The sequence below is a fragment of the Vipera ursinii genome, assembly GCF_947247035.1.
Source record: "Vipera ursinii genome assembly, chromosome: 1".
NCBI classification, from domain to species: Eukaryota; Metazoa; Chordata; class Lepidosauria; order Squamata; family Viperidae; genus Vipera; species Vipera ursinii.
This window is the reverse complement of record NC_139512.1, coordinates 64,949,800-65,093,978: the sequence shown is the minus strand read 5'-3', so window position 1 is coordinate 65,093,978 and position 144,179 is coordinate 64,949,800. Positions and strand designations below refer to the sequence as shown.

Below are 144,179 nucleotides of genomic sequence, written 5' to 3'. Positions count from 1 at the left end.
AAGGATTGCAGCATCCTGAGGAGAAATCCATTTTCCTACCCTCTCTTCCTTTCTGGTATTCAGCCAAACAGCTCTTGCATGCACATAAACATCAAAGCAGTCAATCTTCCCTCCTTACAAAAAAATCTTAGAAGCTGCTGGTAACTTTACAGCTTGGAAATTTTTTTTTACTTATTCTTGGGATTACAATTTCCAAGTTCATACTTTCTTGAAATACATTTGCACAGTTGTGGCATAATGTTCTAAATAAATATGTACTGTAATTCTCTGATTCCAGCTGTGCAAATGTAGGAACAGAGAACAAGAGAAAACTAGCCATTATTTTTAACAGGCATGTCCAACCCACGGCCCACTTGCTATATTCGGCTCTGGACAGCTAGTAATGCAATCCCACAAGATGGTAAACTTTTAACATTATGTGATTTACATACACTGACTATATAATATATTTTGTATGCAGCCCAAGACAATTTCTCTTCACTCAATGCAGCCCAGGCAACGTAAAAGGTTGGACGCCCATGATTTATAACTAAAGTTCTTCCAGCAATTAGGGTGTTTTTCCACTTTGATTCTGAGCTAGAGTAGAAACAAATCCTTAACATTCTGGAATCCTAGTCACAAAATTATGCTTTTGACCTGCCTTACATGAACTTTTAGTCACTCTCCTGTGATCTATAATGCAAATCAAGATCTGTTAGTGAAAGCTCAGAAGCCAGGAAGCAGTTTATAGGGTGGGGGGAGGGAGTCAAAAACTTGAGGGGAACTAGAGCAAAGAACAACACAGGCTCAACACTGGTTCACAGAGAATTACATACATGGAGTAACTGGCAATACAACCACTTGGAGTTTCTGAGTCATAAAGGTGGTTTGGACTAAAGGGCTCTACTCCCTGTGTAGAGGAGATAGGGTATAGGGCAGGGGTCTTCAAACTTGGCCCTTTTATGACTTGTGGATTTCAACTCCCAGAATTCCTCAGCCAGTTTGAAGACCCCTGGTATAGGGTGATCTACTTGCAGAACAGGTGTCAACTAGATCTTGCATCCTCTTTAAGGGTACAAGGGTCATGGGATGACGCTTCTCAAGAGAATCTTTTTAAGGTCTATGCTTCCCTCAAACATTATACATGTTCCTTCCTCTTAAGAACAAGATTCATCTGTGATAGGGAAGAAAGGGAAGTCAGTAAAATGGAATATATGATTATTCAAGGAATATATATTTCAGGCTAGTGGTTTCTCTTTCTTTGGTATTGTTGCATGCATGGGGATCATTTAGTTAATCATTTAACCAATGCCAAGATGATGTTCACATAACTAACAATTTTATTAATGATTCATACAAGTAAATAGGAAATGTGGTGGGCTTCATCTTGATCAGAATCCTAGTTACATAGGGTTTCTTATGTAACCACCCCTTTACCTATCAATGCTATTTAGATGAGAATAAGAAATTTTATTCCAATAAATATACTGTAATGAAAAAAACTCCATATTTCTGACAAGGACTATTGCAGGTGACAAAGTTTAACCTTCCCTGTCCTAAGGAGTCCTCGGGGATGCTGCCTCAAGAGGGAAGAGCGTCGGGAGGGAGCCGGCAGGGCAGTCCTGCACACGCACGCACTCCCCGGCTGCTAAGGAGTGCTCCTTAACAGCTGGGGAGCGCGCGCATGCGCAGGACTGCCCTGCCGGCTCCCGCCAGACGCCAGCCTGCCCTGCTTCCTCCACAGTGAGAGGGGAGGGCGTGCCTTCCCGGGCTTGCTGATTTTCCGGCGTATAAGACGAAAAATCTTGAAAATCATCTCAAAAGTTGGGGGGTCGTCTTATACGCCCAGTCGTCTTATACGCCGGAAAATACGGTAATTATTTTTTAATTTATTTCCCTGTTTTTAGATACAGGAAAAGAAAGATTGTCACAGTAGCTGGCTTATTATATAAGTTTTGTATAACCAGGGATGGTATAAAGTCTCCAAGACCTCTGAGCTCCCTTCCAGTCTTATGATACTTTGTTCTACGTATGTTTCAGAGTGTAGATGAACAATAATACTTTTCACCAGCTTGTAACTTATGTCATTTGTAACCAATCCAGCAAGATTTGATCTCTTCTCATTTAGAATAATCTCCAGACTTGGCTGCTGCAATTTCTGTTACATAGGATTTGCCTTTAAAGGTAGTTCAGAGTCTTCAGTGAGCATAGAATGTCATTGTTTACATCTTGATAGAAGCCAGACAGTCGGTTCTGGTATCCCTGACAGTATGCAAGCTGTTGTTTTTAACCTTTAAAAACCTTTCACTTAAAAAGTTTGGGACTATGAAGAACTTGGTGCTTCCTTTCCAGCCTGCCTAACTTTCAAATAGCAACACAGACTCATCTCATTTTGTCTGTTGCCAAAGCGATGGCATTGACAAATATAAGTGAAGAGGTCTTTTGGCCTCTGAGGGAGAGAAAAAAAGCCATTTGGGGTCTTCGCCTTTGCTTTGAAGGTCCCATTTGTTTTCCTTCTCATTCTCCTGAATTATGGTTTAGCTATCCCTGCGACATTTTGTGCTAGAAATGGTTAGCGATATTTCTGGCCTGTACTAATTTGGTCTGTTTCCTTATTATATTGCATTTGACTACCTAAGATGCCAATTCATAAGAGAGAATAAATGCCCATCATCAGGCCATGGTTATGAGTCTGGGGTGAGATTATAACAAAATAAGTTTCTCTATTGTGGCACCCTCCCTCTGGAATAACATTCCCCCAGAAATCTGTATGGCTCCCATTCTGACAATATTCCAAAAATCCTGGCTATTCTCCCTACCCTTGAGGTAGGATGAGTGATAAACCCCACCAGTTGCTTCTTTGGGATGCTATGCATGTTTTTTCCCCTCTGGAAGTCTATGATTCTTTTCACTATTTTTTAAGTGTAAACCACCCAGAACTGTTAGGAGTTGGATAGTCTCTAAATTTAATTATTTAAATAATTAAGTAAGTTAATAGAAAAGGTATCACAGAGATTGGTCCTTGAAATCAGGCCTGCTTGAAGCCTGGGGCCTAGCAAGGAGATGGATCCATCCAAAATACTGAAGGGGCACTGACTATATTTGATCACTGAGCCTTCTACTAGACCAGGGTAGGCAACCTTGGCTCTTTTATGACTCGTGGATTTCAACTCCTGGCTGGCTCAGGAATTCTGGGAGTTGAAGTCCACGAGTCATAAAAGAGCCACGGTTGCCTACCCCTGTACTAGACAGCTGATAGGCAGCTGACTCTGATGCTTCCTGGTTAATATAGCTTTGAAATGGTTCTCTTCTTATAATAGTGCTTTTAAAAGTCATTAAATGATAGGCCTGGACAATTAAACTTTGCTTGAAAACACAAAAAAACATAAACTAGTCAGGTGCCCTTCAGTTTTGAATAATTTTTATTTGCTTCAAGAGATGCAAAGAGTAAAATGAAGGGGGGGGAAGATAAGAAGGAAGAAAGAAATTCATGCCTGATAGATATGAAAGTGAAAAAAGTTCAGTCTATAATGTAGCATTAAACTTTGCCATGTGAAATAATATTGCCCACTTTTTTCTTGATGTTGATAGAGAATCAGTTCGTAAGACACATCATCCTGTCACATTTATGAGCCCAGTGTGACCTTATCTACTGTAGCAAAATGAGTTTCCTTGTAATGTCTCAGACTTGGTAAATTCAAAATTGTCAGGATACAATTCATCATCACGTTGATGTCTTATCCCTTACGCCTTTTCCCAGTACCATGTTAATTTTTTTTTACAGCTCTTGCATGTCGGATTTTCAAGACTGTTACCTCCACCAGTTGCTTGTGGTTATGCGAACTGGGAGTTACAGAGTTGCAGAATTCTCTTAGGGAAGATTGGCACAGAGTAAATGGGTAAGACAGGTAAAGGTAAATATTAGAAAAGAAAATCCTTCCTGTTTAAAAAGAGAACATTAGACTGCATGGATCATGTTAGTTGGAAGGGAATTTGACCAAGGTCACCTAGTAAATGGAGAGACATTGTACTCTCAGATAAAAAAATCTACATTCTAGTGATTAGCCCACCCAGACTCCCAAAGTCAGAATCAGAGCAATAAAATCTGGTACTGGATGACTGTTTCAGTCTGTTGGCAATTGGCAAGTAACTGGTTTTGTTTTGGGTGGATGAGTGGTGAGAAGAATAGAAAAAGTTTCAGGCCCTCTTCTAGTAGGGGCCATTTATCATAACATTGGAATTTTTAAGTAAACTTTCCCCAGCTAACGTTGGTCCTCTACTCATATTGTAATCCATTGCACTAGCTGGGCATGATGGGAGTTGAGGTCCAAGCCATCTGAAGGCCACCAAGATAGAGAAAAGCAGTGATAAGCTTCTATAGTAGTTCTGGATTCTGGATAGGGGAAAAAAACCCAACTGCTCTTTTCATTTATCATTCAGCAATCCTTTATAGACAGATCATTCAGATGGTCTCTCTCTCTCTTTTTTTGTTAAAAAAGTCTTTTTACAAAAGGCCAAGAGCACAATCTCCCTCTTTGCCACTGTAGGCAATGTCCATCAGTCAAGTTGGACATACATATCCTGAAATTGCTTATTCGATTTTAGCAGCACTCCCTAGCACACATCTCTGGGGGCAGGATGTGTGTGTGGGGGGGGGGTGCAACAGGGGCCTCCAAAAAAGAGAGGAAACACTGACAGATGTAATGGTATGTCAGAATGACCTTGGAAGGTGAAGGGAGTAGGGAGAGATGCTGCCAAGGGAATGATCAGATAAGAGGGGGCATAGTCCATAGCTGCATAACAGACAGAGTAAGAAACTCAGAAAGGAACATCCTTAACTTACCAAATTGCAATGGCAGTTACAAAATTACCAACAAAGATGGCAAGAGATTTGTGTTATCAGATTTGCAAGATTCCATTAATGTAGCCTTATAATAAAACAGAATTAGCTCATTGTCAGGTCTGCCTGGGAAGGCTGACACACTTTTATGTTATCCCAAACTTGAATTTTGCAGGCATATTATCTGTTGTATGCACCTTATTTTAATTCATAATTAGTTTTAATTAAAAAGTGGGGACAATGGATAAACTGTCATTTCTGACATGAGCCAATGTTCCTACTGAGTGTGTTTCTGCTTGAGTTTTATAAACAGTTGACAAGTTCAGGACAGCTAGGAAGAAATAACAATCAGCTTAATGATAAAATGGCTGAGGTAAGTCTGGGAGGCAGGAGAGTTATATTGGGGCTTTGAAGAACTGTGACAGTACAGTGGGAGTGGACAGCAGTGGGCAGAGCAAATTTAGGAGTATAGTTCATTAAGGTTTCCCCATAAAACTTAATTCTCTTTAACCTTCCAGATCTTGTGCTTTGTGATTTATAATTAAACTTCCTAATTTAATGAGGGAAGCAATACTGTTAAACATGAATAGATATTCCTCACCTGGGATCACCTCAGAGCAAATTGATGGTTGGCAACATGTACAGGGAACAGGTAGTTTACTACAGTTCTTGGTCATATCATGATATCATTGGTTGATAAATCAGATATGCAGAATTTGTGTTTTATATTTACTTTGTGGGTGGCTTTGATATTGAGGCAAAGACATGGGCATTCCAAAAAAAGCACGGTCAGCATTTCTGGCAGACTAAAGTTTGCCAAGTTTGAAAAACACAATATAGACTTTTTCAAGAATTGCAAACAAATGCATTGTGAAGGTCACATAGGTTTTTGGCACAATCTTGGGCAGTTTAAAAAAGACATTCAAATGACCAAGTCCCCTAAAGCAGTGTTTTTCAACCTTGGCCACTTTAAGATGGGTGGACTTCAACTCCCAGAATTCCCCAGCCAGCGTTGCTGGCTGGGGAATTCTGGGAGTTGGAGTCCACCCATCTTAAAGTGGCCAAGGTTGAAAAGCATTGCCCTAAAGCAGGGGTCTTCAAACTTGGCCCTTTTATGACTTGTGGACTTCAACTCCCAGAATTCCTCAGCCAGCATGCCTGGCTGAGGAATTCTGGGAGTTGAAGTCTACAAGTCATAAAAGGGTCGAGTTTGAAAACCCCTGCCTTAAAGGAAGATCCTGGCTTGAGTGAGGCGTGTGACATGACTTTACCCCCTTTGCACCATTGTCTGTATTGCCCTATTTCCCCCCCCCCAAAAAAAGTCAGAAATATCTGCAAGGAGGGGAGGAGGGGAGAATATGGTTTAAGGGAGGTGCTTACCCTTTGAGCTGTATATTGTATAATTTATTAGAAATGATAAGTTATTTATTAAAGTTCGGTTAAAAACTGATAAAGCAAATCTAGTTACAGAAGACCATATCCCTCCCTGCATTTCACTGCACCTTCTTGATTCCAGTCAGCACACCTTCTGCATGGAAGTCCACCAGTGAATGTCCTGAAATTGTCTATTCAACTTGAGCAACATTCCCCAGAGCATATTTCTGTGCCAGGAAGAGGTACAAGCAGTGACCATTTATTGCAATCCTAAGCATAATTCCTATCCTTTGCTCTTCCAACAATACACTAAGTTATATTAATGGTGTCGTATAGAAGGCTTGAACCTGCCAAGTTGCTTCATTGGATTAGGCTGTTGGAGAATGTCCCAGGAGCCATGGAATATATCAAGTCATCTTCTTTCAAGTTTGATTTTACTCTTAAGTGGAGAGAATTTTGAAATGTTTCCCATGGCTTCTCTAAAAGCCCATAAAATTATTCCAATATCACAGTTTCAGAAAGGGAGAAAAAGAAATTTGGTGTAAAAAATAAATAATTTCTTGGGCATGAATCTCTCCTCCTAACTCCGGTCTTGCTCTCAAAGAAGTGTGGGTTTAAGTCTAGCGATGTTATCCATTAATTCCATATTATTGGTTAAAAATGCCTTCTTCTTTGCTTCTGCCCTGCCAGGATCCTGGTAGCATTCTTCATTTGTAGACATGATGGTAGACATGCCCTTCAACTTTCTAACAGTCTCTGTTAAGTTCCAGGTGAAACTTATTTTTGGAAAAGAAAATTGTATTCAGCCTTTTATCCCCAGAGATCCAATGGTAGAATATAAAAATAAGATCAGCAGCAGGTAAGATTTAAAGATACAGGATGCAATATAAGATATTGCCTATAAGACTCCTGACCCTTGCTATGTTTTGTTTTTCCTTGATTTCTGCATCACTACACTACAACATTTTTGTAATAACCTTTCTTGAATACTGTATTTGGGACACAGGTACCAATGATTATATGGCCAAGATCTTGACCTCTATTCCCTGTTCTACTGTTCAAAAACTATAGCTTCCTGAGAAGCAAGTACTATAAAATCAATGTTAAGCTATAAAGTTAAATTGTACTGAAGAGCCTGCATTAACCTGATGTGATGCTTTTATCTTTATGATACTGTTTAGTTTCTGTTTTCCAGTGTTTAAATGAGATTGTTGACTGACATAGCTGAGCAGTGAGTGAACTTTTCCAGAAATATGGAAAATGTTTTTATTGAATAAATGTTGTTTGACAAATGAAGTGGCATGGCTTTTTTTAAACAAAAAAGTGCAGAAATTTGAGATTAGCGAAGTTTACCATATTAGATTAACAATTAAATATAAAGTTCCATAAACTTAACAGCAAGCTTAACTTGTTGACATTTACAGAGTGATGTCCTTTGTCTTCTTCAAGATCCCAGATACAGAAATAGTGGTCCTGCAGTTCATCATCCAGAAATCCCTTCTTTGTCCTTGAAAACAAATATGCAGCTCCATTTGGGGTTTTTCTCTGAAGTATTGGAGGGAATTCAGGTGACCATGTGGTTGTGCTGGCCTCAGAAGTTCAAAATACACTATTCTATTAAAGCAGATGATAGAAGGGGTTGGGTCAAGAAAAAGACTCCCATATTTTCTTAATATCTTTTGATGAATCTAGAAACGAAACAAGAAGTGACAGCTGCAACTGCTTTTATTAAGTTCGTTGTAATCACTGATCTATATGCATATCCATTTTTCATGTGTTCTTTACAAACCCTTAGATAAATAACATTTGTCCTAATGACTGCAATTCAGTAACAGTTCTCCAGCTTCTGCCTATCATATGTATATAAGTGACAATATTGGCTACTGTATGCAACTCACCATTGTAATTAACACCGTCGTAATTTTTATTGGAAATCCAATGAATAAATCCACAACTGTAGGCATCAAAATGCTTTGATGTTTGAAATGATTCAACCCTTCAGCAAATAAATTGGGAACACTTGGTCCAAATTAGTGTAGAAAAAAGATCTCCTAAGAAAAGAGCCTAGATATTTGAAGATATTTTGGCTAGCTAAGTAATATCTAAACATCATCCTTCAGAGGCAGACAACCTGGTACCTATAAACAGTGTGCTTCCCAAAATAAATTCTTTGGTATCTGCTAGAGCTAGACCAACAAATGGGAGGTGCATTTTAATGAAACAGTTTCAATTTAAAGCAAATTCAATGGGAAGTTGGCATGTAATTCTAATTTCTAATATAATTGTGATTTCCAATAATTTTTTTAACCTCAACTAATAAAAATGCTGACCAGGTCTAGTGCTTTGTTGGAAAAGATACTCGATAAAAAGAGTAACAAATAAGAGTGGTAAAGTGTATTTGGGGTGATTAGGGCATGGCTAGTAATATCTCCCTTTGTGTCTACCAAATTTTACAAACATGTTTCTCCAATATGCCCACCAGCCCAAAAAACTTCTCAGTCTGTGGAGTCACTAAGTGGCCATATTTCAATATAAAAATAAAGATTAGTATTATTGAGTAACAACTGATGTTCACCAAGAAACTGGCCCATTTAAGTACAGGTAGTCCTCGACTTACAACAATTCATTTAGTGACCATTTGAAGTTGCAACAGCCCTGAAAAAAGTGACTTACAGCTGTTTTTCCCATGTATGACCATTGCGGCAATCCCCATAGTCATGTGATCAAAATGTAGATGCTTGGCATCTGACTCATATTTATGACGGTTGCAGTGTCCTTCTGTGACTTTCTGACAAGCAAAGTCAATGGGGAAGCCAAATTCATTTAACGACCAGGTTACAGCTACAGTTAAGTGCAGTTGCCCTTAACAGCTGTGGTGGGAAAGGTCATCAAATGGGGCAAGACTGTCTTGCTTAGTAACAGAAAATTTGGGCTCAGTTGCAGTCGTATGTCAAGGACTGCCTGTAGAAGTAGAAGAAACTTCCCATTAGTGGAAGAGTGAAATTTCCCAGTAGTAGGGATTCTTTCCCAATGACAAGGCTGTGCATTTGCTAACTTCAAGATTACTGTCTTTCTGCACTACGATTCCTTTTTTTTCTTTAAAGGTAGCTTGAGCTAAATAGTTTGCCTTCCTCCAATCTTCTATGTTGCCTCCTTGTAATTATTCTAGGCAGCTTAACTCTCCCAAGTCTTGAACTGGGCGCGCCAGACCTTTGGAACCGCTTACCGGTCGAGCTCCGGATGGCCCCCGACCTTCGCTCCTTCCGGCGCGATCTCAAAACCTTCTTTTTCGAACAAGCTGGCCTGGTCTGACGGGATGGGGTTGGGTTTTTATAAATAGTTTTAATTTTAATATGTATTAATTATTACGGGCATAATGGTTTAATCGCTTTTTAATTTTTGTATTCTGTTTTTCATTATGTATTGCCCTGTTCACCGCCCTGAGTCCTTCGGGAGAAGGGCGGTATACAAATTAAATTATTAAATTATTATTATTAAACAATCCTAAACTGCCACCAGCATGATTCGGTTTTGTGCTACTACTATCCCTGCCCTCCTTGGCTGCCTCTAATTCAGTGGCACCGCCTGTTTCAAAGTCTGCTTTGGGAAAGCACAGACCCTTCCAGAAGGCTTCCGAAAGGGAAGAGCGATCCAAACTGGGGGTAAGGGGAGAAGAGAGGGGCTGGTTCTTCAGAGCAAAGAAAAGGTCTGTTTGTGGATATCTATGGATATATGCAATCATCCAGGCCGTGGTTGTTTCCAAAGGTGCTTTTTTCCTCCCAAAAGGCATCTAGACTTTTTCTTTTTCTTCCTTTTTCTTCAAAGGAAAAAAACAACAACGAGAAAGTTCAGTTGCCTTTTGGAAAAAAAGCACCTTTGGGGCGGCCTGACTGTGGACTCCTGCTCATTTAACATCTCAGGGGGAAGAAATCTATAGCTTGTTTTCTTGGCCTGCTTCTTGTGGCTGAGTAGATTCTTCTTAGAATAGAGGGTTCTTGTAAGAATTGCATGTAATTGCGGGCCACCCATCGGTCAAGGATTGGCTGGTAATCAAGTCAAACTCAAGTCGCTGTGGCATCACTTTTGTAGCCAACCAACGTACACACAGCCTGAAAGTGAGATACCCAGCCACGAGTGAATTACTCATTCAGTATCTCCCAGCCCAGTCTACCTCAAAGGTTTATTATTGAACAAAATGAGAGGACAAGGACACCAGCCTGTAAGCCATCTTTTGGTCCTGGAAGAAAGGTGGATTGTAAATCTAAACAATGGGAATGAAATGCAATGTCAGAAAAAAGCAGCATTGACAGATGTCATGCAATGCAGTCAGATGCTACACATCTGCTACGCAATTACAAACTGATAATATTCTAGGCTTTTTTTAAAAAAACAGGCACTTTGGAGGTGATGGAGATAGCAGGCACTTTCCAGCCACCCACCATTTTCCCTTCTCTTTTTTCTCAGTGCATCCTCTCTCAAGATCATTATTTCTCCATTGGTCTTAGTAGCTCACTGGAGTCAATGGCCCTGCAAACTGGAGTATCTGGGGAAGGCCATAAATAAATAATCTGAGTTAATTAGTTTCAATGCCTCAAATAAGAAATAGTGCTCCATCTGGTTTTACATTCAGGACCACATCTTGGATAACAGGTCCTCCCTTTACAGGTGATCCCATCCCCCCCCTCCCATAAGACTGTACACTGATAATCCTGCTCAGAAAGCTGCACATTTGCCACGGAGATAGCAACATGTGAGCTATTACCCCCCGTAGATAGGGCTCGCAACTTGGGGGTCCTTCTAGATTCACAGCTCTCTTTGGAAGAGCATATTGGAGCTGTGACTAGGGGGGCCTTTGCCCAGGTTCGCCTGGTGCACCAGTTGCGGCCCTATCTAGACCGGGATGCCTTGCGTACAGTCACTCATGCGCTCGTGACTTCTCGTCTAGACTACTGTAATGCTCTCTACATGGGGCTGCCCTTGAGGTCCACCCGGAGACTTCAACTGGTGCAGAATGCAGCCGCACGAGTTGTCTTGGGGGTCTCCCGATACTCCCATGTTACACCTTTGCTCTGCGAGCTGCATTGGCTACCGGTTGCTCTCCGGGTGAGGTTCAAGGTGTTAGTGATGACTTACAAAGCCCTTCATGGCATGGGTCCGGATTACCTACGGCAACACCTGCGGCCGGCGTCAACTTCCCTCCGTCCAGTGCGCTCCCACAGAGAGGGCCTCCTCAGGGTGCCGCCAATCAAAGAATGCCGATTGGTGGCCCCCAGGGGGAGAGCGTTCTCTGTGGGCGCGCCAGACCTTTGGAACCGCTTACCGGTTGAGCTCCGGATGGCCCCCGACCTTCGCTCCTTCCGGCGCGATCTCAAAACCTTCTTTTTCGAACAAGCTGGCCTGGTCTGACGGGATGGGGTTGGGTTTTTATAAATAGTTTTAATTTTAATATGTATTAATTATTATCGGCATATTGGTTTAATTGCTTTTTAATTTTTGTATTTTGTTTTTTATTATGTATTGCCCTGTTCACCGCCCTGAGTCCTTCGGGAGAAGGGCGGTATATAAATTAAATTATTAAATTAAATTAAATTTTCCTGTTTCTGACTAGACTTCATAGAGGCAAGCAAACTGAGTAACAGAAACTGATGGTGCAGAGATACCCATGCAAAGCCATTCTTTCAGACCGATAGCTGCTATTTCTCTGGCTTGCAGCCCAGATGTTCTTACCCCTCTCTCTCTCTCCCTCCCTTCCCTCCCCCCCCCGCTCTTTCTGCAAAATGAGGAGGGCAGCAGGGATTACGGCACTGAAACAAACAGAAGACCACTTCAGCATTGGTGAGATTATCTTCTGCTCCGCATTAAATCAGAGCAAGTTGGTTCCGATCTTGGGTGGTAGGGAATGCTAGAAAACACCCAGAAAATTCCAGAATGAATGTATTTCTAGGAAACAATGTAGGGATACTAAGATTTATTTATTTATTTTATTTATTTTAATTCCATTTATATCCCGCCCTTCTCCGAAGACTCAGGGCGGCTTACAAGCTTAGCAGTAGCCTTCATTCTATGTATATGCCTGCTTGTTAGGACACCCCAAGCGGCATTATTACAAAGTCAGCTTAATTGCCCCCAACAATCTGGGTCCTTATTTTACCTACCTCGGAAGGATTGAAGGCTGAGTCAACCTTGAGCCTGGTGGGACTCGAACCTGCACTAATTGCAGGCAGCTGGTGTTACTTAAGGAGGCATTAGCCCACTGCTCCACCAAGGCTCCATGACAGAAAGACAGAAAGACCACCTATCACTGCATGGGTTTTGTTTTGTTTTTGTTTTTGTTTATGATTCTGCTAGTTGGACTAGAACACAGGTCTGTAACCCGCGGCTCCGGAGCCGCATGCGGCTCTTTCAACCGTCTCCTGCGGCTCCCGGTCCTCTGTCATGTGCAGTCCAAAAAAAAAAAAGTGGGACTAAAAAAGTTCAACCAATCAATTCAAGTATGCAGGGTAGGTGCATATCTTGCCTTGGCTCCACTCTTCAGTCAAACCCTGTTCTGCGCATGTGCGCATGTACGCGCATGTGCACACATTTTTTGCGGCTCCCAGTTTTTCCTTTTGTGAGGGAACCGGTTCCGAGTGGCTCTTTCACTGTTTCAGGTTGCTGACCCCTGCACTAGACACAAGCAAACATGCAAATTCCTAGGAATTTCTCTGCCCATATATCCGCGAAGATCACCCAATTTGCAATAATTATCCAAAACTTTAATTACACTTTCTCATACTAGTTTCACTAAAGGGAAACATTGTACATTTATTTTGCAAACATTTAATGCATCGTTTTTGTAGGAATCTGGTTGTGGCTTTTGAAAATTGGCCAAAATCCAAAGACAGAAATAAACAGAATTAAAATAATTGTGATCTTGAATAAAAACAATTTGTTACAAGTTACCAATCTGCTATCCTTACTCCCCTTTTCCAATTTCTGGAACTGCTTCTGATATTACTGAACACTGACAATATTGTTTCTCTCCATTTTGTCCCAAAGGTGCTTTCTCAAGAGACAACTGGACTTTCTTGTATTTCTTTAAAGGCATTTATCTTCTCATCCAATAAGTTTCATCAGATGTGATGGCGGAGGGCAGGGAAATGGAAGGATAGATACTGACAGTTGAGAGTGTATGGGGGAGTATTTTCCATCCCTCCCACCATCACAACTGATGAAGCTTCTCGGATGAGAAGCGAAAAGTCTTCAAAGAAAAACAAGAAAGCCCAGTTGCCTCTTGAAAAAGCACCTTTGGGACAACCATGACCTGGATGACTGAGAATCTCCAAAGACACCTCTCTCCGTTATTTATTTAAGCTATTATTTAAATAGCTATTATTTAAACTCCACAGCAGATGTAATAAAGTTTATAAAGAGCAAACACCTTCCCCTAAATCTCAGTCCCCCTGTGATGTAACCTGAACTGTTTTGCTCATCATCCTGACTGATGCTGTCCTCAGCCCCCTTTAACCATGGGGCCTTGGTCACTGGATGTATTCACCCTCTAGATCAGACATGTCAAACACAAGGCCTGGGGGCCAGATCCGGCCCGCGAAGTGGTTTCATGTGGCCTGCAAAGCCATCCTGGAAACAGTGAGGGAACGGCCCCCTACTGCCTTGGCCCTGGCCCAGAGACCCTCCTCCTGCCAGAGACCCTCAGATCTGTCCCACTCCTGCCAAGGCCTCCATAGGCACCCTTGATGCGAACGATGTAGAGCTGGCCATGCCAACCCAGTAGGCCATACGCACTCTAGCCATGCCTACCCAGTAGGCCACGCCCACTCTAGCATACCCACCCGGCCCCCTGAGGGCAACTGCAATGCTGATGCGGCCCTCAATGAAATTGAGTTTGACACCCCTGCTCTAGATTTATAAGTCCTGTAATAGGGTCATGAACGGTGTTTTTCCAATTAATATTTATGGATATTTGGAGGTCCCACTGAGACATTCCTCAGAAGAAAAAGGAAACCTACAACAGAGATTAAGTTAATTGCTGATTTATTCTTTACCAGTAGTCATCGACTTATGACCACAATTGAGCCCAAAATTTCTGTCGCTAAGCAAGACAGTTGTTAAGTGAATGTTGCCCCATTTTACAATCTTTCTTGCCACAATTGTTAGGTGAATCGCTGCAGTTGTTAATTAGTAACACGGTTGTTTAGTGAATCTGGCTTCCCCGTTGATTTTGCTTGTCAGAAGAGCAATAAAGACGATCACATGACCGTGGGACACCGCAACTGTCATAACTATGAGTCAGTTGCCAAGTGTCTGAATTTTGATCATGGGGATGTTGCAATGGTTGTAAGTGTGAAAAACAGCCACAGGTTTTTTCCAGTGCACTTGTAAGTTATAAATCATGAGCTATAATGCTACTTGCTCTTTAGAAGTGAACAATTGGCCAGTGTGCCTTGAGGAAAGGAGTTAAAGTTGCCAAAAGAACAAATGAGTGCAAATGCACAAGTCACATCACACACCTCTTGCCATTGCCCCGACCAGCCATTCCTTGTGATCGCTACCAGGTTTCCTTAAGAAAATCTTGATTCACTTCAAGTCTGATAGAAATCATCAAATCTAGAATAGTTACTGTAGTTTCAAAATAACTGTTAATCACCTACATTCCCGAACCCTGATTGTGACCTTTTCATCTTTTTCATTTTGGGGGAAAAAAAATTCTAAAATATTCTTCAAGTTAACCACATCTCCTGCTTGCTGCACATTCATTTAGTTTTTCTGATGATGGTAAGAAAGAGGTTTTTTGTTGCCTTTTGGCAGGGTGATGCTGAAGCTGACGCTGGCGATGATTTTACTTTCTAATTCAGTTAACTAAGCTGGCCTGCCATCCGAACATTAACCAACCCATTCCTGCTTATTTTCCAGGCTAAGACAAGATAAAGGAAGTGTTACCACATGCGTTAGTTATTCAGCAGAGTCTTTCTCCCTCTTCTCTTTCAAACATTCCAGCAGTTCAAAATCTAATACAAGAATAAAAATCTGAGCCAAATTCCAAATGCAGCCTTCGGCTAGAGAGCAAGGACTGAAAGAGTGCAGTTATAAGGGGCAGGTTACTCTCTCTATGACATCTGTAAAGAAAGAGAGGTTTTGTTGCCTTACATGAGAACCGTCGATCTATCTAATGTGCAATAGAAAAAGCTTTATCCCCAGTAGTAAACAATTGCACATCTGTCATTAGAAATGCAGTTTAAATTCTGGTCAAAGGAAAACTACCCCCATCCCTGCCTGCAGACTCCCACCCTCTAATCGTGAACTGTGACTAGGTCTAGTGGTGTCTGATATCTGAGATGGCTCTTTTAGAACAACTCCAGAAATTAACAGATTAGAGGGAAATCCGATTTGGATGCACCAGCTAAAAAGAAGATAGGACGCTAGGCTTACATTCATTATTTTATCAGGAGACAGGTTTTTTTTAAAAAAAGCAAGCAGATCAATACTGTATCAGTTACAGAAACACAGTTGGACCACATTGACAAAAGCTCATTTTGAAACTCTTGGCTGCTGTGCCCTTACTTTCCATTCATCTAAATGCAAACTAGACTCAGATATTTCATCACATCAGAGAAAAGTGGCTGTTTTAGGGCACTTTTACAGGATGACGTCTTAGTAGCGTTATGTTGTAAAATTGCAATTTTGTCGCATCAATTTCACTGCAACTGTGATATTAAATCATGGGTTTTTTTCCACATCAAGTCCTCCTTGGACTAACTAATTGGTTGGCTAGCCTGAAGAAACCCATAAAGCCTTTAATTAAGGAACACTTCAGTATTTAAATGCCAAAATGCCAACCCTAAATGAAAGACAGAGAGTGGCTATTCAAAGCCGACAAAGCAGCACAATGCTCAGGTAAGGCATAGCTACTCTATTTGTCATGCTGCCTTCAGGAAAGTAGCCAGCAACTCAGAGAGGAAGTGGTCTTATCCAAACCTGAAAGGCATATACTGTAGTCCTCAGAGCTGATTCCCACTTTATTTTTTTGAAATTTAATATGAATTATAGAATATAAAAATGAACATATGCAGTAGATATTGTATAACTCTTTCTGCATTCTCACCCACCCCAAAAATAGATGCAGCAGATAGGAAAGGATGAAATCTGGACTTCTCACCACAGTTGACAGAGAGCACCTGTATTCTGCATTTGGGCTCCTGCCTGACTAAACCCAGGACATCAGCCTCACCATAATCGTAAAGAAATGTTAGTGCTGCTTTATGGTTACCCCATAAAGCCAAGCCCTGGGTCTAAATCTAAATAAAAATAAGAATTAAAAAACATTTCTAAATGATGAAAAGATTGGGGGCAACTGTGGTCTAACAGTTGCTATAACTAAGAATTCATTATGATGGTTCCATGCTGGCTGAGGAATTCTGAGAGTTGAAGTCCACACATCTTAAAGTTGAGAAGGTTGAGAAACACTGATTTAGAACATCTAAATTCAGAAATACCGTATTTTCCGGCGTATAAGATGACTTTTGAACCCCTGAAAATCTTCTCAAAAGTTGGGGGGTCGTCTTATACGCCCAGTCGCCTTATACGCCAGAAAATCAGTGGGTGGCATCTGGCGGGAGCCGGCAGGGCAGTCCTGCGCACGCGCGCACTCCCCGGCTGCTCCTTAGCAGCTGGGGAGTGCGTGCGTGTGCAGGACTGCCCTGCCGACTCCCGTCCGACGCTCTTCGCTCTTGAGGCAGCTGCTGCCTCAAGAGGGAAGAGCCGGCTCGCTCTACCCTCTTGAGGCAGCAGCTGCCTCAAGAGGGAAGAGCGTGGAGCCGGCAGGGAAGTCCTGCGTGTGCGTGCGTTTGCAGGACTTCCCTGCCGGCTCGCTCTTCCCTCGCGTTGGACGGGAGCCGGCAGGGAAGTCCTGCACACGTGCGCGCACGCAAGACTTCCCTGCCGGCTCGCTCTTCCCTCTTGAGGCAGCAGCTGCCTCAAGAGGGAAGAGCGTGGAGCCAGCAGGGAAGTCCTGCGTGCGCGTGCGTTTGCAGGACTTCCCTGCTGGCTCCCGTCCAACGGGAAGTCCTGCTCCCGTCCGATGCTGCGCTTCCGCCGGGCGGTGCTGGCCGAGACGAGCCAGCAGGCAGCCACCGTGAGCGCGGCACTGAGGGGCAGCAGCCCCACGCGCAGCAGCAGCCGCCGGCTCAGCAACAGGTCCGAGCGCAGGAGCTGCACCGCCAGGCTGCCCAGGAAAAGCAGCCACACCGAGAGGCTGCACGCCCAGTCCAGCTCCATGAGGGGCAGGGCGGGAAGCCGGTCGGGAAGAGGGACTGGGAGCCCGGGTCGAGCGCGCCTCGGCCGACGGTGAGAGGGAAGCGGCACATGAAAAAGAGGCTGCGGGCGGAGCTGCCCCACCCTGCGCCCAATGGGAGAAGTTCAAGGCCTGGGGGGGGGAAGCAGAAGGGGCGCCGGCCATGGCGGGGTGGCGGCTGCCCTCTGGCGCTGCCTGCCGCCTGGGAAACGCTGCGCCTCGGGGGCCGGCAGAAGCGCGGGAGCAGCGGGAGGGCCGGCAGGGCCAGTCGGGCCTTCGCCTCCTCTGCAACGGGCAGGGCATGTAAGTATTTTCCGGCGTATAAGACAAAACCTTCAAAATCTTCTTAAAAGTAGGGGGTCGTCTTATACGCCGGGTCGTCTTATATGCCGAAAAATACGGTAATCTTTGCAACATCGGATAATGCCTGAGCTTGGTACCCTTCCTTTTAAAAAGCCAGTTCAGAAGATAGTCCCCTAGCCTTTTTACCTTACATGACAGAGCATTGTGTGACAATTCAGTCAGCAGTTATTGGTACTATACATAGAGTGAAGAGCGAAGTTATCCTTTGAAGTGGGATCCTTTTGTAGACAAAACATCATTTGAAACCGGGACAAAATATTTGCAGGGATGCCTGCTGTAGGGGTAGGAGCAAATGCAAAATTACAAAACTAAAGAAAAGCACTCATTTTGGAAAAAAATATTTTGAAAAAGGGCTGACAAAATGTTTAACAAAGTAATTAGCACTTCGTGGCCTTTGTTTTTACTTTAAACAACCATTACACCATTGCTACTACATGTCACCTGGTTACAGTATTGTTTTTTTCTAAATCAACATGCTTGGAATTAAAATATCACAATTTCTCAGGCAAAATCAAAATCACAACTGATGACTCCTGTCAGTGCCAGTCTTTGTAACTCAGATGATGCCTCCCTTTAAAATCAGTTTTCCAATTAACAGTTTTGGTCAGATTTATATTCCCAATTTAGCAACTGACACTGACTAGATAAGTTTATAGGCTGAATTATAAATGGCAGCTTCTAGCTGGAGACTGCTTTCATATGTCACTGTCACCATGTAGGAACCGCCTGACTGATTTTTCTTCACGCCATCACAATTTTTGCTGCTTGAATGTTTTCAGCAGTAGAACTTCTAGCATTCTGAACCACTGATTTTCCCTCCTAGGGATGCTGGGAAGGTCCATCTGGAATGCTACAAGTTATTTCTGTAGATCTGAAACCTCTGGAATGCTAGAGGTTATGCTTGTAGTTATTTGTTGGCTAGACAACAATATCCAATAGTTGGCTCAATAGCTTGGTGTGTACACTGCGCCTGCTCCCCACTCCCTAATTTTCCCGACAACCCTGTGAAGTAGGTTGGGTTGAGAGTAACTGAAAACCATCTATTGAGCTTCTGTGGCTGAAGATGGACCAGACCCTGGTTTTCCCCAGTGCATATGGCACTGTGACACTAAATGCCACACAATGGCACATGAAGCACTATGCCACCAGTGAATCAGTTTTGAAAAAATTCAGAGATTAATGTATCCCTGAAGACAAAAAGGTACTATTTCTGCTTTGAGCTATTTTATCTTTGATCCAAAGCTGAGCTATTTCAAAAACATGCCAACAAAATCCTGATCCTTTTTGTTCTTTGTTCTCCCTAGTCAGTTGTTTCTCTTGATTGATTCAGCAAAGGTCAGAACATGTGTCTCATATGGTATCAGAATACATCACCTATAAGCCTTTGTATTACAGAATCTTCATATCAGCCCTGCAGGTTCTTGATGGATCCCAAAACTAAGACTTCTAGGCAGTGTGTCCATCACTATTGTAAGTGTATTTCAGTTTCTACAATCAGTTTCTGAAGTTCTGGGGTGTAATTTCACATATTTGCATTCTGTCTAAATCAAGCTAAATAGTAACTAAAAACAACACATAGTTGTCTATATAACTGGGAATCTTGCATCACACAATTTTCTGCATCACACAATTTTATTCCTCACTTGTGCACAACGTCATCTAATTAGCTCTGTTGGAAGCTGCTCTTCTATTGCTGGGAATCTCACCATTTCCCACACGGTACCTGAGAAAATACAACTTTTCTCCTGGAATTGCCTTATGAATAGGGTAGACAGGGCAATTGCAACTGCCAGGTAGAAATTCTTTACACATAAGGCACACCAGCATATACTGGATATTACCTTTGATATTATTAGCAACAAGCACCGTGACTCTCTTGAATATACTTCTGCACAATTCTGCAAAAAGCTTTGTTTTTTTAATATAAAAAGCACTATTATAATTTTATTAGAAACATAGATTTCACTATTTATCCAGTGTGTATAGGTACATTAGTGCAAGATAAATACCATGTTGTGTTTCACTGATGTGCCATACTTACAGTATTTGAAGTTAGGAAAAGGGGTGGGTGGGAAGGTGGAAAAAAACATTGGTTACAAATTCAACATTTTCCAAACTACAGCTAGTCCTTATTTGTTTAATGACAGTCTGGAATTATGACGCATCGTCACCACCACAATCTGGATATTTGGCAACCTGTTTGCATTTACGACCGGGATTACAGGAAGCATCATACATTTTCCATTCATTCTCTGATCTCAACAGGCCATTCACAGGTTCATGAGCTACCAAAATTGTCCATTCAGCTTTTACAGTTTACAGCTATCTCATCTCCTATGAACTAAAACATTTGGATGTGTTAAAGAATTAATAAGCAGACAGGCTATTTCAGTCACATGAATTGTTATAACATGCCCCTGGCTGCTTGAAACAGCTGGGACCATAACAATGAACACTCAATTTGCTGGGGGGGAAAAGTGAGGCATAATCCAGATGTCTGCACAACAGCACTGTTTGGGGAGGGACTGAGGGTCAGAAAAGATGGTTCTGTCATTAGACTTTAATAGGTTTCATAATTTCAAGAAGTCATGAAAGGCACTGTGACAGTCTTGGATATCTAGCACAACATACATCAATCACTGCTTTAACCTTTCTAGCATAAAAGTAACCAAGCTCATAAAACATCATTCACATAGTTGCATAGTTAGTAACAACCTGGAAAATTTACTATTCAGTGGGATGCTTATCATTCAGACACCTTTGACATTCCATCCCCAATTGGTATCATGTTGTTATTTTATTTTATTTTATTATTTTATTTTATTATTTTATTTTATTTTATTTTATTTTATTTTATTTTTTATTTATTTTATTTTATTTTATTTTATTTTATTATTTTATTTTATTTTATTATTTTATTTTATTTTATTTTATTTTATTTTATTTTATTTTATTTTATTATTTTATTTTATTTTATTTTATTTTATTTTATTTTATTTTATTTTATTTTATTTTATTTTATTTTATTTTATTTTATTTTATTTTAGATAGATAGATAGATAGATAGATAGATAGATAGATAGATAGGGACTTATATGCTGCCCTATCTCCCAAAGGACGCAGGGCGGCTAACAACAATAAAATACAAGAGAATACAAATATTAAAATTAAACTATATCTGTAGCCCCAATTAATAAAACCTTAAAACCAGATTAAAAACCCCATTATCATCAGTCCAGGTTGGCCTGTTGGAAAAGAAATGTCTTAAGGTCACGATGAAATGACCAGAGGTCTGGGGTCATCCGGAGCTCCAGGGGAAGCTGCTTTCACAGGGCAGGTGCCCCCACAGAGAAGGCCCTCCCCCTGGGGGTCGCCAGCCGACATTTTCTGGCCGACGGCACCCTCAGGAGGCCCTCTCTGTGTGAGCGCACAGGGCGATGGGAAGTTGTTCCTGGGAACAGACGGTCCTGCAAGTATCCCGGGCCTAAGCCATGTAGGGCTTTAAAGGTAAGAACCAGCACCTTAAATCTCACCTGGAGAGCAACCGGTAACCAATGCAGCTCACGCAGGGGGGTGTAATATGGGAGTATCGGGATGCTCCCATCACAACCTGCGCAGCCTCATTCTGCACCAGCTGAAGTCTCTGGGTGGTCTTCAAGGGCAACCCCATGAAGAGAGCATTGCAGTAATCAACACGGGAGGTAATGAGCGCATGAGTGACTGTATGTAAAGCATCTCGGTCCAGATAGGGGCGCAACTGGCGCACCAGGCGAACCTGGGCATTTCACCGGATAAAAAATGTTTACAGCTGATTTCTTAGAGATATTTCAAAATGGATCCTACTAGTTTCCTATGTCCCTGGTTGTGAGTAAAATACTTTATCAGGATTTTTGTACTTGAGATACAAACAGTAAATATTGCTGAATTAATTCAGTGATCTAAATGGGATAAAATAAAGGGACATTCAACTGCTAAGAATAAAATGAAGGGAGGAAGGGAAGAAAGATACATGAATGAAGAATGATAACTTCTATGTTCCATCAGAACAACTCAGCAAAATGAAAAACTTTTAGAAAAGACATCGTGGTAAGAATGAATTCTAGTTTCGAAGGCAACTATCCCCCATCTTCTCAACATGTAATTTTAACCATTTTGCTATGATACAATAATCCATGCGAATTTGAACTGCATTCTAAAAATAATTTGCGTAACTCTACTTCCATCATCAGTCTTGCCATCAATTGTAAACCCATCATGAAGCAATGCAAAATTATGGGAACAGACTTTTGTTTTTATATTAAGAAAATAGCATGGAGATATATTGGGAATGTATTAAGCTTAGGAATGTCTGGAACACTCTTCATTTCTGGTTTAAAACATGCAATTGTTGTTTACAGTTAGTCAGTGGGGTTTGACCCAGTTTATAGTGGGTCAAATTGCTTTTCTCTGGCAAGCAGACTTTCTGGAAGTATATTCCATGATGTTACCTAGTTGGGTAATAAAACATCTGCAAGAAAACAACCAAGATCAGGGAGCACCAAGGACCCCAAAGTTCAACTCTGAGTTACAAACATTCACTTCTAACTGAATCCATCTATCTTGCTTAAAAGTCATTTTTAAAATGGAAAGTGTATATGGGTAGTCCCCAACTTGCGACCACAATTGAGCCTAAAATTTCCATTGCTAAGTGAGACATTTGTTATTTTTTTTTTTATTTTAATCCCACTTATATCCCGCCCTTCTCCGAAGACTCAGGGCGGCTTACAATCTAAGAAGCACAAATCAAATGTGCTTAGCAATAGCCTTCATTCTATGTATATGCCTGCTTATTAGGGCTTTCGCGCCCCCCCAAGCGGCATTATTACAAAGTCAGCTTATTGCCCCCAACAATCTGGGTCCTCATTTTACCTACCTCAGAAGGATGGAAGGCTGAGTCAACCTTGAACCTGGTGGGACTCGAACCTGCACTAATTGCAGGCAGCTGGTGTTACTTAAAGGAGGCATTAGCCCACTGCTCCACCAAGGCTCTTATGTGAGTTTTGCCCCATTTTACCTTTCCTGTCACAGCTGTTAAGTTAACCACTGCAGTTAAGCTAGTAAAATGGTTAAGTGAATCCAACTTCCCCATGAACTTGCGGATTACAAAAGATGATCACATGACTCCAGGCCACTGCAACCATCTTGAGTCAGTTGCCAAGCATCTAAATGTAAATCACGTGACCACCGGGATCCTGCAACTGTTGTAAGTGTGAAAAGCAGTCAGTCATACATCACTTTTTCAGCACCGTTGTAACTTTGAATGGTCACTAAACAAACTGTGGTTAAGTCTAGGACTTGATTGCATTTAATTCTCTTTTTCTGTCATTAACTGCTTTGTTGACAACTCTTCAGAAAGCAAGCAGTTACCTATTAAGAGGAAATATGCTTATCAGCTCTTGCTGCCCAGAGTATCTACTGCCTCTGTGGACCCCAGGTCACAATGGAATCCCAGCTTTAGCACTCTTCATAAAACAAATTGGAAGAGCATAAAGCAAGCTGTAATTTGGGAGGGCTGACTTCTCTCATGGGATCTTGGGAACATACATTTCCTGTAAACTGATGCTCCAATGGGGTTGACCCTGATGAGTCTTATTTCCTTTCTTTCCCACTCAAATCTCTTTTGAGAGCAAGGGGACATGAATTCCAAATCATTCAGGCAAAATTTCCCAAGAACGGACTCTTGTCTGAAATGTACAAAGGTCTAATCCCTCTTAGAACATAAGTATGCGTAATAAGGCTCCATTTGTGTACGATTTTTTTGCAGAGGGGTTATTTTTACAGTTATCTTCGTGCTCATCCTTTCCTCAAAAGTGCCTGGGATACCAAACTGTTTTCTTCCTCTTTTCCGTTTTATCTTCATTACAATCCTAAGAGGGAAGCTGGACTGAGAGACAGAAAGTGGCACAAGATCACCGGGAAATCTTCCCATGTGTTCTCTACAGAGATATGTTGGGAAACTGCAATGTGCTCCTGCATAAATATATATTCTGTATTGTGTGAAACCATCAGCATTTTTCAGATGGGAAATGGAATTAAGTGGCAACATCTTTATTATTATTCTGATTATGTCTTAAGCCTTGCAAAGTAAGGCATACTAAACATTGTGGCCACAACTTACAGGTCAAGTGTAGGTTTATTCCAGCTACAAAAATGTAATTTCCTCTTTTCAAGTGCAACTTTTTTTATTCTGGAAGTAGATGCCCAGAAAGTTGGCATTGCTTCCTCTTTGGATAAAAGAGAACCTCCCTCCTTGCCATGTGTGTCCTCTCCACAATAACAGAAACACCATTTTGTTTAGAGTTATATACAGTATTAAAATATGTACACTATGCATCTGTTTTTCAGATCCAAAACTGAAAGAGCAAGCAATTTGCTCCCTGTGAAGAAATGTGCTCCCATTTACTATAGCTGTAAACATAAATGACATGGCTAACATTCTCTGAATCAATGAGATTAAAAAAATAAATAAAACTAAAATCATATCAATTTTTTTTAGGCAGAAATCTCTCAATGTATTTTTTTAACCTTAAAAATATTTTTTTAAAAAATATACAGAACTTCTGAATGCAGACATAGCTTACATGGCTGAATTAGATATAGACAACATTAGAGCATGTCTACAACCTTAAACTTAAATCTTATGTTCATCGACAACAATACAAAGTAAAGTGGCTGGATGGCTTAGACATTATAGCAATTTTCTCAACATTTTGCTTTGTTCTTTCCAAGAATGTAATCATTCCAAAAGTCACATCAAGTGTCCTTGCTTGTTTAAAATACATGATTAACAGTTTTAAATATACAACATATAAAAAATATATAGTGGAAATTCCTCTAAGGGCACATATTTTTTATTTACTAGAGTAAAGATAGCATTTTTGTCTTTTATTTTCCCTTAAAGGCTTCTGGCCTTCCCTTGTAACTCCTACTAACATATTCTTCATTGCAAAATATTGGATTTTGGGGATCACCCAGTTTAGTTACTGGCTGTGGAATAATATGCTGAATTCAAGAAACCGACCTCACAGGCATATCTCCAGACAGGACCCCTGGTTTCATTGGGCAAGAAACTGCAACGAAAGCAGCCAACTAAGGTTATAATCTTGTGCGGGTAAAGTGCCAGGCTTGCTTCTAAATAAACATGTATAGAATTGCACAATGTGTTTTCACTGTATTATTTACTGGTGCCCAGTAAACTAAGGGCTACTTCATAGGTTATATTTTCGTAGGAATATTTTTTTCTGTTGTAATTCCATAGATTAGTAGCTGACATTCAGAGTTGCTATCTGACCTGAACACTCACACCAGATAAAACATATCTGTGACACATTCAAAGTGTATACACTCCAGAGGGGCAGCCATATTAGTTAGCATCATCCATAGTGGCAAAGAGCCTTTAATGGGTCACAAGATTCATTGTGCGTATGTGTTTGTGTGCGCGCGTGTGTTTGATGCTAAGACTGATCTACCTATAGAACACTGCACAAAGTAGCCTTTAGGAGGACTTCTCACTTTCCCATGACAAGAAAATTAATCTAGCAAAATGTACACTATGAGCTCTGTAAGAAAAGATTTATTTGTAAATAAGCCTGAATATCAGCTATGCCTGAATGGTGTGCTTTAGCCTTTCAGCATCATTAAATCCTTCAACTATATCATGAAAGGTATCAGCTCATACGGTAAGTTAAATTTCTAATATATAAGATAAAAATATACATATAAAAAACAAGGCTTCTAAAGCTAGTCCAAGGGAAGTCAGTAGGCTAGCCTTTTTCAGCCTATTACCTCTAGTTGTCCAGGACTACAAATCTCATCATTCCAGCCAACCCAGTCAAATGACTGGGGATGACAAGAATTTTTATCCAACACATCTGAAGGCGCCTGGTTGAGAAAGGCTGAACTACTTATGAAGGAGGTTGCATAGCTGCTTTACTACTGATGTAATGCTGGAACTACTAATGGGGCTGGCTTTCACCATTTCTGGCCTGCAGCCCCTACAGTTATACCAGCATAGTATTAAATATCCAAATTACTTGTTCCAAGAAGCTCCAGCAGTTGTCTCAAACATCAAGGAGAATGAAAAAGGAAGACGTGGGGACTCAGAATAGATATCTTTTAGTTCATTTTTTTAACTCACTGCTGGAAGAAAAAGTAAAGTTAATCCAAATAGAGAATGTTGATTTTGGAAGTTTTAAACCTTAGAGTTACCCCATTTAAAATCTCAAGGTTTGAGACTGAAAAGAGGGACAAACTATCACACAACAAAAATAGCACAGAACTAATTAAATGAGCATCAAATCCAATGTAGCTTTGCTAAGAAAGGTCAGGAACAGATTTACTCTCCTATGACTTCAGACATAAGATTGGAGCGTGAGAACTTTAACAGTTCTGAAATAAATTCTTTTCTGACCATGTTTACAGCAGAAGATGACATCCAGTGCTCATTCTTGTTTAAAATCAAGAAACCTATGTCTAAGAAAATACAGGTGAAGCAATCAGGAGTAAAACTTAGGGTCATATCAGAATTACTGGCCTGGGACTTAGGGAAGCCACCCCAACTTCTGCCCCAGGTTGGAGGTGAATTTCATAGTAAGTTTCCCCCACAATAGCCCTTTGAATACCATTCTACATCTGCTCTGCCAATACACATGTGTACAGAATATAGACTATATAGCTCTTTTCTATGCATTAATTAAGTGCATCTGTATACAAAGAATTTATACACAAGAATACAAAGGAAATGCATCGGGTACATTTCAGAGAGGCTGACATACCTGAGCTCCATTTCACGTGGCTCCCCCAGTATTTATTGATTAATAAACCATATTTTTTTTAAAAAAAAAAAAGCTAACACCGTTACAGTCTTCCCTGCCCGAGTCTTGCCAAGAGGGCGAGGTAAACGAAAAGCGTCTCTGAGCCCCAAGCCCTCGGAGTCCACAACAGCGGCTTGACGGGTCCTGTGGCGGGGCCGCGCGGTTGCAAGAGAGCGCGGGGCTACTCCAGTCGAGTCCAGGGTCCCGTTTCCCGCGGCCTCCTGCCCTCCGCGATCAGGGGCTCCGGTGCCGCCGCCGCCGCTGCCGTCCGTCCGTCCGTCCGAATAAGTCGGGGAAGTTGTGCCTCCGGCCTCCTGGGCCCGGAGCGAGTCCTTACGGCTTTGAGCCGTCGCCGGGATTGACCGGTGCAGAAGAGTCGCCCCCTCCGTCTTCAATCGGCGGCGCCGGGCGCTCTCCGTTGCCGGCTCCGGGGTCCACGGGGCTGGGGGTCGCTTCGGGCTGCTGGGGCTGGGTGTGCGGCTGGCTGCCGCCTCTCACCGGTTGCCAGATGAGGCTGTAGTAGACGGCCAGCACGATGGCGGCCAAGGAGACAGACAGCACGTAGGCCAGCACGGTGGCCAAGCGCACCCACTTCTTGTTGGTCTTGGCCGCCATGCGCGCCTTCTTGTCCCCGGTGTAAGTGGCCGGCTTGCCCCGCTCCCCGGCCGCCCCCGCCTCCTTCTCCTTCATGGGGGCGCGGCCCTTGGCCCGCTGCTCCACCACCCTCTCCGTCGTGCTGAGCCTCCCGCTGGGGATGGGCCCCCAAGGGACGCGCCGCCGATCACATCCCGACCTGCCCGAGGCTGCAGAAGCAGCAGCAGCAGGAGAAGGAGAAGGAAGCGGCGGCCGGAGCAGATAGATGCGCAGCGGGCGGGCCTCGAGGGAAGAGAAGCGCGGTGGCGGTTTCCCGAGGCGGCCGGAAGAGCGGGGCCGAGAGAAGGGAGGCAAGCTGCGGCTGAGATCGCCAACCAGCCCCGGCAGGATCCCTCGCTCTTTCCCGCGGACGTCGCTCTCTGCGCGCGCCTTCCCGTCTGGCGGCGGCGGCGGCGGCGGCAGGAGAACCGCGGCGTCGCCAGGAGCGAGCAGAGCAGCCACCAGCAAGCGAGCGGCTATTAAAGGGGCGATGCAGCGAGGGCTGATATAGGAGGGGGGACGCGGAAGGGAGGGGGAAGAGAGAGAGAGAGAGAGAGGAAGGAAGGAAGGAAGGAAGGAAGGAAGGAAGGAAGGAAGGAAGGCGGGAGGGAGAAGAGCCCCTTATTTTTTATTTATTTTTTTATTTTAATTCCATTTATATCCCGCCCTTCTCCGAAGACTCAGGGCGGCTTACAAGCTTAGCAGTAGCCTTCATTCGATGTATATGCCTGCTTGTTAGGGCCTTTGTCTTATGGCTCCGGCTTTCCCGAGCGCGCTTTTGGAACGCCTCTCCGCTCTTCCCCTTCGCTCCCTAACCTCGCTACGTGCAGCCTTTAGTTCCCAGAGCAAGACTTGCAACTCTGCGGCGAAAGATGGGGAGGGAAGGGAAGCACCTGCGGATGGTGAGATCCGCCACCCGCCAGTTACCGTACTCGTAGTTGGGTGTATCGGAATACCGTATACTGCTTAGAAACCCACCCACCCCCGATGTGTCAAGGTATCCAGGATCAGAGCAGCCCGGTTTAGATTCCCTGTAGTTGAAATGGCTAGCGCCCGGCTGGAGAAAGGAGGGAGAGGGGTGGCTTGAACCAAACCGAAACCCCTGTCTGGAAGTGCGAATAGGCCAGGGGTCTTCAAACTTGGCCCTTTTATGACTTGTGGACTTCAACTCCCAGAATTCCTCAGCCAGCATGCCTGGCTGAGGAATTCTGGAAGTTGAAGTCCACAAGTCATAAAAGGGCCAAGTTTGAAGACCCCTGGAATAGGTAGTTATTGTTTCGTTTTTCAAGTTCTCCTGTCGTAAATCCAGCTCCGGTTGGGAAGGATGAAAATTTTGGGAGATGTTTGTCCTCAGTGCGGCTGGCGCCGGTGGGTCCCTACAAGTCTTCTGGGGGGGGGGTTATTCCTGAGGTTACTAGCTTTGAATTGGTTTGTCTGGACGTAAATTGCATTTGTCTACTCTTATTTGAATGCTACAGCTATTTCCTGACAAGCAGCTCCTATTGAGTCTAATGGGTATGAGGTCCAGGTAAGGATTTATGAAACTGCAGTTGGAATGAGGAGTAGCATATATTTAGCTCACCCTTCCTGTTTGATGAGTAAGGGTATAAATGATGGGAAAGTTAGGAGTAAAACTTTATTAGTCCGGTTAGTCTCATTTATCTCCTGTACTATTGTATTATTTCAGCGTACAACTCATCTCTCTATCTGTAGGACCCTTCACATAGCTAATGGTAAGAACTTGAGTAGCGCCTTAGTGTCAGTGTTGATTCCTGATGACTGTTTTGACAAGTCCTTGGTCATCTTTCTTGAAAATAGCTTGCCACTGCCTGCTTCCTAGGACTGAGAGAAAGTGACTGATCCAGCTGGCTTTAGTGTCTAAACTGGAATGAGAACTCATGGTTTTCCAGTTTCTAGCCTGATGCCTTAAACCAAAGTGATTCATATCAAAGTGGCTGTATCGAGAGCTTGTAGCCTACAGGCGTGGTTGACAATCCAAAATTTTGTATTTTATATTTTATTTATTTATTTATTTTATTACATTTGTATACCGCCCTTTCCCGAAGGACTCAGGGCGGTTTACAGGGTGATTAAAAACAAAAATACAAAAGTTAAAAACAGATTTAAAAAATTATATTCGTCCCTGCATAAGTAAAACCCCAGTTAAAATTAAAATTAAAACTAAAATTAAAATTCTCAGCCTGGGCCAGAGAGCTCGAAGAGCCAGGTCTTCAGGTCCCAGCGGAATGAACGGAGGTCGGGGGGCGGTCCTAAGCTCCACTGGCATCTGGTTCCAAAGGGCAGGTGCACCCACTGAGAAGGCCCTATCCCTGGGTGTCGTCCGCCGGCAATCTCTTACCGGCGGCACCCTGAGAAGACCCTCCCTGTGGGAGCGCACTGGACGAAGGGAGCTTGATGCCGGCAGCAGGTGTTCCCTCAGATATCCTGGACCCAAGCCATTTAGGGCTTTATAGGTCATCATTTGTGCTGTATGATAGCAAAGGATTCAGCTGGAGAATACTAGAACAACCTCACCAATTCCTATTCAAATTACGCTTCCTAATTTGAGAAAAGTTGTTGTCTTATACCGTACTTGGGAGCTGATCCTTAATAAAACAAGATGTACAAAAATAAGAAGAATAAACGCTCCATTGCAAATGTTACAGGTAAGTGCTGATATGATGATCGTTTATCCTACAGATAAAATGGGGATGAAAAGCCCTTGACCAGTCTATCTCAGGCTTTCTCGCTGTTGCGCTCTACTAGAGGAACATTTGGTGACAGGATAACAGTGGTTTTTGTCTTTTAGTTGCAGTCGCTCCAACTCTACCCCGAATTAAGGGATTAGAGAATCTTAAAAAGAGAGTTGCTACTTCTAGAATCTCTATGGAGATTCTCAGTCATCCAGGTCATGGTTGTCCCAAAGGTGCTTTTTCAAGAGGCAACTGGACTTCTCTTGTTTTTCTTTGAAGACGTTTCGCTTCTCATCCAAGAAGCTTCTTCAGGCCTGACCAGATGGTGGGGAATGAAAGGATTTATAGTCCTTGCAGACAGCTGGTCATTTGCATCCTTTTAGAGAATTGTTGAGGCCATTTATTTATTTATTTATTTATTTGATTTATATACTGCCCTTCTCCCGAAGGAAGGTTTACCTGTGTCCTGAAGGTCACCTGAGTAGTGCAAATGGGTGTGGAGCCTTCTTGGAACTGCTGAAAGGAATGTGCTGTAAACTGGAGATAGATGATGTTGTATCCCTTCCCCTCTGTTGAGAGAGGGCTGTTCAAATTGGAAGTCTAGTTGCCTCTTGAAAAAGCACCTTTGGGACATACTTCTAAATCTGGAAGGAAAGTGCCTAACATTAACTTGAACTATCACTTAGTGGAGCCACCCCTCTTGTCCAGTTACTCTCTTCCACCCTTTTTTTTTTTGAACCAATGGACATAATTTCACCAGAAAACAGTGCTGTCTTGAATTCTTGCTCTTGCTTTCATTCGTTCTCTACCTCAGATAGAAGCTAGCTTCTACCAGCATGAAACAAAATTACGATCAACTGTCCAAGAACAATGGTGGTTCCAACTGTCAACATGAATGGTAAATTAATGGAACTTGGATAGAAAAAAACCATTTGCTTTAAATTCCATTTGCTCTCCACATCGAAGCATCAAGTGACAGACTGGCATCTCACACACTGAGGTCTTAAAAAGTGATAATCCAGTATGTTAGCTGTAACAGAAATGATTGCATCCCAGTGGAAATTAATTTGTTTAGGTTTAAGGCAATTTCAGTTTTGCAGTATGGTATGCTGTTCTGCCATTCTAATTCTCTAGAAATAGTAGGCTATCTTCCTTGATTTTATTCTGTTTTGCCTGTTAATTTTGTTTCATGTTCCCTTTTTTTAATCTATTTAATCAGTTTCACAAACAGGCATTTAATTGGCTATTTAATTTATTTTAATTGACTCTTGCCAATTGGATATATGTATAAATGTATAAAAAGAGCTTTTTTATGTGTTGGTTCTGGTTTTATGTTTTACGTACATTTTCTTGGTAGATAATTGCCCCAAGCACCATTTATTGGGGAAAAAATATAAGTTCAATTAAATAAATAAGCATATAGCATATACAGATTCTTGGTCATATGCTGAATTATTAGAAATGAACATAAGTTTGAATTCTGAACAGTTGGTTGCTGTTTAAATGTGGCATTAAACAGTTATCTTTTCATATATGGATTTTATGCATGTAAAATGTGCCACAAGGTCTACCAAGATCTACTTCCAGATCATATCAGTTTCAGGAGTGGCACTTAACCAATTTGAAATATCTATTCTTCAATGAAATTAGACAAATAGCTAACGAAAACAGATGTCATTGCATCACTGCTGATTTTAAAATCTAAATAAATAAATAAATGTGGAAAAAGAAGGTAAGCAAAACACGGAGGTGAACTCACAAGGCACAAGGAAAAGCAATGTAGTCACAAATAATAAAGAATGGATGTTGGGAATTTGTATTGTTTCCGGTAATTTGCTTAAGAAAACAATGGGTGTTTAAAGTATCGAATCTTGCAGAAATGTCTAAGATTTCTGCTTATTTGAAGGATCATTCACAAGAAAGATATATTTCAGTTTGGAGGAGATGGATAGATTATATTCAGAATAAATATGGGACTAAAAAGTTCCATTTAGCTTATGAGTAGATTTTAGAGGGATATTGTTACTAATTTTAGTGTTAGTACTTTGTATGTATCTATGTTAAAGGGGAGTTAAAGCACATTATGAATTTGGTTAATTTTATATTATGGATAATTTTTAGTTAGAATATGATTATTATATCTATAACCCTGTATTTAGCTCTGGGAAGTGGAGGGGGGAAGGGGGGTGGTTTGGGGTGGGTGGGTTTTGGGGATATGTATTGTAAAATCTTTTTTTGTAAAACTCTTTAATAATAATAAAAAAAGAAAACAATCGGCACAAAGCCTCCTGTTATGCTTCCTGGGAAAAGAAACTCTTAAATGAACTGTAATGTAATTTGTCTTCCGGTTCTCAGGAGCACCATCAAATCTCTCTTAAGTGGGCAATGCTGTTGAAACGAAGAGCAACAGAGGAACAGGCAGATGCTTTACTGTAGGATTTTATGTCCAAATAGCGCCACCCTTACAAGGCTTCACTGTTGCTAAGCAGCAGCCAGGAAACCTGACAAAATGAGATAGGCTCGTGCTTGTTGTATAGGGTAGAATAAAAAGAATAACAGAGTTGGAAGAGTCCTTGGGGGTCTTCTAGTCCACCCTCCTGCTAAAAAAGGAAACCCTATACCATTTCAGACAAATGGCTGTCCAATCTCTTCTTTAAAATATCCAGTGTTGGAGTACCCACAACTTCTGGAGGCAAGGTGTTCCACTGATTAATTGTTGTAATTGTCAGGAAATTTCTCCTTAGTTCTAGGTTGCTCCTCTCCTTGATTAGATGAGAATTGTTGAGCAAAGAGTCCATTAGATTTGGGTAGCCTTGTGCTTTCTAGATAATATTATTATTATTATTATTATTATTATTATTATTATTATTATTATTATTATTATTATTATTATTATCTAGAAACCCTATGGAACCAACTCCCCCTTGAGCTTTGGATGGCCCCGGATCTCCGGTCCTTTCGCTGCGACCTCAAAACACTCCTTTTCCATCAGGCTGACCTGGACTGACAGGGATTTTAATTATGTTTTTAATTTTTAACTTATTTTAATTTTAATTTATTCTACTGGGGCCATTAATTTAATTTTCTTTTAACTTCTGTATTATTGTATTTTATTGTTGTTAGCCGCCCTGAGTCCTTCGGGAGATAGGGCGGCATATAAGTCCCAATAATAAATAAATAAATAAATAAACAAACAAACAAACAAACAAACAAATAAATAAATAAATAAATAAATAAATAAATAAATAAATAAATTATTATTATTATTCTGTAATTTGGCCTGTGGTGGCTGGAGCTTTTGAAAGATGTAATGTAAAACGAGTGCAGAACAACAAGTTACACTGGCTGCTGCTTAGCAACAAGTTACTCTTTCTATCCCCCATTACTGCCTTTTTCCGCTGCCCTGAACCATGCAGCTCTAGGGCTGCTTGTCCATGCTCTGTGTGTGTGTGTGTTGGGGGAGGGGCATTTTGGTGCACTGCAGCTTTGAGATTACAAGAAACCCCTGAGCTTGAATACAATGCAAAGATGACCTTCACTGTCTTTTTGTTCCTGCTGCTGTTCAGGTGTACCGGGCCTGGCTCATTGTGAGGCAGCTGCTGGCCATGTGAGGCCATCTTCTCCAGGTCTCATGAGGAAACTACCATGCATGACCTGGGGAGAAAAGCTTCATATGGCGAGAAGTTGCCTCACAAAAAACCAGGTTCGGCATGCTTAATCAACAGCAGGAGTAAGAAGATGGCGAAGGTTACCTAGAGCAGCAGGGGCCGCAGAGGGGGCATCAATGGAATGGGAGATAAGCAGTTGAAGTACCCTTAAAGACTTAAGTGTGGACAAGCTTCCAAGTGTCTGAATTTTGATCAAGTGACTGGGCACCGCAATGGCCATAACTCCATGAGTGGAGTGCAGACACCAACAGTATAAACGCGATCTCCCCACCCCAGTGTTTCCATCCTGACGACGTTGGCAGTTAGCCAACAAAAGCTTGATCTTTTAGCAATAAAAACTGCTTTAGTTTTTCTTATTCTATCCCAGTGTTCGCTTTTTAATCTTATCAAGGAATATATATATATATATATATATATATATATATATATATATATATATATATGTTTCAAATGTTAACTATTTAGATTACCTTGCTATAGTTAACATTTGAAACATATCTTCCCTTGCAGAAAAAAAAGCTAACAGAGCGAGAGAGACCTTGTGGCTTAGAGGCAAATAACACTGCCTCATATGCAATCAGCCCTGGTTCGAATCTCAGATGGGTATAGCTGGCTGATGACGACTAAGGAGTCAGAAATGCATCTCAGTTTCCCTTTAATTCTTTGTTAGTAATTTACACACACACACACACACACACACACACACACACACACATATATATATATATATATATATAAGCAGCACAACTCACCAGCTCAGGTCTGGAGCTGGCAGCTGGGACCAGCCCATCCACTCAGAACACACCCCCACCCAATCAGAACACACCCACCATTCAAAACACACTCCCACCCAATCAGAACACACTTGGTCCCCTACCCAATCAGAGCACACCTCCACAGAACACACCCCTTCTGGCAGTTTAAAAAAGAGGAACAAACAGCCACATGCTTCTCCCAGAAGAAGGAAACAGAAGCCTGATGATGATGGATGGGATTCCATCGAAACGTTGCGCCTACACCTTTAATTCTACGCGGGGAAAAACCCGAAAAACCAAGGATCCATATATACAGTATATATATATATATACATATACAAATTGTGTGTATATATATATATACACAAATTGTGTATATATATATATATATACACAAATTGTGTGTGTGTATATATATATATATACACACACAAATTGTATATATATATATATATATATATATATATATATATATATATATATATATATATATATATATATATATATATATATACACAAATATGAGCTGTCACTATTGTGACTACTTCCTGTGGGTGGCTGTTGTGACTCAGGGTCAGCCTGTGGGTCCGGCAGCCGGCTCGGATGTCTCGGATGACTCAGACGAGGGGGAGGAGGAGGGTGTTGAAGACGAACTTGCTGATGATGGCTTGGAGGCTTCGCAGAGCCCCCAGCCAGGCCCCTCTTGCTTGGTGGAGACTCAGCTGCGTGAGGCCGACAGTGCAGATGATGATGACCCACAGCTGGCCCTGTTCAAGGACGCCCGACGCAGGAGGCAGTCAAGCAGGAGCAAGCAGAGAAAGGCTGTGGGACTTCTCGGAAGGAGGCACAGGGAGGCCACGCCCTGAACTCTAATAAAGGGAGTGTTTGGGGATGGGCTGGTTGCTGAAAGCAACCGCTCCGTTTGAGGATCAAAGTTCCGGTATCTTGTTTCTTGTTCTGTTGTTTGTTTGTGAATTAAACTTGGCAGACGTTTTCCAGCCTCAGACGCTTTCCAGCCTCTGCCGTTTGTACAGGGGTTGCCTTTCTGCAAGGCCGGTAGCAGGCTGGTACAGAACAGTGGCCTTCGGTTAGGTCGAAACAGGAAATAAAGATTTGTCCCATGTTTGGGGCCTAGCAAGGTAATCTAAATAGTTAACAAGCATTTAACATATATATATATGATTGCACATTAGGCAGTTGTTTTATATATATATTTTCTGAGGTTTTCACGGGTGTTTGTATGTAAATCTTTGGTCATTCGGGTTTTTCCCCACGTAGAATTGGAGGTATCAGGGCAACGTTTTGACGAATGAGATTTCGTCGAAACGTTGCCCTGATACCTCCAATTCTACGTGGGAAAAAACCCGAATGACCAAAGATCTACACACACACACACACACACAAACACACATACATATACATATACATATACATATACATATACATATACATATACATATACACAGTGCTTTTTTTGTAAAAGAAAAAGGTGCCGGAACTCACATGTCATATAACCCGCCTTGCCTACCCTACAAGGTTCCATCCAAAAAAGGTGCCGGAACTCCGTTCTGAGCGTTCTATGAGAAAAAAAGCCCTGCATATACATATACATATACATATACATATACATATACATATACATATACATATACATATACATATACATATACATATACATATACATATATATATATGTAATCCTCAACCTACAATCATTTGTTCACTTTCTTATTTAAAAACTATGAAGGAACAACACCAAGTGTTGTAAAAGATTACAAAAGCTCACTTAACTTAACTTTGCCTTGACAATGGAGCTTTGATTCCAGGTGCCACTAACCAAGGCACAGTGGTTACCATGACATAAGGTTTTACAAGTCTCTAGTCAAATAAGATTTAATATCTGCCAGAAAGAAATTTCCTGTCTCTGCCTAGACAGCGTAGATATGGTAAATTAGCAAATCCAACCAAAGACAAAACATTTAAATTGGAGACTGATGGTACAGCACCATATAAAGAAAAAAGATGACAATATTTTTTGTGTGCATTTCTGTGTCCCCTAAAATGTAGAGGGAATTAACATTTTGTTTTGAATTATTACTCTTTATCATTTTGTCATTTGTTTTGAAGAAATAAAGTGCTAATTAGGCATGGAAAACTGAAGCTACTAATCTTTAACACACAAAGAGAAACAATTTGGGCCCAACGTAAATTATTCTAGCTAAAGGACTGAATTGCTAAGTACTTATACATAAAAAAGAAATGGACTAAAAATGAAGACAGAAGGGGTCATTAATCTGCATATTTGTAACTGCAAAAAATATACACATTTATAAACATAGAAATACAATGGATTTCTAGAAAGAAAGACCTGTGTGCCTGCTCGGATCAATGCCCCTTGATCATGTTTATTATTAATTGTGTTTATCATTAATTGTGATTTAGAATGGCTACTTGCCAGTCCTTCAAAGAATGAACATTTGTTCTAATCTCGCACACACACATATTACCACAGACTTTAACTAATTTCTATTTATTTATTTATTTATTTATTATTGAATTTATATAGCACCCTTTCCCGTAGGACTCAGGGCGGTTGACAGGGTATATAAAACATCAATACAAAAATTAAGAACAATTAAAAAGATTAAATTAAATCCCTGAAAAAATATAAAACCCCAATTAAAACCCCAATTAAAACTCAGCCTGGGCCGGAAAGCTTGAAGAGCCAGGTCTTCAGGACTCGGCGAAATGATCGAAGGTTGGGGGCAGTCCTAAGCTCCACGGGCAGCTGGTTCCAAAGGGCAGGCGCCCCCACAGAGAAGGCCCTCCCCCTGGGTGTTATCCGCCGGCATTCCTTAACCGGTGCACCCTGAGAAGGCCCTCCCTGTGGGAGCGCACAGGACGAAGGGAACTTGATGCTGGCAGCAGGTGTTCCCTCAGATATCCTGGACCCAAGCCATTTAGGGCTTTATAGGTCATCACCAGCACCTTGAATCTCACCCAGAGGGCAACTGGGAGCCAATGCAGCTCGCAGAGCAGAGGTGTTACATGGGAGTAACGGGTACCCCCCATCACAACTCGCACAGCTGCATTTTGCACCAGCTGAAGCCTCCCAGTGGTCCTCAAGGGCAGCCCCATGTAGAGAGCGTTGCAGTAGTCTAAACAGGAGGTCACGAGCGCATGAGTGACTGTGCATAGGGCATCTCGGTCCAGATAGGGTTGCAACTGGCGCACCAGGCGAACCTGGGAAAAAGCCCCCCTGGTCACGGCTCCTATATGATCTTCAAAACTGAGCTGTGAATCCAGGAGGACGCCCAAGTTGCGAGCCCTATCAACTATGTTAGCATTATAGTGCCAAAATGGACAGAATAGAATAGAATATCTTCAATGATGTAGCATACCTAAGAGAAACCATACAGGAATCAGACAAAAAGCCTATCTAGTCTAGGATCCTGTTTCCCTTGGAATTAACCAAATGCCTGCAGAAAATGCATAACCGTAGCAGGTTGCAATCGTCTTCTTCCCACTGAGGTTCATTCTGATTCATGAATGTAGCGCAGCTTATAGTCTTCATGGCTAGCAGCCATTGGTTCTTCTTTGGGTATCTGTACAATTATTTGACCTAAATATCAAGGGCACCTGGATACCTATATAATTATAAGACCATTATGTGTCCTCAGTATTATGGGACTTGGGTATCTATATGATGAGAAGACTGTTTTATGACATGGATATTTAGGATCCTACCTTCTATCAGTACTTCCTGGCCACTGATTAAATCAGGAAGACCCTTCTCCTTCCTGTTTCCCACTCTTAAAGAATGTTCTTGGTTGCAGGCCTTCTTGATCCTTATTGCCCTTCTTTGGAGCCTGGTCTCCATCAGAGATTTCACTTGCCTAACATTACTGGGATATAGGAGGGAAATAAAAACATGGTTGTTTAAGCAAACCTTTGAGGGGGGAAATGGTTTAAGACAGGGCTTTTCAACCAATGGTACGGGTACCACCTGTGGTACATTGGCACCTGGCAGGTGGTACGTGACCATCCTAGAAAAGTGGTAGCGGGGGAGGGGAATGAGCTGAACTGGTGGCAGCACCACACAAGCCAGAGTGAGAGATGGCTGGAGCTGCAGGGCTGTCAGGGCTCAGCGGAAGCATCAGGATCAGCATTTCGGGGCTGTCAGGCCTCAGGGGGGCACTTTTTTCAGTGCCATTGTAACTTCAAACAGTCATTAAGCAAACTGTTGTAAGTCAAGAACTACCTGTACTTCATCACTTTTTTCCTTTTTTTTTTTTTTTGGCCATCAAGTTTTTAACACCTTGCTAGGCAACTGGTGGTACTCGGATGTTGCAATATCCTAAAAGTGGTACAAAGGTTGAAAAGCCCTGGTTTAAGATTCCTCTTGTTTTGGGTTAGGACTATTCCACTAAATAAATGTTTAATGGTTGCCTATTTCCCTTTGTGGAAAATAAGAAGAGAAGCATTCAGGGCCCTCTGAATCAGGACTTGTGGCATTTTCAGCTTTTGTCCCCTTATAATACTTCATACTAAGTAAGGCATTGATCAACTGTTTGTATACGATAAACAGGCTGTAGACTAAAACATATGAAGAACGGCTACGGGATTTGGGTCTGGCTAGTCTAAGGAAAAGAAGAAATAGGGGAGACATGATATCAGTGTACCAGTATCTAAGGGGCTGCCACAAGGCAAGGGGCTGCCACAAGTTGTTCACCAAAGCACCGGATGGAAGGACGAGAAACAGCGGTTGGAAACTGACCATATAGAGAAGCAATCTGGAATTAAGAAGAAATTTCCTAACAGTGAGGACATTCAACCAGTGGAACAGCTTACCCCCAGAAATTGTGGGCGCTCCATCACTGGAGATTTTTAAGAAGAGACTAGACATCCACCTGTCTGAGATGATATAGGTTCTTCTGCTTGAGCAGGGGGCTGGACTAGAAGACCTCCAAGGTCCCTTCCAGCTCTATTCTGTTCTATTCTATTCTATTCTATTCTATTCTATTCTATTCTATTCTATTCTATTCTATTCTATTCTATTCTATTCTATTCTATTCTATTCTATTCTATTCTATACTATACTATACTATACTATACTATACTATACTATACTATACTATACTATACTATACTATACTATACCATACTATACTATACTATACTACTGTTTGTTTTTGCATACCACATGTCATTTTGTATACTGGAAGGCAAAATCACAAAACCGTGTCTCACTTTCTTTGGCCATATCACACAGAAGAATTCACTGGAGAAAACAATTATGTTTGGAAGAGTTAGCAGTAAGAGGAAACTAAGCCATCAAAAAACATGGTGGCTGGACACCATCAAAGCTGACACCAGCCAGATCAATAGAAAAATTCAAAGAAGCAGTGCAAGATCGGAAGATGTGAAGAGATCTGGCCCATAGAAACACCAAGAGTTGGACATGGATATGGATATCCATGGATAATATTGTCTAATGGCTAACATTACTAATACTAATACTAATATGCTAATACTAATACTAATACTGTTGGAGGAGACCTTGGAGGTCTAAGTGATAACCAAGGGTGCTATTTTATTATGTCATGCAGTTAGAAAATCCTGGTCAATTAACCTTAAGAGAGTTAGATTTAACACAACCAATGCTAAACTAAGTCCTTCTGATCTGTCATGACATCCAGGAGACTTATAGATGGTTAACTAACAATTCCTCTCCTCTCCATGATACAGACAAACTTCTAAAGAGGCCCAGAAAAATGTTTTTGTGGCCCATTTTGATTTTTACCACACTGCATTAGCAGCCACATATGTGTGTGATAATGAGGCATAAATAGATAGGAATTAGTAATTTCCCCCTCACCCTTGTTTGTGGTGGCACCAACTTCATTTGTTCTACACATTTTTTTTATTCCAGGAAGAAAAATAAGAGAAATAATGGACTCTCAACCGCTATTACAGCAGCAAGGGTGATTATAAACATGACTATTAGGCACTTGATCAGCAACTCAGAAATTATGTGGTGATTATGGCCCATGTAACATTTGGGCCATTATTACTACTTAGGGGTTTTGTGGGGATACAATCAGGAACTTAGTACACTTCATTGAGTCTGTTGTTGAACCTATCCTTCAAAAAGAACAATTTCTATGATCAACATGACTAGGCTTAATTTTATACTTCTGCTTCTGCTTCTGCTTTTGTTCAGTTATATTATATATAGCAGTGATGGTGAACCTTCAACCCAAAACCCACTTATTTATCACCGGATGCCAGGTGGGACGTGGCCCACTGGGTGAGCATGATTGGGGTGGTCATGGCAGACCTGGTGGGTGTGGCCAAAGCAGGCATGGTCACCTCGATGTTGCTCATGGGGAGGGATGCCTGTGGGGGCCAGGCAGGGTTGGGGGAGATCCAGGGGGTCTCTGGCAGGTGGGGCGGTTGGCCAGAAGCTCGTCCTGTGGGGTGAGGAGAGGCAAGGCAGGGTGGGTATGCCAATTGCCGCAGGGCAAGGCAAGGTGAGATAGGGGCCAGGGCAGCTACTGCATGACACCATCAGCCCCCCTACACAGAGGCCAGCGAGCGCATGGGGGCCAACAATGTCCATTAGCAGTCACAGCCTGCCGGCTCCTCAACTGGCGCACTCTGGACACCTAGCCAACAGCTGAGGGGGGGCAATGCAGTGGGTTGTGCCCGGGAAAAAGGAGAGCATGCGAGGCCAGAAGGGATGGGACGGGGGGGAGGGAAACCAGCTGTGCCGGGATGCATCCGGCCATGTGGGACCTCGGGCAGCTGGTTGAAGAGGGATGGTTGCCATCTCCGGGACATGACACTCGTGCCCACAAAGAGGGCTCTGAGTGCCACCTTTGGCACGTGTGTCATAAGTTCGCCACCACTGATATATAGTATAGTTCCACCTGTGGTATTTAGGAATTTGAAACCACAAGGCAGTTCTCTGGGAGTGAACTCCAGTTTTTATATTTATGGGTAAATCTGAGCAGATAGAAGATTATAGCCCATTTCACCGAACCAGGGAACCAACTCCCAACTCTGAACTGTTACCCAGATATATTCGTGTTAAAATGGACTCCCAAATTAATGCATTGTTGGACACTGGCAGCCCTTGGGCCAAAGCAGCTGGTCAGTTTGCTTGAAACTTCACAACTAAAATTGAGTTATCTTCATAAAGTTGAAACTGACTTATTTTTATAAGCTGCAAAGGATACAGACTGGGATAAAAATCATTCAACTTTATAGGAGCTCAGAATTCATGGTACTGCCTTCTGGTAGCAATGTACCTTTCAAAAATAATTATAGTGTTGAACAGCTAATGTTTTTTCCCCTAGTTATCAAAGTGCTATCTTTACATTTTACAGAATTGCTTCTCTCTTTAAATCACACTGCATGTTTCCTAATTCTGTGTTCTTTATGTTCCTCAAAGTTCAGTCCTTTTCTAAACTGCCAAACTGGAGGCAAGATTTGAATGCCTAGTTTCAAGGGGTTTGCATTGTTGACACTGAATTCTTGGTCAATAAAAACATTCATCTCCTGTGGTTTTGTATATTTTTTGCTTCCTAAAGCATTTACATGTTTCTATTTGATTTGCCATCATTATGGTTTTAAGGTGGTCCAGGCAGTTCTAATTGTTTCTGGAAGGAAATTGTTTTTCACCAACTGTCTCGCTTAGCAATGGAAATTTTGGGCTCAACTGTGGTTGTAAACAGAGGACTATCTGTAATCAGGAGGACTTCTCTCTTGAATTTCAATGGCCTGGTTATCTGAACTTCTCTTCCTGGTAGCTGCTACTCCCAGATGCTCTAGCCAGTCACTTCCACCCATTTTCATGTAATGTTCTTGGGATAATTTACCCAGATCCTCACAACTGCTTTTTAAAATCCCACCTCTCCAATAGAGCTTATTCAACAACTGCGGACAGCTGTAGTGATGCAGTGGTTAGAATGTAATATTGCAGGCTAACTCACTGCCCACTGCTAGGAGTTCGATCCTAAGAGGCTCAAGACTGACTCAGCCTTCCATCCTTCTGAGGTCAGTAAAACGAGGACACAGATTGTTGGGGGCAATATACTGACTCTGTAAACCGCTTAGACTCAGCTTGTAAAAGCTCTATGAAGCGGTATATAGATCTAAATGCTTTTGTTAGATGGCAGCCAAAAGATGCAAAAACCCCTCTAACTGTTTGCTGCCCCTAAGTGTTCGATAGGTTTACTGGTCGTAAGGAATAAAAGTTCGTTCAGGAAAGAAGAGCAAAAAATATGGTGCATGAGGTAACCAGGGCACTGAGCATGCCAACCGAAGCAGGCTTTCCATGTAGTGGTTGAGAACTAGAACTAGACAGCAGTGCTGTAAAGTCCTCTTTCACATATATGGTGTAGGCATTCTGCAGCAAGATTTACTATAGGGGAGCAGGATTCACACTGGCTCTGGGAAGGGAGGGACACAGAAAAACAGTTGCATCGATTTCCCCCTCCCCCCCAAAGAGGTGAGAAAAGAAAAGTCACAATTCAGTGTGATAGTGAAAATGCTTTTTGTGATCCCTTTGGCATTCAATACTTTTAACAGTTGGATACTCCACACATCAGAGTATAACAAGTTGCTCAGTGCACTCATTTTGCAAAGTGCTTATATTGGAAAAGCACAGCATATAATGCAACATCTTTTTTTACACTTTGGTCCTGGACAATTTCTAAATTGTATACCCCAGTGTTCTGAATACCCCAGTGTCTGCAAGCTGCTGGGGTTTGGATGGAGAGAACAGGCTCAAACTCAGCCCTAACGAGACTAAGTAGCTGTGAGGCCTGGGACCACTCCATTCTAGGGATCCTCTGTCTCTGGTCCTGAGTGGGACTGCACTGCTTTTTTCAAGACTGGTACACAATTTAGGGATCTCACTTTCTGCTGGAGGAGCAAGTGGCAGCTATTGCCAGAGAGGCTTTTGCAAGAGGCCCTCCTTACAATTGCCCACGTCCTGCTCATCTTGCAGGTCAGGGCAACTATTGCAACATGCTCTGCATGGAGCTGCCCTTGAAGACCACTTGGAAGCTGCAGCTGGTCCAGAATGTAGTAGCATAACTAATGATGGGTAAGTCTGAGATGCCTATGTTACACCTCTGCTCTGTGAGCTGCACTGGCTACCAATAAACTTCTGGGTGCAATTCAATGCTTATTATCACCTTTAAAGTCCTAATATGACAGGACCTGGCTTCCCCATTGACTTTGCTTGTGAGAAGCTAGCAGGGATCATTGGAAATCATCTAATCATGTGGCTGCCATGGTGCTGCAGGGGCCACATGGTTATAAATATAATTGGTTTGAAGTTCCTTGAAATGTTAAGTCCACAAGAGCAGTCAGTGGCTTCCAGATTTTGTATGCATTTTTTAAGTTAGCACATTTGAGGTACCTTGGTTCAAAAATGGTTGCCCTGTGATGCATTGTTTTGGCTAAATGAAGGTTACAAATAGACAGGAGAGTTTTGATAGTATAAAGATTGATTTCATCTGGTTTTTTTCATTGTAAAAATGATGGATTAGGATGAATAAATCATTTTTTTCTCCCAATTTATCCACATATTTGAAAACAGAGCTTCAGTGTTAAGGATATAGCTAAAAGAATTAATGTACAACAGCAGAAAGAGAACTGTATACCTGATTTACAGCATTAGATTGTTGATATTCTATGTACTTTTTGTCAACACTGCGATTTGTCCTTTTTTGAAACTGGAAAGTGGATTTTTTAGCAATATGATAAAATTTCCCTGAGTTGTTTTATCTATAACAGGCATCTTCACACTTGGCCCTTTTATGACTTGTGGACTTCAACTCGTCAGCCAGCATGCCTAGCTGAGGAATTCTGGGAGTTGAAGTCCACAAGTCATAAAAGGGCCAAGTTTGAAGACCCCCTGATCTATAATATAAATGTATGGTCATTTTTCCCCAAATATTGATTTAATGTTAGATATGACATTTAAACTGTTTAATTTTAGTTCAAACCATATGATTAACTGCTGTTAATTATTAACCGTTAATAGTATGCTTGTTTTATATATGCATAAAGGATTCTGCCAAAATAGAGATTGAAATGCAAAAGAAATGTGCAGGCATTTCTCAGCTAGAAAACCATTAAAACCTTTGTGTATTTTGAGAAAACAGAGGCAAATCAATGTGTATATGAAACCATTTGTACAAAGAAAATAATTATATCTAGCTATGTTTAATAAAGCATATTTTTGAAAAACAAACTGCATAGAAAAAATGCATATTAATTATTTTTGCATAAAAACACTAGAGTAATTATAAGTAGTTACATAGGTTATGTACAAAAACATGCAAAATTTCGCTTACTGTGGAAACATATTTAAAATCCATGCAGCTGCAGATCTGGGAACACTCTGAAACATGCTGTAAAAGCTGATTATCACCCAAATACATTTCATCCTGATGTGCCCATATTAATTTTCTTCCCTATGCTCCTACTCCAGACTGACACCTGGCAACTCTGCTTTGAAAGAAGTTTAGTCACATGTTTACTATACCATGAATTAGTGAACATACAATTCCAAATTCCCTGGAATTTCTCAAACTGTTCTGGAGAAAATCTAACTCTCTAGGAATTGAAAATGACTTGATGTCACATAATCAATCAATTACTGTTCCTTTAGAGACAGAATGGGACAGAGGGTGATAGTTATGAGCAGTGTACAGAAGAGGCAGGAAGGGAGAGGGGGAAAAAACCCTTTGATGATAAGAAAAAAATTGTTCTGGAAGTTGAAGTCCACACTTTTAAAGTTGCCAAGTTTGGAAAAACACTGCGTTATATGAACAGAATCAATCTTTTCCCATCCTTCTTCAAGGAACACCAACTGTTTTCAAACTAAACTCCGCCCCCACACACACACTGCCCAGTTTTCCATGTGACAAACTACTCAGCCATTCCTTCTCCCAGTCAGGAGACTCATCCTCATGAACCAACAACACAGGATGGTGTTGTGATTCAGGGTCAGCCTGTGGGTTCGGCAGTTGGGTCGGACGACTCAGAGGATGAGGAGGAGGGGGGTGTTGAAGAGCTTGCTGAGGGGGTTGGACAGCTTGATGAGAGCCCTCAGCCAGGCCCCTCTCACCTGGTCACGACGCAGACCCAGCTGTGTGAGCCTGACAGCGTGGATGAAGATGACCCACAGCTGGCCCTGTTCAAGGATGCCCGACGCAGGAGGCAGTCAATCAGGAGTAAACAGAGGAAGGCAATGGGGCTCCTCGGAAGGAGGCAGAGAGAAGCCACGCCCTGAACTGTATTTAAGGGGGAATGCGTGGGAGGGCTGGTTTGCTGAAGGCAACCGCTTGAAAAGCTCCTGTTTCTTGGTTTGTATTTTGTTCTATTTGTTTTTGTAGCAATAAATCTGGCAGGTGTAATTCCAGCCTCTTGTCTTCTTGTAAAAGGGGTTGTCCCTGCCTTTTCTGCAGGGCCGGTAGCAGGCTGGTACAGAACAGATGGCTAGGTACACACAATAGCAGCCATTGTTAGTCTTAATAAAGAAACAATTTGGCTATCTTTCTTTTGCTGAGAGAGTTGTTAAGTGAATTTTGCCCCGCTTTCTTTGTCACAGTTGTTAAGTGATTCACTGCAGTTATTAAGTTAGTAACACAGTTAAGTTAATCCCATTGACTTTGCTTGTCAGAAAGTTGCAAAAGGCAATCACATGATCCTGGGACCGTCATAAATACATACTGCCGAGCATCTGAATTTTGATCATGTGACCATGGGGATGCTGCAAGAATCGTACGTTGAAATACGGTCATAAGTCAGTTTTCTTCTGTGCTATTTTAACCTTCGTCACTAAACAAACTGTTGTAAGTCAAGGACTACTTGTATAACAGAAATGGACCTCTGTTTGCTTTTTCCCTTCTTCCATTGCAGTTTTCCTTAGCCTCTTCCTAAGTCTGGTCTGGAGTTCATAGAGTGATGATTGTTACTAAAACAGACAAGAGGGGAAGACAATTAAAATCAACTCACCAAGGTTAGGTCCCCACTTTCATTTAATTATGGCATAGTCATTCCTTGCGAACAGTGATTTCCCCATATGCACATGACCTTGCCTTCACCTGTTCTTTAATTCTTGAGTGAGACCAGGTTTAATTATTATTAACTGTACTAGGTGTTATGTATGTGGGCAGAAATGTTTTGCAAGGGCCACCAGGGGGCGCAGGGCCGAACAGCTGCAGCCAGGTAGCAGCTGTTTGGCGGGAAAGCCAAGTTAAAGCTATTGGGTGCCAACTTAGGCAGGAAACCAAGGTTTGAATCTATTGGTCGAGCGCACACCTGGACAGGTACAAATAGTGCCCAGGTAACCCCTATTTCCCCGGTCCAGTCTACTCTCAATAAACGTTGTTGCTGTAACTCTCAACTGGCGTCTTCCTGATCCACGCCCATCGAAACCTAACACCAACACTTTCCCAACTATTCTGATGTCATCCATTGGGAGTCTCAATATGTTTAAAATGTGCCACATTCCACCACTGCTGACCCTGGAAGCAAAGTTGGGGGACGAATAGTGTGAAGGCTCTAATAGGTGCCTTCTAAGGGTTTCAGGCTGATGAGGTGACAGCTGCAGTACTTCCCTCTTTTCTCCAGTCAGCCTCTCCTCTTGCCATTCTTCTTGTTCCCTACAGAGCTCAATAAATTGCTTTAATTACTGTCTTGCTTTGATTGGTTGCAAAGAAAACTCTGCAGAGGTGTGTTTGCTCTCACCGGTGTTTCAACTCAACCTATAGGTTACTTCTTGTTACTTTTGAAACATGTGTGGGAAAGGTGTTGGACCGGTGGCTGGTTGTGGGTAAGAGTGCTAGACTACACCATCATTACTGTGAGTATTTTTATTTATTGCCTCTTTCACTTTTGTGCAAGGTTGTAACAGTGTAATTGCGAAATTATTGAACCCTCTCAGGAAATGCTGCAAGTGACTCAACTCCCTTTATGATTCCTGTTTGTGTTGTTGTTCTTTATAAATGCATGATTAAGCTTGTGCTATGACAGTATGGGAAGTGGAATCACACAAAGCTGCCTAAAAATACACGAGTATTGGTGTCAGACCCTCTTTACAGCTCCCTGACTGGTAGATGACATGAAGAAGAGGCTAGGAAGCAAAGCCAGATGATTCAGCCAGTCATTTTGCCCAACGCATTCTCCACACGTCATTCAGACGATCCCATTCTGCAGTGTTGAGAGACAGTTGCAGTGGAGATGGGCAAATGATTAATAAAGGCAGCAGCTTTCATACCGGGGTATTTTTCCTGCCAACTGAAGAACAGGGGACAGTATCTTAAATGTAGTAGGAGGAAGGAATTTAATCTTTTCTTTTCTGAGATAGAAGACTAATGGTGGCGATGGTGATGCAGTTTAGAGCAGTTTGACAACTTTAAGATGTGCCGACTGAGATGTATTGCTAGCTGTGGAATTCTGGGAGTTGAAATCTACACGTTAGAAGTTACTGCCATATGCTAAATAAATAAAAATCACCAAGTCTCAAAAACACCTATTTAGAGCAATGCTACATAGCATAGCAAGGGCTCCGTTTTTTTTATTATATCTGTGCATATCTTAACATTTAATGCTTGCAATATTTAGGTTTGGGGAAAATGTGTTTATGTGGAAAATGTGTGAGAAAAATCACTTTGCTTCAGTGTCTACATTTTTTTCATCCTAAAGCTATTTGGCATAGGAAAACACTGCAAAACTTTCAACAGAATTTCTGGAATCATCAAAGGGAAGTGAAATTTCTAATGTGGGGTTGATATAAGTTTTCCAAATCAACAAATATATTGGCAGAGTCCAGAAAGGACTTAGGTCGTTTGTGTTGCTGGAGTGGAACAAATAAATGTGTTATCCATTTGCTGCTGCTTGTGCAATTTCACAGGATAACCACCAGAGGTCAATATTTTGTACAAATTTAAATTGCTTAAATCAAAATGTAGAGGGGGTGTTTGGGTGAATTTATGGCCAAGTTCCACCAGCTACCCTCAAATTGAAAGAAAAAACACTTGAAAGGGTTCAGTTTTAGCAAGATGATGTGATTCAGCACCTTGTTTTCACCCTCGCTGATTGCTACTGGATGCTGATATGGCTGAAAAAACCAATAGGAAATAAAGCTATGATATGAGATAGGAAGTGAGACTGGAACAGGACTCTTTCTTTTTTCTTCTTCCACGCCCTCCGGTGTTCCATGCTCCCAGACTTACAATAGCATGTGGGTGTCATGGTTTTGGTAGATGAGACCAATCAAAAGAACTTTAAGGCAAGGAATTCTTCCTCAAAGAACATTTTTATTTGGCTACAAAATAGCTTGGCACATACAAAGGTGAACCCAAGACTAAATTCCCCTCCCCTTGGTTACAAAGTTGCAAGTTGCAATTCCCACCCCAATTAGATGTCATAAATCACGTTCACCAATTGTTAGAAAAGGCGGGCACTCGTCCCAGCTCTCCAGCTCACCAAAATGTTATCAGCAATGACCTTGGTTCCCATAGGTTTGAATTGTTTTGGCTAACTGAGAACTACACCCCCCTCCCTTCTTCTAATCTAATTATGTGGCAACGAAGACGAAGTGAAAATGGCTTCAGTTCAGTTTGTCACAGGGTTGACAGCGGGATTCTATTGAGCTGTACTGTAGGCTGAAGACAGACAGAAGGAACAACTATGGCTGTCTTTATCTCTTGCCATTATGAAGCCCAATGGCTTCCAAATACCTAGGGCTGAGTTAGGGGAATGGAGGCACAAGGGTATGCCGAGTGGCTAATGCTTCACTCTGCTCTGATCTATTAAAAAAAAGGAACACATTGACTTCAACATGTCCACACTGTTCACTTTTTCTTTCTTTCTTGGCAGAAATACAGAAAGGGAACAAGAAACAGAGTTGGTTTATGTAAGAAGGAACTATATCTGACTTCCCATCACCTTCAGACACCGGGAGACTTAAGCAAAGTACAGACCCGCCAATATGACTCAAAGCACAAGCATTAGCTTGAGAGAGGTAATTGCAGGCTCAGTCCTTCCTTTTTCAACAGCTGAGAAAAACACATAATTGGGTTTATTTGGTCACTGTGTGCCCAACAGGCAGATGGATAATATTCCCCAGTACATTTGTGCGAGTGTGTATTGCAGCCGAAGCAAATATTTTTTATAGTGATTCCTGAATATACTTTTTCCCCTGGATTGTACTTTTAGAAAATCAAGCTTCATAAAAATGAATGGATTTTTGGTAGAATCAGGGCTTTTTTTGTCACAGAACGCTCAGAACGGAGTTCCGGCACCTTTTTTGGATGGAACCTTGTAGGATAGGCAAGGCTGGGTTGTATGACATCTGTGAGTTCCGGCACCTTTTTCTTTTACAAAAAAAGCACTGGGTAGAATATAGAATCAGAGGGCTGGAAGGGACCTCATGGGTCTTCTTGTCCAGTTGCCTGCTCAGAACAGGAGATACTGTACCATCCTGATCAAATGGCTGTCCAATCTCTTGAAAAACCACCCACAACCCTGGGAGGCAAGCTATTCCATTGGTTGTTTTCACTGTCTGAAAATTTCTCCGTTCTTCTAGATTGGATCTCTCTTTAATGATACTACACCTGATACATTTTGTCCTGCCCTCTGGTGCTTTGGAGAATACTTCAATTCCCTCTTCTCTGTGACAGCCCCTCAGGTATTGGAGGACAGTTATCATGTCCTTCCCTAATCTTTCTCTTCAGTAGGCAAGACATACCTAGCTCCCTCAAGCATTCATCATATAATTTGGTCTCCAAATCCTTTATCGTCTTTGTTGTTCTTCTCTGCCCACTTTCCAGGGTCTCAACATTTTTTCTGCATTGTGGTGACCAGAATTGGACGCAGTGCTCCAAGTGTGGTCTCACAATTGTGGTATAAAGTGTGGTATTATTCCTATAATGGGAAATTGTCTAGAACAATATTACTTTTATAGTGTTATACATAGTATAACAGATACTGGGCAAAAATGTTCCATTATTAATTTTAGAATCATAGTCAATATATAAATCAGTGTTTCCCAACTTTGGCAACTTTAAGATGTGTGAACGTCAGCTCCCAGAATTCCTCACGAATGGCTATGGAATTCTAGGAGTTGAAGTCCACACATCTTAAAGTTGCTAAGGTTGAGTAACACTGCTTTAAAAAAAAATCAGCAATAAGACTGCTGTAAAAGAGGAAAGGGAAGAATTCCCAAAAAATCAAGATGATATCCAGGACTTCATTATACATAAATTCTGCCCATCAAGGGCAGAAGGTTGCAAAAGGTGATCACATGACTCTGGGACACTGCAACGGTCAGTTGCCAAGCGCCTGGATTTTGATCAAATGACCATAGGGATGCCGCAATGGCCGTAAGAGTGAAAAACAGTCATGTCACTTTTTCAGTGACATCACTTTGAATGGTGACTAAATGAACTGTTGTACATCAAGGACTACCTGTAGTTAGAGGGGAGATTCCCTCTGCCTCCCAAAAGTGGTAGTTATGAGACTTCAGAAGCACTTGCACTACTGTCTCAGTGTCAAAATAAGAGCAATGCTCTTGGTAAAGAATAGCATTATATCTACTCAATAGTATGACTGAGGGGAAGGCATCCAAGGTGCCAGTGTGAAGCCTCCCCCCCCCCCGCTGTGAGATGGGATTAGCAAATGATGCAGGTATTGGAGAATGGTAAAAGCAAAGAATATGAGCTCATTGTAGCAGAGATGAGAAGTATTGTTCCCTCTCTTGTAAATAAAGACCTGAAATTATCTGCTCAAGCTCTCTCTAGGCTTCATCTGGGAACAAACACAGAGTCACAATCACTATCTTCATTCCCCGCCCCGCCCCACCCCCCGCATTCCCTCCTGCGGATGCCTTGGCTTCTTCTCAGACTCATTAAACTCTCTTTATTCCAAATTCATGCAAGGTATCTTGAATTCATCTCTTCTGGCCAACACATCTTGCCTCAGTTTTCACTGTACGCTTTGAAATCCTGAGGTCTGGAAGTTGCAACTGAGATAAGGGATGCTGCCCTTTGACAAATGATCGTGTCCTGATTTTTGCATGTGCTGAGCAAGATAGGCAAAGGATTGGCTTTCTGTGGGTTCGGTTGCGTTCCCTCTTCCGCATATTACTATTTGGAGGGGGAAATATTTATCAGTCATGGTGCCCCTAGGTGGGGTCTGCCTTCAGATCTCTGTTTCTCTTTCCTACATTGCTTTCACTGCCCTTCCTCCTACACCCCATTCTGCCAAACACTTGTTTAAAAAAAAAGGAAGGAAGATGAGTCACCAACAGCAGTTCTTCAGAAGGAACACGTTTATTGAGGAGTTCTTGCTTTTGCCTATATTTCACTGTGGTGTGATTTTAATCTTGCATAAAACTGAGAAAACCACAAACATCCCAGAGTGGTGTAGAGTTACTGCATTAATCAGCTCAACTGATCCTCAAGGATGATTTCTGCTCTGAATTTTTGTTTACCTTCTTCACGTCAAGTTTGAATCCTGGTGATTACAGGGAGATATCCATATAGTTTTCCTGGAAACAGTAATCAATATCAGTTATTTTCATAATCCTGAAATTTCATGTACTAAGTGTGGCTAGAGAAGAATGAAGTGTCATTTTCTGTTACTCTTGCCGAAAACTATGGCCTACCAATACAGGGCAGCCCTGACTCCAATGTGTTCTCCAGATTGATAAAGTAAATTGAGTTTTAATTTTAGTGACCACACAGACCTATCCATAGAGTCCTCTTTTTCAGCAATGCATGCCAAATAATTTTCCTAACATTTTATACACCATTATACTCACCCCTAGAGTAGAAGCACGACAGCCAAACATTAAAGGGAAGGGCCTACATTTTCACATCCTACTCAATATGTACTCTCTGATCAGTTCACTATTAGTCATCTGATTTGCTTCCTAGGTATTAGGCGATGAAATATAATTGATTTTATACACCCTGAGGCTATTATTGGTTAGCATTTGAATAATGGGGGAAACAGTTATTCAGTACTGAATAGCTAATGATAATTTAACATAGTGTTACTCATAGGTTAAGGAGAAGGGGAGGGCAATGCCATTAAGAAAAAGATAGAAAATACGATGGGCAAGGACCTGTGGATAAATATAAATGCAGATAAAACCTCATTCAACAGCAGTAGAAAGTATAATTCAGATCCAGAAATGTAAGAGACATTTTCCTTACATAAAATCATTTTAGCCATTGTCTATCCCAGACATGTCAAACACAAGGCCCGGGGGCCAGATCTGGCCCACGAAGTGGTTTCATGTGGCCCGCGAAGCCATCCTGGAAACAGTGAGGGAACGGCCCCCACTGCCTTGGCCCTGGCCCAGAGACCCTCTGTATTCCTCGCAGAAATGACAGCTGTCAAAGACCGGTCCACGTGGCTGCACTGACAGCTGTCAAAAGGCAGCCGGCCCCAACACGCATGCGCACCCCGCCGTTGACACTGACAGCTGTCAAAAGCCGTGCATGCGTAGCAGCAGCCGAGCTGTCAAAACTCACGCAAGCGCAGATCCGCCAGCCAACTGACAGCCACTAGCTGTCAAAACCCCGGCTAGATTACATGGTTTCCCAGCTGAAGCGCCAGCCAGCTGACGGGGTTCCCCGGCCCAGCGGCGCATGCGCTATCACTAGGGGAATGTCAAAAGCTGCCAGCTGATCATTGGGCATGCCCCTCGGCAGGAAAACACCCGTCCCTGATTCGTTGTTAAGTTTGACAGTTGCCTATATAAAGGCTCGTTGTACTGTTTCTCCCCTGTCCAGGCTGAGCTAAATAAAACTTTTGAACTGAAGCCACCGTCTCTCTCATCACTGCTCGAGATTTTGCACCCTCCTTCTGACAGAGACCCTCAGATCTGTCCCACTCCTGCCCAGGCCCCCATAGGCACCCTTGATGCGAATGATGTAGAGCTGGCCACGCCCACCCAGTAGCCCACACGCACTCTAGCCCTGCCCACCCAGTAGGCCACGCTCACCCTGGCCATACCCACCCGGCCCCCTTAGGGCAACCGTAATACTGATGCGGCCCTTGGTGAAATTGAGTTTGACCTGGTCTATTCACTGCAGGATGAAGGCCTCTTTTTATCGTGGGATCTATTCTATGACTGCCTTGCCACCAGTTCTTCTTGCTAGGTGACCAGCCCATTTCCTGATCACATTTAACTTAAAATATAATAAGACCCCAAACTTTTTGTCCCCTAAATACCCTTCCTCTACCCTTAAGATAGAGCAACTCTTCCTCTTTAGTTTGGTTATCCTCCCCTCTCACTATACAGTTCAGGGCAATGTGGATATCTGTTGAAATCAGCAACTTCATTTCATCATAAGACTCTTGCCACATATAGTATACCCACCCAATTATTAGGTATTCAGGAAAAAAAAGTCACCAGAGTTGCCTTAAAACTGTATATGTTTTATCACTGTGCCTTTTAATAATGGCCAAAGCTACAGAGAAAACCAGAATTATTAATATCAGAAAAGCCCAGAAAGTTGCCTAGTGATAATGCAAGGATGCGCAATCATGTTGAGGGCAGAGCAGTGGTGGGATTCAAATATGCGAACAAACGGTTCTCTGTGTGGATGCCGCTTCCGGAAGGCCATTCTGGGCCTGGTTCTGCCAAAGTGGTGCAAACCGGCTGAATCCCACCACTGGGGCAGAGGGTGTCCTTAAGTGGAAAATTGTGCCTGCAGTCCAAAATGTAGATGGGAGCAATGCACATTCTAAATTTGGTAGAGTTTAAATTGAATGGATTAATCAAAATAAACACGATGACCACCCCCAATGCATTTAAGCATGCCATCCTTCAATCCCATTAACAAATTGTTCACCACTGTACAACAGCTCTGGAGGTTACAGATAAGACTTTGAGAAGTCCCTTGTAAATGAGGTAGTGAACAGTTCTTTTATGAAATAGCTCTGATAATAATAGGATAGCATTTCAGGATACAGGCAGATTCTTTTCATAACATCTTCTGGGAGAAATTTAATTCAGGATCCTCCTAGCTGAGCTGCTCCCCCCCCAAGCTATCCAAGCATTGTTTTTTGTGTGTGTGTGATAAGCCACAACTACGATAGCAAATGACATCTCACTTATGTTTTGTGTATGTATAACTTCCTTGTATATCTGTGCATACAGGAGGATACAATATAGCTCTCGGGATGACAAATACAATTTACCAAACATATACCTTTTAATTTGTGTGGGTTCTCTTCCAGCCTAAGAACCTCAGATAATGAAAGCATGGATAACTAGACCTTGAAAAGGGTTTTTTCTAGGCTACAATTAAATTCATAGATACATAATACTGTATGTATCACTTTGTCAGTATGTAGGAATTTCTGGTCAGGGATAGAGAAGTGGAAATAAGCCTGTTTATGCACAGAGACAGATGTAATAAGCTTTTGTGCTTTTTTTTTTAATGTCATTCAAGTCTGACAAACCACAAGTCAAAAACTATCAGGGCAAGGATTTACTGGTGCCAGGGCTAAGTGGCCACTATATATCTTTGCTGCCCTTTGTGAGTTCTGAATTTTTGCAGTTCAGAACTGGCAGCCCCAGGCCTGATCCCACAAAATGGGAGGAATTTAGTGAAATGTTTGTTCTGAAGGGTAAGCACTCTCCATTTCCTCCCTTCCTCTTCAAAGCTTCTGATATGTCTGATGATTTGCACAGTATGTAGATCACAGCCACAGGTAGTCAAATAACAACTGTTTTCCATAGGAGGAAATGATTCTTAAATCTCAGTTTAGGCACATGGAAATATTTTGACAGCAAGTTGGCTTCTAGAGCAAGCCTTCTGTTCGATTTATTCAAAACAGCCGCAGTGACTGCCATTTTTACAAGCCCATTCCTGTTTAGTTTGAAACTTTCTTATGAATATTATCTCTTTTTCTTGCTGAAATTTCGTGTTTTCATTGCTAAAAATGTTAAATTCACAGATTTTGAAGGAATACTCAAATCATCTCTACTTCATGCCACTTCTATCCAATTTCTACTTTAAAACCTTTCATGTAAATGAGGGAGAGATTTTCCATTACTTGAATCATCTTCTAAAGTAAAAGAAGTTTTTTTTCCCTTTTGCTGCAGGAAATACTCACTAGAATTAATTTGAGCTGTGTGCAGTTTTCAGACTTTGCAGAATCATGCAGGGGATTGCACAGCAAAAGGCTTCAAAGCATAGCTTGTAAAGTACATGAAATCATTATTTACTTAACCATGATATGCTAATAGACCATATCTGGTCCACTTGACATAATGTACTAAACCACAAACTCAAGTTTACCAACTATGCTGGGGATCTCTTTGCATGACTAAACCTGTCTACTTCTTCCTTTGGCAAGCAGTCCCAGCTCTGGCAGCAACATGAAATGAGGACTGGCTGTCTTCAACAGCCTTTCCACTGTAACAGAGGATTTGCTGGCTTGTGGTTGTATTTTATTGTATTTCACAGCAAGGAAGCATTCATGTAGAAATTTATCCACCAACATGGATGCAGGCTGCTTTTTCTAAAACAAAAAAGATTGGTACCTTAAGATGAGCTAAGACGTATTCTGATTTAGAATTCTGAAGAATCCAGCATTAGTATAAATTAGCAAGTGAAGTCAGCCAAAATATGAGGTGAGCAGAAAAGCAATCATAACTGAGGTAAACAGTTGCTCCATCATAGATGTGAGCAGCAGTTAGAGGAGACACATGGATCATCCGGTCACATTATTCCCCTCCAGTTTCAGTGAAAATTATAATGAAGATTCCTATTTTTATAACTCTGCAAAGCAGACTTTTAAAAAAATCATGTTTGTCTTCTGTCACCTTCTTTTTTGTAAACGTAAATCTTGTGCTGTAATATGAACTAATTTGCTTTTGTTTTGTTTTAAGCAGAGGCCAGACATTGATCTCTGTCTTATATTGATGGAAGTCAAACTAGGTAACCTTTGAGCCTGCTTTGAACCCTCTGATGTTAAAAGTGAAAGTGGTATGTAAATATCTATCAAAGGTAAAGTGCAAAACATAATGTGAAGCGAATACATTTTTAAAAATGTGTTAACTATGTGATACCTGGAATCAGTGGTGGGATTCAGCTGGTTTGCACCAATTCGGAAGAACCAATAGCTAATTTTTTGTTGAATTCGGCAAACCAGCTGAATCCCACAACTGGATGGTGCTCCTGAAGCCCTAGCCCATTTTTGCAAGGCTGAGAATGGCCCACCAGAAGTGCATGGACGCCATTTCTGGAAGTCCTTTCTGGGCCTCAGAGGCCCAGGCCCAGAATGGACTTCCAGAAGCAGAATCCACACAGAGAACCAGTGGTTCACATATTTGAATCCCACCACTGCCTGGAATCCTTTCTTTTAAAATAGGAATGGCTTCATGGAGAGGGAAAAATGTTTATGGTGAATGGAAAGCAAGAAAAATCTCAGGGAAAACAAAACAAATCTCCAAAAACATATTAGGACTACCAGATAGGAGTTTCTGGTGTATTTTTTTGCAGTTAATAAATCATTTGATGTAGCAAAGAGATTCAGAAATTCTTTCCTGTCACTTTATAGTCATCTGAATTTTTGCAACTCTATATAAATAAAGCCAATGTAGTCCTAGATTGCATTAACAAAGGGATAGAATCAAGATCACATGAAGTGTTAATACCACTTTATAATGCCTTCATAAGACCACACTAAGAATACTGCATCCAGCTTTGGTCTCCACGATGTAAAAAAGATGTTGAGAAGAGTGCAGAGAAGAGCAACAAAGATGATCAGGTGGTTGGACTAAAAGACCTCCAAGGTCCCTTTCAACTCTGTTATTCTGTTATTCTATTAAATTAAATTCATGAAGGCTCAAGGCCATGTTATGAAGTGTAAGCTAACATAGCTTAAAAATAGCTCACCCTATCACTTCTGTTCTTGAATAATACAGGACAAGTAGAAATAGCCTCTAAAGAAATAACAAGAATAGTATATTTTATAGGGGGATTGTGTTAGAGATATGGAATATAGGGATTTGGGAAGTTCTCTTCATCCAACACAGGGGTGTCAAACTGCCGGCCCACGGGCCGGACGCGTCATCCCAAAACCGTGCCCATCCCATTGCTGGCAACAGAGAAAAAGCTCCGTTGTGCCACGTCACATGATGTCACAAGTTTGACATGTCTGATCTAACATAACGAGGAACTATGGTGGCACAGTGGTTAGAATGCAGTATTGTGGGCTACCTCTGCCCACAACATGGAGTTCAATCCTAAGAGGCTCAAGTTTGACTCACCCTTCCATCCTGAGGTCAGTAATATGAAGAACCAGATTATTGGGGGCAATATGCTGACTCTGTAAACTACTCAGAGAGTATATAAAGCACTATGGAACAATATATAAGTGTAAGTGCTATTGCTATAATGTTTCTCAGACTTAGCAACTTTGAAATGTGTTGACTTCTAGCTCCCAGAATTCTTCAGCCAACCATGCTGGCTGGGGAATTCTGGGAGCTGAGGTCCACACATCTTAAAGTTACCAAGTTTGAGAAACACTGAGTAGGCAAACAGTAGCCACACTCTGTGAAGAGACCACATTTAATAACGGAAGGGAACAATGATGACTCAGTTTCTCAAAGAAAAACAGAGCAGCCAGTTAACCAAGTATCTTGCCTTTTTCCAGTGTCATACTCTCTGGATACATTGGACCTACAAATCCTCTAATTCCCTGAGTATTGAGAAGAACTGTCTGAATTCTCTGCCACAATGTTTAATTTTGAGAAATGAATAAGTCTCAGAAAGGAATGTTGAAATAATTTCTGAATTGCTGAGGAGAGAAGCAGAAGCTTCAATGAGGAAGTTGAGAAGCAGGAAACCCTTGCTAGTTGGTTTCTTTTCTGCAGTTTTATGATTCCTGTTGATCACGTCTGTCTACCTAGCCCGCTATTTCTGGATTTTTCAGCGTTTACCTGTGTGCTTTAGAAAGCCCATCGTTTGCCTATGCAGATCAGGAGCTCAGTGTTTGTCTCTGGAAGCCGCTGCAGAGTTTCCCCTGCCTATAAAGCATATTGGTTCCTGAAATAACAGTGAGCACCATGTGAGGAGAAGCTCCAAAAGGCAGCAAGGAGGCAGAGGAAGTGAAGAGAGACAACCTCCCCGTCCAACCTTGGAGTGGGGGGAATGCCAAAATGTCTGTGCTTACTCCCATCCTGACTCCTCCTAAGGTGAAGAAGTACATGATTGAAGGTGAACGCTTTATCAGGTGGGATGATGTAAGTACCATGACAATTCTTGCTTTGATATGGACATGGGAGCAAAACCAGACCCATTTAGAGTCTCTCGGTCACATGCGTGGTGTAATGCATACAATGGTGCAATGAACATCCATGGTTGTGGGTTAAGATGGCTTTAGTGTCTTAGCAAATTGAGGACAATCTCTGGTTCCAATTCTGCCTTTTTTCAGGAAGGTAGAGCAGCAGAGCCTTTAATAGCCCCTAGAAAGGGACTGAGATGATATACAGTACAGTACTGTCAAATTTATCCCTGGATTGATGAATTGGTTCCTTTTGTATCATCCTGACAGAGAGATTAAGAGATTTTTGGTGGAGGCCTGTTAATAAGTACGTTTTTAAAGATGTTATACTTACTGACATGTGGTCATATCAATCTGTGGTCATGTGATGTTACATGCCTGCTATTTATTCAGCACCCCAATTTACTAGTTCCTTATTAATACAACTTGTAAAATTAAGATTAAGTGCAATTTTCAAATACTTCACAAAATTTGGCAGAAAGCACAAAAGGATTGCATTGATATGAATCATGCTTTAGATGAAATGGAAAAAGCTCTGTGTTTAAATGATCATAACTAAAGTCTGTTAGTCAACAAGGACTCCATTGTGGCTCTTCATATTTCCGCAGATTCCAAGATTGCTGAATGTTCATTTTGCAGAAAATATCAACAGTAAAAAGTATATTGCTGCATCCTGTGATTGGTAAAAAATATTGCTTTTTGCAAAACAAGTAGAACACACATGTCCAACAACCATTCTTTGGCATCTGGAATAATATACAGTAAATTTTCCAATTTCTTAATATACGGTAGTTCTCTTTGCCTCTTCACTCTCCAAACTTGATAAACAATCAAATTCCAGTATTTGGGTATATAATTCAATATTACATTCACATCTTTGACATTTAAACATATTCCCTTGAATCTACTAGTGTAGTTTAATACACATTCCCAAAAGGGTAGTAAATTATCTAAGTTTTCTACCAGTTACACAATCTCCATAGGGACAGTATGGAAGGTTAGCTGTGGAATGACACAAAGCAGTATATGATGTAAGTAAAGCATGTATTTAATAAATAGAATGCTTAGTGAATTGTTCAACACTGTACAGAGAATAGAAAAGGTGATGGAACCTTGGTTGTTTAATGTATTTATGAACAAATATATAAGGGATGCCTGTGTGGACATTAGATGTATGTTTGTTACAAATGTGAAAGTGTGTGTGCCTTTTTATGAAGACTATGTCATTTTGCTGGCTGAGAACTCAAATGCTTTGCAATGCATATTACTTAGATTGCATAATGTGATTGAGAGGATAGCTTGGATAGGGAATAGCCAAGTGATGCTGAATGTTTTTAAGTTATACACCTGTAACAAAGAATTAGCTAGTTGATGAAACTGTATACATTGGTAGAATGCTGTCTAAAGATGGAAAAATGGCTGGAGAAGTTTTAAGACATGTAAAATTTGTAGAATGATTGTGAGTAGTAAATGGTCTGTGGCAAATAATAAATATTTGATAATGTTGATAGCATGGATGAGGACTAAATGCAAAAGAAATGCAAGAAAGAAGTGTGAGTTGAGGACCAAGAATGTTATGGTTGGATGAAATCCAAAAAGAGAGATGTAAAATGTAAATTGCAAAAAAATGTATGAATTGGTGTTTAGATATGATAAAATGCTAAAGGCTAGCTTACAAGGATAGAAAACTTTGGGAAACTATAATGAATGTTTTTGTGTAAACTAGATTTAGCTATGCTCCCTTTTTTCTTATCTTCTGCCTTTTATTTCCTTTACTTACTGATTGCTTTTTTTTCTGTGCTTTGCATAACATTGCTAAATGCTGGCATGGTTGTACTTGGTGTACTTTCCGCTAAAGAGAAAATTCTCACGAAAGAGGGCAGAAGAGGACAGACTTGCACAAAGGCTACATCTGCTGATGGAGTGTAAAGATTCAATTTTAAAAGTAATGATTATAATTTGTACAGAAATGCAGCACATCTTATCATAGTGGGAAAGAGTGTGTTCAAGTGCTGGATGTTACAATGTGTTATGACTGTGGATGGCAACTTCTCAATGTTTGCTCTTCTGTGTTAATGCTTTCTATCAATAAACTTGACTCAGACTTAACAGCCCTTGAAATCAAGAATACATTCCTAAAAGCAGAGGGCTGTCCTCTTTTAAGCAAAAAATAGTAAAATGGTTAATACCCTTGATAATCAAGAAGATGCACCCAGTGTACAAGAATGTAACTGAATATAGTATCTACATTTTCTTCAAACTTCTTGAGAATTATCATTGCTCAATAATGAGGAGGCTGAATCAGCGTATTTCTATCTCACTATCTCTGTCTCTTTCTCTATTTATATCTGTTTGAGTTATGTATTAAAATTGCTACTAGCAGCAGTATCCAAATTGGGAACAAGTGCTTCAAGAATAGCTAGGTTGTTTGTTTCCTGTTCATGGACCAGCTATGCAAACATGTTTATTTATTTAATTAATTAAATTTATATACCAGTCACTCTGCAAAGTCTCTCTGGGCAGCTTGTAATTAAACTCATAAATATAAAAATACAAATACATTGTTTATATTGATATAAAACATTAAATAAGCAAACAACAAGCAAATGGATATGGTGGTAGCATCGTCTCTGTTAATCCACCAACCACCAATTTGAGTTTTATTGCTTAGATTCGAGTTGGAACAAGCTGTCACTTGGACATAAGCTGTTGGGACGACTTTATCTTTTGCAGAAGTCAGCTGTAAATTTTTCTTTGGATGAAATGCCATCTCAGCCTTTCATATTGAAGCAGATCAGTGCAAATCTTCTCATGGCATTTATACTATATGGTACAATGACAATATGTATATTAGAACAGAGGTCCCCAACCTTTTGGGCACCAGGGACCGGTTACGTGGGGAGAAGATTTTCCCTGGACCAGAGGAGGCGTGGTTTTGTGTGCTGCCTGCATCCCACAGATGGGGCTTTCCTTGCTTGTACGCACCGGTTCCTGGCATGCTGCAGCCCAGTACTGGTCCACGGACTGTGGGTTGGGGACCCCTGTGTTAGAAGATTAAAGGTGTATTCTGAATTAAGACAATTTCAGAGTTTCAGATAATGCACAATAAAGTTGTTAACATGGAACAAGTCAGGAATTGACCTCAGATGTACTGGAAATTCTCAACTTATAACTGGTTGTTTAGTGCCCGTTTAAAGTTACAATGGACGCACCTGGGGGGCTACCTATGACCTGGATGGACAGTCGGGGCCAACCACATTTTATGCTCTCTGAATTTTGATCACATGACTGTGGGGAAGCTGCAACAGTGGTAAAAATGGTCATGTCACTTTTTCAATTCCCTTGTAACTTTGAATGGTCACTAAACAAATGGTTGTCAGTTGAGGACTATCTATATTCATTTTCTTTGTTTCTTATCTAAATAAATGAAAAAACGAATAAATTAAGATTTTTGAACTATGCATCATTTTTCTCCCAGGAGTCTGCTAATGCTTTTCCTGTCATTCTACGGGTGGATCCAAAGGGATTTTATCTGTATTGGACATTTCAAAATAAGGTAGGTCCTGACCTCCAGAAGCCACAGTATACACCATATAAATGTTTTCAGAAACAATTCACACTCCTGACATATTTCATAGCTGTTCTCTAAACCATGATCTGTAAATTATCAGCATACTGTATAATCTGTGCTGGAGAGTTTAATTTAGGATCCTCAGATATTAAAAAATATTTCTTCTTAAAACTGGAAGGCATTATAAAGCATATATATTAGAAATATTTGGCATTGTTAAAATCTAAAATGTAGAAAACCTTTTTTTAAATAAGCACATTAAAATTGTTTTAGAATATATTATTTTTAGTTCTTCTGTTTTGGTGGATCAGTAGACCTTGTTACAATTGCAGACCATGCTCTAGGGACTCTGACTGTGAATTTTAGCAATTACACTTCAGCTAATTTTAGATGGTATTTTAATATCTGCCTCTTAAGAGATTAACATTTTGCAGAATAATTGATTTTTTTTTAAAATGGAGTTCTACCAAGATGTTAAGTCGTTGGAGTAAGCATAAGACATCTATCAGATTCTCATTGTTGCTTTCATCTGAGCCAAAAGGAGTATCAGAGACATTAATTCTGAACAATTAGAAAATAAGATTAAAAATTCATTTTTGTTATATGCTACAAACAACACAGACTACTCACATCAAATATTTAAAACAACAAAATTTGAAGTGGGGGGCAGGGGAGATTCTATGCTCAGAACAGTTTGAATACTCTGAAATGTTTCAGCCAGAAATATTGGTAATCTGGAGAAGCTGAAAAGTTTTGGCATTATCATTTGATACAACAAAAACAATGAAATTTTATATCTGGAATTCAGACCAATGATGGATAGTTATTTTGTGAACCAGGATCCATCAATAATCAGTGTTATTATATTCTTTATTACATTATATTTATATTCAGGTACATCAAGTAAGCAACCCTTAACTGAACTGCAAGGAAGTAACAATTTCCTGGGAAATATTGAAATGGAAAAGTTTTTTTGGATAGGAAAAAGAAACATTTCTCAACATTACAAGAAATCTCAGAAATGTTGTAATCTATGAAACTGAGGAGAACTCAGTGTTTCACTTGCATGGTCCAGAACAGGGGTCAGCAACCTGAAACAGTGAAAGAGCCACTCGGAACTGGTTGCCTCACAAAAGGAAAAACTGGGAGCCACAAAAAATGTGTGCGCATGCGCGTACATGCGCGCATGTGAAGAACAGGGTTTGACTGAAGAGTGGAGCCAAGGCGAGATATGCACCTACCCTGCATATTTGAATTGATTGGTTGAACTTTTTTAGTCCCACTTTTTTTTTTTTTTTGGACTGCACATGGCAGAGGACTGGGAGCTGCAGGAGACGGCTGAAATAGCCGCATGCAGCTCCGGAGGCATGGGTTGCAGACCTGTGGTCCAGAACTTCTACAGTCTTATTGGAACTGATATTGGTGGAGGCCTATAGTCAATCATTTAATCCTTCTAAATTCCCTATTTGGTTTTATGAGGCTTATATTACAGTAATATTAAAATCTGAGAAAGACCCCACAGGATGTACAAGGAATGAACTAATATCTTTGTTTAATGTGGACACTAAGCACTAGACAGGTTTCAGAACATAATACCATTTGTCATTTAGCCATCTTATTCTGGATTTATAAAAAATAGATAAGCATCTGCTTGGTGATTTATAGATATCATGACAGATACATTGGAATAAGCTGTTCTAATTTTATTGGGTATTGGAAAGATCTTTGACATGGTTCGGTCTGAATTTGTAACATGTCTTCTAGGAAGATATGGACTTCCACCATCTTTTGTTTATTGGATCATAATTTCGTATTTGCACCAGCGGCAAGAGTTTTACAAATGAATTTATCTTTCAGCCTATGAAGTTACAAGGTGGCAGCTAGGAAGGATGTCACCTATCTTTCTTAGTCTTTAATCTGGTTTTTGAACCATTGGCTTTTCCTATTTGTCTACAGAAAAATAAAAGTGTAGTGGCACTTGATACTGAATATAAATGGTTTTTGTATACTGATTATGTTATAGAAGTTCTTGATAATCATGCGATGTTGTCAACAACGATTATAGCATTATGGTTTATATTCCAGTTACACTAATGACTGGAACACATTTAATTTGTTGCTTTTGGAATTTACTATAAGATTTATATATAACATACACTGACTGTATAAAATACTTAGGTTTATAGTTAGCCCTCAACATACAACACAATTGGAATTGGAATTTGTGATGGTCATAACTTCAAAAACAGGTCATAAATAACTTTTCCAGAGACTGTCATAACATTGACAGTCATTAAACAAATGGTCATAAGCTGATGGCTACCTCTGTATCTTTCTCAAAGTATATCAAATGTGGCTTTTTTTTCTTTCATTGAATCATGTCCAATTCTTGGAGATCCTCTAAACAAATTCCTGCAGTTTTCTTGGTAAGGTTTTTCAGAAGTGGTTTGCCATTGCCTCAAATATGTCCAAATGTACAGATACAATTTTAATAGATAAGTTAACATTTAAAATTCCCATTAAGTTTTTGGGACAAGATTAATGTTATAAAAATGGATATTACATAGAGATTAATGCATAGTCTAGGGCAGGGGTGTCAAACTGCTGGCCCACGGGCCGGACGCATCATCAGGAAACCACGCCCACCCCATTGCCGGCAATGGTGAAAAAGCTCTGATACGTTGCACGACGTCATGTGACGTCGCGAGTTTGACAAGTCTGGTATAGGGGGATTCCAAAATTAATTCATATTAGATATTTTACACAGATAAATAAGTTGATGAGAAAATATTTATAGGAAGCTAAAGCCCCTTGAATAGCCTTTACCAAACTGATATTACTTTATGGTGATGGCAGATTTAACACACCAGTTTTTCAACTACGTTACTGGGATTTTTTTTTAACTTCTGCATGTGTTGGAACAAGAGTTTTTATGATTATTTTTCTCTCTAGGGCTTATTTGAATAGCAAGTATATAATACCTCTTGGCAGGGTCCTGGTATATGTAACAGAGATCTTCACTTTCAGCACAAATGGTTAGGTTGAATTAACGCACATGTAAAAATAGCAAGGAAGATGTTTTACTGGAATTCTTAGGCTAAACAAGAGGTCAACACTTTAAAACAGTTGATTACTAATGTCTGTTTTAAAGATATTGAGAGTTGCATATTAAAAATGATTACCCATTCCCACAACGTTAGGGAATGGCAGCAGGTGTAGGAACAGAGGGCCGTATCGATCTCAGGGAAGGTCTCTCCGCTGCTTACAAGCAGTGAGGCACTCCGACCCTCTGATTCCACCCCGAGGTCCCGGGAGTGAGGATGTGCAGCCTCCTGAGCTCTGGCTGGTGTACTTGAATGCCAGGTCGGTCGTTAACAAAGCTCCTCTCGTCCGTGACTTGGTAGAGGGTGAGCAGGCGGACCTGGCTTGCATCACAGAAACTTGGTTGGGCCCAGAGGGCGGTATTCCTCTGGTTGATCTTTGTCCACCAGGTTTCCGGGTGCTGCACCGGCCTCGGGCTCAGGGTAGGGGTGGGGGAGTGGCTGTTGTTATGAGGGAGACCTTGTGTCCACGGGAGGCCACCGTTCCCCAGATAGTCGGGTGTGAGTCTCTCTTTTTGAGATGCGGCCCTGGTACGCAGTTGGGCTTGCTGCTGGTGTACCTTTCGCCTAGTCACGCAGCAGCAGCCCTGCCTGAGCTTCTCGATGTCCACTCTGGGTTGGTGATTGAGTTCCCGAAACTTATAGTTTTGGGGGACTTCAATCTACCATCTCTGGGGGGATCATCTGAGTTGGCTCGGGAGTTCATGGCTTCCATGACGGCCATGGACCTGACGCAAGTAATTTCAGGACCGACTCATGAGGGAGGCCACACCCTTGACCTAGTTTTCTTATCTGGACGGTGGTTAGATGATCTTGGTGGGGGCTCCCCAATTGTTATGCCCCTGTCATGGACCGATCATCATCTCCTGCGGCTGGTCTTCCGTTTTGCCACCCCCCGCCGTGGGTGTGTGGAACCTATCAAATGGTACCGCCCCAGATGCTTAATGGATCCCCAGAGGTTCCAGGCGGCGCTGGGGTCCCCACCTGCCTCCCTTGCTCACAGCTCGGCAGACGCCTTAGTGGAAGCCTGGGAAAGGGCAGCCACTGAGGCTCTTGACCGAGTTGTACCCCTGCGGCCCCTGACCCGGTGCAGATCCCGTCGAGCCCCATGGTTCTCCGTGGAGCTCCGGGAGATGAAGCGTCGGAGACGGGGCCTAGAGAGCGGTTGGAGATCCAGCCGGTCCGAATCCGATCGATTGCGACTAAGAACCTATACTAGGTCTTATCTCGCTGCGATAAGGGAGGCGAGGTCTAACCACTTCGCCACCCTTATCGCGTCCGCAGATAATCGCCCGGCCGCCCTGTTTAGGGTGACTCGCTCCCTCCTGAATCAGGAGGTGAGGGAGGATACCTTGCAGGGTCGTGCCGAGGAGTTTAACCAGCATCTGTCGGACAAAATTGCTCGGATTCGGACCGGTCTGGACTCTGACTGGGTAGAGTCTGTCGAGCAGGACACGGGTGGTCTTGTCGATATCATCTGGGAGGAGTTTGATTCTGTGACTCCAGAGGAAGTGGACAGGATCATGGGGAGGCTGAGCACCACCACATGTTTATTGGACCCGTGCCCTTCCTGGCTGGTCTATGCAGCCCGGGAGAGGACACGCAGCTGGTTCCAGGCAGTTATATCGGCTTCTTTGAGTGAGGGCAGCTTCCCCGCCGTCTTGAAAGAGGCGGTGGTGAGGCCTCTCCTCAAGAAGCCTGCCTTGGACCCAGCTGTATTGAACAACTTTCGTCCTGTCTCCAACCTTCGCTTTCTTGCGAAGGTTGTTGAGAGTGTGGTGGCACATCAGCTCCCTCTGGTCCTGGATGAAGCGGATTATCTAGACCCGTACCAATCGGGTTTCAGGCCCGGGTACAGCACGGAGACGGCATTGGTCGCGCTGGTGAATGATCTCTGGAGGGCCCGGGACAGGGGGCATTCCTCTGTTCTGGTCCTATTAGACCTCTCAGCGGCTTTCGATACCATCGACCATGGTATCTTGCTGCGGCGTCTCGGATTGGGAGTGGGAGGCACGGTTTTACAGTGGTTCTCCTCCTATCTCCAGGGACGCTCGCAGTTGGTGTTGGCAGGAGGGCAGAGGTCGACCGCAAGGTCTCTCATTTGTGGAGTTCCTCAGGGGTCAGTCCTCTCGCCTCTCCTGTTCAACATCTATATGAAACCGCTGGGTGAGATCATTCGTGGTTTTGGAGTTGGGTATCATCAGTATGCTGATGATACCCAGCTTTTCTTTTCGACCCCAAACCACCCCAGTGATGCCCTCACCGTGATGTCCCGTTGCCTGGAGGCGGTTTGGGTCTGGATGGGGAGGAACAGACTTCAACTCAGCCCCGACAAGACCGAGTGGCTTTGCATACCTTCATCCCGGGTTTATTCGGACATTCCACCTCTCGCTATGGGGGGCGAATTATTACCCCCTGTAGATAGGGCTCGCAACTTGGGAGTCCTCCTAGATTCACGGCTCACCCTGGAAGACCACATAGGAGCTGTGACTAGGGGGGCTTTCGCCCAGGTTCGCCTGGTGCGCCAGTTGTGGCCCTATCTTAGCCGGGATGATCTATGCACGGTCACTCACGCGCTCGTGACCTCTTGACTAGACTACTGCAACGCTCTCTACATGGGGCTGCCCTTGGACCACCCGGAAGCTCCAACTGGCACAGAATGCAGCCGCGAGAGTTGTGTTGGGAGTTTCCCGATACTCCCATGTCACACCTCTGCTCTGTGAGCTGCATTGGTTGCCAGTTGTCTTCCGGGTGAGATTCAAGGTACTAGTTATGGTATTTAAAGCCCTACATGGCAGGGGTCCGGAGTACCTTAGGGAACACCTGCTGCCGGCGTCAACTTCCCTCCGCCCTGTGCGTTCCCACAGAGAGGGACTCCTCAGGGTGCCACCGGTCAGAGAATGTAGATTGGTGGCCCCCAGGGGGAGATCTTTCTCTGTGGGCGCCCCGGAGCTATGGAACCAGTTACCGGTTGAGCTCCGGACAGCGCCCGATCTTCGCTCCTTTCGCCGCGATCTGAAAACATACCTGTTTGAACAAGCTGGCCTGGCCTGAGGGGGGATTGGTGGGGTTTTTTATTATCATTTTATTGGGGTTTTATTAATGTATTTATTGTTTTTATGGGCATGTATTTAATTACTTTTTAATTTTTGTAACTTTGTGTTTTATTCTTGCCCTGTACACCGCCCTGAGTCCTTCGGGAGAAGGGCGGTATAGAAATATTAATAAATTAAATTAAATTAAATTAAATTTGCCTGTATTTTCTTAGCAATTAAAATATGCATTAAACAGCATGATCCAAATCCTCTAGCACCCACTCAGGTGCCTGCAATTTTAGGATCCTTGAGAGATGTAGCACTTAACTGGAAAGCAACAACTTTTTAACTATGTGATCTTCTCTTCTCTAGCTGTAGCCCTATTTTTGTTTCATATCAACAAATATTACCATTTAGGATCTTAAATTATACTCTTAAAAGATGGGATTTCTCATCTCATGAAGAACATTGCTGTATCAGATCTAGGGCCAACAAAGAAGATAATTTTACGTGACTTAAAATAAATTTACTGTTCTGATTTTAAGGAATGGTTCCTGGGTACAAGTTTATTGTTTGTTTGTTTTTAAAAAAATCAGCGTGTATTAAAAATAAGAAGTTGGTGCAATATGTTTCTCTATGGTCTGGATTTAATACTAGACTTAAGTATTATTATGTGGATTTTTTCTGTTAATAAGGTCATAATTTTTTTTTCTGTTCCCACAAGTTCTTGTTGAATTTGTTTGTAATCTATATTTAAAAATAAGTTTTGAAAAAAAGAAGCGAAATGTTGCCTAAAATGAAGATATGGTTTGAAGATCTGATCCAAAGAGATCTGCATATATAACAAAGAAAAAGATACATGTTTGAGATGTGGTGATTAGATAATACTATGCTGGACTTGCTATAATGCATAGGAAAGCTACTCAATTTTTTCTCAAAGAAAAATTGCACGAAAAAAGAGCTGTCAAGTTTGCATCACATTTTGCTTGCTTTACTACTGCTTTCTAGCAGAAAGTCAGAGACTGCGGTTTGCAGTGACTTCCTTCTCTGCAGTAACTAAAGCTTGTGAATTAGCCCACATGTGAAGGATGCACTATTTGCTGTGCATATAGTGGGAGCTGGGAAAGTGTTAAATCTTAAGAGTAGCAAAACAAAATTCTGGAATGGATCCACCTGAAGGATCATCTTATTTAATACTTTGTTGATCATAACCTGGACACCTAGATAATTTTAGGTCCCTGACATAGTTGCTTTATCTTGTCTCTTTAGCTGGTCATGCATCTTTCTTTTTCTTGCAGCTTTTCCCAGCACGTCCACATTTTACAACTGCCTCTGTGAGGTAGCTGCCTCCAGCTGCCTCTCCAAACACTTTAGAGATATAAAAATGTTTGCCAGTTCTGTTTTTTAAAAAATAAATGAATAATTCAAAGAAGTGCAGTTTTGCATTTTGAACTCATTTATATACCTACGACTACAACTCTAGAAATAAAATAAAACTCTCTTCTATTGGAATTATAAGGGTCCAATACTTCTTTATTTTACCCATCTCGCTAGCTTCTAGATCAGGGCTGTCAAACTCGCAACGTCATGTGATGTGTCGCGATGTATCGTGACTTTTTTTTCATTGCCGGCGATGGGGTGGGCATGGTTTTGCCATGAGGCATCCAGCCTGTGGGCCGGCAGTTTGACACCCCTGTTCTAGATCCTTGTAAAGTAAACCATCTGCAAAGGAAGATTAGTCAGTAGCTGATCTACTCTCAGATGGAAATGTATAGATTTGACTTTAATGCCAAAATGTATCTATTTGGGAACATGTATCATTTTATTGTAAAGGTTGGGAAATTACTGTGTAATTTCCAAATTAGTTTTCACTCAGCACATTCCTAGTAAATCCTCATATCTAGACCAGAGCAAGCATATATGACACTCAGTTCAGCTAGCAAAAAATATAACTTGATTTATTTATTCAATTTATATGGCCACCTGTCTCAACAAATGACTCTGGCTAGTGCCTAGAATTAAAATAAAATAAAAAGCATTGCAAAATTTTAAAGTAGCTGAGAAACAATAAACCCAAATCGCTTGTACAAGCAAGAAGCGGGTCCCGGCACACAGGGTTAGGATAGCTGAAGGGAGACTATTCCGCAAGGTGGGCGTTATGGCAGAGAAGGCACATCTCCTAGGTTCCACCGAGTGGCATTCTTTGGCCAATGGAACCTGAAGCATTGCCCATCCTCCCTAACTGGGACTGGACAGTTAGATACTACTGGGTAGAAGCAAACCTGCAAGTAACCAATTTATAAACATAAAGATAATTCGGGCATATAAGATTCTGTTACTGTAACCTTACACAAAGGTAGTATTAATACTCATGATTTTGGTGTCTTTTCTAGGCTACCTTGAAGGGCTGACATCAATCATAGACCTTTTGAGTTAAAGAAGGGTAGATTTTCCAGGAAGACAAGGTTTTTTCCCTTTGAGTGGTAACTATTAAGTGCACGTGGATTACATAAAGGGAGAAGCAAATATAAAAATACCAGCTCTTTCATTTGCCTTGGAAATATAACACTTTTTAAAATTGGAAAATTAAACAAACAAAATGCTTAAATATAGAAGAGGTCATTACTAGATTTGCATTCAAATCACATTCAATGTTTAATTTAAATTTATATTTTGAATTTAAATCAGCCTTTAAGGTTAGCTATGTATTCTAGAATTTCTATCCTGACAACCCTGGTTGGCTAAATTGCTTTTGAGAACATTAACAAAAGCTTAAAGTACAAAAATGACATTAATGGATTGGGTTTGGAGACTGATGCCTGCCACGTATATTCCATACAGTACAAAAGCTACATCAGACCAATAACTGCCTATGTTGTTTCTTCTACTGAAAGTCCTCTTAGCTCTTTTCATGGAATTCTTGCCATAATTATTATCTATTATGTCAACACATATATCTAGGACTAACATGATCTTTTTCAAATGCATTCTGTGAAAACCCACTATGTCCCAGTCACCTCACTGACCTGTTTTTATATTGAAGCCGGCTTTTGAAGAGAATTTTTTTGAGTAGAGAAGTGTCAGGAGATGCAACAACCCATTCTCCCTGCCATTTTCTCTTTCCAAATTTAAACAGCACATTTTCTTTGCTTTGTGGAGTTCTTGGTACTCTGTTGGTGCTTAGCCAGTTAGTAATGAAATTTCATTTCATTATGTCCGTAAGCAACCGGCCAAGCTTAGAGACCACCAACAATTTTACAGCTCTGAGTGGGCAGAAATTCTCTTCTATTGGAACCACAAGGGTCCAATACTTTTTTGTTTTCCCCATTTCACTAGGTTCATCTAGATCCTTGTTTATAAACAAAGCCAACCATCTGCAAAGGAAGATTAGTCAACAACTTGTCTACTCTCAGATGAAGGGAATGTATAGATTTGTCTTTGTTTTTAAAAACACACAGCAATAGTGATAACACTGTAGATAGATAACGTCAACACTTTCAAACAAAAATCCTGAGGCGAATTTAAGCTTCTTTCTTCTGGCTGCTGTAAAACTTCAAGGAACCAAAATAATAAATCTTCTCTAGAAATAGTTTGCATAAAATGATTTGTATATGCTGTAGCTGTAGTTGAACAGCAATTGGATTTTTTTCCAGTTTGGATGTTACAATTTTCAGTTTTGTAGTAGTCTGATAAAGAAAGTCTCTGAATCTACTTCTAGTGGAATCTGTTGGAGTTAAACCTATAAAAAATAGATAAAATATACTGTGTACAAATTCATGTTCACTGAAGCTCAGTGCCAAAGATGATTAGATTACTAAGTAATATGCTTGTTTATGCAAATGATCTGGATTTGAGGTTTATATATTTTTTTCACAGATGCCAAAATTGTGCATGCTATTTTTTATTTTGCAGGAAACTGAATTTCTGGATATTACAAGTGTCCGAGATACTAGAGTGGGGAAATTTGCAAAGATTCCTAAAGTAAGTTTATTGTTGTGCCTGTAAATAGTTTGCAAACAGGGAAAATAGCAGGTTGCAAAAGCAGGGTTTAGAGCGGGAGATTCCGGTGCAATCATTGGTTAAAGTAACAAGAAGCGGGAAAAGAGTGTTTGATGATTGGTTACAGTTCAAACAGTTCCACTATAAAAGCTTGCAACATTTGACAGTTGACAGTTGACTTATGTGTATTCAATAAACTCTTTCATTGTGAATCACTCTGAGTCCTCGTCTATCAGAACCAAACAATTGGCGACGAAGGTGGGATAGACGGTAGACCAGAGAAGATTTGGCGAAATAGCTGCGCAAAGGCGGCAAATTCGAAAAGGTGTCACAGTCAACCAAGCGGCCGCGGCAGAATAAAGAAAAATTCTCCGAATGGCGCAAATTGGGTCATTGAAAGAATTCGACCCAAACTTCCCAGAGGATTGGGAAGAAAACATTGGACAGGTCGAAGGGTTCCTGCTTGTGAATGGAATTACGGCCGACCGGAAAAAGGCGGCAGCGTTACTGACAATTTGCAGCACACCAGTTTATCGGATCGCTGTAGGACTGTGTCAACCACAGCCGGTCTCAAGTGTGCCGTATGCTGACCTATTAGCCAAACTAAAGGTTCACTTCACGCCTAGGAGATCCGAACTCTTTTGGCGTCGTATTTTTGAGAAAAGGAACCAGAGACCGGGCGAATCAATACAAAAATTCGTTGCTGCCGTCAGGGAAGCCGCAGTACGATGTAAATACGACAATTTGGAAATAAGAATTCGGGACCGAGTAGTACTGGGCTTGCGAGACGAGCAGCTGCAAAACAGAATAATCGCCAAACCCACTGGCGATTTGCAAGAAGTGCTGGATGAACTTTTAACATACGAATCCACCGGGTATCGTGACCCCCCCCCCGCAGTAGCATGGCAGTGTCTGCCGAGATCAACCAAGAAGGCTATGTGGACTGCGGGGAGGTGGACCAGCAATGGGAAGAAGACATTGCCAAAGTCTCCAGACGATTCGGGAAATTGGCGCCAAAACCATCCCGAAGTGAGGGGCCTGAACCAAACCGCCGTCACCAAACCGCAACACCGCAACGACAAGCGATAGGGGCCCAACGACCATGGAGAGACTCCACAACAAGACCGCGCGACAATGACAACCGGTGCGGCAGCTGCGGGGGCAACCATCCCCGCGCCTCTTGCCGATTCCGTACCGCCAGATGTAGAGCATGTGGGAAGACCGGCCACATCCAGGCCATCTGCAGGAGTCGTGCACGTGACAACCGCCTTCATGAAGTCGATGTGTGGCCCGAAGGTAAGGTAACCCCTTACTTTAGTGGCAAAGAGACCCCTAGACCAAGGGTTAAAAGTCCAAACCGCGGGGAGGTGGCGCGTGTCAATCGCAGTAGGAAGGGAAAAAATAACAATTTTCCAGAAGGAAAATTAAAAATCATAGTCCATTTGCAAGGGGTTCCTTGCAAAATGGAAATAGACTCAGGGGCTTCAGTGTCAATAATATCCAGTGAAACCCTTGAAAGGATTGAACAAATAAGTGGAAGAAAAATTCCACTTAGTTCAACAAAAATCCAATTAACTGATTTTCAAAAAACCCCAATTAAAATAAAAGGAAAAATTACCATTAGCGTTAAATTTAAGGGGTTTAAGGGGGTCTTAGATTTAATAGTTACTGAGGGACAAAGGACTAGTTTAATTGGCCTTAATTGGTTCCCGGCCCTGGGCATTTGGATTGGGGGAATAAATTCAATTATTAAAAATAAGACCCTCGAATCAGTCTGCAATGAATTTGCAGACGTATTCGATGGGTCTCTTGGTAAATACAAAGGGCCCCCAATTAAATTTAATCTAGACCCATCAGTCAAACCTATCAGGCTTAAGGCCCGAAGGGTGCCTTTCGCCCTGAAGCAAAAAATCGAGGCCGAGCTCGACAAGCTTGTAGGCCAAGGCGTCTTAGAACCAGTCGAGGGAGGTTTGTGGGAAACGCCGATCGTCACACCCCTCAAACCTAACGGGGATGTGAGGATCTGCGCTGACTACAAAGCCACCCTGAACCTGGGAATGGAAAAACACGCTTACCCGGTCCCGACGGTGAAGCAGGTCCTCGCCACGATACAGGACGGCGCCATGTTTGCCAAGTTAGACTTGGCGCAGGCGTACTTGCAATTAACTGTTTCTGAAGAGGCTGCAGAAGCTCAGACGATAGTTACCCACAAGGGGGCGTTCCGAGTCCACAGACTGCAATTTGGTATTGCAGCAGCTCCAGGCATCTTCCAAGAGGTGATGGAGAGGACCTTAAAGGGCATACCTGGTGTATGCCCTTACTTTGATGATGTCTTGATAGCTGGAAAAAATGAAGAAATATTAGCAGAGCGGCTAGAACAGGTATTGGGGAGATTTAGGAGGGCTGGATTGAAATTAAAAAAGGAAAAATGTTGCATTGGGGTTAAGTCCACTGAATTCCTTGGATTCAGGATTGACAAAAATGGAATTCATCCTACCCCTGATAAAATCAAAGCAATTAAATTGGCTCCTGAACCGAAAAACAAGGCTGAACTACAAGCCTTCCTTGGCTTAGTAAACTTCTACCATACATTTGTGCCACACAAAGCTGCCATCGCAGAACCCCTCCATAGACTTTTAGATAAAAAGACCCCTTGGCTGTGGCTTAATAAACATAGAGTGAGTTTCCAAACTTTAAAGGACATTCTTTCCAGCCAATCAACAGTAACCCATTTTATTGAAAATAAACCAATTTATTTAGCATGCGATGCTTCACCTTATGGTGTGGGGGCTGTTATCAGCCACTTAGACAACCAAGGTATCCAAAGACCAATCGCATATTATTCCAGGACGCTAACCAAAGCAGAGCGGAACTATGCTCAGATAGACAGGGAAGCATTAGCAATCGTGGCAGGAGTAAAAAAGTTCCATGATTACCTTTATGGTAGGAACTTTACCATACTCACTGACCATAAGCCCCTATTGGGACTGTTTACCACGGATAAACAGACACCCCAAATCATGTCTCCCAGAATGCTGAGGTGGTCCATTTTCCTCTCAGCATACTCATTTTCTCTCCAACACAGACCGGGCAAAGACATGGGACATGCTGACGCCCTCAGCAGACTGCCATTAAATATCACTGAGAATGACCCTGCCCCTGTGGGACAAATAATGTCCCTACTGGACATTCCTGACTGGCCTTTAACCGCTAAAGACATAGCTGTGGCAACAAATAATGACCATACTCTAAAGAGAATTATGGCCTGGGTCCTTAGTGGGTGGCCAAACACTAACCCGGATGCCAAGTACATTCCTTATTTTAGAAGGAAAGATGAACTGTCAGTTCATTTGGGATGCATACTGTGGGGAAACCGTGTGGTCATTCCCGAAATCCACAGACCCTCAATTTTATTAGAGTTACATGAGGGGCACCCGGGAATAGTACGTATGAAGGCATTGGCTAGGAGCCACTTGTGGTGGCCAGGATTAGACAATGACATTGAGGAATGCGTTACTAATTGCTATTTGTGCCAACGTTCTAGGCCTGAGCAGCAACACACTCGTACGCATAAGTGGGAGTTAGCCAGGAATCCTTGGTCCAGGATTCATATTGATTTTGCTGGACCTTTCCAAGGGTTAACCTTCCTGGTAGTAGTGGACAGCTTCTCTAGATGGCTAGAGGTAGTACCAGTCAGTTCATTAACCTCAGGTAAAACAATACAGGTATTAAGGGGCCTCTTTGCCACTCATGGGTTACCTGATGTAATTGTGTCAGATAATGGGCCCCAATTCACCTCTGTTGAATTCCAGGATTTCCTCAAGGCCAACTCGATTAAACACAAGACATCAGCACCCTTCCACCCGTCCACCAACGGCTTGGCTGAACGAAATGTGAGGACCACTAAAGACGCATTAAAGAGAATCATCCGTGGCGACTGGCATCAAAGACTGGCCGAATTCTTGCTGACCCAACATACGACCCCATGTACGGCTACCGGCAAAAGCCCAGCTGAAATGAGGTGGGGAAAGAGACTAACCACCAAATTGGACAGATTACACCCTGACAGACTTCTACCAAGTGCGGAACTGGACATTCCAAACAGATCATTCAAAGTGGGGGATTTAATCTGGGCCAGGAACTATGGACAAGGGGACAAATGGATCCCAGGGGTGGTTACTGAAATATTGGGTCCCTTGTCTTACACTATTGAGGGGGAAGGGAATAGGATCAGCAAAAGACATATAGATCAGCTAAGAAAGAGAACTATTGGTTGTATGCCAGTTGAAGGGGATCAAAGTATACACGGGGGGAACTTTACATCAAGGTTCATTGATAACAACATGCCAGATAGTGGGGAAGCAGAAACGCAAAATAACTCGTCCTCTGGTAACCAACAACAATATAGTCAAATTGACTGGGAAATGCCCCCTCGGAGTAGGCCAGCAATAGCTGATCTTCAAACACAACAACATCCACAAAGTGTTAACAGGGAAGCGTCAGAGTCAGTTGGCCAAGAGTCCAGGTCCACCAGAGTAAGCCAGCCAAGCAGACAATCAGATAGGAATGACCCTAATATCCATAGCAATAGATACCCTTCAAGAGTCCATAGGCCACCCAAATATTTAAAGGATTATGTACATAAATAACAACAACTGGGGGGTAAGGGGTGTTGTGTCTGTAAATAGTTTGCAAACAGGGAAAATAGCAGGTTGCAAAAGCAGGGTTTAGAGCGGGAGATTCCGGTGCAATCATTGGTTAAAGTAACAAGAAGCGGGAAAAGAGTGTTCGATGATTGGTTACAGTTCAAACAGTTCCACTATAAAAGCTTGCAACATTTGACAGTTGACAGTCGACTTATGTGTATTCAATAAACTCTTTCATTGTGAATCACTCTGAGTCCTCGTCTATCAGAACCAAACATTTATGACATAATATATAACCTTCTCTAACCTAGTGTCTCTCAAATTTAGGAGACTTTGGCTCCTAAAATTGGGTGAGCTGACTGAGAATTTAGAAGTCAAGGGAAACTGTCCTACACATCTTTTGTGATGAACTCAAACCCACAGCTGTCACAAGCCAAAAAAGCAGCAGGGTTTTGATTGTGCAATTGTGACCACCTTGACATTTTTTATATCTCCACAGGATGCCCCTGTTCACTGCTGTTTCATCAACAAGTAAAAAAAAACCAGCTTCTGTAGTAAATTTTTCCCCATCTTTTGTTTCAACGTGCATAGTACAAAAGGCCATATGCAATTTGAGATGATACAAAAAACAACTTCCAGTCTGATATCTTAATAGTCTTGGAATGGATTTAAGTGCTTGCAGCTGTAATGGAAAAAAGTGGATTTTTCCATCTGCACCTTTCCCTTCCCATTATGTTGTCTCCAGCTCAAAAAATGCTAGACAGAAGGTCCTATAGTGCCAAGAGATCTCTCCAAATTTGGCTGTGGCACCTTTTGTGATTGGAGCTCTGTTCAGAGAAGGTTTCCCATATGATTTATCAGAGTTCTGAAAATAATTCTGCTAGCAGTCTGGCACAGCTGAATACCAACAAATTTTAACAGAAGAGTTTTTGGTGCCATAAAGAAACACAATATTGCTGAAGAAAGGGAAGGAGAGAAACAGTATTGATTTTTAGAAATAAGAGTCAAGTTTCTACTGTGAATAGAAGGAGGAAACTTGTGGGCAGGAAATCAGTGTGTGCAGTGTGTGTGTGTGTGTGTGTGTGTGTGTGTGTGTGTGTGTGTTATAGGCTACAGAAATGCACTATTGCTCAGAGCCCTGGGGTTTGCACACATTTAAAGGAGTTCAGAAAAGAAAAAATAATAATTTTGAATGGCAACAGCCAAAGTCTCCCACTGGTCAAGTCATGTAGGGCTTTCTTGACAACACTTGAAAGTACAGCGTCAACAATATCACAGCTTTACAATATTTCTTTCTTAGTGCCAAACAAGGACCAATTTATGTAAGCATTTTATAATACAGTGATACAGTATGTGACTCACTTGCATGGCATTTCTTGTATTTCTTTACCTATCTTCCTGATGCAACAGCATTAAAATGGAAGTGTTCGAATAGTTCCTCCTTTTCCCAGAGTAACAATTGACACCTTTAATTTTAAGACCTGTAATTGTAATGCTTCTCTGTACTGAGCAGCAACTGCATTTTGATAAATAGCCATTAGGTGGTCAGGAAACATGATTCCAGTGTAGATACTGTCTTTGCTAAAACATCTGCTTCCTTAGAAATTATTATTATTATTATTATTATTATTATTATTATTATTATTATTATTATTAATTTTATTTGTATATCGCCCTTCTCCCGAAGGACTCAGGGCGGTGAACAGGGCAATACATATTAAAAAACAAGATACAAAATTAAAAACGATTAAACAAAATCCCCACGAATAAATTAAAACACATTAAAAGTAGGTTAAAACACATTAATAAAACCCAACCCCATCCCATCAGGCCAGGCCAGCTTGTTTGAAAAGGTAGGTTTTGAGATCGCGCCGGAAGGAGTGGAGGTCAGGCGCCATCCGGAGCTCGACCGGAAGATGATTCCATAAATCCGGTGCGCCCACAGAGAAGGCCCTCCCCCTGGGGGCCACCAGTCGGCATTCTTTGACCGGTGGCATCCTGAGGAGGCCCTCTCTGTGGGAGCGTACTGGGCGGAGGGAAGTTGACGCCGGCCGCAGGTGCTCCCCAAGGTGCTCCCCAAGTTGTCCTGTACTTCTAGACTAGGAGAGATAGTTAGGATTCTGGCCTTAGCAGGGCCAAGCTTGTGGAACAAGATGAAGAGAGACAAAATACCTTCAAAATGTCATGCTGACTGAATGCAAATTAAAGAAGCAGAATATTGAAAACTGTTTTTCTCTAACAGCCCTGTGTTGGTTGTAGCATTTAAAGGCCATTTTAGGGATTTGATAAGATGTGCAATAATATACACCCAAAAACCAAAATCAGCTTGATAAACTTATCTATAACTAAGAAAGACAAAGAGGGGGAAAACAGTGAGTAAAGACTATTATTTTAATTAAAATATTATTTTGTGTTCAAAAAGCCCAATCCCAATTTGAATTTGAATGCAAAGTTTTTCTCAAGTCTTCTCACTTCTCCTTTCAGTTCTCCTTCTCCATGTGCTTTTATTTATTAATTTCTATATCTATCCTTTGCAGAATCACAAGCTCCGAGAAGTTTTCAACTTGGATTTTCCAAACAACAACTTTCTTCACAAAATATTGACTGTGGTTTCTGGTCCTGATATGGTGGACCTCACATTTCACAATTTTGTTTCTTATAAAGAAGATGTTGGAAAGGTATTAGAAAATAAAATAAAGTTTCAGACGTTTATGGAAGCAAAAGCTAACCAAAATCGCCACCCAGTACTATATAGAATGTAAGAGAAGCAGTTGACATTCTGTTTAAAGTCCTGACATTAGAGATGAGAGGCACTGGTTTTAAACCAGCTTGGATATTAGAATTACAAGGTGTTTTTTTTATATGTGCATTTCCTCCCTAAAGTATTACACTGAATATAGCCATGGACAAAAATGGAACAATATGTGATTGTTTTAAAAGCTAAGGTAAAGGTAAAGGTTCCCCCGCACATGCGTGCTAGTCGTTTCCGACTCTAGGGGCCGGTGCTCATCTCCATTTCAAAGCCAAAGAGCCAGCGCTTGTCCGAGGACATCTCCGTGGTCATGTGGCCGGCGTGACTAGACGCCAAAGGCGCACGGCACACTGTTACCTTCCCACCGTAGTGGTCCCTATTTTTCTACTTGCATTTTTATGTGCTTTCGAACTGCTAGGTTGGCAGAAGCTGGGACGAGTAACAGGCGCTCACTCTGCTACGCGGCACTTGGGATTCGACCCTCCAAACTGTCGACCTTCTGATCGACAAGCTCAGCGTCCTAACCCACTGAGCCACCGCGTCCCTTTTAAAAGCTAAATAAACATAATATCAGTGTGATATAGTGATTATGTTAGGCCTGATTACTTTCATATTCAAACCCCCACCCAATTATGAGTTCCCTTCCTGGCCTTGAAACACTCATGATGTCTTAGGCAAACCCACCTCATAGAACTGTGATGTAAACAAAAGATGGCAGGAAGAACCAAGTACATTGGACCAAACTGTCTTCAAGCAAACTTTATATCTTTTGACCTTCTATTTATTTTGACAAATGCCTAAGTATGAGTATCAATGTGATCATCCATTTTAGATAGGAGAAATATGTTAATCTGTTCCATTTAGTTTAAATACATAGAAAGTAAATGTCAGTGATTCAAAAAGAGGCATAGAATAGAATTGTACCTTTAGAAAGGATAGCAATAATGGAAAATGAGCATTTATTCTATGTGGAAATACTGCCACTCATGCACTGAAATGTAGATGTTACAATTCACAACTTTTGGTCTTTCAGCTTGTATCCTTGTCTTTATTTCTCAGAACTGGGCAGATGATATCATGGACTTCGTTAAGAACCCCTTTATATATAATGCTTCCCGTTACACTTTCCTGGAGAAAATGTGAGTAGTTATTAACCACGCTTGTATTTCCAAGTATTTTTTGACAGTCCTAGTAGTATGGTTTGGTGGTTGAATGAAGCTGAAAGCTGGTCATTTATGTAGTCGTAGGAAGAAGGTACATAATCTTCCCCGTTCTTCAAATAACAATAACAACAACAGCCAAATATGAGCAAGACATTCTCTTCATAGGGTAGCTGATGAAAATACAGTTCTACCGGTAGTAGCATCAACTCATTGAAATTCATTTTGTTGACCATTTGGGAGAAGGCAACGAGGGTCTTCCACTTTATTTCTTTGCTCGTCTCTGTTCTCTTTCCCTAAACTATCCCCCTTCCTTCTCTTTGCATCCTCCCTGTGAAAAACTAGAGATCCAGGCTTTATACTACAGCATATAACCTTATTTGCCTTTTTCGGATCTTCAAGCCTCTATTTTGGATACTTTTAAGAGGCTTGATTCTAGTCACACAGGCTCCAGTTCCTGAGGGAATCAAACCAGGCATACCTCAATATTTTTCCCTGCTATGGCTACTTTCCTTCATTCTTATTTTGTCCCATAACTTTATAGATATCAAACTAATAAAAATGTATCTGTTCTGCCCTTTCCTGCAGTCTGGTGAAACTGAAGCTGCAGCTGAACGCTGAGGGGAAAATTCCTGTTAAGAAGTGAGTATGGTGTTCATAATGCATTGGTCAATGATACACTCAGATCTGAGATGGCCCTGGGTCACGGCAATAGCACAGGCTCCTATTGGACTTTGGGCACAGAAGTAACCAGCTAATCTCTATTCCCAGCATATATTTATTCAGCATTTTTCAGCTGGAATGGCACAATCCCACAAAATACAATGGAATGTAGAGGTCTGTTGCACAGGGGGAGTATTCCATTTTAGCACTTTGATCACACACATATATACACTGTCATTGACAACAAAGCATCACTGATGTATCATATTTGTGATAGATATTTAAATGCACTACTTCCTTGGTCCTTATGCAAAGAGTAGGCTGTATCCTTGTACCTTTGCTCTAAGAAGAATGAGCAATTATGTATGTGCTCATGCTCTATCTATTTCCACTGAAAAGGCTGATTCCTCAACAAACCTGCTTCTTCCGCCCTATGGTTTACAGATTAAAGCAGGTCAAAGTAAGTCAGAGCTAAGATGTGGCATAGTTCATAGGGGATATTCTTTCTTCCTGGAAATATAATTGTGAAAGAGCTTCCTTATGTTTTCTGTTCAGTGCTTTTACTGTGATGAGTTAAATCTCAGTGTTATCTTATAGCACATATGCCATCTGCTGCCTTGTATGTTGATTTTGTGGCCCCTGGAATTATCCAAAAATCATATCTGCAACATTTGAGAGAACGTCACTGAAAAACTAAAGTTGTGATTTCTTGATATCTTTGTAATATATATATGTGTGTGTGTTGGATATTTCAGAAATCCATCCTTTCAAATAAAAACCCCATTCAGCTCCAGAAACACAGAAGTTTCAGCTTTGTTCACTTTAGGAATGTAACTGCTCTGCCTAATATAAACCTTAGACACTGAAGGTTGAACTCTATTTTGACATAATATTCTCCTTCAAGTAGAGTTTTGTTTATTTTATTATTATAATGGTTATTCCTTACGGGCAGTCTTCCCACTAGAATACTGCATCTTCCACTAGTGGCCCTGTCTCTCTTTAATTTATCATCCCTTTCTTTTTCAGTATTTTTCAAATGTTTCCTGCGGACAGAAAAAGGGTAGAAGCAGCATTAACTGCCTGTCATCTTCCAAAGGGAAAGGTCAGTAATTATTATTTTTTTCTTACATGTATATACTCCAGAGCTCATCAACTGAATTGGAATTTAATCGTGAACAAGGTATGTAAATTACATAACAAACACAGATTTCCATAGACTGTTCATCAAAGCTCTTGAGCAAATGGTTTTGCTCTTTCAGCCCAAAATTTGCTAAGTTGAGCAGCCACCTCTGAAAAAAGTATTCTACGCAGCTTTGTCTGACAGGTCAGGAACTAAATGGGTAGAAGCAATCTGTATGGGAATCATTGAATGTGCATATTTTATTTAGGCTTAATACCTGAATAAAATGATTGTTGGCAATTCCTATTGGTTTGTATCAAGAATAAGGAGTTAGATACAATCCTGCATAAAAAAAGTAAAGAGGGGAAGACTGTTGAACATTTAAACCAGAGCTTTTCAACCAGTGGTACAGGTACCACCTGTGGTACATTGGCACCTGGCAGGTGGTATGCAACCATCCTAGAAAAGTGGTAGCGGGGGAGGGGAATGAGCTGAATCGGTGGCAGCACCACACAAGCCTGAGCAAGAGATGGCTGGAGCTGCAGGGCTGTCAGGGCTCAGCAGAAGCGTCAGGATCAGCGCCAGTCTCCAGCTGGAGCTCGGTGCTGATCCTGGCACTTCTGCTGAGCCCAGAAGAAGCGCCAATCAGCTGGAATGTTGCAGCATCTCCAAGGTCTTGTGATTTACATTCAGATGCTTGGCATATTTATGACGGTCACAGGGTCTCAGGGTCATGTGAAGTGACCAAAACCTGCTGCAATCAACCAGCACATGGGGGGTGGGAATAAAAACCAAACACCCCCCCACCCCCGCTGCCAATTCTCAACAGAAATGCTCACAACAATGAAAACCTCGGACAGGAGGAAGAGCACGGCCGGGCAGGCAGGCAGGTGTCTTACTCGGCTGTGGCTTGGGGGGCACTTTTTTCAGTGCCATTGTAACTTCCAACAGTCACTAAGTGAACTGTTCTAAGTTGAGGACTACCTGTACTTCATCACTTTTTTCCTTTTGGGGGGGGTGTCATCAAGTTTTTGACACCTTGCTAGGCGACTGGTGGTACTCGGATGTTGCCATATCCTAAAAGCGGTACAATGGGTGAAAAGGTTGAAAAGCCCTGATTTAAACAAATAGTGAATTGGAAACAATTGCCAATCTGCAAATATCCTAGAGAAATAACTGTAAAGGTAATCCTTGTTTAGCAACTGCCTTGGACAACAACAATTCACAGCTAATGGCTGTGATAAAAAACTAACTTTGCAACCAATGCCCACAGTTATGACCTTTGCAGCATCTCTATCAGGTGTTTGCCACCATAGTTAGTACATCTTGCCCTGTGTAAAATCATAAGCACAGTTATAGTCATACAATTTTTCACTTTGTAATCATTTTGGTTTTGTACCACTCTTCCCCAACTTAGTTGTGTTGGACTGGATCATCACAAATTCTTGAATTATGGCTAATAATTTTGGGAATCCCCAAATTTTTAGAAAACACCAGGTTACAAAAGTCTGGTTATATTGAATGTAATGCCCTTGCAAGCAGCCACCATCTTTACCCTCTAAACCAGACATGTCAAACTCGTGATGTCACGTGATGTTGCACAACGTATCGAGACGGTTTTGCCATTGCTGGCAATGAGGTGGGTGTGGCTTCCACATGACGCATCCGGCCTGCAGGCCGGCAGTTTTACACCCCTGCTCTAAACCCTCAGAAGCATCTTTGCTCTATTCCACAAGTGTTGCCATTACTGCCATTCTTGCAATGCTCAGTACTACTCATAAGCTCAGTTGTGGGAAGAGGTGGATGAGCCAAGCAACCAGGATAAACTGCAAATTCTCACTGATGGAAAACAATTTGCTTGCCATTTGCCGTATTTCCTGCTGTGCCAGAATCAAAGCATAAGCTAATCATCTCAGTTTGAGAAGGGCTGCAACCACACATTGAGGTAACGGAACCACAACAGCATGGCACTTTTAAAAACACTACAGGTGGAGGGGCCCATAAATGACTTCACTCTACTATAGCTACATCATACATTGTCTGAAAAAGTTATATTCTGAAGGGAAAACAAATTCTTGCTAGATGTATTTTTTTGTTTCACCTGCAGCTTTTCTTTATGACAAAAACAACCTTTTGTCAGATTTAGGCACAGGAGAAAGAATTCATATTATAACTCAGAATATATTGTTAAATATTATCATGAGCTGCTCTTTCATTTCCAGAATGATGGCATCAACCCAGAGGACTTTCCTGAAACAGTGTATAAAACATTCCTGATGAACCTCTGTCCTCGGCGAGATATTGATGAAATATTTACCTCACAGTAAGCTTTCATGATGTAAGGGATACTATGTAGGTAAAGGGGGTCTGGGTGAATCCAATGAAATCTAGCACAGTTCTCATCTTTCAGAATTTCTTGTGCTTTGTCTTTGGTTGGATTCATATTAGTCTTTTGGGATTCTGAATTTGCATTCTGTGTCAACCAGCATTTTTTTCTGGATGGAAAGTTTATTCCCATTTCATCACGGGTTTGTTAATGTCAGCCACACATTACCTGACAGAGACTATTGAGATAAACTGATCCCAATCTAATGCTTTTCAGATATTCTATCTTACAGTACTCCTTCTCCAGATCCCATCCTGTTGGCTATGCTTGATGATGAGAACTGTAGATCAACATTTTCAGAAAGAGCAAACTGGGAATGATGGCTTAGTAGGAGCCATGGTGGCGCAGTAGTTAGAATACAGTATTTCAGGCTAACTCTGGAATTTGATCCTAATGGGGCTCAAGGTTGTCTCAGCCTTCCATCCTTCCAAAGTTGATAAAATCAAGACCCAGATTGTAGGGGGCAATATGCTGACATTATAAACCATCCAGAGAGTGCTGTAAAACACTGTGGGGCAGTATATAATTCTGAGTGCTGTTGCTATTGCAAGTATCTCTATTACATAACATTTTCTCTACAAAGGGTTCTTTATGGGTGTTAGTTGTTCATTTCTTAGTTGTCTAGTATGCACAAGTTGAAGAAAGATTCAGGTTGATAAAGAAAGCATTTTAGACTGAGCTTTATTTTTGCACCAATTGTTTTATGCTTTATAGTGCTGAATCTAAATCTGCAGTACAGGAAAGGATAAGATAGAGCAAGCTTATTCAATACTAAAAGAAAAGAAAAGAAAAGAATGTTGTCTTGCTACTAAGTAGGGGGGGGATTTTCCAGGGACACCTAAAGACACTCTTCTTCATTGTTTCTCCTTAGCCATTCAAAAGCCAAGCCATACATGACGAAAGATCACTTGACAAAATTTATCAACAAGAAACAGCGAAATTCCCCACTCAGTGACACACTTTTCCCTCCTGCCAAACCAGATAGAGTGCAGGGCCTCATAGAAAAATATGAGCCCAGTGGGATGAATATTCAACGAGGTGAGTCTTTTCTACTAGAACGAGGTTTTGCCATGATCCCAGGCCTATAGAGAGAATAGAGTGCTACACACTGTCCAATTCTTATGTGAATGTAAATAGGGTAGAAACCATAAAGTAGTAGTGAATATATTCATGTGTGCTTGTTTGGGTATCTATACACATATATCCACTGCACACACAGAGGGATATTTGGCAGTTTAGTAATGAACTTTCTCCTAAATATCAACAGAATATCTGGAAGACTTATTAAGGAACAGGACAGTGTTGAGAGTCTTGTGAATTCTTCAAGGTCTCTGAGAATCCTATGAATACTTCAGGATTTCTAAGAGTTTTGTGAATACTTCAGGGTATGCCATTATATACCAGTTGGCCTTCCCTTGAGCAATAGTCCTCTTCTCCCAGAAAAAATATACTGCATTCCTGATATTGTGGAATGCTTCCTTATAGCCTTCTTCTCTCTTTGTCATCCAACAAAAATGAATAGCCAATAGGTCGGAGGAGGCTGTGAATCACAATTGCTAAAAAAGAGAAATTATGTCCATATTTATTTAGTGTACATATATTTCTTGATTAAAGATTTTATTCATGTTATTTATATTTTCCTTGTATTCTTAATTAATTTGCCTCAAGAATGTTTAAAATCTGTAATCGGCAATAAACAAACAATAATCATTATCATGATAAGATCACTTTCATTACGATATGTAAACCCCTGAATATGGAAACAAATAATAATAATAGTAATACAGGTAGTCCTCATTTACCAATTGCCACATCTAGTGACTATTCATAATTATGATTGTGATGAAAAATAACTTTACAACCAATCTTTGCATTTAAAATTTCCCAACTCTGTAAATGGAAGGAAAGCTGAAGTAAGATCATAAGCACAGTCATGCTTTCATGTTTTCTCTTAGCAACCACTTCACTTAATGACTGAGTTTCCAGTCCTAATTGTGGCCACTAAATGAGGACTACTTTAAAAAGGAGTCTTAGAGTAATTAATAATGTTTATGATGTTCTCTAAAAAAGTATTTGGAGAGACAATATTATCCATTGAATTTTAAAATATTTTAAATTCTAGACACTTTGTAAATGATTTAGTAACTTCATTTAACAAGGTAATATTTATTTGGGTAGTGTCAAGAATGGCTTCTGGGGGAAAATGGACATAGAAGAAAATGAAAGTGGTAAAACAAATAAGGGTTATTCACATTTATTCACCCATCTTATGTCAAATTCTGGGTGGCTCACAACCAACAATTAAAATAACACCAATAGTAAAGTATCATAAAATATATATTTATTAAAATCAGAAACATTTAAAACCTGGCACCAAAGTTAAGTTTCTGCATTCAGTCCATTATTAAATCCTCTCATCCAACTCATCCTATCCCAGCTCTTGGGAGAAAAGCCAGGTTTTAAGGGTAGAAGGGTAATTGCCTGCCAAACCTCAAGGAGAAGGGGTTCCATAGAGCAGGGGCTGCCACAAAAAAGGCCCGCTTCTTAGATCCCATAAAATCGAAATGTTTAAGGCAAGGGACTAGGAGCATGTCCACCTTATCTGATGTGGTAGAACAGGTAGATGTTCTTATGGAGAGGCAGTCCACCTAGCCCGATGCCATATAGGGCTTTAAAAGAAATAACCAGCACCTTGAATTGTACCCGAAAGGAAACCAGGAGCCAATGTGGTTTGCATAACAGAGCTGTTACATGGCTGAACTTAGGGGCACCCATGACTGCATACGCTGCCACATTCTAAACCAGTTAAAGCTTCTGGGTAATCTTCAAGAGCATCCCCATGTAGAGCACATGGCAGCAGTCCAAATGGGAAGTGAGTGAAGATAGCTAAATAAGGAATCTCCAGCAGATTGAATGGAATTAGGAATACAAGTTATGAAATAATCATGGCTCACAACAATCCTACATCTATTGCCTTTATTTTTAAGTCAGAATAAAGCACCAGCACTGTGGTTGAGCATCCAATGTAGAAACACAGGCAACTTAGTTTCCTCCAGAAGTTTTATACTCTAAAACCCACAATTCCTTGTCATTGGCCATGCTGGCTGAGGCTAATGGGAATAGAAATCCAAAACTTTTGGAGGGCAGCAAGGTACCTATCCCTGATTCACAGTCAGCTCCTTCAAGGTCTTGAATTCCACTCTCAGTCACAATATGATTATTTGCTCCTGCAGGACAACTGTCTCCTGAAGGAATGGTTTGGTTCCTGTGTGGTCCTGAAAACAGCATCGTATCTCAAGACAAACTGTTGCTGTACCAAGATATGAACCATCCACTCTCCCACTATTTCATCAGCTCATCCCACAACACTTATCTAACAGGTACGGTGTTATCCACCAAGACACATTCATTTGTCTCCGTTAGGATAATTTTCTCCAAGTGGTCAACTTTTATATGTGTTTAGGATTACAATTCCCCACATTTCCTGGTTCTGCCAGTTCAAAAAAGATTAGGTAACAGGTGCTATGAAAGATAATCAACCAAGATCTAGCCATTGATGATCAAAGAAAATAGGCAAAATGGATCACAATCTGCCACAACATAGGGCAGATGCCTATAAGCCTATTGGGTGCTTATAACGTATACATCACCTAATGTATTTGCCCGCTGAACAATCATTTTCCCTCTTTTTTTCCTGCTACATTAATCATACACACACAGAGCAACTTTACACCTATGCACTCACTCATACTCACACTTACACACTCTGTACCCACTTTCCAATTGCCGCCCTCCCTATCTTTTAATCATTTCTTATTTGTGGTAATTTTAACAGTGATTGTTTTGTGGTTCTATTAATATTTTATATACATGCCTCCTTTTCTCTTCTTTTCTTTTTAACAGCTGGACAGTTTTCTGGACTCTCATCTCCTGAAATGTATCGCCAAACTCTCTTGGCTGGTTGTCGTTGTGTGGAACTTGATTGCTGGAAGGGACGTCCTCCAGATGAGGAACCTATCATCACCCACGGGTACACTATGACAACTGAAATACTGTTCAAGGTATGCATTTGCTGGTGATTTTTTTTTCCTGTTCTCTTTGAGCCCATATAGTTCCATCCGGCAACGTGCTACCCCCCACCCCCACCCCAAATTAGAGATAGAAAATCCTTATACCAGGATAAATTTCCAACCACAGCCACTCTGTCTTGCTAGAATTAAATGTAACTGTTTTTCCCCATCCAGATTTTCACATCCTCCAGGCATTGGGATATGATCTTGATGGCATTGTTTAGTCAGCTCAGAATCAAGAAGTACAAGTGGTATCAACAGCATACTGGTTGTAACTACACTCCACGTTGGAGGATGACCTCTTTCAGTGGTTTCATGTAGTTGTTAAAGAGGAAAGACAGGAGTTTCAAACCCTGAGGCATCCCACAGGTAAGGGGGCTGAAGGGTTGGCCTCTCCTCCTTCCTACTTATACCAACTGGAACCAACTTCAGAGAAAGGAGGAAAACAGCCTTAACACTGTGTCTCTGTAGTATTTTGTAGCCTGAAACCCAACTAGAAAAGATCCAGATAATCTACTTCAGGGCTTTCTGAAGTTCCAGTCCAGTCACTTCCTCAACAACTTTCCCCAAAAAAGAAAGGGAGATAGGGCAAAAGTTGTCCAGAAGTGTTGGATCCAAATATGGCATTTTTAGGAAGGGGTCTACCACCATCTCTTTCATGGGAGGCAGAACAATTTATTTACGTAAAAAAAGAATTGCAACCATGTGAACCCAACCATAGAAATTTTAATCACCTAGGAAGGTCATGCATCTAAATTGGTGGCATGGTGGATAGAACTAAGGATCCTATTTCCTCAGGAACTGCAGTATCAAATGCTTTGCAGACAATAAGACTACACAAAGTGTCAGTCAACTCACTCAGACTTGCTCAGCTGGAATCCAAGTGGATCCAAGAGATTTTTGAGCAGCAGCATCCAGGGCCTCTGGAGCTTCTGAGGACCCAGTTATTTGTGAGGGAAGCATACAAAAACAGCACATGCTTATCTTAAGGTTATAAAAGCTCCATGTCTGTTAAACTTTTCCTCATAGGACTTGTTTTCCATATTCCTTTGTTGTTTCCTCTGGAGCAATTTACATTTAGCTATACTGATCTTAAAAATCTGGAACACAGGAATTGTACCCAGAATTGGGGAGTAGATGATGCTAAACACAAACCCAAGATGGTTTGTGTTTAGCATGTCATCAATTACAACACCAAGAACCTTATATACTGTATGTGCTCTGATTTACTACTACAAAACCAGGTACTTCTATTCTAAATATAGATTTGGTTTATTCACCTTTTGCTGGTTTTTGACCAGAATAAAGATTTCATTTCTTTAGTTCATTTTTTTTTGCCTAAATGAGTTTGAACTTAAAGGTCTTGAACTTTTCCGTCACTTTCTGTGTTCTGCACAGCAATGCTTTGACATTACTGTAATCAAGTCACATAAGACATAGCAATTCATTTCAAGGTTGACTCAGCCTTCCATCCTTCCAAGGTAGGTAAATGAGGACCCAGATTGTTGGGGGCAATTAAGCTGACTTTGTAATAATGCCACTGGGGGGGGGGCGAAAGCCCTAATAAGCAGGCATATACATAGAATGAAGGCTATTGCTAAGCTTGTAAGCCGCCCTGAGTCTTCGGAGAAGGGCGGGATATAAATGGAATTAAAATAAAAATAAATAAAAAATTATAGGTGCTTAAGATCTATATATTGCATCAGTGATGCATGCATAATAAATGATAGGCTTATATATTTAAATAATCAGAATCCTATTCTTTCTTACTACTCTTTCAAGTATTTAAATATTTTCTTTTGTCCCAAAAATTCAGAAAGAAAGTCACTCAGTAGGTTCCCACCTTCAGCTGTAATTTAAGCCGCAGGGGAAAGAATAAAAGGTCCCTTTAAATGATTACCCTGGTAGTAGTTTTTGATGTTAACAATTTATATTCTCCATCTTATGACCTCACAATTACCATGACACAACACCACGCAATCTACAGAGCAAATAGAAGCTATTGTGCTTGAGTGGAGCTATAATTATAGGGGATGATTGCTCTGCACCACAACAATGAAAATTTAAAAGGAATTACAGAGTGTTAGCACAGCATGTACTTTTCATTATAGCTTATATAACATTTGGACATTCCCCTCTCTTCTTTCTTCCTTCTTAGCTTTCCTCTCCAAAATAACTTGTGGGTGGAAAGAGGTGGTGGCTGTCTCCTGATTTGAACCTACATCAGTTTCCTTTGGAAACAGATCAGATCAAGAGGCAGGTTCAGCCTTCCCCTCCCCATCCATGATCAACTACTTGTTCAATTAAAAGTTGTTCTGCAAAAGACAAGTTATAGGCCATTCAGTACAGTTGACTCTTGGTGAGCTGGAATTCACCAACTTGGCCTCTCTTTCATAAAGCCCCCCCCCCTTTTTTGGCTTTCCTCAGTTTTGTTATGTGCTGGTAAAAATGCCATCATTTGGCATTACAGTTGCTGCAGAATGAGCCTCATTTTACCCACAGAAGATAAATGTCCTATTTAAAATAATGTCAATCAATGGGTGGACCACAGGAGAAGGCATATATAATTGTATAGAAAGAAGTATTATCAAGAACTCTCAGTTACAGTATTGCAGTAGGGAAAATAAATAAGGAGGTTCCACAAATGCATGCTTTCTTTCTTTCTTTGTTTATTATCAAATTTATATAGCCCCCATCTCACAAAAAGCAACTTTGGGTGGCACACAGCAATGAGATAAAACACCATGTAAAAAAACACAGATATAAATTCCAGATTAAAAAAAAATTATAATGCTGTCTCACAATACATGATTGTCCAAAGAAAGTGAGAGTGGTGGAACAAGCAAAAACCTAATTCGTAAACTTTATTCAATTATACAATATAAAGAGGTAGGGGGCGCAATGACTCAGCCGTTAAAGAAGCTGAGCTTGTCAGCTGGAAAGCTGACAGCCCGAGTATCACATGACAGGATATGCTCCTGTTACTTGCCCCGGTTCCTGCAAACCTAGAAGTTTGAAAGCATGCAAATCCAAGTAGATAAATAGGTACCATTCCAGTGGGAAGGTAACAGTGTTCCTTCATTCTGGCCACATGATCATGGAAATGTCTTTAGACAACACTGACTCCCTCAGCTAAGAAACAGAGATGAACACCGTCCCCTAGAGTCAGACACGACAGGACAGGGAAATCTTTACCGTTACAATATACCAAGAATAAAGATGGCTTTAAAGACAGGTCAAACATATTAATAGAGGATAAGACAATTACTGTAGCTGTTTATTATGATACTTCTTCCAAATGAGGCTTTTTAATATCAGTCTGGGATAACTGGGGAGCAGCAGTTCAGTGCCTGACCTTCTTATGCAGTGTTCATAAAAAAAACCCCACTTGGTCTCTATAGGAAAATTGGTGCTGATCAGGATAGGTCTTTGATCTGGCACATAATCAAATAGTGCAGTCCTCAAAGGCCCAGCTTAACAAATCCCACCTCATTACAATATTAAGAATATACAAAAATTCTGCTGGACCAGATCAAATGCCTCCATGATTTTGTCAGAAGCCAGTGAGAAAATTTTATTTTTTTTTTATTGAAAAGTTTTAAAATACAATTTTCCTTTGAAAAACCCCCCTTCCCCCTCCCTCCTCCCCTCCCTACCTCCCCCCTATCTCCCCCCCTCCCCCTCTCCCTCCTCCCTCCCCTGCCTCCCCCCCTCTACTTCCCCTCCTCCCCCCCTCCCCCCCCCCGACTTCCCAGAGCAAAATACAAGGTATATATCTAAAAAGCAATCATAAACAATCATATACTAACAATTATAAACTCTAAAATCCATCACTCTCTAGCTTATATAGAGTAAACCAATCCTTAACAATTAAATATGTATAAAGAACTAAAATAAAAGAAAACTAGCATCATTCCCATCTATGTTCTTCCACAATTCACTATTACCTAGACATATTCTCACTTACACATCACAAGCACCTATCCCTATTAACCTCTCTAGCCAAAATAGGCTATAATAGATAGTTCTTACACAAATTAACCCGCATTAACCCACAAAACTTTCTTCCTCTTCCTCTGTAGTAAATTGTCCATTAATTCCAAATTGAACATTCTGTTACCATACATATCATCCCAAAACTCTTAAAAACACAACTACCACTTGACTATAAGTATATTGTGGAAGTTCCATAGATTTCTACTGGTCTTATTTTTTAATCTTTTTTGAGTGTTTTAAGGCAGCACACGTCACCCTCTGTTCTCTAGGATCATCCAAAAGAGTTGCAGCTTGATCTCCTCCTGTACCCTTCTCGTCTATCTGTCCATCTTCATCCTCTTGATGTTCTCCTTCTCCAGATCCCTCTGCAGCTTCCAGAAGTGTTGATGGGGTTGCTTTTAAAACATTGTTGTAAAAATCATGCGCTTGCTTCACAGTACCCAAACAGTACCTTTTGCCATCATACATGAAGCTCAACCCAGCTGGGATCTCCCATCTGAACCTTATATCTCTTTGCTTGAGCTCTTGCACAAGAAATATAAAGTCCTTCCTTCTCTTTAAAATCTTTGGAGGAATTTCTTTTAGAACCAAAACTTCTTGACCAGCAATCACAACTTTAGTATCATAGGCAGCTTGTATAACTTCATCTCTAATTTCCCTTTTTACAAAATAAACCACCACATCTCTAGGCAACTTTCTCTGCTTAGCAATCCACGAATTCACACGAAACACTTTGTCCATGCCTTGTTTTATTTCAGATGCTGGATGGTTCAATACCCCCTCAAAAGCCTCAGAAACCAGCTGCTTTAAATCTTCCTTAATATTCTCTTTTAGGCCTCTAATTCTAACAGCAAACTGCATCTGGTAAAATTGAGCCAGACTCTGTTCGCTATCCATTTTGTCTTTTAAATCTTCAATTTCCAATACTTTTGCTTCTAATATAGCATTCTTTTGAGTCAAGTCTTCCACTTGATCATCCAGCACCTCCACACATTTAGCTACTTTATGCACTGAGGACAAAATGTCTACCTTCATCTCTCTAAGTTTCTGCTCCATCCTTTCTTCCATTCTCTGCTCCAATTTCTCCAATTTCTCCTCCATCTGTGCAAATTTAACACCCATTGACTCCAAAATTAACTGGGTATGTTTTTCAAGATCCTTCGATGTCAATACATCAGGAGAATGCAACGCCTGCAGTAATGATTGTTGTTGCACCGGAGAATTTCCAGAGAAAATTTTATTAACCATCAACTTTTTAAAAGGATTCCTCTCCTCCCACAATCTACCTCTTTTCTAAGAGCTATGTTCACTCATTCTGTGCACATTTATCTTGCCGCAAATAAGGGTAGTTTGATTATTCTTCTGTCTGTCACCTTTGCTATGGTTAGCCCAACCAATATTTTCTTTCCCCCTTTTAGTTTAACAAATAAAAAGGGAGCTGAATGGAGGTTCAGCTGATTAGCTAATTATTTCCACAGCTCTTTCTTTTTGAGAATAAGCTTTGATGAACCTCAGGGGGTGAAAAAAAGTGCTGTTGCAGACATCCTTTCCTTTGCTGCAATTTCTGAATTCTGCACTATTAAGTAGTGGGCTCTTGGGTGCGGGAATGACGACACGAGGCTGAGGACAGGATAACTCATACTTTTATTCTTGCTAGAACTGTACTGAAACTTTGCTACAACCAGCCACAATATATAGTCTAGCCCATAGGCGGCAGCCAATAGGTTTGAACCCACTCTTGCCGCCTGGGGCTAGCCAATTGCAGGACAGGAGACAGCTAGTCTGGGTTACTGGAGAGCCGTTAGCTGCTCCAGCAACGCACGTGGTGCATCACCACAAGCCCAGTACAGAACATACACCATGGCTAAATCTGTAGATTTACAGACTATGGTTAGAGCTGTTAGCTTTAACCATAAATTTGACCATGGACTCAGTCATCATAATGTTTAATTTGGTGTATGGAATAGGTCATTATAAAATGCAAGTAAATTGCCATGGTAGTTTAAATTTTAAATTAGACTGAGGTGTAATCAGGCTAAAGTTAGGAGAGTTTAATTGCAATTTCAGCCTATAAAATTAGAAGAAGACAAAGACACAATTGTTCATTTTAAAACTGCTTATCTCTGTATTTTGGTATATTTATGTATTTAAAAATAATTCCAAATATTACAAAGTAATTGCCAGTGGGTTCCCTTCCCCCCAAAATACCATTTTTTCAAATATTCTCACCACAGCCAATTAGGGTATAAACCCATACTGTATACGCTTTAAACATATTCCCAATATAATCAGACATTACACTAGCTATTTCCCAATTATGGACATTATGGCATTCTCCATTTCACTTGTGGTCATGGTCTCTTGTCCTTTAACATCAGGCATCAGTCTATAAATGACGGTTCACATGACACTAGAAACTCTGAGACTTCCAGGCAACTGACCATTGTACAGTATTGCACTGATAATTCCCACACAAATATGCACATATTACTGATTTGAGTTCCAGTTATACATGTGGAGGCTTTCTCCCAGAGAATGAGTAACCTGTGGTTTTTCAGATATTGCTCAACTAAAATTCTCCCCAGAACCACCCAGCACACCAATGATGAGTGATGTTCATCAGCATTTGAATGATGCAAGTTTCTTTTACCTATGCAAACATTCAATTACATTCATGAAAAGCCGATCTCTCCTTCACTCTCCTTCTCTCTCTTTGTCTCCTACAGGATGCAATTGAGGCTATTGCAGAAAGCGCTTTTAAAACATCTCCCTACCCAGTAATCCTGTCTTTTGAGAACCATGTGGATTTGTGAGTATTAGGATCTTACTCAGTGGGAAAAGACTGAATCTGTGTTTTGATAAACTGGAAGTGGGGAGGAGGGTGTTCAGTCAGTCAGGATAAATTAATTTTGCTGCAATATTATTAGCAACCTTCTAGCAAATCAAAATTAATTGTGACCTATTCGCAGTGGCTCAGTGGGTTAGGACGCTGAGCTTGTCGATCAGAAGGTCAGCAGTTTGGAGGGTTGAATCCCGAGTGCCGCGTAACAGAGTGAGCGCCTGTTACTCGTCCCAGCTTCTGCCAACCTAGCAGTTTGAAAGCATGTAAAAATGCAAGTAGAAAAATACGGACCACTACGGTGGGAAGGTAACAGCATTCCGTGCGCCTTTGGCATCTAGTCATGCCGGCCACATGACCACGGAGACGTCCTCGGACAAGCGCTGGCTCTTTGGCTTTGAAACGGAGATGAGCACCGGCCCCTAGAGTAGGAAACGACTAGCACGCATGTGTGGGGGAACCTTTACCTTTACCTTAGTCTTTAAAGGAAAAAAAAATCAATCGCCATGCAGCATCCCAGTCAATTACACAAGAAAGCAATTGTATACGCATGTGCCATGCTAGTTTTCAGCCAATAAACATATTTCCTCCAGCTGTGGGTTTTCTCCAGAAGTTGTTTTTTTTTCAGTTTGGTGCTCAGACAACTCATGAAAGGCTAAGCAGGATTCACAATCAAGAGATGGTAAAAACTGACACCTACCTTTTCCTTTTCAAAACTTATTTATAAGTAAAAGGAAATTCTCATCCAATCTTCTCATCCATAAACATTGAAACAATTATTTCTAGATTTCCTAGAAAATGTATCTGTTAAAATGGACCTGGGAAGTGTATTCGATCTGAATAAATGTGGAATGCAGCTATCTGATAGTCAAATTATTTAATAATTAAGAAAGAGAGAAAAAAAATCTTAAATTAACTCTAAATAATTTCAAGGGCATTTTTAAAACAATCACCGTGCAATAGCAAGCATAGGATATGGTAGAGAGGAGATGCAGACCAAGGTTTAGAACAGAACCAAAAAATTTCTGGGGTAGTAAATTTAGATGAATCTTGCAGATGTTAGGATATAAACAGAGAGTAAAACAGGTGAAGCATGGATGATGCTAAACTCAGGTTTTTTTCATAATTTACTCCTTTCTTGTATTTTCTTTTAGGCCTAAGCAGCAGGCAAAGATGGCTGAGTACTGCAGAACCATCTTTGGAGACATGTTACTGACTGAACCCCTGGAAAAATATCCAGTAAGTGAATAAGAAAATTAAATAGTTAAGTAGTCATTCGGATTCACTTGTTCAGACCATCTGCGTTCTGTGTGACTGTGAGGATGATGTGAATGTTAACTTGGTCCATTTCTTTGGTGTTTTTTTCTTTGGTAGCTAAAACCAGGAGTTCCACTTCCAAGTCCTCAGGATCTAATGGGGAAGATCTTGATTAAGAACAAGAAGAACCAATTCATGCCTGGGGAGAACCAAGATATTCCGAAGAAGAGGAAGAGTTTGGAGGATGAAATCACAGACCAACCTCTACCTATAGAAAAGGATAGCACAGGTATCATATCATACGGTAGCCTTTCCAAACTTGGCTTCCTCCAACTATGTATTACGACTATAATTTCCAAAATTTCAAGACAGCATGGGAAAATACTTGCCCAGGAATTGTGAGAATTGTCATACCCAAAAACTGAAAACCCTGAGGTTAAGGAAGATTATGACAAAAAATAAGACTGGCCCTTGGGGTATTTTTTTACCCTGGAATACAGGCTGTCCTCTACTTACAACTATTAGTTTAGTGACCATCTGAAGTTACAATAGCACTGAAAAAGTGTCTTATAACCGGTTTTCATACTTACAACCATTGCAGCATCCCCTTGGTCATGTGATCAAAATTCAGACACTTGGCAACTGGCATGTATTTATAACAGTTCCACTGTCCCACAGTCATGTAACTGACCCATCAGGCTTCTGACAAGCAAAATCAATGGGGGAAGCCAGATTCACTTAACGACCACATGATTTGCTTAACAACTGTAGTGATTCACTTCACAATCATGGCAGAAAGGGTTGGAAATGGGGCAAAACTCACTTAACAACTGCCTTGCTTTAGCAACAGAAATCTTGGGCTCAATTGTAGTTATAAGTGAAGGACGACATGTAGTGATTCAGGATTATCTAAGAGACCACATAAACAGCATCATGACTGCATAAAAAATAGGTGTTTGGGGACTCTTAGAGAACATATAATAGAGAGCAGAGCTGCATAAAAGTCTGACTCTCTTTAACAAAATGAAAGACTAAGGATAGAACTATATAAAGATAATGTAAGGCTTCCAGACAGTGGGTTTTTTTTTGTAAAAGAAAAAGGTGCCGGAATTCACACATGTCATACAACTCGCCTTGCCTACCCTACAAGGTTCCACCAAAAAAGATGCTGGAACTCTGTTCTGAGCATTCTATGAGAAAAAAAGCCCTGCTTCCAGATATACTTAACACTTTCTTCTCATTTCCCCCCGCAATAATAATTTTGCTGGATGAATTGGACTGAGAGATAGCGACTGACTCAAAGTCATCCAGTGAACTTACATTTCAAAGAGCAACATCTACTTTTGCATTTGTTGCTAAAGAAATAAAATCTGAATTCATGTCCACCCAAAAGACATGTAAATTAAAAATTTATAGAGGCTCAGTAACCACTGCTAATTATTTTCTTATATATTACAGATCCCTATAAGACAAAGGAGTTACAATGGTATATATCTAAACTAAGCTTTTAGTTAACATTTTTATGACCTGCCTCCACTGACTATTAGTATGTTGTAGTTTATACTGGTCAACAATCTGTGCCTGGGTGAGTGAGCGTCTAGACTAGAGCTCCAGAATGGAAATTGGATGGGGGAAAGCAGAAAATGTTGGTCTGGAGGAATTACAGATTAGATGCGAAGTTTCATAAGCATACCGATTTTTCTTTCAAATTGTCAGTCAAACCAGTTGAAGAGGATGAAGAAGTTCCTGAAGCAGAGAGAAATTTAGAAAACCTAAATGAGGAAGAGATTAAAAAGCTACAGTCTGATGAGGTATGATTTATGATTTTGTGTATTACCATATACACAATTACCATATTCCTAAGTATACGGTAATTATTCAAGATTTTAGCTTAGCTTCCAAGGCCTTAGCTTAATGATCTCTTGTACAGTCATCTATATTCATGGGATATTGTCCTGCCTTTAACCAGATGAAATAGTTTAGACCTCATACTTTCCTTCACTTAATGAAAGATGATCAGAGGATCTCATAAAAAGTAGAAACATTTCCTTTTTTATGAAATAATTAAACTGTAATTTTCTGCTGAGCTAATATTCCTAGAGCAGAATAACAGAATAACTGAATTGGAGGTCTTCTAGTCCAACCCCCTACTCAAGCAGGAGACCCTATACCAGGGGTGTCAAACTCAATTTCATTGAGGGCAGCATCAGCATTGCGGTTGCCCTCAGGGGGCTGGGTGGGTATGGCCAGGGTGGGCGTGGCCTACTGAGTGGGTGTGGCTAGAATGCGTATGGCCTACTGGGTGGGCATGGCCAGCTCTACATCGTTCGCATCAAGGGTGCCTATGGGGGCCTGGGCAGGAGTGGGACAGATCTGAGGGTCCCTGGCAGAAGGAGGGTCTCTGGGCCAGGGCCAAGGCAGTGGGGGCCGTTCCCTCACTGTTTCCAGGATGGCTTCGCGGGCCACATGAAACCATTTCATGGGCCGCATCCGGCCCCCAGGCCTTGTGTTTGACATGTCTGCCCTATAGCATTTCAGACCAGTAGCTGCCCAGACTCTTCTTAGAAGTCTCCAGTGATGGAGCACCCACAATTTCTGGTAGCAAGCCGTTCCACTGGTTAATTATTTTCATTGTTAGGAAATTTCTCCTTAGTTCTAGGTTTCCATTCATTGTTTCTTATCTTGCCTTCTGTGCTTTGGAAAATAGGTTGACCCTCTTTTCTTTGTGGCAGCCTCTTAGATATTGGAACATTGCTATCATTTCAACCCTAATTTTTTTTATTACATGTATTGGTATACTTTTTCATGTATCATGATTACAATATTGGCATACGTTGCAGAGATTATTTTATTTTATAAAATAATATTTTATTATTCAGCTATTCTTACTGAAAAGTTGATGTTATTAATTTTCACAATAATAATAATAATAATAATAATAATAATAATAATAATAGTAATAATAATAAAGTTGAAGGGACCTTGGAGGTCATCTAGTCCAACCCTCTGCTCAGGCAGGAAACCCTGTATCAATTCAGACAAACGGCTGTCCAGTCTCTTCTTAAAAACTTCTGGAGGCAGGTTGTTCCACTGGTTAGTTGTTCTAACTGTCAGGAAGTTTCTCCTTAGTTCTAGGTTGCTTCTCTCCTTGATTAGTTGCTTCTTGTCCTGCCTTCAGGCGCTCTGGAGAATAGCTTGACTCCCTCGTCTTTGTGGCGGCCCGAGATATTGGAACACTGCTATCATGTCCCCCCTCATCCTTTGTATGATTCTCTCTAGAAACGTAACAGAATAGTTCACCGAAATTGCTAAGATTTATCCATTGGTGTCAGCTGTCCTATCATAAAAGATTAGCCCTTCAAATGTGCGGTGTCTTCTCCTGAATTCTGACAGAACATGACTTTGGAATTATTTTAATTATGACAATATAGGCTAAACCTTTTAACTAATAAATAAATGAAATTCCTTGGAAGTATGGAAGACATAATACTGACACAGCCATGGGAAAACAAGCTGGTGAGATCTGAAAAGACATTTAGCTCGGTAGTTTTACCACTCAGCTGCTAAATTCTGCCCTCTCTGGTGTGTCAGTAATACCAATCAACTATTCTTGCCCAATCAGCTAGGAAAGGGCAAGAGAATATCAATCCCCATTAACTCGCTAGCGGCAGAATCATGAATAGGGATAGGCTTATCCCTCTTTTGCATATTCTAGTCCTAATCATGAGGCAGAGGCAGAATCTAGAGTAGGGCTTATCCCTCTTTGCATATTCTAATCCTAATTTTACAAGAACAGCTTTCCCTAACCTGATGACTTTCCAGGTAGGTTGGAACTACAACTCCCAGAAGAGTGAACTAAGGGTGTGTAAATAGATGCAGTTAGTTGGAAATCCAATTCTGAAAGACTCAGATCTGCAGAGCATATAATATTCAAAGAGGAAGGCACCAGTCGCCGTAGGTTGTTCTTATGAATTCTGCTTAGTCCTTTCTGATACTTATTTTGCACATTACTGGAGTTTGCATCACAATTTGCTCTGTAACCCTCAAAATTCTGTTTAGGGAACTGCAGGTCTGGAAGTGACTGCTTATGAAGAAATGTCCAGTCTGGTGAATTACATTCAACCCATCAAATTCGAGAGTTTTGAAATTTCAGCACGTAAGGACGATTTGTTTTGTCCTGTTAAGAAAAATGTTTTTCTATGGTTAAAGCAAGCCTCATATATATTTGCACTGAAAACTATGTATCTATTAACTGTGTAAATGTCATTCTTTGACATTGTTCTATGTGGTTTAGGACCTATATATGGAGGGGCGGGGACCCCTACTTCTAATAGCAATATGATACAGGGTGGTACCAGCCAAGGAAAAGTTATTGCACCACTAGATGAATTGTATGTTTCAGTGATTGTCTACGTGAGCAGAAGAAAACCCTGCTTCTAAATGGTGCAAAATTAAATACAGCATCTTTCAGCTGTATTCAGCAGCTGAACACAGCATTCATTCAATTGATTGAATACTTATTACTTATGTATAGTTTTTCCAGGTCCAAAATTTTAAAAACCTTCCTGATAGAGCCTAATCTGTGTCTTCATGTGCCTCTCCATGAAGAGTCTAGGACAGGATCTAAATTAATTATCTATAACAGCTTTATAAATTAGTCTGAAAGCCAGCCGAGTTAATCTAAAACTGTATCTAGCCCTCAAGCTGCATTTACCATGCATCTTCTAGAGGATTCTAGGATTACAGCATCTTATGGGCCAGGTGAGGCCACATTCCGAGGCAGAAATTGGAACAAGATTTGGGTTTGTTGATGCACAATAGGTATTTATCATTTATGGTTTCTTCTTCAGAAGCATGTAGCCCAAGGAGCTTTACCTGCTTGTGGACTTACTATGCATCGCTGATTCATTGAGAGTTAACAGGAAGAAAACTGTGTATCTGTAGCCTTGTGTCACTATCTATATTTTCTTCACATTTGCCAAAGCTTGTCAAAAACATTCTCAAATTCAGGCCAAACATTGAATAAGAATTTATGAAACTGATAAAACCCAATGAAATTGCAGACTTTGTCCCATCCTATGCTTAAAGGATAGATAATAAATAATAATGAAATTGAGAGAAAGAATTGAAAGAAATTATTCCCTATAAAATATATTCAATTGGTGGAAATATTAACGATGGAAAAACTGAGCTGATTCTATGTTCTAGTCAAAAGTTGCAGTAACATATTTTTCCATGTATAAGACGCTATTTTTTCCTGCAAACACCCTGTTCAAAAATCAGGAGCGTCTTATATAAGTGCAGCATCTTATACACAAAAAATAATGGTAACCTCCACAGGCCAGGGCTTGCCTGTGTGGGTTCTTTACATGCTGCTGCCATGCCACCTGGTGCAGATGTCAAGCCTCTTTGGGCTTGCCACTAACGGGAGGGGGCAAGATCATTGGATGGCAGCATACGGAGGCAGTGGATGGGACCAGCAGCATGGATGGCAGCGACAGCCCTTTCCCTCCCTTGTACCTGTATGCTGGCCGGGGACCTTATGGAACGCAGCTGTGAAGCTGTCCTGCTCGATAATAGCGGCCAGCCAAACTTCCAGATTTGCCGGCTCAGCTGTTTGGTGCTCCGCCATGAAGAAACGGTGGGGAGTTTAAAACCTGCTTTCGCTTCTCTTGCCTTGCTGTCATGCCAGTTTGTTTACCAGGGTCGTAAGGCTGCTGTTGTGAACTGACTATGCATGCTCATCATGCTGGATGCTGGTTAGGTGGGTGGGGGGTGGGGCCGGCTGGGAGGCATCTATTTAGAGTGCTGGATGGCGGTTGACTTTGTTTGCTATAAGCTTGGAACTCGCACACCAGAGTGTCTTATACAAGGGTGCATCTTATACATGGAAAAATACGGTAATTTTTTCTGACCTCCTTCCTGAATTTAGAACAACTGATAGGCTGGATTTTGACTTTCAAAATAATGTTGGTTGGAAATGTTAGGAGTTAAAGTTTAGATATCTTGCGGGTCCCAGCTTTCAAATTAATCTATGGTTTCTATTCTATTTTAAAATATGTTCCTAGACACAATAAAAATGGCTTCATTGCACGTAAGTGGAAGCTTATTGTACAATTATTTCATGATGGTTCTACAGCATGTGACAAATAGAATTTGCGGCAACACAAATGCTATCCTCCTGCCACGAAACACAGTTTAATAGCAACTTTAATTAGGCAGTGACTGATTCCTCCCTTATTATCTGCAGAGGTTATGTTATCTGTTATGTACTGGGCTTGTGGTGATACACCACGTGCGTTACTGGAGCATCTAATGGCTCTCCAGTATTCCAGACTTGCTGTCTCCTCTCCTGCAATTGGCTAGCCCCAGGCAGCTTGAGTGGGTTCAAACCTATTGGCTGCCGCCTTGGGGCTAGACTATATATTGTGGCTGGTTGCAGCTAAGTTCTAGTACAGTTCCAGCAAGAATAAAAATATGAGTTATCCTGTACTCTGCCTCGTGTCATCATTCCTGCTTCCAAGAGCCCACGACTTAACATTATCTACAAATTTGTTTGTTGCCATAAGTAATCTCCCTGGATACACTTTCATGCTTGAAGGAATCCTATAATGAATTTCCACCTGACCCCCAACTCTTTCTGTGTCTTCTTTTATTTTTTATGTGAAACAACATGTGCAACCAGCATTTTTATTTAGAAATGATAACAAGGATTGGAAATTAAATTGAAGAAGGGATGGATTTGAAAACAAAAGATTATGTTCTATGCTTTCTTCCTTACTTTTCCAGAGAAAAACCACAGTTATGTTGTTTCCTCCTTCACTGAATTAAAGGCTTATGAGTTGTTGACCAGGTCACCCATCCAGTTTGTAGAGTATCCTTTTTAAAGGCATCTCCTTAGTGATTAGTTATGTTTTATATTTGTATATAGGAGCTTGTTCCAATTTATACATATATGCCCAAAGAGAATTTCTCTGTACAAATGAAATTGGGATAATAGTTGCACATTCCATGGTGTTGGAAATAATGTGAAATTGCCTATAGAGTATATTTATTATTGTAACGGAGATTGTTATTAGCTAGCTGTAGTGTTTTAATAATATTATAATATTTAATAATATTAGCTAGTAAGAATTCATTTAAAAGATGTACTCTATTAATCAGTCTACCTAGAGGTTATGATTCTTGCATCAATATCTATTGGGACTGACCCAGAAAAACTCTTGCTACTATTTTATGTGTGCAGAACAATTATAAACAATAGCAAAGATGGTTTATCTCTAATACTCTCCTGTCTTCATTGCCTCTGTCTCCCTTAATCACTCTGTACACAGAATATTTTTTGTTCCCTTTCAGCTGTACAATGATTAATTTCAGCATAATATGAATTAAATCAATAATGAATGGGCAGGAATAGCATTTATCTTATTGTGTACAACTGTTTATCCTATAAAATGAGAATACTTATTGCATTCATTCAAATAATGGTCTCCTATTAAAAGAAATTCAGCTACAACAAAAGGCAGATGAGCCGAATTTATCCCAAAGGGACTCGGATGGATTCATCTAACTATATGCCACAGATGTTCTGGAATGTTGGGTGTCAAATGGTGGCCTTAAACTTTCAGACAAGTGGTAAGTGGCGCACTTCTTTGGGCCTGGGTACATGTGCCGTATTAAGTTTCTGGGTCTAATATTGTTTTGCATAAATGTATTTACAGTATTTATTTAACAAACCTATATAGCTGCTGATCTATTAGAAAGAACTCTGAGTGTTAAACAAAACAGAATATATAAAAAGACTATTTAAAACAATAAGCAGTAAATAATAAAAAGGTAAAGCTTCCCCCGCACATGCGTGCTAGTCATTTCCGACTCTAGGGGCCGGTGCTCATCTCCATTTCAGAGCCGAAGAGCCAGCGTTTGTCCGAGGACGTCTCCATGGTCATGTGGCCGGCATGACTAGACGCCAAAGGCGCATGGAACGCTGTTACCTTCCCACCGGAGTGGTCCCTATTTTTCTACTTGCATTTTTATGTGCTTTCGAACTGCTAGGTTGGCCAGTAAATAATGCTGAGTCCCAATAAAGCTCGCATCCATCCATTAACCACCCGATACCTAATTGTGTGATAGGTCTGAACTTGTCTATATGATCATGCATCTCTTGACTTTAGCTGTAATAGAAGCAAAGGTACCCAATTCAGTGGAGCTTACTAATTTATTTTGTTTGTCCTGGGATGAAATAATCTTCTCCACCACCTCCTTTCCCAGATGTCCCCATGCAGCAGAACATGGCTCTCTTTGAATTCAATGGGCAAAGTGGCTATCTTCTTAAACATGACTTCATGCGTCGTCCAGACAAGCACTTTGATCCTTTTTCAGTGGATCGTATTGATGTAGTCGTGGCAAGCACTTTGTCAATCACCGTAAGTAAACACTGAGGGATTGATTGGGAGTCTACCGTCCAGAAGTGTGGTGTTAAATATCGAGTGTGTTTACTACCTAGCAAGGTCTCCCTAGCACAGTAATTCTACAGCGACCTGCAGGACAGTCTGATCATAGAAAATTATAGTTGTTATTGTGTTTAAATAGAATGAATTCATTTCATGGAATTAACACTCACTTGGCCAGTTATAGCTAGAGAGAAAGATAAGGACACAAATGGACTAATCTGCAGTTTTAGGCAAAACATCAGTGTATCTTCTCTATTGCAATTGGACATGTACCGGTACCACTTCATGTGCATTCCGGCATCCCGGGACATCCCAAATGTTCCATCTCTTTCTATGGGGGGTGAGCTCTTACCCCCCGTGGATAGGGCTCGCAACTTGGGAGTCCTTCTAGATTCACGGCTTACTTTGGAAGAGCATATAGTGGCCGTGACTAGGGGGGCTTTCGCCCAGGTTCGCCTGGTGCGCCAGTTGCGGCCCTATCTGAACCGGGATGCCCTGTGTACAGTCACTCATGCGCTCGTGACCTCTCGCCTTGACTACTGTAATGCTCTCTACATGGGGCTTCCCTTGAAGACCACTCGGAGGCTCCAACTGGTACAGAATGCGGCCGCGAGAGTTGTCTTGGGAGTTTCCCGGTACTCCCATGTTACACCTTTGCTCCGCGAGCTGCATTGGTTACCAGTTGTCTTTCGGGTGAGGTTCAAGGTGTTGGTTACGATCTTTAAGGCCCTACATGGCATGGGTCCGGGTTACCTCAGGGACCACCTGCTGCCGGCATCGACTCCCCTCCGCCCTGTGCGTTCCCACAGAGAGGGCCTCCTCAGGGTGCCGCCAGTCAGGGAATGTCGACTGGTGGCCCCCAGGGGGAGGGCCTTCTCTGTGGGGGCTCCGGCTTTATGGAATCAATTGCCGGTGGAGCTCCGGATGGCACCAGACCTTCGAACTTTCCGTCGGGGCCTGAAGACCCATCTGTTCGAATTAGCTGGTCTGGCCTGATGGGGGATTATGGGTTTTTAATTGTTTTTAATCTGTACTTCTGTTTTAATTGGGCATGGATTTAATTCTTTTTAATTTTTGTATAGTGTTTTTTATGTATGCCCTGTGAACCGCCCTGAGTCCCACCAAGGAGAAGGGCGGTATATAAATCAAATAAACTATAACTATAACTATAAATAGAACAAACCAGTTTGAAGGCTTCTGAGTAAGCTAGGGCTACCATATGGCCATGACCAAATCTGGTGTTCTCCAGCAGCTGGAAATATTCCCAAATCAGTCTGTCAGTTCTTTGATTTTCTCATGTTCATGTAGCCCTTGGTGTGAACTTCTAATTCTTTTATAAAAACATAATTCCCTTTCCTAGAAATAGTACCATCATCACATTTTAGGAATGTAACTTGTGTCACTAAGAGTAAAGAAAGCATCTCAGAGAAGAATCCTGGCACTCAGGTAATAGTGCTTGTAAGCCTAATTTCATTCTCAATACACAAATTTGGCACACCTTCTGAATTCATGCTTCTCACTCAAAGAAGACAAGTTGTTTTTGAAGGGAATTATAGTAGTCATGATGATGCTTTATGTTAAGCTTCAATCTACCTGCCTACTAAAATCTAGAAAACTAAAGAAAAGCTAAACCAGAACGTTTCTCAAATGTTGCTTGTAGAACAGTTTTTGATACAAAAAGCATTAAGTCATGCATTTCTATGAACAGCACTTTGCAGTAATATTGTCCCCATAGATAGAAGAATTTGTGAGGTGAAACAATATATAGTATAAGGAATAAAATTTAATGTAAGACCAATAAGTCTTACATAAGCTAATGGGAAATGAACCTGAAGGATTTAGATAGTAACTTAAAACAAAGATGCAAGTACATTCAAAGATTGTTACTGAGTTGAAATGCATACATGATACAGAAGCGGGAATTATTCAATATATGATGGTACTTAATAGTAATTATATGAACACAGTGTTAGAAATGAAACAAAAGTGAACTTTTGCCCCAGCTCCATCCACGCTTTTTTGGAATGTAGTTCTCTGCCTGATCACTCAAAGACCAGATTCAGCCTGAGAAAAGTTGTGTGTGCCTCTGGCAAGAAGAAGAAGAAGAAGAAGAAGAAGAAGAAGAAGAAGAAGAAGAAGAAGAAGAAGAAGAAGAAGAAGAAGAAGAAGAAGAAGAAGAAGAAGAAGAAGAAGAAGAAGAAGAAGAAGAAGAAGAAGAGACTAAAGAGCTAATGCTGAAACTTTATGTAATAAATTATTCTGTTGTTCTTGCTCCATGCACAGATCATTTCTGGGCAGTTCCTTTCAGAACGCAGCGTGAAGTCTTACGTAGAGGTAGAGCTGTTTGGCCTGCCAGGAGATCCAAAGCGTAGATACAGAACCAAAGTGACACCAAATGCCAACTCAATCAATCCTATATGGAATGAAGACCCTTTTGTGTTTGAAAAGGTAACAGTCCTTATAATATAATAATGTGTCACTTCCAAGGGTACAGTGCCGGCTGTTTCCAGGTTCTAGGCCAGGGGTCTTCAAACTTGGCTCTTTCATGACTTGTGGATTTCAACTCCCAGAATTCCTCAGCCAGCATGTCTGGCTGAGGAATTCTGGGAATTGAATTCCACAAGTCATAAAAGGGCCAAGTTTGAAGACCCCTGTTCTAGGCATTTAAGACTGGGGAGATTCCTCTATCGTTCTTGATGTAGGAAGCGGTGTAAAAATGGAATAAAATAAACAGGATCAGCAGCACATTTTTAGTATCATCACTTAGTCATGGGGTTGAGGAAAATATTCAGGAGCATATTTCATTGAGTAAGAGCTGTCCTCAAAAATTCCAAGCATTAGAGGTTGTTATAATTTGTAGTTTCTTAAGACATGTTTTATGGGCAGAATGCTTTGCAGATTTCATTTCCTTGTTTCTAGTGACCCTCTCAGGTACTCGTTAATATTTCAATGCTGAAAATGGGAAATTTAAGGGAAAAATGAGTTATATTCAATTCAAAGCTTTTATTTGAAAAAAGAAAAAAAGAAAAGCCCTCCTAAATTATGCCAGATCAAGGGGTACAAATTCTGTGCTTTCTAAAAAAAATTAAACATTTGCAATAGCTCAAGATCACAAAATATGGAAATATATGTCCCTTTCATTACATTATAACCTTCATTATTCTGCAGATGAATTGCAAAGCATTTATAATGCCTAGTATGAATATAAGAAAGTGATGGCCAAATGTGGCTCTTTTAGGCTCGTGCCTCGATATGCATATTTTCCAATGAGACAAACCGAGACAGGAAGATCACTTTATTACAATTTATCAGAATATTCAGACAAAAGGGATTCCTCTCATTCAAAGAGGGAAGCCTGATCTTTAGTTTACAACACCTTTTACAGTTAGCATAACAAAGAAACATCCAAGAGGGAAATTGATTGGACAGGGTAAAAGTAACCTCCCCTTTGCATAGGAAATCAGTTACATGTGGTCAAGCATGTTACACATTTGGATCCCATAATATAACACATGTTCATTAAAATAAGGTCTGGTGTAAGAAGAGGCGTAAATTGTAAGGGAAAGGGTTGTTTAGAGTTCACTAAAAAGATAAACCAGACTCCAATTTGCACTAACAAATTATCTTCAGATAATCTTCAGCCTGTTTATCTCTTTAATTTAGTAATGTTAAAAGTTATTCCCAAATTCCTGTCTGTATTGTACCTGAACAGAGAAAATAATCAGTCTGAAGATTTTTTTTCCAGTTTAGGAATGTTAAAAGCTATCTAACTAATCCATACAACTATCCTATATTCCAATCTGTAATGAACCAACATTATATTAAAAGAGAGAATTAAAATACAAAATAACTGTGTTAGTTAACAAATTACAAAATCCATGTCATTTGTCCCTCAAAGCCAGTATAGAACTATCTTCTGAAAATGAGGAATGCAGAAAGCAGATCAGCAGTGGTTCATATTGTCCACAATAGGTAGGCAGGTAGGTAGAGAAAGAAAGAGAAAGAGAGAGAAAACCAAGATATAAAGAAGGTTTCAGTACAGTTATTTTATTTATATATTTCTAAGAATATCATATTTCCAACCAGATCAATCTTTGTTTATATCTCTTGGCTACCAGAAAAGTTTAGGTTAAGAGGAGCAAACCGTATAGGGAAACCTCCCTGCATATGGGTGGCTGATCTTGAGGCTGGCAGAATATTTTTTTAAAAAAAGTGATATTACTCTTGAGCTAAGTTGAATCAGGTAGTGAGAAAGCAGCTACCGTTAATGAAGAGGAATAGTTGGGGATGTAATGGGGAGAAAGGGAAACAGCTCAGTGACTTGCTTAGAACAAGATATGGCCTTAGTAAGCGATATCAAGGGACGCGGTGGCTCAGTGGGTTAGGACGCTGAGCTTGTCGATCAGAAGGTCAGCAGTTTGGCAGGTCGAATCCCGAGTGCCACGTAACAGAGTGAGCGCCTGCTACTCATCCCAGCTTCTGCCAGCCTAGCAGTTCGAAAGCACATAAAAATGCAAGTAGAAAAATAGGGACCATTACGGTGGGAAGGTAACAGCGTTCTGTGTGCCTTTGGTGTCTAGTCATGCTGGCTAGACCACGGAGACGTCTTTGGACAAGCACTGGCTCTTCGGCTTTGAAACGGCGATGAGCACTGGCCCCTAGAGTCAGAATCAACTAGCACGCATGTGCGGGGGAACCTTTACCTTTACCTTTAAGCGATCATCCACAAGAACATAGAAGCCCTTTTAGTTATGAAAGCACAGAAGATAAGGGGACCTCCAAAGTATACTTTTCCCGACCTTAGGATTTCAAGGCAAAAAATGTTACAAATTGTCAAACAATTTTTTCCTGCCAGATTTTAATGCCAGAGTTGGCTTCTCTCAGAATTGTAGCTTTGGAAGAAGGTGGGAAGTTTATTGGTCACCGCATTATCCCGGTTACTGCTGTGTGCTCGGGTAAGACTTGATCATTTTTCTCACCATTGTACTTGACTGTTTCTCTCTCTCTCTCTCTTTTTAACCACAATCTTGGCTTCCTATGAATCTTGATGTCCTTCATAGAGCCAGAGGTGAAGGCTGGCTTAATAGCCAGCAATTAACCCAAAGCTGTCTTCGTGCATTCTTCAAAAGCATTAAGTACTAAAGTAGGATCTCTTTGTGAGAACTAGAAAATCTGAAAACCTTTTATTCATGTCTAATTGATTACAAATAGAAGTAGCTTCATAGTGCTTTAACCCTACTCAGGGCTAAAAGATCTGAAAGTGAGGATACCGAGAACTATAGGAAGTGGAGTAATGTGTGCCACCAGACTTTTTCCTTAATTTTTTTTCTCCTTATATTTGAAGGAATGCACAAAGAGAGCTCATTCCTTAAGGAAACACATATATATTGTGAAGAAATGCTGAAGGACTCCTTTCGTTCGCTTGTTATCCAGTTCACCAGAGTTTTAAGTATTTCATCATGAGTGACATTTGTGAACTTCTTTGGTATGAAACTGGTACACAGTTTACAAAAGCAGGAATGATATGATATCGAAGAACCTACAAAGATGCTGTTTTTCTGGGAAGGCTCATTGCATTTCTTACTCTGGCGCCCAAATTGCAACCACTATATGTGCTGCTCAGAAAAATAAAGGGAACACCAAGATAAGACATCCTACTATTAAATACAGTACATTGTGTTGTTTAAGTGCTCCCTTTATTTTTTTGAGCAGTATATTTTCCTACTGGATTCATGCACTTTCTTTTTTAGGTTATCATCATGTTTGCCTTCGTAGTGAGACCAACCGGCCTCTTACAATGCCCTCTCTATTTGTCTATGTGGAGATGAAAGATTATGTTCCTGATTCATGGGCAGGTATGGTATTCTGAAGATGAAAGAGCAGGACACCTATACTTTAGTTGCAGGATTTTAAAAAAGAATAAAAGGTGGCTTCCAGTCTTTATTGCTATTAGTCTTGGTTTGCTTCTAGATGCTATTTTTAAGCAGAGGCCTGGTGTATATTGGCCAATTAAAATTATTTACTACACCTTCTGGATGAAGGATATTGAAAAGATTCTCTTAGTAAAATTGTGAAATAACTTGAGTGAGGCATTGGATGAGGTGTTTTTAGGTAGATATGAGTGTCTTAGGCAGCCTTCAGTAAAGATGATAATATTATAATAACTGTTACCAAAAGATACTAAGTGTAGAAGATGAAGGAATGGCCTTCAAGGACAGGAGAAAAAACTGCTATAAAGGCAATAATCAGACAAACACAACTTAAATCTGGTCAAAGAAACTAAATTGAGAAAATGTCTCAGATAGGCCCCTTTCTCATTCACCCAAAGAAAAAATGAGGGAGGAGGAGAGTATACTCAAGACTTGCAATATTCTGTTACTATAGTTGTTCCAATAAGAATAATTTTAGACCTACATGACATTGATTTCCTAGTCTGGTCTACTTATAGAGGCACTGCCAATAAGAACAATAAGTCTATATTGCTATATTTGTAGCAACCACAGTGTGCATTTATCTTCTTTTCAGCTATTTATCAGTGTCCTAAGACAAGGATAAGTAACATAATGTCTCCTTCAGATTGATCTTTGCTCCTGGATACACCCATGCAGCTCTCTTGCCCAAAGTGCAGAAGTGATTAACTATTGCCCTACTCTGAAGATTATTTATTTCCCAATTAAGCTTATAGACCTAATGTTCTTCAGAGGTTTCCTATCCAAACACCAAACAGGCCTGTTCTTATTTGATTTTTTTTATTTCTTTGGCTTCTGTTCTTGTTAAATTTCTAATCCCAGACAAGGTCAGCCAAACAGGACAGAGATGGGGAAGGTTAAAACTTCCTTTCCTAGAAGTTAATAAGCTGAACAACGATTGAATGGCTACTCATAGTCACAATGTATAGAGATGGCTATTATTGTATTGCAGCACATTTCCCAATCTTAGCTGAAGGAGGGTGTATAAGTCCTTCCAAAGAAAAACTGTAAATGAGGATGTAAGTCACTCAGCATCGTTCTAAAAATACTCAACAATGTAAAGCAAGAAAAATGAGATTTTGTTGCTCTTATAAATGGTATACCTTTGAACTGATTACAGGCCCACTTCAATTTTATCTCAGTGCAGGCAATTTGCAGAAACTTAACTGCAAATTGCAAAATCTATTACTGCAAATTGTATGTCTTGAATTTTTTTTACTAGTTGATTTAGAATAACAAAAAGCATATAAGGCAAATATTACTATATGCTTAGTAAAGGAACTAGCAATCAATCAATAAGGGATAATGAGATAGTATTCTACATCTTGTTTTTTTTAAATAGATCTCACCATGGCTTTATCCAATCCAATAAAGTTTTTTAATGCTCATGATAAAAAGATGAAGGATGCAGATGCTAATAATGAGGTGAGTTCTCAAAATAGTGTCTGTGTGTGTGTGTGTGTGTGTGTCTGTGTGTCTGTGTGTATCTTGTGTGTAAAATACCTGCTTTTGTATTACAGCTCAAATCAGGATGCTAGTGATAGAAGTTAAGCCAGCATATTCCATGTCAGAGTCTGACATGCCTCTTAATAGCAACCAAAGAAAAACAAAGAGTAATTATTTTTAAAAAGCTTTTAATAAAATGGGCCAGTGTTGTTTTAGAATCATAAAATTAATACTTCTGAAATACTTCAGTTAGGATCCAGAATGTTATCCATACATTCTAAATGTTAGAGTTATCCAAAAGACAAGAAACCCCTATGTAATTGGAATAGCAATTCGTTTATAGATAGTCCTCACTTAACAACTGTTTACTTAATGACCAAATTAATAATAGCTTCAGGAAGGGTGGTTTATGACCTGTAAAGTACTTCCAACCATTAAAAAACATTGCACCAAGAATAACAATCTGCTTGATTATGATCTGGGTGCTTGGCAACCAGTTCACTTACTTATTTCAGTCATGATCATGTGAATGTCATTTGCAATATTCTCTGCTGGCTTTCCTAGAAGGTCAGTGGGGAGGGCAGCAGGGAAGGTTGTAAGGAAAGGAGATGGACATAAGCTGAAATCCTTCATGGGGTTGGAAGAACAAAGCTGAAACCCTTGAATCCCAAAGATTTCAGCTCTGTTCCTGCAGTTCCATGAAGGGTTTTTTTCCTTTTCCTTTGTGAAGGGGAAGGGAATCCCTTTGTCAGATTTCAGGAATGGAGCTGAAATCCTAAAGATTTAGATGAGGGATTCTGGGTGTTGAATTCCACACAGCTTAAAGTTGCTGAGATTGAAAAACACTGTTTTAAGGTCTGCATTGCACTGGAGGATGAGGAAGGGGATTTAGCAAAGGATTCAAGGAATGTGGGGCAGTGCACTGGAATTTTAAAATAGATGAAAACAAGCTAACAATCTCTTCTATTTGGCCTCTAAAGCATTTTAGTTATTATTTTCACAAGGAATCTTTAATGTTAAACCTGATTAATATACCATAGTTGCTACCTTCACATAATGTACCGAAAACACCATATTATGCTTTATCGTATGTTGAAACAAACTATATTATGGATTAATACGATGGCTTGGTTTAACCCATGTTAAACCGACAGCTTTGTACAGCTGTCGATAGCACCCACTTTCAGCCTATTTTACCCTAGCTGCAAACCTAGCTGCTAGATATTTTGAAAAGCGTTAAAGAATTAAATTCTTTCTTCCCTTTTCACATCAGACAGTGTCAGGCCCAGCCCAAGAATGACATAGAACAATCCAGCCAAAGTTCAGTTCTTTATTTGCTGCACACAACAGACAGAATCTGCCAGACTAAATCCTTACTGGCCTAAGGAAATAATTTTAATTTAATTTAATTTATTTAGATTTATATACCGCCCTTTCCCGAAGGACTCAGGGCGGTTTACAGGGCATTTAAAAAACAGTCAATACAAACGTTAAAACAAATTCAAAGAGATTAAATAGAACCCTGAGAAAATTAAAACCCAGTTAAAATTAGAATTAAAAATATTCTCAGCCTGGGCCAGAGAGCTCGAAGAGCCAGGTCTTCAGGTCCCGGCGGAATGAATGGAGGTTGGGGGCAGTCCTAAGCTCCGCAGGCAGCTGGTTCCACAGGGCAGGCGCACCCACTGAGAAGGCCCTACCCCTGGGTGTTACCTGCTGGCAGTCTTTAACCAGCGGCACCCTGAGGAGACCCTCCCTGTGGGAGCGCACTGGACGAAGGGAACTTGATGCTGGCAGCAGGTGTTCCCTCAGATAACCCAGACCCAGGCCATTTAGGGCTTTATAGGTCATCACCAGCACCTTGAATCTCACCCGGAGGGCAACTGGAAGCCAATGCAGCTCGCGGAGTAGAGGTGTTACATGGGAGTATCGGGAGACCCTCATCACGACTCGCGCGGCCGCATTCTGCACCAGTTGAAGCCTCCGGGTGGTCCTCAAGGGCAGCCCCATGTAGTGAGCGTTGCAGTAGTCTAAACGGGAGGTCACGAGCGCATGAGTGACTGTGCGTAGGAAGATTCTAGAGAGTGGCCATCCTAACCCTCTTCCTCTTTCTCCTAGCCAGGCGTAGGTTGTGTTGCCTCTTGTCTCCCCCCCCCCTTTTCTTAGAATGTGCTTCCTCCCTTCTGGGAAACTGCTGCTTTATTATTGTCCATCACACCACCTCCCACTCCAAAGGCACCACCCTTCACCTCCAGGAACAAAATAAAAGCCTGGATATATAATTGTGTTTGGGAGCAGCTGAAGTGCTGCCTTTCAGACTTGCTTTTCTCCACTTCTTATTCCGGATTAGACAGTTATTCACGAAAAGAGTGACTGTCTCATCAAATCGTCATAAGATTTCACATTTAATTATCAAGGTGCTGTAAATGGAATTTTCTCGAAGCTAAGAATAAGACAGTACTTAAAAGACTTATTTTCAACTTGCTTTCTGAGTTATCACAGCTCTGAGTGTTACTGAGCATTTTATTTGGGGGAGTCAATGTGAAAAGTATAGCAATGTGTGCCTATTGAGGAAGTCACAGAGTGTCTGGGGCTAAATTGGACAACCAAACGCCCAGAGGTCTTCAGTTTAAAGAAGTCAAGTGAATGGAAAAAGGAAATAATATTTTTTAGGTTGAGAAATTTGGATTCACTGGTAGGACATTCGCATGGGCTACCCTGAAGAATGATGATGGAATATCTCCACTTTGTTACGTATTTTAAAAATGCACCTTATGATACTTCATCTTTCTTGCTGCTTTCATGCAGGAACATTAAAGTGCCAAACAAGAGTAAAAAAAAAAAGCAAAACCAATATAGGATTGGGTGGGAAGCAGCTAGTTGTTTCCAAGGATCTGTTTTTGCACTGACATCCATTTTATGTTGAACTTTATTTTATAGAAATCCATTTTGGAAAAGAATCTTTCAGTCAACGGGATACCTAACATCATAGGAATTTATTGCACTCCTTCAAATGGCCCTGCAGGTAATGCTACGGAAATGATAGGAGCTGAGAACAGGAGAACACATATAGCTCACATATTGAAAGGAGATGGTATAACTCCAAGTGACAAGAAGTAGGTTCAACCCACATCACTGGGACCAGTTAAACATTCTGACCATAGTCAAAATCTATTTATAAGGGAATAAAGTTTTAGTCCACCGTGATGTTGTTTCCATTCTCCAGGAACCTTGATTACACCAAAAGAAGGGACCATGAAAGAAGCTGCAAAATTAACTACAGGTAAGAAAGCCCTCTCTTTTTAGCAATCTGACACAATGTCACATGTAAACAGATTCTACATGTATACCAATCATTATTACAAAATGTGTGGTGATTCAGCCTATTGATATCAACTGGTGGGCTTTATCACAATACCTTTCAAAAGCCACTCCACACATTTATTCAGGGATGGGACTTCATTGTGGAAAAAATTGCAATAGGAATTAAGGAAACCCTCTCCTTATTACAGCAAGAGGAGACTTGAAACTTTTCATTTTATCTAGGCCATTTAGGCTTTTTAGAAAATATATGATACAGAAGGTATATGTTCCTAAACTGGTTCTTTAGGACTTCCAGCAGTTTACCCATCAATAAAGAAACTATTTACCTTGTCCTGGTTGTTCTTTTTCTCTCTTTCCTTTTACCTTTCTCAGTATTATTGACTTTTCAGAGAGCTAGGACTTCACATAAGTAGGATGGTTTGAACCTTGTCATTTGTGACACAAGTGAATCTAAATATCTTTTCCAAGGCTGCCATTGCTACTCTACTCCAAAGGCTAATCTGTGGCATATTTCTCGACTGCTGGTCCTTTTAACTGATATTCACTCTTGAAAGGCAACAGCTACTTTGTAGCAACCTAAGGAGCAGCTGTCCAGAGCACATGTGGACAATCTCCTATCCTCTCCTTCTCCAGACAGGTTTCAAGGAACCCGGCTACTCCCTGGTTTCTTGGTCTTTGCTGTAGTCATTAGCTGTTTTCAGTTTGCCATACCTCCCCTGGAAGTAGAGGTAAAAGCGACATTTTAAAAAAGAAGAAGATACATTATCCTTATCCACCAAGTTGTTTCCTTCATAGTGTAGAATAGAGGATGTCCTGTTTTCAATCTCTATTCTGTTGCCATTATGAACATAAAACAATTAAGGCTGGAATAATCAAAGGTCACTCTCTTGGGGACCGCTCATGCTAATTACTCACTGTAATGTATTTGTTTTCGGAAAAATTCTCTGGCCTGTTCGGAGGGGTGGTGGTGTAAATTCTTGTCTATTCACGCCTCTTTGTTTTACCTCCTTTTTTGTCATGTTTTGCCCATTATCTCTTCTTGTTGTTTGCTGGTCTTTAATAAATAAACATCAAGAGATATTTTTAGTTGCTGTATTGGCATATGTGCTCGCCCTGATATGCATATTGAGTATGCTGGGTGCAAACTGGAAATTATGGTAATTTTCCAGGAACAGAGAAGTTTCACTTCTACTTAGAGTACATGTTGTCAATGAAGTTGTCAATGCTTATGCTACCTGGGGATTATGGAAGTAGGTGCCCCACTACATTGTGGAAAGGACCCAGCTGGGACAAATTTCTCTTGCATGATTATTGTTTTAAGAAAGTTTGAAAAGTTCACTCCAAGTGAGATAAAAATCCAGAAAAAAAGTGAGGCAGAAGACTAGCATTAGCACTTTACAGAACTCTCAAGGTGATTTACAATATAGAAGCATTATTTGCATATTGCCTTCAGCTATCTGGTCCTCATTTTACCAGCCTTGGAAGGATGGAAGGCTGTGTCAACCTGGAGCCCTGACAGGATCGAACTCCAGCTGAGGGCAGAGTTTGCCTGCAATATTGCACTTTAACCACTGCTCCACCAGAATTAGTAATTTATTCAGAATAATGGCTAGAATTCAAAATGAAGTCACAGAACCCCATTTATAAGTAGAGGAAGGGGTATCACTAAACCAGCTTCCCACTAAGCCAGCTCCATGTCCAGCTGGAAAACCCCACTGAATGGACCAATCATTGAGCAGAGTATTGGGGATCCCAATCAACATTATGAACAGTACTCATCAGTGGCTTTCAAATTTTTACATATTAACTCTAGAGCAGGGGTCCCCCAACCCCTGAGCCATTAGGAACTGGGCCACACAAGCAGCAGGTGAGTGAGCAAAGCTTCATTTGAACATGTGTGGGATCTAGGTTGCACTTGAAACCAATCCCCACCCCTGGTCCGTAGAAGACTGTTTTTCTTCCAAATCTGGTCTTTGGTGCCAGAAAGGTTGGGGACCACTGCTCTAAAGCATTCTTTAGTGGGATCTGTATTGATTTTTTTTTCTTACGTTTGAGGTGCTTAGAAGGCAAAATATATTCATGCAACACAAGATTAATCTTGAGAGAAAATGGGCATAGTAAATTAGTTGTGGAAAAGGATCCTTCGGGAAAGTGGCAACCTAGCATCTTATTTCAACTGATGGATGTCTTTTTCATTCTGTGTTTCAGAGCCACAGACAGCCAGCATTGAAGAGATACAGCAGATGAAAAATTTTGGGAAAGTCTTGAAAAAGCAAGAAAAGGAGCTGAAGGAGCTGGAGCGGAAGATGACAAAGCGCAAGGAAGAACTACTACAGAAATACACCACTTTTTTCACTGAGGTGGTTAGCCAGCTTGGCAGAAAAGAAATGCCATGCCCACCAAGAACACCACGAAGAAAAAGGTAGACTTTAATTCAGAAATAGGAAAACAAAGAGTTTCTTATTTGCAGTCAGATTAAAACTGTGTTTTGATACATTACAATCTTGCCTTTCTGCCATCTTGGCGACACATCATGGGGCTCCCTGGTGGTTCCCCATCCAGACCTTAGACCAGCTTGGCTCTGCTTAACCTATTCGCATGCTAAATGGATTGTAACTAACTGATAATGGTAAGCTAAAGCAGAGAGCATGCCACTTACCTGTGTTTTCACTGTACCTGCCCCTGGGTATATGCTGAGCCAAGCAAGAGAGCCAGAGGAATAAAATTCAATCACCGGGCTTGTGATTGCCTGAAACAGAATTCTCTAGGCATATTTTTCTTCCTATTTCCCCATGTTCCACCTTCCTGGCCTGTAGTTCTTCCAACAATACAGTCCAGAATTTCTTGCTAGTGTTGTAAAACTGGATCAGCTCCATCTGCTTTTATCCTATCCGCAGCCTATATAATAAATAGAGTACAGTCTAGGCAGTGTTTGCCATTTCAGCAACTTTAAGATCTCAAAGTTGCTGAGATTGAGAAACTGAGCTAGGGAAAGGAAAACCATTGCTTCCCCTCAGAAAAATAGGCACAGATAAGAGTGTTTCACTGTACATACATGCAATTCCTATGTCCCCTAACTCCACGATAATTAAGTTTTTACTTTTCCAATATTTGGTGGGGAGGGTATATCTGAATGGCTACTTAAAAGACAAATGAATGTCTGCATTGCCAAAAGTAGGTACTTTCTCATGTTTAAATAGCTGTTCTGGTGCATTTCCTGAAGTATAATATTCATGTCATAAACATTCAGTATATGAAAGGACACTATCCAGCCAATATGGATGTTATGTTTTTTCTAGTGCAGATTTGGTAGAAATTGACATATGCAGTTATATGTGTTAATACAGTGGTAATGTATTACTCTTAGTGCTAGAAAAGGGTGTGGGAAGCAGCCCTTTAACCAAACTGGTTTGTTCCCAGTGCTATTCAAACGTGCCAAACAAGAGTGCTATGAAATAGTAGAACAGGCATTACACAGTTCCAAACACCAGAGAGAATTAAAAGAAAATATATATAATCTTTACTTTCTGAAGTGGCAAGTTCAGAGCAAGAAATTCCAGATTTCTCTGACATAAAAATAAGAGTTTGAACTCCACCCAAGCTGCTGAATTGCAGTTGTTTTGTCCTTTTGTCAAATCGTGACTGTCTATTGAGGAAGCAGATCAAAAAACTGTGGAGTCTTACTAATGATTCTTTCATTTACTGATCTGATCATGGAGTAGATATCATGGCAATATCCCAGTTGAAAAGGGGAGTACAGTCAGGGACTGGCCACTTCTGCCTTAAGACTGAGAATTGTTGCTGTCTCTAAAGTTGCAGGATCATTTTGGATGAAAGCAGCACAAAGGGAAATGTTGCAGAGTTGACTGAGAATGCAGATAATAAAAGGATAGAGCTAAAAGAGAAATTGGAGGAAGAACTACTCCACCTGGGAGAAGAACAGTATGACGCAATCTGGAAGAAGAAAGACCAGCATGCCACAGAGGTATAGTAACCATATTGTTATTAGCATTCCTTTATTTAATTACTTATTACCTTTTTTATACATATTTTATTAATTTTCTAATTTTTCAATCATGAGTACTTAATAAACAACGTGTTGTCTGGGTTCATTGATAATTCAGTGGTACATATTAACTTTCTCAGTCTAGTTCCAATACTACACCATCCAGTGCTTCCTTGATCCTCTCTTCTTCCAGCAGTATGCATTTTTCCACACTGGGCAAATACAATTCTTGTTACTGTTAATACATATACAATTAAATATAGACATTTTCTTCACATTTTTCTGGTATTATACATAATATCAATAGTGTCAGTTTATAATATCTTTTCTAGCCAGAAAATATCTCAATTGCACTTTCACTTAAAATCCATTTGTTCAATCAATATCTTGTTTTTCCTGATTTTTAAAATTTTTTAATTTCCTATCAATGTTCAAAATATCTCTATTGCTTATAATTTTCTCATAATAAATTATATTTGGGTAACCAAAAGCTTCCCTTATTCAAATCCTTTTAGAATTTTCATATTTCCCATCTCATAACAAAGTATAATATTCTAGTTACAAATCCTCTCCTTCTAATTAGAATAATACTTTTATTTCTAACAGTTATCTATTTTCTTAACCATATTCAGACATCTGTTTAATAGTATAATATCCCATCTAATAGGTCGAAACCTCTATTTTCTTCAGTCTTACTCTAGCTTTCTTCCTTTGCCAAATAACTTTCCAAGTCAGTGCATTTGAATGATCAAGTAATTCTTCCTCTGTTTGTGTATATATTGTATATATCTGTATTAATTCCAAATTGATCTTGTAGTTTTCTCTATTTTCCCCCAAAGCAGTTAATTCGCTGCTTTGCTTTTACTGAGGGAGCGGGGCAAAAACTTCCCTTCCTTCTTTCATCGGGGAGGATTCTTTGCTTTGGGCATTCTTTTTTCCAGGAGAGTAGTATTAAGGTGATAAAAAGAGGATAAAGTCTCACCCAGTTCCATCCACATTGCTCAAAAATTGCTAGTTAGTACTTCTCTTCAGTTGTCAGCAGCTTCTGACCACCCACATGAATGTAGACAATCTTTCCCCTGCCAGTTTGGAGGGTGACTTTCGACTCTTTTTAGGGTCCCCAGCGGGGCGAAATTGAACATGGAAGACGGAGCCCCATCTTGCTGCATCTGTAATACCGCAACACATAACCAGAAGCCATTTTACTTATTACTAAAGAGTACTAATGAACCTGAACCATTTCATTAAGACTGCATTATAGATATGCTAAGCTTGTCAGGTGGCTTTAATCCCAACATCAAAAGTGCTATCTGAATTTGCATTGTTGTTTTGGATGGAAAGGTTATACCGTATGTACATATGGCTTCCTTATATTACCAAAATGATATTTCATCGTATTTCTGGGCAATTCTCAAGAAAATTCCTTGGCAATTTTCAAGAAATTTTATCATTTAAGAGCGATACTACTGTATAATACAAACACAGCTTTGGAAACATCTGGAGCCATTGGATAAATCACTTGCTGTGTGGTTCCCTTCCAAGACAGGGAAGTTGCTCTTTCTTCTTTCTTATGTTTTCCTTATTCGGTTTTCCCATTATGGTTCTCCTAGGCCCATAGCAAACTTGCTTCAAATGATTGGCATGATGTGGGAAGTGATAGAAAACATTTCAAGGAGGATCAATGCTTCTGTATGAGCCTCTATTGAATCTGAATCCCTTCTGCGGAAAGGATCCTCCTAGTTCCAACTCAGGATCATGTCTATGGAGATTGTCAGTCATCCAGGTCATGATGGCTGCCACAATGTAAAAAAGATGTTAAGACTCTAGAAAGAGTGCAGAGAAGAGCAACAGAGATGATCAGGGGACTGGAGGCTAAAACATATAAGGAATGGTTGCTGGGATTGGGAATGTCTAGTTTAATGAAGAGAAGGACGAGGGGTGACATGATAGCAGTGTTCCAATATCTCAGGGGCTGCCACAAAGAAGAGGGAGTCAAGCTATTCTCCAAAAGCACCTAAAGGTAGGACAAGAAGCAATGGGTGGAAACTAATCAAAGAGAGAAGTAACCTAGTACTAATTAATCAGTGGAACAAGCTGCCTACGGACGTTGTGGGTTTCCAACACTGCACATTTTTAAGAAAAGATTGGACAACCGTTTGTCTGAAATGTTATAGGCAGTGGTGGGATTCAAATACGTGAACAACCGGTTCTCTGTGTGGATGACGCTTCCGGAAGTCCATTCTGGGCCTGGGCAACAAAAAAATTAGCTACCAGTTCTGCTGAACTGGGCCGAACTGGCTGAATCCCACCACTGAGTATAGGGTTTCCTGCCTGAGCAGGGTGTTGGACTAGAAAACCTCCAAGATCCCTTCCAACTCTGTTATTCTGTTATGATTGTCCAAAAGGTGCTTTTTCCAAAGGACTCTAATTTCCTTGAATATGTCTCATTTCTCAACTAGATCTGAAGAAGCTTCTTGGATGAGAAGTGAAACATCTTCAAGTAAAAACAAGAAAAGTCCAGTTGTCTTTTGAAAAAGCACCTTTGGGACAACTTAGGATAATGTACAAACAAACAAAATATTTTCCTTGTGCTCTGTTTAAACAGAAAGTTGCTAAAATGTTACAGCTTGCAAGAGAGAAGCAAGCAACCGAGCTGAAGGCACTAAAGGAGACTTGGGAAAGGTAATTATAAAATTAAGGTTCGCGTATGCAGAACTTTTCAATGCATTGTTGTAGCTTTTCTTCTCTCCGCCTCTCTGTGCTTTATAACCTTGAAGGCTTCTGTGACCTGAGTAGAAAAGAAGCGAGCATTTAATATTAATCACAACGCTCCGTTGTTAAATTTGTAAACTCGAGTTGATTATCTTCCTCTACAGCGTCACTAAAGAAATGAAAAAGAAATTAGAGGTGAAGAGACTGGACAAAATCCAAGCCGTTCCTAAGAATGCTGATAAGAGTGTTCAGGAAAGGTATTTTTGACCTCACACCCAAGTGTAGCTCATTTCTATTGGATTTTGATTTTTAATGAAAAAGAACGTTTTAAAATAATGCATACAGTAGGTTGCTGTACTATGTGCTGTATTGAATTAATGTTTTAAGCTAATTTTAATATGCCCTTGTCCGCTTTCTGCAGCAAGACTTCCAGCATATGAAGCTGGAAAATCAAGCATGACTCTTCACAAAACCAAGCATGATTCTTCATGTGAAAAATGGTTTGCACGCTCTGATTTGGAGCCAATGCCTGTTTGGCAGATCTTTTGAGTGTGACAAAGAAGCCATTCTCCTCACTTGAGAACTTAAAACTTAAGAAACGCAGGGAGGTTTAGTCATAACATAGTTAACATGACCTGTCTCATTCTGCAAGCTGCAAGATGATTGGAAGCATTTATTTCTAGTTTTGGTTAATTGCAATTTATTGTGCATGACAAGTAACAGGGATGTCTGCAGGTATGAGGGGCTGTACATGTAAAAACAATCAAGATTTTAGTCAAGCCTTCACATCTCCTCTCCAGCCTACTTATGAATGAAGACGGCTTCCATGTTTCATTAGTCCTAGTTGAGTATGATTTTAACGTAAGCAACTTTGATAACCTATGACAAAGTTGGATCATTTGATGAGATGGAGGAGAGGAGAGGAGAAGGAATGCAAGCCCAAAGCTTCTTACAGTAACTATACTGGGCAGATTCAACATATCTTCTTTCTTTACCTTACTTTCTTAATTTCTTTACCTTAACTTCTTCACTTCAGTCAGTCTGATTAATTAACCAGTATTTTAGTCTGAGGGCTTTATTTTGACATGTCCTCAGAAAATAATAAGTAGCCCATCTTATGGATGAATATGCAGTCTGTAAGGCTCAAGTGATTAGTATAATTTAGGTTGTTGTTGTTAGTTGCAAAGTCGTGTCTGACCCATCGCGACCCCATGGACAATGTTCCTCCAGGCCTTCCTGTCCTCTACCATCTTCTAGAGTCCATTTAAGCTCACGCCTACTGCTTCAGTGACTCCATCCAGCCACCTCATTCTCTGTCATCCCCTTCTTCTCTTGCCCTCAACCTTTCCCAGAATTAGGCTCTTCTCCAGTGAGTCCGTCCTTCTCATTAGGTGGCCAAAGTATTTGAGTTTCAACTTCAGGATCTGGCCTTCTAAAGAGCAGTCAGGGTTGATCTTCTCTAGGACTAACCAGTTTGATCACCTTGCAATCCGAGGGACTCGCAGGAATCTTCTCCAGTACCATAATTCAAAGGCCTCAATTCTTTGGCGCTCAGCCTTTCTTATGGTCCAACTTTCACAGCCATACATTGCAACTGGGAAGACCATAGCCTTGACTATACAAACTTTTGTTGGCAGGGTGATGTCTCTGCTTTTTAGTGTGCTGTCTAGATTTGCCATGGCTTTCCTCCCCAGGAGCAAGCGTCTTTTAATTTCTTGGCTGCAGTCCTCATCTGCGGTGATCTTGGAGCCCAGGAAAATAAACTCTGTCACTACCTCCATTTCTTCCCCATCTATTTGCCAGGAATTGAGAAGGCCAGATGCCATGATCTTGGTTTTCTTAATGTTAAGTTTCAAATACTTTAAGTAGCCCTAGATTAAAGTTTATAGGATGCTTCTCTCTAATACAGTTTCTTTTGCAGACAAAATTAATTCTTCTATACCAAAATTCTTTCTGCTTTTAAGTGATTACGTATGGCATGAAAACATTTTATCTAGATGATGCCTTAAGCACAATCTAAGCTGCAAATTTTAACTAATACATAAGATGTGGTTTGTTTTTCCTAAAGGTTAAAAAGAGAAATCAATAATTCACATATTCATGAAGTTGTAAAAGCAGTCAAGCAGGTAAGTGTCTTTCTGGATTCTTTCTGTAGCATCTAAAACAGACATGTCAAACACAAGGCCCAGGGGCCAGATCCGGCCCGCGAAGTGGTTTCATGCGGCCATCCTGGAAACAGTGAGGGAACGGCACCCACTGCCTTGGCCCTGGCCCAGAGACCCTCCTTCTGCCAGAGACCCTCAGATCTGTCCCACTCCTGCCCAGGCCCCCGTAGGCACCCTTGATATGAACGATGTAGAGCTGGCCATGCCCACCAGTACGCCATACACACTTTAGCCAGTAGGCCACACCCGCCCGGCCCCCTGAGGGCAACCGCAATGCTGATGTGGCCCTCAATGAAATTGAGTTTGACACCCCTGATCTAAAAGAACAACTATTAGGTGTGCCCTGTTGACTTGTGCAAATGCTGTGCCCAGTGATTTACAAATGCTTCCTTCTTCCAAGAAAGACACTTGATTCTAATCCAGATATAGGGACTCAAACAAATGGGGCTGCCTCAGCTTTACACAGACCTCCTAGAAGAAGGAAAGAACTTGCGTTCTGACCTCGTTTAGTAGATCATATATATTTCACTTCTCTCTTTCGAAATATTTCCATAGCTACATTCCCACTGCAGTATTTTGTATGGTGCCTGGAATAGCTTCCAACCATACGTTACAGTGGCCTTAGTACCCATTTCATCTTTTGTCTGTGATTTGTGTGGGCATTAAAACATACTGAAGTTTTCAAATTTTAGACATTTATCCATCTGGGGTCCTGGGTGACGTATCATGGGGACAAGTGTAATTGTTCATTATAAACAGAATAAACAAATTGGAAGTAGATTAAAGTCATAACATGAAGAAACAACAAAAAAAGAATAAATAAGTACATTTATTTTAATTAAACCTATTTCCATCTGAACAATGTAACTAAATGCTAAGGCCATTAAGGTCATGTAGAAATATCACAAATAAATAAATAAATAAATAAATAAATAAATAAATAAATAAATAAATAAATAAATAAACAAACTTTCATAGGGCAGAATTTTAATTCACTGATGTTATTTTCACAACTTAATCTAATTCATAGTTATTTGAGACCCCTGAGTGAATAATTCCACAGGAGTAATTATGTAAGGAAAGTCATTATGATTTTCAAATTGGAACAGAAGCAGTTGACCGTTTGCCCCTCCCCTTTGCTTAGTTGGGCAATCATAGAATGTTTCTCACCACCTTAAGACGTTCCAAATGATCACCTGTGCATGAGACAAACTGATGTCAGGTCAGCTGTCTAGGGTGACTACTCATAATGTCCTATACAAGGAAGAATAAAATTGGAATCAAAGTGTCATGAAACTAAGAAACAAGACACTGAAGCATTCCTCCTTATCGCCTATGACTCGGCGTCTAAATCTCAGAAGTTGTTGGCTTCAACAATGATGTATAGCAAAGCATTTTAGTACAGGTAGTCCTTGACTTACAACAGTTGCTTAGTAACCATTCGAAGTTACAATGGCACTGAAAAAGTGACTTATGACCATTTTTTACACTTATGACCATTCCAGCATCTCCATGGCCATGTGATTTACATTTGGATGCTTGACAATGGATTCATATTTATGATGGTTACAATGCCCCAGGATCATGTGATCACCTTTTGTGACCTTCTGACAAGCAAAGTCAATGGGGAAGCCAGATTCACTTAACAACCATGTTAAAAATTTAACAACTGAAGTGGTGATTCACTTAACAAACGTGGCAAGGAAGGTCGTAAAAAAGGAGCAAAACTCACTTAACAAATTTCTCACTTATGAACATAAATTTTGGGCTCAAATGTGGTCATAAGTTGAGGACTACCTGTAATATTTCATAGCAAAAAAAGCAGCTGTCATTTGCCTGATATTTATAAAAATCATACTTGGATATGGGACTATAAGAGGATGAGGAGGAACTGGAAGCTAAAATACCCTGCACACTTCATCACTGGTATTGTTTTATCTACAGAATGATACTGCATTGAAATGTTGCATTTATATAATGGCATGGGAGGTTATTTCTTCTAACATAAATGTGTCTCTTGCTTCAAGATGAATGAGAAACAGTCAAAGCATCAACAGGTCTTAGAAGCAAAGCAGTCAACCTGCCTTGGAAAAATCAAGGAAAAAGAAAGCCAGGTATTGCGTGGCTAATTTACAAAAAAAAGAAAGTTCTTTCAGGAGGTCTAGAATGAGTGCAAAGGCTTCACAAATATTGCCCTTCAGAAGTACTGGAATTGCAACTACCAGCACAGCTCAATTAGCATGGCCAAAGCTGACATCTCAACACAAATGGAAGATTGGGGAAGGCTGAGGAAGCCTATTCCCTGCCCTCCAGTCCTCTACTTATTAAGTAGCATCTATGCCATAGAGATTGCATTCACCTATTTAAGATTCATTCATGAAATCCTATTTGTTCTGAGCCTTTATAAGATAGCAAGAATAAACAAATTGTTTAGGCTTACTTGAATAGGGTTTTTTTTTCTTCTTCTTCTTTTAATCGGAAGGCAGTTTTATTTGGGACTGCTGTACAGCGCATGAGGAAAAGAGGTTGAACCTTTCATTCCCTCCATGTTAGCAAGGTGGCGTTCCCCATAGGCCCCAGTGGGAATTATCTTCTCCCCCACACCTATAATTACAGCAAAGGAATGGAAAAAGTAATTTACCACAGGGATCTTGTCCTTGGAGAAGAGTATTTTTTTTAAAGTTGGCATTGCTAAAAGACTCATAGCTGAATTTGTAAACATGCAGCAAACAGGTTTCTCCTCTGTGAGCTTTTCCTGTCTCTTTCTGCAGCTCCAGCAGGAAGCATTTGCGGAGTATGAAAAGAAGATGAAAACTATCAGTGCAGAAGTGCAGGATTTAGTGAAGAACTGCATGAAAGTCTGTTATCCTTTGGAAGGTGACACAGCAAAGAGAGAGGCCCCTGGAGCTGCCGATGAGGGAGATCAAGGGCCATGTGGGAACCTGGTGACCCCTGAGACTCTAAGTTATGCAACTGAGGTGGTGAAGGAGGATGCCATCATGGATGAAGAATCCACTGTTGTCCAGGAAAGCAGATTGTAAGACTCAGTGGAAGTCTTATTTTAAAGCTCTTATATTTTAAAAATAAATCTCATTTTGTTTCAGAGGTCCATAGAACATAATGGAATATCGGTTACTGTTACCCAACATTTTTGAATAGTAAGACATTTTGATCTGACAGACTTACATCAGAGGTTTTCATTCTGTTTAGAGTTACCACTAAAATCCAACACCAACAGATATTGCCTACTACTATCACAACATAGAATGAGCCGTATTGGGTGGGTTTAAACAACAGCCAGCTAGTTAAGCTTCTGAACTCTCCATCTGGTCAAACTAATCTTGCTCTGAAGCAGTTTCAAGTCCAAGCAAGAAATAATTGGCTCAGTTGTTAAATGGAAAATGTTGAAGGGGGAGGGGAAATCAAAAGGACAAGGCATTGATTATGGAGTGGAAGACCCCACATATAGAGATGCCCACAGTGATGTTTTGGCAGTTATAACCCTTCCCTTCAGAAGATTTTCCTACAGTACTATGTAGTGCTGATAACACCCAGCTTATCCTATTGATCAAATTCTCCACATAATAAAGAGGGATCACTTCCAAAGTTGCACACATTTTAGCTGATTGCAGAAAACAGCTATGTAGTCAGTTCTTTATGGCATTCAATAGACAACTGAAGCACCTTAATAGTCCTAGCACACTGGAGGTCAACCACAATGCAGAGGAAATGTGTACTGTTTCCACGTATCTAAATTAAGCTTGATTGAAAAAGAAGATTTCTTCCCTGATCCGAGAAGACTCTTTTCCAGGTTTATCCCACTTTTCTTGTGGGATATTAGCTGACTCAATATCCTATAAGGCAGGGATCTTCAAACTTGGCCCTTTTATGACTTGTGGACTGCAACTCCCAGAATTCCTCAGCCAGGCATGCTGGCTGAGGAATTCTGGGAGTTGAAGTTCACAAGTCATAAAAGGGCCAAGTTTGAAGACCCCTGTTATAGGGGGACAGACAGTCAGCAGAAATGTTCTCTTAATCTGAACAAATACAGCCAATTAACCTAAGCTGCTCTTCTTTACCCCATCTATATACACAAATTGCCTGACAGGTATCCTTTATCATAAAGTCTTTGTGGCAAAATGCAGCAGCTGAACATTGTTTGCCATCCAATTATGTAATCACCCAGAAACATATTCTCTCTGGCACTCTTATAAACCAGTTGGGAGAGATGGGTTTTACCTTTTCACAGAACACTTTTCATTCGGGACAGTCAGGAGCTTACAGGCTGAGCTGGTTGCAGGAGAAGAGGTGGCTGACAAACCAGGTTAGACACAGCAATTTTTAGCTGCTGCCAGTTTGTTTATCCTTGAATAAATCCAAGACCAGTGACATATTCCAGGATGAGCCAGAGAAGACTGCTGTTCTAGAACCGCATCTACATGGAAGGAAGTGTGTAGTGGGGTGCCCCAGAGCTCTGTTCTGGGCCCAGTGCTCTTCAACATCTTCACCAACGATTTGGATGAGGGGATAGATGGGGAACTCATCAAATTTGCAGACGACACCAAGCTGGCAGGAATAGCCAATACTCCAGAAGATAAGCTTAAAATACAGGAGGATCTGGACAGACTCGAACACTGGGCGCTATCTAACAAAATGAAATTCAATGGTGAAAAAAGTAAGGTTCTACATTTAGGCAGGAAAAATCAAATGCACAGGTATAGTATAGATGGTACCTTGCTCAATAGTAGTAACTGTGAGAGGGATCTCAGAGTCCTGGTGGACAGTCACTTCAATATGAGCCAGCAGTGTGCTGCAGCTGCCAAAAAAGCCAACACAGTGCTAGGCTGCATTAACAGAGGGATAGAATCAAGATCACATGAAGTACTAATACCACTTTACAATGCCTTGGTAAGACCGCACCTGGAATACTGCATCCAGTTTTGGTCAGCACGATGTAAAAATGATGTCAAGACTCTAGAAAGGGTACAGAGAAGGGCAACAAAGATGATTGGGGGACTGGAGGCTAAAACATATAGGGAATGGTTGCTGGAATTGGGTATGTGTAGTTTAATGAAGAGAAGGACTAGGGGTGACATGATAGCAGTGTTCCAATATCTCAGGGGCTGCCACAAAGAAGAGGGAGTCAAGCTATTCTCCAAAGCACCTGAAAGCAGGACAAGAAGCAACGGATGGAAACTAGTCAAGGAGAGAAGCAACCTAGAACTAAGGAGAAACTTCCTGACAGTTAGAACAATTAACCAGTGGAACAACCTGCCTCCAGAAGCGGTGAATGCTCCAACACTGGAGATTTTTAAGAAGAGACTGGACAGCCATTTGTCTGAAATGGTATAGGGTTACCTGCCTGAGCAGGAGGTTGGACTAGATGACCTCCAAGGTCCTTTCCAACTTTCCTCTTCTTCTTCTTCTTCTTCTTCTTCTTCTTCTTCTTCTTCTTCTTCTTCTTCTTCTTCTTCTTCTTCTTCTTCTTCTTCTATTATTATTATTATTATTATTATTATTATTATTATTATTATTATTATTATTATTATTGTGGTCCAATGGATCACTACAGATATTATGACAAGATGTTCATCAATAGGCTGTCTTGGCTTTTTTCTGGCTGGTCTTAATTGTATGTCCAGTTTGGGGGGGGGAATCAAACACTGAGATTTTTTAGAGGCAGTTTTTAGTCCTATCTTGCTTCTTTCAAGCTATGTAAGCAGGCCAGTCAGCTGTCTTTTTCTAATGCAGATCTGTGGCCAGTGAAGGAACTATCTCAGCATTGCTGTCCCAATTGTGATACAAATTTTTTAAAATAGTCAAATCTACCAATAAAAATATATTTTACAAACCTTGCCACTCCCCAGTCTATCAAAGGAATAATTTGCAATGTGCACCAATATGCAAGATTTCAGTATCATTTGTCATCTTTCACAAAACCAGTAGGTATCTGGGGAACTGCAGCTGAAATGACTGTCTAATAGATGTTTTGAGAAGACCATGTTTATCCAAAAAAAATATATGGTCATTTTTCAAGCTATGGAATGGCAAAAATAACCTTTAAATTTTGGGGGGGAGAGTCTGTATGCACACAAATGTCCATCCATGTTGCAAATATGAAACAAGTGTGCAGTTTTGCAAACAGTAATACAAGATGGTTTTCAGTTTAGGGATGATTTCTTGATTAAAATGATACATGCAAATTCATTCAAGATTAATTAGTGCAGCCATAAATCTAACTTAGGAACTATCAGAGCCACTAGATCCTGGCCTCTGTGCAAAAGGACACAGGCTGATGTGTTTGGAGCAATTCAAATATCTGCAGAGAAATGCCGCACCCTTGCTTTAAAAAAAGTAAGAAATCCAACTCTGTAGGGATTGTTCTAGCTGCTCTTAAGCCACTTTCTGACTTGGTTTTTACGGATCTCAGGTGAATTTTCTGGGAGTTCAAGGTGTTTAGAAAGTCATCTTACAACTGCTTTGCTAAGGAACACTCAAATACCAGATATCATCAGTAAGATTTCTTCGTTTATAACATTTAAGAAAATATTGTACCACGAGAGGCCCCTACTCAGTTTATACCTACGGTATCTACCATCACATACTTAGCAAAGGTACGGCAACAGCCTGTTGAGTTTTTCCAGAGGAGCAATTTGAATGGAAGAAGGAAAGAAAATTTTGCTAGCTGAACACATTTGGAAGACAGATGGTAGCTGCAAAGGGGACACTGGGGCTTTCTTGCAGATTCTTAATTCTAGCAAGTCACTGGCCTTTCATAAAGTGTGAAACTGTCCCACCACCAACATACAGCACATGCATGTATTTTTTTTTAATGCTTTATTTTTTAAATGGGAAGAGGGCTTTTAAAAGTACAGTTTGGAGACTGAAAAGAAGAGAAATCTTTGCTTGGCATACTGATAGAAAGTATAACCAGCCTCATAATAGGCCATATTTCTAATAAGTTGATCCATTTGTCGACCACAAAGAAGCTCAAATCTTGACGGACTGAAATGAACTGATTGCCATACTAATGTTTCTAGATTGCCCATTTCTTCTGCCCATTGTTTCTGTTATCAGCTCTAGAAATATAAGGGATTAAAACTGGAAGATTCAAAGGAAGGAACAGTTTCCATACAATGTGCTTGAGAAAGGAAGAATCCACTCAATTACAAATAATTCTGTCCCTTCATGAGACGTAGACTCAGAAATGATTGGTAAGATGTTTGGAAATCCCATAATGTTATAAAAATTATTTGTCAACAAAATATGCCCTTTTTACAAATATATGCTTTTATCTCCCCCCCCCAAAATTAAAGCATTAAAAAGAATATTGAAATATTGCATCAAAGTGTATGTGTATGCATGTATGCACAACTGCTCAATTACCCTCTAATTGCATTGCATTATAAATCCAGTATCTTCCAAAACCATAATCAACAGTGTCAAATAAAAGAAAGCTGGACTTGATTAGCCAATCACTGTAAGATTGGAATGATTTACATCAGGGCTTTTCAACCTTTTCACCCATTGTACCACTTTTAGGATATGGCAACATCCAAGTATCACCAGTCTCCTAGCAAGGTGTCAAAAACTTGATGACCAAAAAAAAGGAAAAAAGTGATGAAGTACAGGTAGTCCTCGACTTACAACAGTTCGCTTAGTGACTGTTCAAAGTTACAATGGCACTGAAAAAAGTGCCCCCCAAGCCACAGCCGAGCAAGACACCTGCCTGCCCGCCCGGCAGTGCTTTTCCTCCTGTCCGAGGTTTTCATTGTTGTGAGCATTTCTGTTGAGGATTGGAAGTGGGGGTGGGGTGGGGTGGGGTTTGGTTTGGTTTTTATCCCCCCCCCGCTTGCTGGGTGGTTGCAGCAGGTTTTGGTCACTTCATATGACCCTGGGATACTGTGACCATCATAAATATGAATCAGTTGCCAAGCATCTGAATGTAAATCACAAGACCCTGGAGATGCTGCAACATTCCAGCTGATCAGTGCTTCTTCTGGGCTCAGAAGCGTCATGATCAGTGCTGAGCTTCAGCTGGATCCTGGGGCTGATCCTGGCGCTTCCGCTGAGCCCTGACAGCCCTGCAGCTCCAGCCATCTCTCGCTCAGCCTTGTACAGTGCTGCCACCGGTTCAGCTCATTCCCCTCCCCCGCTACCACTTTTCTAGAGTGGTCGCATACCACCTGCCAGTTGTTAATGTACCACAGGTGGTACCCGTACCACTGGTTGAAAAGCCCTGATCTACATTTTCAGGAAGGGCCTATATGTTGTGATGTGAGACTCAAGCACTGTGCAACTGGGTGAGCTCTTGTTACTTCCCCAGCTCCTGCCCACCTAGCAGTTTGTGTGTGTGTGTGTGTGTGTGTGTGTGTGTGTGTGTGTGTGTGTGTGATAAATGGGTGTATGTATATATGTATGTGTGTATGTATGTGTATTCTTGCCACAGTTAAGTGAATCACCACAATGGTTAAGTTAGTACAGGTAGTTGAGTTATAACCATAATTGACCCCCAAATTTATGTTGCTAAGTGAAGCATTTGTTAAGTGAGTTTTGCCCCTTTTTATGACATGGTTGTTAAAGTGAATCTGGCTTCCCCACTGACTTTGCTTGCCAAAGGTGACAAAAGGGAATCACTAGTAAAAGGTAAAGGTTCCCCTGCACATGCGTGCTAGTCGTTTCCAACTCTAGGGGCCGGTGCTCATCTCCGTTTCAAAGCCAAAGAGCCAGCGCTTGTCCGAGGACGTCTCCGTGGTCATGTGGCTGGCATGACTAGACGCCAAAGGTGCACGGAATCACTACAACTGTCATAAATATGAGTCAGTTGCCAAACTTCCGACTTTTGATCACGTGACCATGGGGGGGGGTGCTGCAATGGTTGTAAGGGTGAAAAATGGTCATAAGTCTCTCTTTTAAGAGCTGTTGTAACTTTAAATGGTCACTAGATGAACTATTGTGAGGGCTCTTTCTCTTTGTGTGTGGGGAGGGTGTATATGTGATGGAATACATTTTTTATTTAAAGCAGTTTGGGTTTTTTAATACTATATTAACCACTGCCTCCTTTTCCTCTGCCTGTTAAATACCTGGACAGGAATTTATACTAGGTTAAAAGCCTCCTGGAGAAAGAAAAGCATTCCCTGCTTTATGCGTTGCTGGCAAACTTTCTTTTCTCTCTATGTGATTCCTACCATTCATAATTTCAAATTCTATACAGGAGCAGTGGGGAACTAGGGTTCTTCAAATACTGCTGGATTAAGAGGTTTAAACAGCCAGCCAAGCTGTGGAGAATGCCAAGGCTGTCGTTCAGCAACATGTTTCCCATCCCTTCAGTAATAGGTAGTAGGTAGGAAAAGAATATTGCTTTCATGAGCCATAATTAGTACTCTGTTGGGTTTTAAATGCTTTGAAGCAAGATAGGAACTTATTTAATCTTTTATCATCTGGGGATTGTCAGGTCCCATGGGAAATCAAGAACAAGAGACTAACTTCATCCCGGGAGGATAACAATAACAACAACTAGAATAATCATCACAACGTAGCAAATGGTGGGCGGGAGGGGTTACCACTCTATAGCTGAATTAATAAACTATAAACTATATTAGAATTTATTACAAAGTACTGGTTAAAATCAAAATTATAGGTGTTATATGCTCTTCGACACTCAGTAAAGAAAGCAAACTGAAGTGTATATGTCAGTATGAAAGACTTGTGAAGGCTAGGTCATTAAATTGTTGATGTGAATTGCAAAGACGCAGCTGGTGTCACACTTAGGCATTTCGTCAGACTTATTGCAATATTCATGATGAAAGAAATAATCAGAGAAGGATATGCTATAGAGGCCACTGTTACCAATTTATATTTAGAACCATCTGAATGCTACCTGAAGTTGTGAAGCTATTATTTAATGGTGGCCTATAAAATATAAATAATTCCTATTATGAATAATTAGAGGTCTGTAAAAGAGCATAGACATTTATCCACAAAACATTCAGAGGATCCTTTTCTTTTGCCATCCTTTCTCTATGGTAACTAGTAAAGTCTCCCTTGAGTCTTGGAATCCCCATGCAGTTATCTCTAGATGACTCACGGATAAAATCAGGCAACAATTGTTGGCAACAGTAAAGAGGTAGTTTGCCACTGACTTCTTCTGGGATATAATTCAACGTCTTACTCTGTTCTATAGTCTCAAATTCTGTGCTGGTCTCTCAGCTAACTATTATTAGGACTAATCCTGTTTAGTCTCCTCATGTAGACAAGATCAGCCGAGTACTAATCACGTGAAAGACTTTTTCAATTTTTCTAAAAAGATGGTGTGATGATACTTATTACAGTAATTACAAACAAGGCTAAAAGAACAGTATTCATCTCAAATTAATTAAGATACAAAGAACTGTTGGATTAGACCCAGAATAAGATGTAGGAGAATGTGACATTCAGTTCCCTATGAGCTTCTGGTTAACAAGCTACAGAACATAGATACCAGTTAGAAGTATAACAATTAATCTTCAAGTGGATTTGTGGACACACTATGCCAAGAACAGGCTGTGTAGAAACATACATGCATGCATGCATACAGACATTAAATAAATAAATATTCAAACAGGGCTTCTCCTCAGCTCGTTATCAAATTGGAGGGAGCTATTAAGCAAGGTGTCACGAGGTTCATTCCAAGGCTCTGTATTTTTCAACATTTTTATTAATGATTCAGATGATGAGATGGAAGAAAAACTTATAAAATTTGAAGAAGACTCACAATTGAGAGGGAAACCTAATATTTTAGAAGACAGAAACGACATTCAAAATGCTAAGTCAACAAAGTGTTCTGAAAACAGCAAATAAAATTTTGTAGAGGCAAATGCAAAAAAAAATTGTTTGAGAAAATACACAAGTACAGGATGAGACCACACTTAAAATGAGTAGTACATGAAAAGTATCTTATAATTCTATTTGTCACAGAATACACATTAGCAGTGTGATATGGCTTGAAAAAGATAAATGCAGTTTTAACTGCATCAATAGAAATATATTTTCTAAATTGTGAGAATCTTTATGACAACCCCTGATTGTCCAGTAGGACGCTGAGATCCCTCTCACAGTTACTACTATTGAGCAAGCTATACCTGTGCATTTGGTTTTTCTTGCCTAAATGTAGAACCTTACTTTTTTCACCATTAAATTTCATTTTGCTAGATAGCGCCCAATGTTCAAGTTTGTCAAGATCCTTCTGTATCTTAAGCCTATCTTCTGGAGTGTTGGCTGTTCCTGCCAGCTTGGTGTTGTCTGCAAATTTGATGAGTTTCCCATCTATCCCCTCATCCAAATCATTGATGAAGTTGTTGAAGAGCACTGGGCCCAGAACAGAGCCCTGGGGCACCCCACTGTTGTTGGCTAGTGTGCTGGCTTTGTTCATATGACTATTGCCAACTGCTAGAAGACTTTCAGCACATTCTGAGTATATCTTGAAAAGATTGTCAGTGATATAGATTTCTCACTTTCTACACCAGGGGACTCCAAACTTGGCAACTTTAAGACTTGTGGACCTCGACTCCCAAAATTCCCCAACCAGCCATGCCAGGTGGGGAATTCTGGGAGTTGAAGTCCACGCCTTAAAGCTGCCAAGTTCGGAAACCCTGTTCTATACTATCCTGTATCTGGTTTCAGTACCTATACAGAACAAAGCCCAAACTGATAGAAAATATGCAAGGTCCTGTCTGCATAGGAACTGATACTGGATATCCTGGCAGAGCAAAAGGAGATGCAAAAGCACCCACCAGGATGATCTCAAACCATGGAAACGGTGCTTGTTGTACTTACTGGTCCTGCTACCATCTGTCACTGTGAAAAGCAGAAATCAAAACACACTCTGGGTTCTGAGGACTGCACATGAGTACTATATTTATATACAACTTATCCTCCAACACAACTATGCAACAAAAAGGCTGAATGCATAAATGCATAGCCATCAAGTGACAATCAGAGCTTGCATCAAATATTCCAGATAGCTTTTTCACGTGACATCAAAAAAGCTTCCTCCAAGGCATTGCCCTCCAGATATTGCCCTCCAGATTTCAATGCCCAGCACTCCAATGTAGCAAGATCATTGCAGAGAGAATTAAAGGAAAAAAAACCCACTTTTGGTAGATCCCAGATCCCAAGTACATGTAGTCCTCGACTTACAATAGTTCATTCAGTGATCATTCAAAGTTATAATGCCACTGAAAAAAGTGACTTATGACCATTTTTCAGACTTATTGACCACTGCAGCATCCCCATGGTCATGTGATTTACATTTGGATGCTTGACAACTGGTTCATATTTATGACAGTTACAGTGTCCCAAGGTCATGTGACCCCCTTTTGCAACCTTCTGACAGGTAAAGTCAACGGGGAAGCCAGATTCACTTAACAATCATGTTACTAACTTAACAACTGCAGTGATTCACTTAACAACTCTGGCAAGAAAAGTCATATAATAGGGCAAACTCACTTAACAAATTCCTCACTTAGCAACATCAATTTTCAGCTCGATTCTGGTCGTAAGCCGAGGACTACCTGTAATTAAATACAGTATATTTATACTGTACAGGCTAACAGACCAGAGCTGCAGAAATCCAAAGAGTCATAAGAGGGAAGCAAGGAGAAAAAAAATCTGCTGCCAGGCAGTGATTCTGTCAATTTCTTTGGCCAGATTTGGTAGCCATAGAGATACAACTGCCTTCTACTAACTAAGTCATGTTACCCAGGGCTTTTTTTCTCATAGAACGCTCAGAATGGAGTTCCGGCACCTTTTTTGGATGGAACCTTGTAGGATAGGCAAGGCGGGTTGTATATTTTTTTTTAATTCCATTTATATCCCGCCCTTCTCCGAAGACTCAGGGCGGCTTACAAGCTTATGACATGTGTGAGTTCCGGCACCTTTTTCTTTTACAAAAAAAAGCACTGATGTTACCTATTCAATACTGTATAACTGAGTCCTGAAAAAGTCTGAGGAAACCATTCCACCATTCAAGAATTTCTATTTCTTCTTGCTTAGACGGTCTCCTAATTACGCAGAGATCGTCCGGGATTCCGCGGCAAAAGAGGGGAGGGAATCAGCCGTTCGGGCTGGCATTAAGCTTCCCGCTCAACCTGACAGGCGAAAGCAGGTGGGCGGGGAGCTCCTGCCGTCCGTGACTATCTCGGAGTTTGGCCGACATCTCTCCCCAGCCCGCCAACCCGAGCGCTTAAACGGATCTGTCTCTCTCGGAGCGGAAAGGCGGCGATCGTCATGGAGACTTGAGGGGAGGTTATAAAGCCGATCTGGAGAGCCGTCGCCTCGAGTCACCAGCAGGCACCGAACCAGGGGGGGATCGGGAGCAGCGGGAGGCCATGCTGAAACCGCGGGACCTGGGCCCGGGGGCGTCCACGCAGACTTTCCTAGAGGCCATGAGGGCAGGGCGGATGCATCTGGCGCGCTTTGTCCTGGATGCCGTCGATGGGACTATTGTGGATTGCCGCTCAGACCGGGGCCGTTCGCCGCTCATGTACGCCGTGCTGCTTAAGGACCCGGCGTGGCGACTGGCTTTTGCGCGACTGCTGCTGGAGCACCACGCCGCGGTCAACCTGAGCGACGACGCCGGGCGCAGCGCCCTCAGTTTGGCCTGCGAGCGCGGCTATTTGGAGGTCACCAAGCTGCTGGTTCAGTACGGCGCCGACCCGGACACGGTGGACGGGCGCGGCTGGAGCCCTCTCATGTACGCCTCCTCGGAAGGGCGGACGGCGGTGGTCGAGTGGCTCCTGCGCGCCTTCCGCCGCTTCGGCCAGCTCCGCCTCGAGCGAGCCGACCGCGCCGGCCACACCGCGCTCCAGCTGGCCGCCAGCGGGGGCCACCACCAGTGCGTGCGCGCCCTGCGCTCGGCCGGCGCTTTGCTCCTCATCTTCCCGGAGCCGCCGCCGCCGTCGCAGGCGGGAGACGACGACGGGGCCGCGTCAGCTGCTTCTCCCCCGCTTCACGCGGCCAGAGAGCGACAGCTCCCGCTAGACGAGGAGGAGCAGGGATTCCAAGGAGGGGAAGAAGACGGAGAAAAAGAAGAAGAAGCGGATGGCCCAGAAGCGAGAAAGGAGCCTTCGGCGACGAGGGGCCGCCTGCTGATTCGCAGGTCGACGGCGCCTGACTGTCAGAGTCTCCTCAGCCACTGATCGTGGGGACGGGCGGGCGGCTGGTAGCGACCCGGCTTTTCCTGAAGAGCCGCAGCTCATCTCAGCCGCCTGTCGTGTCCTCGCTTCATCCCGAGGACGGCGCCGTTAAGGAGGGCATCCGATCCAGCTTTGCTTGACAAATTTCTGGGGTTACCCACTCCGTTAATCGTGCTGTTTACTTCAGCTCGTTAGTATTTACGTTTCTGCCGTCGCTAGCGGGGTGGACTGGGAAGCGGTGCTGGATGTGTGGCTTCTCGGGAAGGTTTTCTTTAATTAGAAAATTAGAAGTTTTGTCTTCCTTTGCTTGTGAAATGCAGCGTGTTACGGTTCAGTTCCTTCACCTATGTGGTTTTCATGTCTTTTCGTATCAAAGCTATGCAATAGTTGGTTTATGAATTCTGCTCCCCAAAAGCTCATCTTTGTCTCTGAAATAAAAGGACTCAGAGCGCGCTTAGCGTCAAAATCTGCTCTCCTGGTGGTTTTCTGATGAAGAAAATTATTTCGTTTTCATGTTCATCAATCACTTTGCAGCCAACGAGGAAGAAAGTTTGAAAGAGCATTAATATGTGTCCATTACTATGGTGATAGTGAGGATTGTGTTTATTTATGTTACAATTTAAGTTATAAGTCCTAATAGGAACCTGGAATCATGTACCGTATTTTCCGGCGTATAAGACGACTGGGCGTATAAGACAACCCCCCAACTTTTGAGATGATTTTCATGGGTTAAAAAGTCGTCTTATACGCCGGAAAATACGGTACTATAAAGTTAAAAGCACAAATTTTTAGGTACCAAAGGTACTAAATACACAGCCTCTAACAAGAAGCAGAAGAGGTATAGAAACAACAAAAACAATATGATAGCAATTGAGATGGGTATTAAAGTTAAGAGTTAATTTTAGCAAAGCTTATATGGTCCATTTTATCTTGTTAGCAATCATTATACTAATGGAAATAATATTTTAAATGTGCATATAAACCTGCCTTGAAAAGTTCATGTAGAAGTTATTACTCTCTAAACTAGACCATTTTGCCTGCTTCTTTTCACTGGTATTTTTCCCCCACATAACTTAGCGTTACAAGACCATTTCTGGTGTGCAGCTGATCTGTCTAAAAGAGTCTTTTTGCTTGCGGGACTGGCTGCTGGGAAACAGAGGTCTTTCAATATTTTATGCGACATCTTTGAGAAGTGAGGGGGATTAAAAGCAATTGTGAGCTAAAATGAGATTGGGACACTGGAGGTTGGAGGGTGGGATGAGAGCTTTGTCTTTCCTCCTGCCACTATTTACCTGACATGAGTTCCCACTGTGGCACTTGGGTGCCTGGCTCTGTCTCTCACCTAACTACACTGAAGAAAAGGGGAGGAGAGTTGATATGTAGTAAAGCAAAAACAGCATATTTATTATTTCCAAAAATGCCTCTGGAACTGAAATGAATCTCAAACTCTGAAGAAAGGAGAAAGATAGATGATTGGTGCCATCAAGTTGATGTTGACTCTCATCAACAACATAGAGAGACCTTCTTCAGGATGATCTGTCTCCAGGCTGCCTCTACAAGTCTTCCAGTGATGTACCCATTGCATCTTGTCCCTTTGCCATGCTCTCTCTCTATCCCCTTCTTTCCTTTCACCTTTCCTGGGTTTGTGGATTTCTCAAGGGAACTGGGTTTTTACATAATGTGTCCAAAGTATGATAATTTCAGCCTGGTTTTATTTATTTGTTTATATCCCACCTGTATTATGTTTGCAGATAACTCAAGGCAACGAACATATTCAACGCATCTTCCTCTTCCCATTTCCTCCCAACAACAACCCTGTGAGGTGGGTTACCCAGAGGGCCCAGAGTTACCCAGCAGGCTTTCATGGCTAAATCAGGACTAGAACTCATGGCCTCCCAGTTTCATGCTGCCTTAGCCACTAGACCAGGGGTGTCAAAGTCAATTTCATTAAGGGCTACATCAGCATTGCGGTTGCCCTCGGAGGGTGTGTGTGTGTGTGTGTGTGTGTGTGCGGCCAGGGTGAGCGTGGCCTACTGAGATGGCGTGGCTGGAGTGTGTGTGGCCTACTGGGTGGGCATGGCCAGCTCTACATCATTCGCATCAAGGGTGCCTATGGGGGTCTGGGTAGGAGTGGGACAGATCTGAAGGTCTCTAGCAGAAGGAGATGGGACCAGGGCAAGTGCCAAGACATGGTCCACTGGAGGAGCCTCACTGTTCCTCTCAGGCCATGCGGGAGGGGGGGCTGGATGATGGTGCAGAGGTCAAATGCCCAGCCCAGCCCTCAAGCACCCGCAGCACTAAGCCCAGCCCCACTTCCCCAAGGGGGCACCCAGCTGCACTTACCTCCTCCTCAAGGCTGCTGCTGCTGTGCTTGCTCTCCTTAGCCAGGCTGCTCATGATGGGTACTAGGGCAAAGTTAAGAGGGAGGCCCACTCCCCACTCCATGTGAGGAGACCTGGCTTTGTATCCAAAGCTTCCTTAGCAATAGGATGGGAGATCCCCCAGGATAGGCCAGGAGGAAGGGGCAAGGGGATGGTGAAAGGGCAGCAGGGAAGGACTAAGGCAGGATTTCCCTCAGACCCTCCCTCTCCTTCCTTCCTTCATTCCTTAGTACAGAGTGGTGGGAAAATATTTGAGATGAGGGAGGGAGAAAAACAGGCAAGAAACAGCTGGGAAAGTGTCATTCTTCATGACGAATGAAGAAATGCACCATCGCCTGGAAGTGGCCAGCACATGGCCCTCGCCTACTTCACATATCCGGCTTGGTGGGCTCTGGGGGAGGGGATGCCATGAGCAACATGAGAGTCGACGTTACCTGCGCAATGCTACCCAGCCCCCAGCCTGCCCGGTTTTGGCAGGCAGTGGGGCGTTCTCCTCACAGCACCGAGAGGCTGAACCGGGTGGCACGAATCTGAAGAGAAGCGCAACGCTGCCCAGCCCCTAGCCTGCCTGAAGTAGGCAGGGCCAGGTGCTGGCCACTTCCAGGTGATGGTGCATTTCTTCATTCCTTACAAGGGGTGATACCTCCCCAGCGTGTGCCCAGGGGGCAGTGCTGATGCGGCAGGGGCCGGTCCCTCGCTGTTTCTAGATGTCCTTGTGGGACTGAATGTATTTCAGCATAGATGACAACCACAAAATTGTACATTGGCTCCCAGACGGCTGGGGCAAGGCAGCGGTGGCCGTTCCCTCAGTTTCCAGGATGGCTTCGCAGGCCACATGAAACCACTTCACGGGCCAGATCCGGCCCCCAGGCCTTGTGTTTGACATGTCTGCACTAAACTGGCCCTCAAGTGATAAGTCTTGATTTCTTCAATAAAAAATGGTAAGTGTTGCAGTTTGAAAGTCTGCTCATCTGTGGGGAAAAAAGGAATGAAAACAGAGGTATAAGGGGCAGGAAGGGGCAGAGGAGTAGATAACTTTCTGATAAAGCTCTATTTTGTATCTCGCTAAATCCTCTTTTTTGTAATAAGGCCAGTCCTCTCAGCCAGTCATTAACAACAATAGGCCTACCACATAACATAACAAGACCCCTGATTTAACCACCTTTTAATCAGCCATCCTTTGAATTTAGTTGGAACCTGGAATGGGAGGAAGACAATATTTGTATTACTGTAGGTCCTTTTCCCTTTTCCTGACTGATGGTAGATTCAGTGGAATGATTTAATTCAGGCCTATGGTATTGAAAGAATGTTAACTGATCACCCCTCCCCCAGGACTGGACTTCAAAACTTAATTGTCCGTTAGGTGGACTGCTTTAATCAAAGAAACATGCTGCATCTCCTAGCCCTAGGTTTCCTCTGAGACGTCTTCATTTACTCTGAAGGACACAGATGCACACATTCCCATGGACTAAAAGTATCTATTTTTGTATAATATTTCTACTTGGGAGATGAAGCTGCACTGATGGGGATTGTGTAGTTCTGCAACTGATCAAACCAGGCTCCATCAGCTAACATTGGCTGATTGCCTGATTATGTGACATAGAATTAATATTGACCCTTAGCCACCAGATAGATTTTCTGCAGGATGATCTGCCTGGTCCTTCGGGTATTTGTAGGCTAGCTTTGCAAAAGAAGTCCCTCTAAGGATAGAGAGAGGATTCAAATCTTGGAAGGCAGGAAATAGGGCCAAGTTGTTTCTTCTGACAGCCTCCATGGCTAATGCTATCTTGGAAATCTTCATTTTGAAATCCCCTCAAAGAGGATATGCTGGCCTGATTGGTCTGAACATGCCCCTAACTAGAAATGGACTTATAGCACATGTTTAGATGGGCTAAATCTTTTTTCTTCAATTTTGAGCAAGAAGTGGGAAAGAAAGGGCTTTTTTGAACATAAGCAGGGCAAGGAAGGAGGGAAATGCAAATGTCTGCATATTCATTATTGACCTACCTTGCTGTAGGTAGGAATATTGAGATATTCCATCCTTAAGCACTCCAAACAAGATCCAAAACTGTAATGTGAGGGAACAATATAAGACTCCCTGAAAGGAAAAAGAATCTATGGAAAGGGACCAATTTATCTTTTCAGCTAATTAACAGAGAAAGTGATCA

At 41.2% G+C, this 144,179-nt stretch overlaps 2 protein-coding genes across 4 annotated transcripts; both read left to right on the top strand.

The window, feature by feature from the left end:
• Nucleotides 1-58,393: 58,393 nt before the first annotated feature.
• PLCB2 (phospholipase C beta 2) lies at nt 58,394-128,561 on the top strand. Of its 3 annotated transcripts, XM_083350126.1 has the most exons (33): nt 58,394-58,748; nt 60,648-60,734; nt 62,268-62,345; nt 72,409-72,477; nt 79,679-79,819; nt 80,953-81,032; nt 81,642-81,695; nt 82,743-82,818; nt 85,059-85,159; nt 86,094-86,260; nt 88,456-88,602; nt 89,126-89,283; nt 96,015-96,097; nt 97,282-97,366; nt 97,502-97,673; nt 99,101-99,195; nt 101,444-101,540; nt 104,174-104,258; nt 104,895-105,019; nt 105,656-105,810; nt 108,121-108,285; nt 110,693-110,792; nt 111,588-111,692; nt 113,149-113,231; nt 116,190-116,274; nt 116,476-116,532; nt 118,782-118,995; nt 120,387-120,558; nt 123,185-123,261; nt 123,456-123,548; nt 125,360-125,417; nt 127,484-127,570; nt 128,228-128,561. In XM_083350126.1, exons 1-33 carry the CDS (start codon nt 58,665-58,667, stop codon nt 128,495-128,497), a joined length of 3,705 nt encoding a protein of 1,234 aa, XP_083206252.1. In that variant the 5' UTR covers nt 58,394-58,664; the 3' UTR covers nt 128,498-128,561. The 3 variants fall into 3 exon arrangements, with proteins under 3 accessions (XP_083206252.1, XP_083206253.1, XP_083206254.1); XM_083350127.1 differs by lacking the exon at nt 60,648-60,734; XM_083350128.1 differs by lacking the exons at nt 123,185-123,261; nt 123,456-123,548; nt 125,360-125,417; nt 127,484-127,570; nt 128,228-128,561 and adding an exon at nt 123,039-123,154.
• Nucleotides 128,562-138,823: 10,262 nt separating this feature from the next.
• ANKRD63 (ankyrin repeat domain 63) lies at nt 138,824-139,633 on the top strand (the record flags this gene model as incomplete). Its single annotated transcript, XM_083349670.1, has 1 exon — nt 138,824-139,633. One exon carries the CDS (start codon nt 138,824-138,826, stop codon nt 139,631-139,633), a length of 810 nt encoding a protein of 269 aa, XP_083205796.1.
• Between the last annotated feature and the right edge of the window lie 4,546 nt (nt 139,634-144,179).

Bases quoted from the DNA above. Each gene is read 5' to 3' on its own strand.
- PLCB2 (XM_083350126.1), top strand. From the start codon at position 58,665: ATGTCTGTGCTTACTCCCATCCTGACTCCTCCTAAGGTGAAGAAGTAC. The intron at 118,996-120,386 runs GTAGACTTTAAT...CTGTCTCTAAAG, and splicing joins AGAACACCACGAAGAAAAAG to TTGCAGGATCATTTTGGATG. The intron at 123,262-123,455 runs GTAATTATAAAA...CTTCCTCTACAG, and splicing joins CTAAAGGAGACTTGGGAAAG to CGTCACTAAAGAAATGAAAA.